Genomic DNA, 144,179 nt, shown 5'->3' with positions numbered 1-144,179 from the left:
ATCCATAGCACCGATAGACTTGTTTTGGTTCAGCAAAGTCCATCTTTGATTTAAAATCCTCATCGAATGATGATGACGCACTTTGTCATACAGGGTTCACAAAGACATCTAATCATTTGGAACAGGAGCTAGCGAGCTTACATTGCCTTCTAATGTTTCCATTTCCTGTTCTCAGATTCGGCTTGGTCTGGGGCCATTAGCTAACAAAGAAGGGTCTTTCTTTCGGTGCCCATGGGATTGATGACGTCAAATTCTATTGCTTCCGGATAAACGCTGAAGAGGAGCCAGCAATAAGGAAGTACTGTACTAGTTATTTGTTTCTATTTGTCAACTTATAAAACGTTTTTATTTTAAATAAGGAATTTAGTATTTCGGTCGATTTGAACCATTGATGCTTCACGTGAAAGCTTGTCTTCAATTTAATTTGCATTCCAACATTCCACATATTTGATTTCTGTTTTTATAAACAATAATGAAAGATTAGCAAAGGAATGATTTGTAAATCAAAATAGAACTGAAGTAAAATCAGGTAGCATACGAAATGGATGATGTGTATAATACAGCATATATACTCAATTCAATTGTGAAGTGAAACATAGAGACGAATAGAAATAAAGCTCAAAAATGCATTGAATTGAATATATTGTCCTAAGTCATCTACGAAACTTTACAGAAGAAAAGAGATATGTGATTCCAATAATTGGTATATGGTCAGAGATGGTCCGAGAAAATAACTCTTACATGATATCAGAAATACAATAAAACATAGCCGATTAATCGTACTAATGTCAGTAAGAACACTCTATTAACATGAAAATAACACATCAGGCCATCCTTAAAAAAATATTTGTTTGGAATTGCCGCTTGAAGGGTTTTAGACACAGGAGGGAGGGAGGGAAATTTTTTTTTTTTTTAATTTAAGATAAATTTTAAATTTTCGATAAAAATCTCAGTAAACAGTAAGGCTAACATGAAAATAACACAAAAAACCCCTAATTTTACATACATGTAGATCTGACACTATATTTCAATGTTTTGTATTGGTGCAAGTGATACATGTAATGGGCAAAAATAACCTGATTAAATAAAAAAAAAATCTACCTACTTTTGGTCAATAAATTTTTTTCAGGAGGGGGGCATTTCAATGACTTCCAAACAAACTATAATTTTATTTTGCTGGTAAATAAAGAAAATAGACTTGCTGGTTAGATCTGGTTTAAGATTTCTTGTCGTCCATCTCATTTGCAAAATAACTTGTAGAGAAAATATCATTTCACATTGTACTCTTACAGCATTCGCTTGTCTTATAGTACATGCTGAAATTTCCTTAATTTCAAACGCTTGGTTGATGTTTGATAACGATCATATCACACTATGTCGAGTTTTCATTAAAATGTCCAGTCTGTATGGATCCCAAAACATTCTGGTTGCATAACAATTGACCTATGGCAACAAAAGGGGAATTCCACTAAGACAATTGTTCAATTTTGGTCAATGCCAGAACGAATTGGCACTAAAAGAGGTCAGACTACCACGTAATGTGTTCATTCAGAGGAGCTAAATGATTTTCCCCATTATTTATTTCCATATCCACTGACTTATAAGATGAATGAAATTTTTAAAACTGGGCTAAGAGTAGTTTACAACAAAGAATTCGACTAAATCTAGTAGGGCTTGTACTACGTGTTATCAAAATAACATAAACTTTACCTGCATGTATAGTTTTTAAACAAACTTCAGAACTTACTTTGTAAAAAAAAGTTTGGCTTAATTAAAATAAAAAAAAATATTTTTTTCTTATCATTTATTAATAATGTCATCTTTAAACCCTTCCACCTTGCTTTCAATATTAGCATTTCGACAAATTTAAAATGTTGCATGGCAGGTAATGTTTTAAAAGAGCTTCCTGGTTAGCCTATTTTAATATTGACGATTTCAAACGATTCTATTCTAAGGCAATAAATATTTTTATCTGTCGTGAACATGCATTTAGCTTTGCAACCATCCAATTTTTAATGTATCCGTGCATTTTTTCAAATACTGACTTTTTCCATTGATACAAAATAAAATAGAAACATTGCGCACGTTGTTAATGGCAAACATGCCTATTAGGAAACCTTAAATTGCATGTCTATGGCAATTTGATATAAGGACAACAAGAGGCCCATGGGCCACATCGCTCACCTGAGAAGCTATGACCATTCTGTTCTTTACCAGATTTCCCCTTGTAATACATGTGACCCCACCCTACCCCACTGATCATAATTTAGACAATTTGAAATCTACACTACCCCAGGATGCTTCCACATAAGTTTCAGCTTTTCTGGCCCAGTTATTCTTTAGAAGAAGATTTTTAAAGATTTTTCCTATGTATTTCTATGTAAAACTTTAATTCCCTATTTTGGCCCCGCCCTACCCCCGGGGTCCATGATGTGAACAATTTAGAATCTACACTACCCCAGGATGCTTCCACATAAGTTTCAGCTTTCCTGGCCCAGTGGTTCTTGAGAAGAAGATTTTTAAATGACCCAACCCTATTTTCATATTTTCTTGATTATCTCCCCTTGTGAGGGAACTTGGCCCTTCATTTTAACAATTTAAATTCCCCTTCACCCAAGAATGCTTGGTACCAAGTTCGGTCAAAATTGGCCCAGTGGTTCTTGAGAAGAAGTCGAAAATGTGAAAAGTTTACATTGATCAGATCACTTGACCCTTCGGCTTAGGTGAGCTAATAAAAAAGAGGCGTACGGACAAGATTTACAAAGTAAAAATGCATTGGATTTGTGATTGACAAAACGTAACATTATGGTATCCAAAATGCTCAAAAAGTTGTCTGAGATCAGACCAATTCCAGGCACAGTTCAGCCAACTTGTCTTGAATTCCGACGTTCCATGTCACTCAAATATTTCCAACAGGATGAAGGACTAACGCATACCTTTGTTGAAAGGAAATCAAGTTCAACATCAGCATTCATTTCAGTCTTGCGATATCTTGTTGCAAAATCGGTTGTTATCAATGATTTCTGACGAAAGGCGAGACATGTTGAAGAATTTCTTCTATATACTGAGTTTTTGTAAGATTAAATAAAGTTCTTCCTTGTGCAACAAGGCCTACCCAAGTCCTACCCAACCACTAAGATACCAGCTGACTGCCTTTAAGAGGAGCAGGCGTATGCCAAGTATTCTTCAGCTCTGCGGAATACCCTTCACCGACTGTTACTTCTTAATGGCAATGCTATTCATCTGGGAATAAAATTAGGACCTGCCTACACTTTGCTGACAAAGGCTGTTTTGTGGAAAAGACACTTATTTGACTTGTTCCCAAAATGTTTTTGCTGCAATGCTAAAAACTGAAATCGAATAAATCTCTAATAAATCTGTCCTGACGTTACAAGTGGATAGGTGTCTATATAGAAGAGGAACGGTGGTCTTGCTTGCTTTCAAAGCGCCTTTGGGGTGATTTGGATGTGTTCTACAACCATGGTATGGAACATGCAAATTCCAGCATGCTGTTGGAGCAAAGCCAAACAGCTATACATAAAGGAGAGACATCGGAGTTAAAACTGATAAAAGTGTTCTTCTGACTTAAAGTACACTTCAGTACTAAAACTAGCCGGTTAAGATTGTAAAATAAGTCACAATAATAAAATACCGTTCAAACACACTTTTATTATTTTGCAAACTTACTATTTTTGCCAATTTCAATGTACTATTTCCAATGGTTCTCGCTCTAACTTCAATGAAAACTATAACTCAGAGCTAATTTTCTCCATGGCTATATAAATACAAATGCACATTATTGAAATAATGTTCTGTATTATAATCATTATTTCAAAATAAGTTTCAAATACGAGGGGTGATGAAAAAGTTTGCAAACTATCTCTATATCTACAAAACCACAATTCAGATTAGAATGAAATTCGGTACACATATAGCCATACACATACAATTTATTGTAATATCTTAGAAATCCCTCTACAGTATCATATAATAATTTGTACACAGTTTATTGAGATAAATGAGTTCCTATAAATTCAATTAATGATTGGATTAATCGTTTTAGTGAAGGAAGGCTTATGGTTAAAATAGATACTTGTCATCTTGCCCAGTGAAAGCAAGTTTGAAAAGATATGTATTTTTAATTAAGCAATTTGCTATCAAAGACCTTAGCACTTTGAAAAATAGTTGAATATTTGAACAATGATATAAGTATTAAATACCTAAGATATCGTTTACTTTAGATTTTAAACATATTAGATATGATAAAAAGGATGCACCCATTCTCTATCCACCTTGAATAAAGGTCTCTCCTGAGACAGAAGATTTGTGTTTTAATGGTCGCCATGCTTATTTTTGGAAAGGATATTCTTATCCACCCATTCTGTTGCCGAAATATTTCTGACAAATTAACTGTTCTTGTCATAAAAATTAACTCACATGGAAAGAAATATAAAACTCGGAAAAATCTTTTAACTTTTGTGACAGAACGCTTATTGAAATATCATTTCGCGCATCGCAGAACGGTGGTTGATGTGCATTAAAATAATTAATTTAAAATATAATCAACATTAAAACTAAATATTGTTTCTTGTATGGAAGTTATTCAATTAGTTTGCGAACTTTTTGATCACCCCTCGTATCCTACGTTTTTTAGTTAAGACAATGAGTTCGTTATTACAAGGGGTAGAATGGCTTTGCTAAATTATATCGTTTCATGATCAGGCAACAACTGATATAATTCATCACCTTATAATATACATGTAATTCAAATTTTAAAATTCAAGTAAATTAATCGGGTATTTAAATGTAAGAACAGAAAATCTTAAGAAGTATAATGGCACAATTTAAGAAAAAGTTCATTTATTCTCTGAGCGGAGTTTCGGGAGAATTAAAACTATCGGTGTGTTATTAATTATTCCCATCACCACACGTCAGTAATTACATCTTTTCACATCTCCATTCATTACAGAGTTCACGATCCGCATAATAAGTGATAAGAGAACAGTCAAATTATCGATTTCGAAAACTTGCATACCAGCAAACATGGATAGTGGCCATCAAATACTGGTCTATGAGCAATCGATTTCCTAATTCTTTCCGTTTATTGTTCCCTTCGCAGAAAGAGACTTGTTTCCAGCACTTTTACTGTATATCAATTTGATTAGATGCGTCTTGGTACATTTCGTGCTTGAATTCATTTACGAAATCGCTTATTCTTATCTCGATAAATAAGCTCACAAAATGAACAGTATAAAATTATTAACTAGTAATAAAAACCAGTAGATTTATCGGGTATGGGAATATCCATCATGTGGAAAACTAGGTCACAACAAAAGAATATTTAGAAGGGAAAACAAATTGTTAAGGAACTTTTACTCCTCATTCATTAGAATTGTATATTACATAGCAATTCCAAAGCAGCCTATTTGCAAAAATAAGCACATGATCTTGGCATTCAAGTCAAGTATAGACTTCTTTTTAAAAAAAGCAATCTAAAGATTACCTCAAATTTGTTCTAACCAAGACTTTAACACTAACAAAGAAACAGAAAAATTGAAGCATTAAAAAAAATGTAATTATCGAGTTTTTTATTTTTTTTTTTTATTTTATCGTATCTGTTATGTAAACAAACACTCTCGTATAATGTATATATATCTCAAAATACTCCTCTTTAATGAAACTTCTTAAAAAGGAATATCTTACCGATTGAAATATACATATTTATAAAACAGTGTTCTGCAATAAATATTTTTTAAAAAAGGAAAAACGATAACACTAGTTGTAAAACTTCATTTCAATCAAATTCTACAGACGTTTTACTCTGCCCACAAGTTTCCCACGCAAATGCTCTCATCTTTTTCTCACAATACAATCTTCTTTTTTTTCAGAATCTTTCAACTGGTCACATGCAGTTCATGACGACGAGCGTAAACTATATGCGTCATTTGGTATCAGTTCACAAGTTTATTATGACAGATGAATATTTATGTATAGATACATATCGGATGAATTCTGCTAAGATCTGTGCATGTTTTCACAGTGCTGAATTGTTATGTCCCTCTTTCTGTACTTGTTCAGAACTGTTCTCTGGTTCATTGTTACAGTGCAAAAGATTTATACCGTCAACGTTAATATTATACAATGTATCTCATAATGCATGCAAATATTTTTGACAGTCACAAATTAAAAACAAGTTACACGTGTTATTATATCATTTTACATATACATGTAATATGAATTATCTCCAGTATTTTATAATAATAATAATTACAGTTGTAGTTTTTAAAGGGCTCTGATTCCTGAGCCTTTAGCGATGGAAAAGAAAAGATGATACAGAACACGTTAAATAAAAATACTGTTCTATCAAAATATTGTATTGTCTAAATTATAATGCTTAATAAAAAATTGTTGTTTCTTGAATAGTAATTTAACTGCTATTTCAATATTTTACCGGGTATTATCCTCTCACGAAACAAGTTATTTGAATTTTTCCTCAGTTCAAATTTATCTACATGTACAAGATACTGTCACTTTTTCATTGAAGAAGCAAAACTTTTTTATTGTATAATTTTTACAATCCAATTATAACCAAGATCCAAAGTATCAACATGGGCAAAAAAAGGTATATATATTTGGCATGTCTGTCTGTTATCCTGTTATGCAACCTATGCTGTCTACGACCAAAAGGATTGCCATGTTCCTGACTCAAAAAAAATATCGGGAAAAAAGTAATGGCCACTGGGCAATAAGGTTTTGAAAATACTTGCAGTAAAAATAATACCAACAACAGGTGAAAATAAATTAACTGTCATTTGCAAACGTATTCAATTCTTTAAAAATGTATCTTTTTAACACGTTTTAATTATTTTTTCAATATACACGTGTACGTATATAACATCGATCACATTTGTAGTTCGCATTAAGTGTCACAACACGTACCAGGTCAATTAGATTCGGGCGTTTCATAAGCATTAAAAACGGATAGAAATAACTGTTTTATGATGACATGTAATATTTTACAGTATAAAACACCATTTACTATCATTTTCGCACTGCTAGACATGAGAAATGTCTATTGTTGCGAATTTTGAGCCAGGAATCTTAGACTTTCGAGTGTGGGATGGTGAAAACGAACAATGAACACTCCCCCAAAAATCCATAACCAATACAATTCTGTGACGAGGGCCTTAAACATGGACATCTGGAAATTCGAGACGTGGGATCAGGTGCCGAGGAGGAGTAAGCATCCCTGTTAACCGGTCACACCCGCCGTAAACCCTTAGCATTGATCAAGGATATTATACATTTCGTAGTCAAATTCAGTATAAAAACAAAAGCCTCACATTTAGTATTTTGATCGATCAGATCAAGTCTTTAATTTAAGTGAAATAAAACTTTATTAATAAGGTTAAATTCTGGTGTCATATATCAATATACACTGTAGTAGACCTATGTTTATATGATATCCAAATATGATGCATTATAGCAGACTTTGTGGTGTCTTTAATTTCAAGGTTACTGGGATATATCGAGTAGACCTATGAATGAAGATACTAGTAACTATTATTAATAAAATAGTCTGAATGTCGAATTGTAGACCAAAGCAAATGTTTCCTCTTCTTACTGCTTATGAATAAATTCTGATTCAAAGGAAAATAAAACAGGTAGCCTATAAAGGATCCCAATTCGGCCCATCGGGATCCCAACAGGTTGTTGGTCAAAATGTCAAAAAGGAACTCAAGCATCAATGAAATACTGTGTGTGTACTTATAAAGTTGGCTTCATATAAATTTAAGAAGCTTTGGTGCGGCTGACGATGTGCTTATTCATGAATACCGCGAAGAATTCGTGAATTATTACAATTCACGGCGCAGAAGTATGAATCGTTAATCCATGATCACGCAAGCAACTCTATACCCAGTGTTTACGCTTAAGGTACGTCAATTATCTGATAAGAGAGATAACTCTTAATGACATATATGCCTATTATTCCTTTTATAGATTTTCCAAGTTGGTGTCTTTTTTGTCCAATTTTGCCCAGCAAGCTATGCTATAATTGTTTGTATTTTACTTTTAAAATACATTTCTTTTAGAAAATCATTAAATTAAGGTTCAAGCAACATTTTATATGAGTGAGCAGCGGGTTTATAAACCTTAATTTTAACCTCGCTAATTTAGTTGTACAGTATTAACTTCAGAGTACTTGTTTGTGCCATTTAGAGTGGTTTTTTTAAAGTAATTTTTTGTTGATGACAAAATGAAGAGTCCCCCCTTTTTTAGAAGAAGTTGTCTTTGAGATAAACAGTCTAGATCTTCATGTCTCGTGTGGAAATGAAATCAGGTCACATGGACAGGAAAAAAGTTGCACGTGGTTAACAACCTAAGCTACTTATAACGGATTGTATGGACGATACATAAAAATGATATCTTCATGATCTTGATATCGTAAAATATCTCACTATTTATAAGCATAAAAACAAATACATGTATAGCCGTCTACAACAAAGATCCACACTTTTGGCCTAAAAAGGGTATTATCTACTAACAAAAATTAATACGAACATATTTGGAAAAAATAGTAAGTTCATTCTTCCGAACCAAATTGAATGTTTGTTTTTTTTCTTTTGGGGTTTTGTTTTGATATATTCGAACTACAATTCAAGATTTTATTTTCAATTTTCTGCGATGCCAACATGAAAATATAAAGATGATATCTTTGAGAAGTTCCCACTTTTTGCAAATAGTTGAAAACAAAGTGCTGCAATGCGTCAATTTGGTATAGAAGGTTTAATCATAACTAGGCTGAAAAATGTTAATACAAGTAGCAAAAGATACTAACCTTCGGCTTTAATGCTATATTCTATACACAAATATTGAACAAGGAAACCAAACAAGGATCAGACGATGATGGGAATTATTTCCAGATAACGAAATATCGTTAAAAAGACAACTAGATGTTATCGTATTTGACGCTAATATCCTTACTTTGTTGGAACAAAGCAGTTTTTAAGGCACCAAACCTTTGCAGTCACGGTGTAATCTGCATGTAATGGTTATTTATTGCAATAAGAACACTAAGGGAGAAGTTTTGGTTTTGTATTCTTTAAGGATAATATAAGAAGTATTATAAAAATATATAGTTTCTTGCTTAAGATGTGAATATCTTCGCTAGATAGATTTTTTTCATCAAAGTCTCGGAAAGAACACCAAGATAGATAAAAATTGATGTCACCTCACAATGTATATGTTTTATAAGTATTTGATATATGCAAAAGCAGTTTTGTACGAGAAATACGAGTTCAGTTTGAAGCACGCTAGGACCGAAAACATTCTGATATTTTTTTCACACTGAACTGTACGGAAAACTCTGCTTTTTTGGTTTTTTGGTTTTGTCGAGAATAATATCAAAGTCTAAAGTGTTTATGTAAAGGTTATACGATGTGCATTCTGTGAGAAGAGTAGAGTCTCTATGTATGCTACATACTAACTTATGCATAAATTGATGAAAATGTCGAGATGAGAATGTATCTAATTTGTAAAAATAATGGGATGAAAATCTCCAATCCTTAATTGTTCTTACTGAACTGCCTAGATCCTTTCGAAAAATAGAAAATATTTTTTTTTAGAACAAAAAAAAAATCAGTGAAGTATTTTTAAGAAGAATGAATTCAAGAATAAAAACTATTTATCATATATATATTATATCTTCAGGTGCATGTACATCGTAGTAAGTATACGGAGAGTTTTATCAGTATGAAATGGAGAATCAGAGGGATGAATATATATAGCGAGGAAATCATGCATCGGGCCATCATGATGATGCAATCAAGTAGGCTAGTGTGGTGGGGTTTTTTTGTTTTTTTTTTAATTTTTGGATTAGAAAGGGAAAAATACAAGTGTGAACCTTGACTTAAAAGATACAGAAATAAGCAAATATTTGAGGTATAATGGATCTCGGTTTGTAAATAAATTATACATTACTCGTAATGCAAGATTTGCTAATTTTGTTTGTAAGTTTTTTTTCAATTTAAAATTTATGTGATACTTAATATTCTGTTTTTAAGCATCTTACATATATCAGATTAAACTTTATCGGTTGTTAAATATTAAGATTTTTTTAAGCAACAGTCCAGATTAGTTCTAGCTTCGGTATGATTCTCAATAGCACACTAATGCTTAATGCTTATATTGAACGTAAGATTTTTTTTACCTATTACACGACACTTATGTTCAATCACAATCCACAAGGATTTTTTTTGCATGTATTTGTAGGAAGCAATTTTATCCCTTGTGGAAGCCTAATAGGGCCATTTTTGATATATTTGTTTTTATATTGATCTGCTTTATCTGGTTATCTTAGATCGAATTCAATCTGGGAATGTCAACACTAAAACTCTGGAAACCGAAATATGATCGATGATAAAAATCTCCTAAGGAATTCATCAGTGCGCAATGTATCATTAATCAAGTTGATTAAGGAATTAAAACATTCAATGTAACCACATGTCAGTGATATCAATAGCTTTTATTAACTTAAAAACATGTTTTTCAGCCAGATGCTGTTAATTTCTTTCGATAAATCCAGGAATGAAATTACCGAATGTTTGAAAAAATATTGACATCTTTGACTTTTTAATTAATTAAATAAGCTGGGTTGAAATTAATACTTCTTTGGAAGATTTAAATTTTAATTTCATTACGGGTAAGAGCCCATGTCAAATTTTGACAATTAATTAGGGATTGGAGATTTTCATCCCCATATTTTTACAAATTAGATACATTCTCATCTTGTCATTTTCCTCAATTCATGCATAAGTTAGTACGTAGCGTACATAGAGACTCCACTCTTTGAACACTTACATGTAGGCTCTCATTAACAAGCGGAGATCAATAGTTGCCCTCAATGTCAATGACCATCTGCCATTTTTGCAAGAATCCTCAGGTCAATATTGTAAGTTATACAAAAGTCCACACGTAATTATTTAATTCTAGTTCAGCCATTAAAACAGTTGAATTCACTTTTGAAATTAATTGATATTTTACATGGTATTTCAATACAAATTAATGATCAGTTCGTTCCAATTTTTCATTTTTCCTCCCTAATGGTTTAGATTGGATGTTAATTTAGAAAATTAGAAATATTTCTGGTCATAACATTTAACGAATTAATCATATGGATTAAGAACACACATTTTCTGTAAAATATTTAATGCTATCAAAATTGCAAATAGATGTGTGGTTTCCTGTAGATTCAGATGAAAAACGAAAGAAATATTTTTGTAGATACCGAATGTAACGTTATGTTAAATTAAGATCCACATCAAGTAAAATTTGAAATTTCACTGCGAAGAATGTTATACTTATCCTGTAAAGTATAGAGATAATTTTTTAAATGAAAATTACCTACATAAAAATAATTAATAAATCCTAGCCTTTATTCGGGTGAAAAAATATATATGAACTTACCATAGAGCGAATAAAGACAGAAGCTAACAGCAAAAAGTGGAGACCTCATTATTCCGGTTTTATCGGTTTGGTGTCCAGAGAGTATCTGAGGCTGTGCCGTGCAGCCTCTTGTAAGAAAATTTGTTTGGATAATCTCGATTTTAGTGAGAATCGCTCAATATTCCAGGTATCAATTGGCAATGAACATGTTCCTTCCGGTTTATTCCATACGTAGGGGTGATATCATTTCTGTACATTTGCAAAATAAAAATATAAATTGATATTTTGTTTCAAAAAAATAATAAAATTCTTTAGATAGCACATATTTTTCAATATTCCTTAACATGTTATGTACCATTAAAGATAATAGATAATTCTCGTTTTTAAATGAATATTGCTCCCCCGAAATCCGTGTGGCATCGCCCTTTCGCTCAGAAATGAGGAGTATAGCCATAGAGTGCTATATAAGACATCGATCCACAGTGTCTGTGAAATACCAAGTAAAGACGACATTCATTTATTATTAACAATCAAATTTAATCAGAATTTGTCGACGTTTTTTTTCCAAACCCCCAAGACGCTGATGACGTAATTTAGGAATCATTTCTTCGCTGCGCCGTTAAACTACCATTAATTTTAAATTTCTATAGCGAAAAAGGGTTAAATTTTGAAATACTTTCATTCAGGCTTTCATTTAAAATAAATTCGCCTCTAGCTACAGAACTGTAACTCTGAATGAAAATATTCGAACTGACACAGGCCAGAGAGTTACAGATCAAAGCATTGTAAAAAAAACCTTCGATTTACGGAGAGGCTTTTTTGTCGGGTATTAATTTTTTATTTTACTAGTATATCTGTTAATTAAATTTATATTACTTCTTTCCTAATTTATCTTTCTAAACCTCTTGGAATGTCAGTTTTAAAAACTGAATTTGATTCAAACATATTTTGTTATAACATGCATGTACTAGGAAACGGATTGGGCAGCATACATGGTCTATATGAGCCCTCTCCACAAAACGGCGACGTTTAAAAACTGAATTCGCTTACCGAGGCGACGTCCCTGTTGGTGTCTTACTTGGATAATGTGCCCTGAAAGGTTATAATAAAATAAGTCTAGGTATATACGAGTAAAATTTATGATTAAGTAAAATATATTATTTATTAACGGATATCATACTTGAAATAATGGACCAAAAATGTTATGAAAGACATCGGTATGCATGCAAATAAACGAAAAATTGCATTCGCTAATAAAGTCATATCGACCAAAGAATTTGCCAGATGTTGACTTTAAATGGGACTGTTAATATCTTTGTATCATCAACATATTTGTCAATAGCTTACCTCGTTTCAGAAATTGTTCGCATGTAGAACATACTCTTGCGAGCTTGCTCTGGGTCAGTATGCCAAACAACGTCACACTTACAAATGATGCATGTTAGAATGGATAGTACAAAACTTATAGATTATGCACTATGTAATGTACACGACCAAAAAAAGAGATGATTAAAATACCTTTGCTAATTTCATCACAGGCTTTGTCCTGGCACTTGAAAAAAAAACACTCACACACACCCTAACAAACAAACAAAACAGAAAACAGGCCCATGAACCACAAGGTTCACCTGTGTCATCATTGCCTTTTTATTCCTAGGTAAAACTTTTCATCATATATTATGGCCTCAATCTATCTCTCATGTCATGATTTGAAGGAAAAAAAAACGAACTAAATTTATGCCCTGTTCACACGGAGAGTTTATTTTAATTCGAATTAAACGTAAAGTTACTGCGAATTAGCTTCGCTTAGCGTTCACACGGAGAATTTAATGCGAATTAGTTTAATTCGAATTAGTTTACTGCGCATTGAATTACATCGCATTAGCTCCGTGTGAACGCTAAGCGAAGCTAATTCGAATTAAATTCTGACGCATGCATAATGGCAAAATTTAGTCAAATGCCGCTTGTCGGTGGTCAGCTATAGGTACTTGTGCTATTTTTGAGTGAAAAACTTAGGAAAATTTTGTTAATCATTAAAATGTGTATACAGACACTTTGCCATTATGTCAAATGGATCTGCGTCTGCATAAGGTGACGTGATTTGCAAATGACGTCATAATAGCCGTGTTGACGCCGGGCTGCAGAAGTAAAAATTTAATTCGCATTAGTTTACTTCGCATTAACTGTCGTGTGAACGCAATTCGCATCAATTTGATTCGCATTAGTTTACTTTGCATTAATTTACTGCGAATTAAACTCTCCGTGTGAACAGGGCATTATACTACCTGAGGATGCTTTCATGTAGATATCAATCATTATGATCATGATATTCTTAATAAGAAATAGTAATTAAGGTCAGACGACACGTTCCTCAAATACATGTTTTTGTATTTCTTAGTATTATATCAAAATAATTCATATTTGTCATTCTCTTCTAATTTCTAATTCTACATTGTTTTCAAAATGTTTTTATACAGAAGTACACCAAAAATTCTGATATAGTCCATTCAGAAGATTACCCATAAGGGTTAAATAAGAATATAAGAAATATGACCCTGTGGTATCTTGTCCAAATGCCTGGTAAGGTACCCTAATTTTTTGTGAGGAAACTTGTTTAAGAACATATAATTCAATAACAAATTCCTAGGAAAAATTATATATTTTTGAGGAACGTGTCGTCTGACCTAATTAATTTTGTTGTTGTCCCCCGCTTGAAAAGTGGGGGATATTAATTTGGGTTTGTCATTGTCCTTTTTCTTTCTGTCTGTCTGTAACGCTTTCGTTTCCACACGATATCTCGAGAACTTTTTGAGCTTTTGCAATGAAATTTAGCATCTCTCCCTATGGACTAAAGACATTGATTTTGAGGTCAAAAGGTCAAAGGTCAAGGTCATAAATAAGCAAATTCTGTCTGAAAACACTTTCGTTTCCACACGATATCTCTAGAACCATTTGAGCTATTGCAATGAAATTTTATATAACAACTCCCTGTGGCCTAATGAAGACCACTATTGATTTTGAGGTCAAAAGGTCATTCAAGATCAAATTTATACATTCTGTCTGTGTGTAATACTATCATTTTCGGGCGATATTTCAAGAAGATTTTGAGCTTATGCAATGTAATTTTATACCAAAACTCCCTAGGACGTTCTCTCTCAAAGTACCCCGCCCCGTTTGTTTTATTAGTATTTATAGTATTACATGTCGCTATTTTTAGCGCAGGGGCATGAGGAGAGTTATTGCAATAAAACAGGTTCTCATATTTATGTTCTTATTACATCTATTAGAACTGTTTAATAAAGGCTAAATAAATCAAACACCGTTTGTGTAAAATTTTGTTGAAAACATGAATATATACATGTATGTGACTTCAGTTCTGCATATACTTCACATCTGGTAAAGCAATTCCGTGGTCTAAGGGTTATGTTCCTAATGTGAAGGTATGATCCATGTAGTCCTTTCTTTTTTTTCTTTTTTTTTTTACTTTTTTTTTTTTTTACTAAATGATAGTATTCAGCATGTGAAATGAAAAATTCATGAGGTTATAAAATCATCATTACAGTGTGATAAATATTCCATATAAAAAAAATCTTCTATACACATAATAAAGAATTTCTTTATATGCATATTGACATACATGTATTTTATTTGCTTCAATAACAATACATTTAATAATTCTATATATTTTTGAGGGGGACGTTTTTCGTCTGACCTAATTAATTAGCTTGTTGTTGTTGTGTTCCTTTTACCCGTTTTGCTTTAACTCTTTAACCATGGATGTAGTCTGAAAAATCTTACGTTTTCCAGGCTTTTTTTTTTTTTTACGATTTTGATATTTGATGTGCCATGGGGGGGGGGGGGGGGTAGGGGGTTACACCATTCACTCGTCAGATGCCTGTGGTCTCTATGTCCGACGGGGTATTCGAACCCGCGACGTACGCATCAACGCGACTGCTCTAAACCACTGCGCCACGCGGGCGACACAATCTTGGTCATAACGCTTGAATGATTGGTGCTATGGTTTTCATATTTAACGTGCTTTTCTTGTGACAGGACCCTCCTTAAAAGGTCTCAAGTGATATTCAACGGAAGATCTTGTCACAAGAAATAAAAATACATTTGAGTTTCAAAATGCTGTTTTTTTCTTTCAAATTTGTTCAATAATTATATCTAAAAATATGTGAAGGTAACTAACAGTATTCGAACTCAAAAGTCCATTTAACACTACAAAATAGGAATGGAACAAACTGTACTCTCCAAAACATCAGAGCTGGGATCAGGTGCCATGGAGGAGCGAGCATCCCCTGTCGACCGGTAACATCCGCCGTGTGCTCCTCGCTACGTTCGTTAAAAAAAAAACCGAAAAAAAACATGGACAACTCTTGAGAAAAGGGTATCTGAAAAAAATTCCATATTTATATTTTTTAATTAGTAAATTGAAAAAGAAACACCGGAAATATAATGGGTTTTTCTTTTATTTCTTTTGATCATTTCGAATGATGCGTTCTTTAGCAAGTGGGAAAAGGTTCAAAGTGAAGTACATTCCATATCAAATCAGATTCTTTTTCTTTTGTTTTAATTTCGGCATTACTTGTGTCACTTCTTGAGTTTATTCCTTTAATTGTAACGGCCTAGTTTTATGGCGATTTATAGAAACTTTTTCATGGTATATTCTCATAAAAATAATGCATTATGCTTTGTTGATAACGCAGAATCACGTATGACAATTTCTGATACTAATTTCAGACGACGATGCTTCTGCCATGGGGTTTCCATGCATTGTGTTAACGCCATTAACGGGTCTGTTTATATTTTCATCAACTTTTATTATGTTGGCCTTGCGTGGGAGTCCTACTAACCATAAAACAGGTTATCATCTCTCGTGTCTGTTCTAATACATCGGCAAAATTATTCCAAGGCAACCCTGTGATAAAAATCGATCTTTTTAATTTTTTTCCAGATTCACTTGCTGTTGCATGCTTCGCAAATCTGTTTACTAAACTGAGTGTATGTTCTTCATATTTAAAAATTTATTAGTATTTGACTCTTTTGACAGTTGAGAAATGGGGAATTTATCGATGGATTCTCAATAAGAGTTTTGTATCTTTTCATTTGATTCATTAATGAGATTTTTTCTTGGTTTGTTCACAGGCACTTTTTTTTTCTTCTTAAATCTGTTATTTTGGAAGTCTAATAAGCATTACTTGATATCGATAATATAACCCTTTTGTATCTATTAGCCGTTTTGAAAATATCTTTTTCGACTGATACATAAAAGACTCTCTTCTTATGTATCAATCGAAAACGATAGAGAAATTAATTCTAAATACCATTAGACAGTTTGTAGTGAATTTTTTTTTTGTTATAAATATGATATTTTCTATATGTAAACAAAAAAAGACATGAGCCTTGTTTACATTATGAAGAATTTTAAGTTCTGTATCTTCTTTGTAAATCAACAAATGATGTTGAAATTTTTGCTGATCATTTAAATTGCCTAAGTTAGGAATTGTTAACATTAAAATTGGCTTTAAAATATCAGTTGAAACTGTGTCAATGTCCCTTTAACAGACCGTAACAAGTTTTGAAAATGGAATAAATGTTTTAAATATTATGTTTTTCTTTGCAGAAACTGAGGCATAATATTATGGAAATAAAATGTTGAAACAAATTGTGCACAGGACATCTTTAAAAGGCCATTCTGAGTTTTTTTTGTCTGCATCCGCGGGCACCTTGATTTCTGACACCATGTCAGAAAAAACAAACAATACAGTAGTCCAAAAATAGTCCGGTCAAAATTTGTGATTTCTGCCAATGTGTCTAAATATTTGTATCTCAAATAATATGGTATGTCATATTTGGAATATTATGTATGAAGATGTAAATTAAATAAAATCATATCCTTTGAATTACGTAATTTTTAATACTATAAAATCTGTGTTTTTAATTTTTTGACTTCCGATTTATTTTCGAATAGGTAGCTAGGTTTTTGAAAGACAGGTGGACGCTAAACGGAGATCAAAAATTGGAATGGCCTAAATCCGCATATGTTAAGGAGTCGTCCGCCTGACGGAGTGGTTAGACAGTTTGCTCATTCGTTGAGTAAGGAGTTAATTATCCTTACACGTGTGTTTGAATCCCACTGTGGGGCGTGGAGACCGCTGCTTTGGATGATTGAAACCGTGGTCCCACACTGAGTACTGGTGTAAAGTTTGGCCCTCATACGACAAGAAGTTCCGTCTATTTCAATATAAGAATTCCTCGCAGGGACGTTAAACAACAAGCAAACAATTCGTTATTTCGAGTTATTTTTGGCTCATTTCCTTTCTTCTTGTAAAACTAATAACGGTGGTACATAAATAATTAAGGTCAATAATACCCGTACGTCATTTGCAATTTACAAATTGATGAATTATAGCAAAAAGGCTAGATAGATATTGAAATAAATGATCATTTTGACTCATTTTAAAATTGGTAAGAACAGGTTGTGGTTTACCGATGAGCTCTCAAGAATTTGATTGTCATTCAAGTCGAATAAACTAGGTTTTATTAGTAGAACCATTTTAATTTTTTAATTAATTATTTTAAAACGAACATGATAAGAGTAAGCCAGTATTATGTCTGGTTCTCGCTGCAGTTTGGCCTTCTAGTACCTATAATAACCTTTCTAAAGCTTCCCCTGATGTATTCGATTACAATAACTTCCAGACTTTTATGACTTTGTTACATCATTTGTTAGTGTTTGCGCGATACGGTAAAGGTCTACTGTCACATTCAAGCTGTTTTAAAAGGTCATTTTTATTTTTGTGAGAAACAGTGTTTCCTCTGTGCTGATTATTTCTATTTGTCAACTTTTATTTTTATTTTTTTTTAGCTTTCAAAATACTTTATTTTCAATACTCGTATTCTAAATATGATATATGCAGTGTACTTGATGCATTTTTATGCACTTGAGATTTTATATTTAATTCTATACAAACGTTTCTGTAACATATAAAGCAGGCTTGGGGGCCACCAACAAATAAAAATCTCAGCCTTGGTGGCCCCGAAGCCAGTTGTGCATATTTGAGACTTTTTCATTCATTTATATGCACTGGGTACGTGCCTAATTTCTGCAGGATAAATGTTCAAAGACAATAGACTATTTATGAGCAGAAATCACTGCTGTTTACTTACATTGGGAAAAATTAATGAAAATAATTAAATTGTTTATTCTTTGTCTTATATAATGCTAAAAATATTTCAATCTATTGCAAATAACTGTAAATAACATTTGTTTAAATCTTACATTTAAGCGCAGATCGATCACTGACTCTAACTGCATAACACTTAATAGCCCTTTATTTAGTGTGCAGTGTTTAGAGCTTTTTGATGGGAATGCAAAAGCTTAAAATTGAATAAATTATATAAATTATGTAAATTTTGATAGACAAACTTGGAAATGAAATATGACTCTAAAAACTATTACACATTCAAGTATTATCAATTAAACCAATTTTAAATACTTACAACACTTTATTTGCAGCTGTGTTAATTAAAATTGGTTTATTCTGAACTGAAGCCACCGTATTTGGAACTTTTATTTACCAAGGATCATAACAATGTCACATACTAGTACCTGATTTGTCTCAAAAAAAGGGGGGGTGTTAACATCCATAAGCCTTGCCTCCACCAGTTGTTTCCACCAAGTCCTGTTGGTGCAGCTGCAGTGTCTAGATCTTGGAAGATCAACATCTTTCAGTCTTGCATCCTCCACTTGGTTGTTTCACCAAGTCCTTGTGAGTGCACATTGTGTAGTTGCTGTTTCTCCATCTTGGAGAATCATTGTCCATCAGGCATTTTGCTAGAAATGTTTCTATGTCCTGTTGTCTGTTTCAATCTCATCCTGGGAGTAACAAAAAGGGGTTATGAAAACTGAAACATTTTTTAACATGGAAGAAAAGTTTATAACTATGCATTATAGATTTACTGTCTCAAAAAAGTGCAGTGTCATCAATATATATTTAGATATTTTATTTAAAATCCAAGAGCAGAGATTTTCAAAGATTTAATTCATTTTCACTATAAAATCAATAGAGCCCTGACCTAACACAAGAACTCCTGACCCTAGAACCATAAAATTCATAAATCTGGAAGAGGTATCAGTGCTCATCATAACTACGAGGGTCATACAAAAAGTTTGAATTAAGTTAGTTTGTTTAATACCCAGGAGCAGAGAAGAAAATTTTCAAAGAATTTTTGTAAGAGGACTCAATGCTTATTACAATCAAGCAAACAGTTTGACTGCTTGATGTCCAGGTGTAAAGAAGAAGATTTTTAATGATTGCATTGATTTTAGTGGTTTTGGCCCCACCCTCAGGCCCATAGATGCTTCATGTCAAAATTGGTTGAAATTGGTTGAAATTGGTTGAGCGGTTGCAGAGAAGAAACTGAAAATGTTCAAATGTTAGCACAAGACGCACAAGAACAGATGGAAATGGATAGCAATAAGTCACTAGAGTTTATTCAGGTGGTATAAAAAGAAATGTTTCGTTGTATAAACTGCTTGTATACCAAATCTTATTGAAATCTGAGGAAAAGCATAGGATCAAAGATAACAAAGCTGAGTCCTGAAGGAATGTTGTCTATAAATAAGGCTAATGACACATCATATTTTTATGACCCCGTAATCTAAGATTAAGGGGTATATAGTTTTTGTAATGTCCATCCTTCCTTCTGTCTGTGACTGCAAAAACCTTAGTCTTGTTCATAAATTTTGAGTGGGTGGGTCCATCAGGCTTTCATATTTCACAGGTGCATTTGTTGTGACAAGACCTTTCTTTCGGTACCACTAAATTTGACCCCTTGACCTAGACATTGGAGTTTGCCCCACTTTTAAATACATGTACATGTACCAAACTTTAACCTTGGCCATAACTTTTGAACAGTTGGCATTATGGCTTTCACACTTCACATGTGCATTCACTATAAAAAGACCTTTCAATTGGTATAAATATTTTTTTTAACTTGACCTTGGAGTTTGACTTACTTTGTTGAAAAAAATACTTAAAACATTGGCAATTACTTTTGAATAACTAGTTTTAGAGCTTTCATATCTCAAAGGTGTATTTCTTTTGAAAATATCTTCCTCTTGATACCAGCAATTAAATTTGACCTTGACCTTGGATTTGCATTCGAGAAACTTCAACCTTCATCATAAGCTGCCATCTGTTTTTCTAGTTGGTGTGCATCCCATAAATATCCATGCAAGTTTAGTTTAAGTATGATGTAAATATTAAGAAATGGACCTATTCCAAAAACTTTTATTTATTCTTTAATCAGAAACATGTTGATCAGTTCTAATATTCAAAGTAAGACTGAAAGTGTCCATCGCTAGTCCAAAAATTGTACTGTTCACACATCTGAAAGTGTCCATCCCAAATAACATTGTCCATGCTAATCATATAGTTAAAGGCTAAAATTCACTCATCTGGAAAATATAGTCAAATACAGCATCTGAATCAAAAAAGAAAATGTGAATCCATAGATGCATCATCTCTGTAAGTTTGGTTCAGATAGGGCTTATAGTTGCTTAAGAATGAGCCTGCTCAAAAAACTTTATCCTGGACACTCATCTGGAAAAAGAAGGTCAGATCCAGCATCTGAAGCATGCTTAGATGCATCATCCCTGCAAGTCTGGTCCAGGTAGTGCGTGTAATTAGTACTTAGGAATGGACTTGCTCCTAAAACTTAAACCAGGATGATGACGCTTAAATGCTGATGCCAACACTGCCATGGTGGTATTTAAAGCATAAGCTAATCTCGACTTCATCTAGCTGCAAAACTGTAGCTCTCCGAAAAAAATATATTGACAGACTGGAGAGCTACAGTGCCACCCATTGAAAAAACTGTATATTCCAGGTCCCATGTCACAGTAGGTGCTGGCATTAAAAAGAACCCTCACTGCTCAATAGCCCCAGTGCCGAGCATAGGACAAAATTTGTAACTCTCCACTGACAAGTGGTGGCGTCTCCATATGTGTGGACAATTCTCAAGAGGGACGTTAAACTACATACAATCAATCAATCAATCTCCTATATGAAGTGCCAGCCAAGGCTTTCAAGACTCATCTTTTTGTGTGCCCTTGCGAACTTAGCCTAGGACCAAAATGAGACCCAGTATCCGCCTGCTTCCACGTGGAGGCATCGCATAGGACTTGTTGTGGAGAGGCTATGTACTGGCAGGGGAAGATATAAAAATTCCTTCCCTTTTCGCCTTGCTGCTAGCCAGCGGTGATGGCTGAAAGCGAGAATTGACAAGCACACAGACACTATCACCAACACACTAGACGCATCACACAACATTTAGCAGACTGTTAGTAGTTTTAGTAGCTTGTTATGCATCTTCGCTAGCCAAGGGTTTCCGATCCGAAATCTACTCTACAACCCTTGGCATATTTGGCTGAAAATTTTAGAACTCACGCAAACGAATTTAATTGGCTTCGAAGTCCCAGTCTACGCAAGGTTTTTACTAATCGACAATTTTCGGCTGAATTAAAGTCTGCTTATGTTTTATTCAAAAGAAGAGTATTATTTACAAGGGATGAAAGTTAGGACGTGATATATGCTTAAAAAAAACAAGGAAGTAATTAATTTGAAATTTTTTTTCCTTTTGATTATATATGTTTTCAAGGAATATTGAAAGGACCACAAAAGTCCGTGTTCTGCATTTTAGGTGCATCAATTTAAGCCAATCAAATGCCACGGTTCATTGATAAGAATTGCTACAACATGTAGAAAGTGTTGTCAAACTCTTGACAAAAATCCACGAGGAAAGATATTTTCTACCACTTTTGAGGTGTGCCCACCTGCCCACAGTTGTTTGAGGTTGTCGGGTTATATTCCACATCAAATTGCATGAGGTCGCCATATTGTTTCAAACGTCATATTGATTTACGCATGTTACAGCTATTTTTATTGGATAAATATTAAAGAGCTTCAAGGGACTTAACTCAATTAAGGCGATAGGTGGCGCAATTAAAGTTCCGGTCTGATAGGACTAGATCTGCCAAGGGTTGTAGAGAAGATTTCGGATCGGAAACCCTTGGCTAGCGAAGATGCTTGTTATGATGATTTGTTAGAAGTTTGTTAGGATGATTTGTTATTTGTTAGATGTTTGTTAGAGTTATTTGTTAGAAGTTTGTCAGAGTTATTTGTTAGACGTTTGTTAAAGTTATTTATTAGACATTTGTTAGAGTTATTTGTTAGTCATTTGTTAGAGTTATTTGCAAATAATGAAATGATCTTACATCAGCTGTCTCAAAGTCCTTATTCCACCATCTCTAACGATGAAGTGCCAGCCACCTCCAAGTCCACCATCTCCAATAATGAAGTCCCGGCAAAGAGACAACAGAGAAGATTAGACAAAGAAAAAACAACAGAACAAAAAACAAAATGAATAAACCAAAAGATGTGCAGAGAGAGGGGGAGGGGAGGCAAATGTTAGTACTTAGTAGGAGTTCCAAAATAGTAATGAAACTATCTCTACCTCTGCTTTTCCTGAATGACTACGAAATACCTCCAGCCCAGCGCTGTTGGCATGCTGTCCCAATCCAAAATGACCAGCCTCCTCCAAATCCTCCAATGATGAATGAGCCAGCCACCTCCAAGACCTTATTCCACCATGTCCAACGATGAAGTCCCATCAAAGAGAGAACAGAGAAGATTAGACAAAGAAAAAACAACAGAACAAAAAACAAAACAAATAAACCAAAAGCTGTGCAGAGAGAGGGGGAGGGGAGGCAAATGTTAGTACTTAGTAGGAGTTCCAAAATAATAATGATACTATTTTACCTTTGCTTTTCCTAAATGACTAAGGAATACCTTCACTCCAGCACTGTTGACATGCTGTTCCAATCTAAAATGACCAGCCACCTCCACGTCCTTCAACGATCAAGTCCCAGCAAAGAGAGAACAGAGAACATCAGACAAAGAAAAAACAACAGAACAAAAAACAAAAGGAATAAACCAAAAGCTGTGCAGAGAGAGGGGGAGGGGAGGCAAATGTTAGTACTTAGTAGGAGTTCCAAAATAATAATGATACTATTTTACCTTTGCTTTTCCTAAATGACTAAGGAATACCTTCACTCCAGCACTGTTGACATGCTGTTCCAATCTAAAATGACCAGCCACCTCCACGTCCTTCAACGATCAAGTCCCAGCAAAGAGAGAACAGAGAACATCAGACAAAGAAAAAACAACAGAACAAAAAACAAAAGGAATAAACCAAAAGATGTGCAGAGAGAGGGAGAGGGGAGGCAAATGTTAGTACTTAGTGGGAGTTCCAGAATAATAATGAAACTATATTACCTCTGCTTTTCCTTAAAGTCTAAGAAAGACCTCCACTATAGTGCTGTTGGCATGCTGCTCCAATCCAATATGACCAGCCTCCTCTAAATCCTCCATGGACGAATGAACCAGCCATCTACAAGTCCACCATGTCCAACGATGAAGTCCCGGCAAAGAGAGAACAGAGAAGATTAGACAAAGAAAAAACAGAACAATAAATAAAATGACAATTATGAGAGATGTGCAAAGAGTGAGGGAGGGGAAGCAAATGTTAGTACTTAGTGTGAGTTCCAAAATAGTAATGATACTATCTTACCTTTTCTTTTACTAAATGCCTAACAAATACCTCCACTCCAGCACTGTTGACATGCTGTTCCAATCCAAAATGACCAGCCTCCTCCAAATCCTCCAATGATGAATGAGCCGGCCACCTCCACGTCCTTCAACGATCAAGTCCCAGCAAAGAGAGAACAGAGAAGATTAGACAAAGAAAAAACAACAGAACAAAAAACAAAAGGAATAAACCAAAAGATTGCAGAGAGGGGGGAGGGGAGGCAAATGTTAGTACTTAGTGGGAGTTCCAGAAAAATAATGAAACTATCTTACCTCTGCTTTTCCTTAAAGGTACTTGGACACAGATTTGAAGTTAATATTTTCTCATTTTTTCTGTATAATATCACGAATTATATATTTTAATAGCATTTCACACAAAAATTAATTAAAAATCTTATTTCATTTAAAAGTTATTAAAACTTTAAATTCTTTGGCGGGTTTGATTGACACATACTTGCACTTTCACAAATTTTAACTTTATTCTTAATCCTTAGGAAAAGTCGCAATTTTGATGTGTTTTAATGAGAAATATTAAAACTTTTATCAAGAAAAATAATTTTATTCAGAGTAGAAATGTTAGAAAGCAAAACACCTTCACAAGTATCGTCATTCCGAACTAGGAGATGCGTACAGAGTTTAGCAAATTGAGCACACTCGTGTTATGTACACATTTTCTGTAAACAGGGCTCGAGTTCTGTTATTGTTTATATTTAGAATTCACTGGGTGCGTTCAGTCATCACAGTCTGCTTACCACAACTGCACGGACTGACAATTTATTGTGTGTTTGTTTTGCTTTCAAACGTGTCTACTCTGAATTTTCTGGATTATAGTATTAATATTTTTCATTTATGCAAAACGAGATTGCCACTTTTCCTAAGGATTAAGAATAAAATTAAATTTGTGAGAGTGCAAGGATATGTCAATCAAACCCGCCGAAAAATTTGAAATTTCAATATCTTTTAAACGAAATAAGATTTTTAATTAATTTTTGTGTGAAATGCTATTAAAATATATAAGTCGTAATATCATAGAGAAAATAATAACTTCAAATCTGTGTCCAAGTACCTTTAAAGACTAAGAAAGACCTCCACTATAGTGCTGTTGGCATGCTGCTCCAATCCAATATGACCAGCCTCCTCTAAATCCTTCATGGACAAATGAATCAGCCGTCTACAAGTCCACCATGTCGTACGATGAAGTCCCGGCAAAGAGAGAACAGAGAAGATTAGACAAAGAAAAAACAGAACAATAAACAAAATGACAATTATGAGAGATGTGCAAAGAGTGAGGGAGGGGAGGCAAATGTTAGTACTTAGTAGGAGTTCCAAAATAATAATGATACTATCTTACCTTTGCTTTTCCTAAATGACTAAGGAATACCTTCACTCCAGCACTATAGACATGCTGTTCCAATCTAAAATGACCAGCCACCTCCACGTCCTTCAACGATCAAGTCCCAGCAAAGAGAGAACAGAGAACATCAGACAAAGAAAAAACAACAGAACAAAAAACAAAAGGAATAAACCAAAAGATGTGCAGAGAGAGGGAGAGGGGAGGCAAATGTTAGTACTTAGTGGGGGTTCCAGAATAATAATGAAACTATATTACCTCTGCTTTTCCTTAAAGTCTAAGAAAGACCTCCACTATAGTGCTGTTGGCATGCTGCTCCAATCCAATATGACCAGCCTCCTCTAAATCCTCCATGGACGAATGAACCAGCCATCTACAAGTCCACCATGTCCAACGATGAAGTCCCGGTAAAGAGAGAACAGAGAAGATTAGACAAAGAAAAAACAGAACAATAAACAAAATGACAATTATGAGAGATGTGCAAAGAGTGAGGGAGGGGAAGCAAATGTTAGTACTTAGTGTGAGTTCCAAAATAGTAATGATACTATCTTACCTTTTCTTTTCCTAAATGACTAACAAATACCTCCACTCCAGCACTGTTGACATGCTGTTCCAATCCAAAATGACCAGCCTCCTCCAAATCCTCCAATGATGAATGAGCCGGCCACCTCCACGTCCTTCAACGATCAAGTCCCAGCAAAGAGAAAACAGAGAAGATTAGACAAAGAAAAAACAACAGAACAAAAAACAAAAGGAATAAACCAAAAGATTGCAGAGAGAGGGGGAGGGGAGGCAAATGTTAGTACTTAGTGGAAGTTCCAGAAAAATAATGAAACTATATTACCTCTGCTTTTCCTTAAAGACTAAGAAAGACCTCCACTATAGTGCTGTTGGCATGCTGCTCCAATCCAATATGACCAGCCTCCTCTAAATCCTTCATGGATGAATGAACCAGGGGAATGAGGGGAAGCAAATGTTAGTACTTAGTAGGAGTGCCAAAATAATAATGAAACTATCTTATCTTTCTTTTTTGATAACGACTAAGAAATACCTCCATTCCAGCGTTGTTGGCATGCTGTTCCATTCCAATATGACCAGCCTCCTCCAAATCCTCCAACGACGAATGAGTCAGCCGCCTCCAAGTCCTTATTCCACCATGTCCAACGATGAAGTCCTGGCAAAGAGAGAACAGAGAAGATTAGACAAAGAAAAGAACAACAGAACAATAAACAACAAGAGGCCCATGGGCCACATCGCTCACCTGAAAAGCTTTGACCATTCTGTTCTTTACCAGATTTCCCCCTTGTAACACATAATGCATCCCCACCCTACCCAACTTATCATAATTTAGACATTTTGAAATCTACACTACCCCATGATCCTTCCATGTGCACATAAGTTTCAGCTTTTCTGGCCGAGTGGTTCTTGAGAAGATTTTCAAAGATTTTTCCTATATATTTCTATGTAAAATTTTGATTCCCCATTGTGGCCCCGCCCTTCCCCCGGGGGTCATGATTTGAACAATTTAGAATCTACACTACCCTAGAATGCTTCTACATAAGTTTCAGCTTTTCTGGCCCAGTGGTTCTTGAGAAGAAGATTTTCAAAGATCTTTCCTATATATTTCTATGTAAAACTTAGATTCCCCATTGTGGCCCCGCCCTTCACCCGGGGGTCATGATTTGAACAATTTAGAATCTAAACTACCCTAGGATGCTTCCACACAAGTTTCAGCTTTTCTGGCCCAGTGGTTCTTGAGAAGATTTTCAAAGATTTTTCCTATATATTTCTATGTAAAACTTTGATTCCCCATTGTGGCCCCGTCCTTCCCCCGGGGGTCATGATTTGAACAATTAAGAATCTACACTACCCTAGAATGCTTCTACATAAGTTTCAGCTTTTCTGGCCCAGTGGTTCTTGAGAAGAAGATTTTCAAAGATTTTTCCTATATATTTCTATGTAAAACTTAGATTCCCCATTGTGGCCCCGCCCTTCACCCGGGGGTCATGATTTGAACAATTTAGAATCTAAACTACCCTAGGATGCTTCCACACAAGTTTCAGCTTTTCTGGCCCAGTGGTTCTTGAGAAGATTTTCAAAGATTTTTCCTATATATTTCTATGTAAAACTTTGATTCCCCATTGTGGCCCCGTCCTTCCCCCGGGGGTCATGATTTGAACAATTTAGAATTTACACTACCCTAGGATGCTTCCACATAAGTTTTAGCTTTTCTGGCCCAGTTGTTCTTGAGGAGAAGATTTTTTAATGACCCCACCCTATTTTTGTCTTTTCTTGATTATCTCCCCTTTTGAGGGTACTTGGCCCTTTATTTTAACAATTTAAATTTCCCTTCACCCAAGGATGCTTTGTACCAAGTTTTGTCAAAATTGGCCCAGTGGTTCTTGAGAAGAAGTCGAAAATGTGAAAAGTTTACAGACGGACAGACAGACGGACGGACGGACGGACGACGGACAAAATGTGATCAGAAAAGCTCACTTGAGCCTTCGGCTCAGGTGAGCTTAAAACACTATTACAGAAGATGTGCAAAGTGTAGGGAGGGGAAGCAAATGTTAGTACTTAGTAGGAGTGCCAAAAGAGTGATGAAACTATCTTACCTCTGATTTTCCTTAATGACTAAGAAATACCTCCAGTCCATCGTTGCTGGCATGCTGTTCCAATCCAATATGCCCAGTCTCCTCCAAATCCTCCAACGATGAAGAGCCAGCCAGCCAGCCAGCCAGCCAGCCAGCCAGCCACCAAGTTCACCATCTCCAACGATGAAGTCCTGGTAAAGAGAGAACAGAGAAGATTAGAAGATTTTCAAAGATTTTTCCTATATATTTCTAGAACAAAAAGCAACTACATGTATTACAAAAGATGTGCAGAGAGAGGGGGAGGGGAGGCAAATGTTAGTACTTAGTAGGAGTGCCAAAATAGTAATGAAACTATCTTACCTCTGCCCAGCCAGCCACCAAGTTCACCATCTCCAACAATGAAGTCCCGGCAAAGAGAGAACAGAGAAGATTAGACAAAGAAAAAACAACACAACAAAAAACAAAAGGACTGTTACAGAAGATGTGCAGAGAGTGGGGAGGGGAGGCAAATGTTAGTACTTAGTAGGAGTGCCAAAATAGTAATAAAACTATATCTTACCTCTGCCTTTCTTAAATGACTAAGAAATACCTCCACTCCAGCGCTGTTGGCATGTTGTTCCAATCCAAAATGTCCAGCCTCCTCCACATCCTCCAAACACGGAGAGCCACCCAGCCTCCAAGTCATTCCACCATCTCCAACGAATATTCTTTTATGAAAATGAAAAAACACACATACTTTTTACCATTGGGAATGGGGCCTTATACAGGCTCCCTACTGCCCTAAAAAAATCGCAATTTTTGTTCCCCTTCACCTATAAATGCCATACGCCAAAATTGGTTGAAATTAGTTTTACCTAAAAGCTGCTCTGAAACTTATTATTAATTTCAGTTAAGTGTGTAGTTTTGCATTATTCATATATTATATTATATAAATTCATCATATTATGTCACGATCTTTTTCGACAGATACAGTCCAGTGTAAACAATTCACGCCCCCACTGTGTGATTGGTCAACTCATATTATCAACATTGACATGGAACTAGTCTGTTGCATGTGCAACCTTGAATCAGGGATTAGAAGAAAGTTCCAGTTATAAAGCTTGTCGTACTGTTTACCTTGAGTGCAGCTGTCGTCATAGGTTGTGACGTAATGCAAAACTTCACACTTATCTGAAATTGATAATAATGTCAAAACAAGATGTGTTTGTGAAACACTATGCCCCAAATTGTCACACAGTTCTGGAGTGGGACGTACACTGAAGTGGTAGACACTTACCCTCGAAAGCAAAATATTGTTTATTGTTATGCTATGTAAAATAAACTTTAAACGAAATTTACTTACTTACGGGCTAGGTTAAAGCTGAACACTTCTCACAAATAGGCACTGTCAGACGGGTATATAAACCGTTCGATGTCGTTACACCCTATTGCACAGCTCGTGGCCGACATGTAGTACTCCTTTCGTGGTCTTACATTTTTTGCGTTTATTCTTTGTTTTTATGTGCATTTTCTGTTTGAAAATAATATATTGACCTGTATTTTCCATGATATTTTTGTCCTGTTTCGGAAAAAATACGTTAAATTTGAAAAAAATTTCGCCACTGAGTAGCACGCTGTGTAAGATGTATGTCTACACTCGTCGGATCTCTACAGCAAAATACATTGAACTGATAAACGATCTGCTCCTTATACATGGGCTGCAGGGAAAGTGTTGAAGAACGGGAAACATGGCGGACTATGCCTTTTTATGAGTAGGGTTCAGCTTTAAAGTTGAAAACAGACAGACAAACAGATAGGGCAAAAACAACATACCAATATAACCCTGAGATCTTTCGATCCAGGGGCATAAAAATTATTACAACAAAAATCCCTAAAAATAAATATTAATCTACTGTATTTTTACTATTATTTTCTCATTATTACATTAACAAATTTAATTGAATTAAAAACAACAAAATCTTAAATTAGAGCTATGATCAAAATTTCAACTTAATTTCTTTACATGTACATCTAAAAGGTATTATGGCTTTCTGATTTTTAAAAAAAGATTTTCTTTATTATATATTTCAGTGATACCCTATTGCCCCCAGCCCCGAAAATTTAGAAATTACAAGAGTACCTCAGGCTGCGCACTGCCCCTTCCATTTTTTCCCAAACATAATTTCTTACATGTACTTTTGGAAATGTTATTTTTTGGTGCAGTGTAGTAAGCAAGGTTAACTTAATGTAGTGTATATAGTGTATGAATAAAATTTTGTATTGAAAGAAGTTAGATCCTATTTATATATTTGTGAAAAACTCAATAAAATTGCAAAAATGAAGCTTTTTGTGCATCTAAATAAAGCTATATATAAACAAAATTCAAGCCTGCCCACTTCTCTAAAGAAAATACTGTAAACCTGATGTACATGTAGATATCTAGTGATTACCTCTTTAGCAATGCCCAATTCTATTATTAGCTCAATTACTATTTGTTTCATATTTCATATTTCTTCGAGTTACTGCTCTAGAATTAATAAAATAGAGCGAATAATGAATCTCCTACGAAATTAAGAAACTGTTTTGTGATTGCCAGGACCTTACCTGCTAAAGTCTTTAGACACGAAGACTGCAGATAGAAACGTTCTTCCAGAGACCGCCATTGAAATGAACCTCATCAAAGTGAGGACTGTTCACTGGGTATATCCCATTTCACCACATCGCCCAGGGCTTTAGCCGTACATCTGAACAAGAAAAACATCAACGAAGCCTGAAATATCGAGTGTTAATCTGTTAATTAATATTACTGGTTAACTCATTCTATCAACAGTGATAAAATTCATGAAATTGATCACTTCACCAAAAAAAAAAAAAAAAAACTGTCAAACTTGTGCAATAACATTGAACAAAATACTTACTACAGACATGGGTCAAGAATTATAAAAAGCCATGTATTGGTGAGAACATAGCATTTGATTCAACAGATATATCTCGACCACAATCACACTCGTCAGGGCAACTTTCAAGGTGGCAATGGAAACAAAAGAACAACAGAAAATTCCCACCCAAATAAGCACGTGACTTTTAAGATCAAAGTGCATCCAATGAAAAACAAGGTTCACCAACCTATTTATATTCTATTTATAGCATCAAAGTGGAAAAACACTGCTATGCAATAAAGACCAACTTCTTTCAAAAAAAACTACAAAAGCTATTTCAACGGTTTAGGGGGAGAGGTGCCATTCTTCGGATCCTTTATTCTCATCTTGGAAAAAAAAATAATGGCTTACATTGGTACTACGACATGAAATTCGAGAAATTCGAAAAATTCGAAAAGGGGATGGATGGCTAAAACGCCTCTCTTCGAATATTTTATCCTCATCGTGAAAACAATTATAGACTTGCCACAGTAACATGACATTAAAGTCAAATATTAAAATTTTCCAGGATTTTTCCTTGCACGTTAAATATCAAAATCGCAAAAAAAGTCTGGAAAGTGTCAGATATCTCAGACTATTTAATCAAGTGTAAACAACGCTTTTCTTTGATCTGATGGTGAATTGAGATGGCAACAGTTTTGAGTAGCGGATCTTAATTTATGTTGATATTATTAAACATCTACATTTAAGATTTCTGAATAATCTTAAACACAACAGGAGTGGTCATTTTTTCATAATGTCAAATGAATTGCGACTGCAATAAACCAAAATCTCAAAGACCAGACCAATTTTTACAAAGTGGTATAATAGTAATATGAATAAATTCCAGGAAAGGTATTCATCTTCCAAGAGAGATGAGTAGATGGAATATGAAATAGTGTGCTATTAATTTATGAAACAATACTCAAAATCGAGACGCATACGAATTTCAATACTTACTGGAATTTAATAGTATTATGTAATTTTCGAAAAGATTTTTGGTTACATAAATACTATGCACATCCAAATATTATAAATTCTATGATTTTATAACAGATACTGGTCCAGCATTCTTATGAAAATAGTGTGTATTTATCACCAAAGGTTTCTGTAATCTGTAATCTCTGTTCGTCCATAATTATTATGTATCTTTTATACCATGCATGTGGTTTTTGAGAGAATAAATGGATGAATTAATTAATTAGTGTTAAAGCTTACGTTTACTTTTTTCTTTCTTCAAGAAGTTTCTGAGTGAATTTTTAAGTGGACCCTCTGGGAAAATTCCCGGCTCCGTGCCCGCGGTCCGGTCTCCACGTCCAGCAGTATAGTGGGTTTCAAACGGCGACGCAAGGTTCAACTCCTTCTCCGCGACCCTAGCCTTCATAGACAGCTCTACCCTTATGCCGATCGAAGTTTCTGGGGGTATAAATATAGTTCTTGCCCTGTTTGTCCGTTTGTCTGTTAATTTGTTTGTCTGCAAGCACTTTAACCTTGGCCATTACTTTTTGATGGGTGCTGCTATGGCTTTCATATTTCACTGGTGAATTCCTTCTGAAAAGACTTTTCTTTGGGTACCACCAATTTGACCCCTTGACCTTGGAGTTTGACCCGATTTAACCAACAAAACCCGAACTTTTATTTTGGTCATAACTTTGAATACCGGTAGTTGGTGCTAAGGCTTTCATACTTCACAATCATGTATATTTAGCTGCAGAACTGTAGCTCTCTGCTTGAGAAAATTCAGACAGATAATGCAGAGAGCTACAGATCCAACCGTAGTAAAAACCTTCGATTTATGCCGACAATTTTTGTCGCTATTTTAGGTGTTTATTTACTGTAGTTTAAGAATTCTCTGGCTTTTAGAATGGTATCCTATGATAATTCATATATTTAACTCTCTTATTTGATACTTTGTTTACCTTTTATTTGTCCGCAACAGTCCTCTATATAGTTTTGTAATGTCGGTTTAAAAGAGTTCCATTTCGACGTCCGTAACCACAAACAGCCATTTGCTAGCGTTGAGAGGCAAGTACATGATCAGGAATTGAAGTTGAATGCATGATTAATTATTTAATACCATTTTTAAAGCTGGGGAAAGTATAAGATACAAGAAAAATACCCGAAATGAGCGACAAAAAAATCGTCGGCGTAAATCGAAGGTTTTTACATCGGTTAGATCTGTAGCTCTCTGCTTTATCTGTCTGAATTTTCTCAAGCAGAGAACTACAGTTCTGCAGGTAATGTATGTTCACAGTGACAAGACCTTTCATTGGGTGTAGAAATATTTGACTTCTTGGCCTTGACCTTACAGATTGACTAACTTTGTAAAAAAAGAAAACTTTAACCTTGGTCATAACTTTTGAACTGTTAGTGCTTGTGCTTTCATATTTCACAGGTATATTCCTAAAGACAAGACCTTCCTTTGGATACCAACAAATTTGACCTTGGAGTTTGACTTGCATTGGAAAAACCTCAACCCTCGCCAAAAGCTGCCATACGGGGGCATCAGTGTTTCACAAACACATCTTGTTTTTTTTTTAATATACACACTATCTTGTCTTTTGTTCAATCAATTTTATGATGTTAATTGGATTAAATTTTCTATATAAGCATCCTTCCATCTTATGACTGTTATGCCCCCGGGGTGTGTATTTTTGCCCTGTCTGTCTGTTTACTTTTGTCTTTTACGTATGATTGGTTGGAGCTATGGCTTTCATATTTCATATGTGTATTCCTTGTGACAAAACCTTCCTTTTGGTACCAATATTTGGCCTCTTGACCATGGTGCTTGAACCATTTTTGCAAAAATTTACTTTGTGAAACATTACTTGATCTTATCAATGCTTACTTTTTTTTGGTTCAACTGATCAAAGACCAAAATAGCTTACATAATAGGTGTCCATATGCTGTCAGTAATCAATTTTTCAAAATGCTGCTCTTTTTACAATTTTGGTATATTAATACTGGTGATATAAATACAAATGGTATTGTCATGGTTACTTCGTACTACTGTATAAAAAAGAAATTCCTTTCGGTTCAAAATAGATCGGGGAGCATATTGTTTTTGTCCTGTCTGTCTGTTTGTATGCAAACTTTAACCTTCGCCATAACCTTTGAACCATGAAGGATAGAAACTTCACAGTATTTGGTCTGCATAGCTCTTTCAAATGAAACCAAGGTCAATGATCTAGTGACCTTGACTGTGATCTATATGCTAAAAATAGCTTCTTTGAACCTTTGCCATAACTTTTGAACCATGAGAGAGACTTCGTATTTGGTATGCAAACTCTGCTAATTAAGTTCTTTCAAATGACACCAAGGTCAATGACCTTGTGACCTTGACCGTGACCCATATGTTACAAAAGTCACAGAAACAAATCAAAAGTAATGAAGTTAAACACATCAAATGAATAAAACCTTTTTTATTGTTTTAGTTTTAATTCAAATCCATAATTAGACAACAATTCTTTATCACTTTGACACTATTTCCTCACTGAAATTGATGGTATGTGCATTGTTCTGTACTAGTCTAAGAGTTCAGTAATTTTAACCCTCCTGGGCCTCCTTAGCTTCCTTGTGTTTCCTCAGATTCTTTGTTACATACCAGGAAGGGAACCAGATGATAAACAGAAATATCGAGAAAGCTAGTCCCTTTTTCTGAAAAGAAAATAGATGAACATCAGGTTTTTATGACAGTATGTGTTGCAAATTGCATTACATATACAGGCCCACAGGAAGCATTATCAGTTGGGGCGTTCTGCGGGCGCCCTACAGTGATCAGTGTGTCCGTCCGTCCTTCCGTCCATCCGAGATATCTTGTTCAGAGCATATCTCCTCTCTTCTTGACCCGATCTGGCTCATCCTTAATCCACAGAGTGTCTTTGGGTAAAGGGTCAGCAGTGACCTTAAATGTAGTTTCTAGGTCAAGGATCAGAGTAAAAAATATCCTCTCTATTTAAATTCTTGTCCGGGGCATGTTTTATCCCTCCTTGGCTCGTACGTCACCCAAATAGGGCCTTTGGGTAAAGGGTGTGCAGTGACCTTGAAACACGTTTCTAGGTCTAAGGTTAAGGTCATAACAGAATTATATGAAAAATCCTTGTCCGGAGTATATCTTCTCTCTCTTTGGTACAATGTGGCTCATACTTCACTCACTGGTCAATGGATGCAGTGAGCCAGTGACCTTGAATTCATCATACAAATACTTCTCTAAAAGTTAATTTCATTTTATTCTTTTTTTCAGGGATTATAGTTACTTTTTGTCCCCTTCGGACTCAAACAACACATCCCAGATGTTTCTGAATATGAAACGGATCCGAATCTGAAAATGAATATGAAAGAATCTGAATCGGAGGAATTTATGGTAGATCCCGATTTCAAAATCACACACATATTGTAATAGTACTAAAGATTTCCCCTATGGTATATCAATCTGTAACCTTAACAAAACGCTAAAAATCTTTGTGCCCTTGCCCGACCCCCCCCCCCCCCCCCCCCAAATCACCACCGCCATATCCTAGAATTAATAAGACCATGACGTAAATGTTTGGATGTGAAAAATAATTATTTATCAAGTAATCTGATTTAATTTTTTTTTGGAGGGGGAAGGGGTGAGGGGGGATGTGTTTAAAATGCCAATAAAGAACCAGGAATTACGTTTAAGGCAGGGAGAGGGACATACAGTGAGATAAATATTCAGCAAGGCCCAAAGCTACAGTTTTAAAAAAGTTCTGACAAACAAAAAAAAAATCCTTGATTGCCCAAACTCTGGAATCTGCCAGTATTCGACCATACAGCAACAAAAAGTGTATGAAGGACAACCAGTATCTAAATGGAAATTTAGCAAAATACTATGTATATTCAGAAAAAACTGGGACCCCCAACGTTCTACGGGCCTGTCCGACAGCCTTTTACTCCTACTACGGAAATTTTTTTTGAAATAAAAAAATCCAAACTCACTGCAGCCGTGAAAAACGCCTAGACAGACCTGTGTGTGCGAGTCCGTGTGTGTATTGTGTGTGGGGGGGGGGGGGTGGGTTCTCCTCATCAAGCTTTCGAGTGGTCCGTGTTTCCCAAAGTAAGGGGCTGGGAAGTTCATTTTTGCTTACTGTAATACATACAATTTAGTCACTCTTCAATGCTTTGACCCTTTTCCCGACTTGATCAGTACTGGACTGCCCATGTTTAACTACACAGGGTCTATGAAATATGCAAACCATTTCCTCACCCACTCAAAAGATTTGGGCGAGTTCAAAGTTTTGTGGGCAGACAGACAGAGAGGGTAAAATCTATATACCCCCGCATCTTTGATTATATCTTTGGGGGCATAAAAATTGTGACACTAATATGCTTCTGTAGTTAATTTACCAAACAGTTGAAAATAGTCATAATACACAACTAACTCAACATACAATAATAACATATATTTATTTATATAAATACTCCCTTCATGAATTACCTATTTTATTGATTAGTATCTGTAACAAGTATGAAAAGTTTCTAATTATATTAACCAGTTAGTCATCATGTTTACAACAAGTAAAGCTGTCTTTGATACATATCCTACATTAAAAGGCACGTAACACTTTTCAATGAAATATTCTTAGCACCATCTTCTATAGGATTTAACCTGTTTTGTTTTTATGTGATCAAGACTGGTACAATGAGCCAGAAACAAAAAGATGTACTATTTGATATCTTATATGCATATATTTCATAGTCACAACTTTTTATTTAAGACTCATGATTTAGACATTACATATAGGTATGTATGACAACACATTCCTGTCAGCATTGTTTAAAGTTTGGATCTGTAAAACATGATTTAATTGTAAAGATAAGTTTACAGATATGTTTACACATTAACAAAAAAATCTAATTTGATGTGGCTAAAATGTCCAACATTAATGAATATTGCATAGATCTACTAACTTTTTTAAAACCCGTCTTCCGTTGGCAAAATGTGAGGTCTAAATCTAACAGAAGTTTTCACAATCATGAGGGAAAAAAACCAGAAAAATACCATCAGTATTTGATCAAATAACCAAATGATATGATGAACAATACCATTTCTGTACCTGCAAAAGAAATCAGCTACAACATTCCATGGTTACAGAGAAATCGTCTATCGTTAGAGAACATATCATTAAAGAAATGGCCCTCAAATGCCCATAAGCTTCTTTCGTAAACATGCTGAGAATGTAGATTACATTACATCAATATGTACTCTTGCTAACAATGTTTGAAAAGAAAATTAAGTAGGTACTGACTTTAAAGATATAAAAAGAAAGAAATACATCAATTTGTATAATGGGTTTTTTTTTCTTTTGTGGCAGAGATGTCATAAGAAGGTGTCTGGATGGTCAAAAATAAATCGTAAATTCATCCTTGTGACACAAAAGGCTAATGTTAAAAAATTCTGATAAACATAGCTTATGGAGAGAAAAAAATATGGATTATTTTTACTAGCAAGAATACAAAAGAATGAAAGTTTATGTTGGAACAAAAATCCTTTCATTGAAATACAATTTCTTAGGAACCAGACATCCTCATTATAAAACTAAATGATCATAAATGCTTTCTGGGTACAACAGTTATGCAACAAAAGTCATTTTTCATAAAGATGAAGTGTAAATTGTAATTTATATGATTTAAAATGACATGTTTAATTAATTCACATTGATGAAATCATCCTGTAAAATGGGATTTGAAATCATTAATAAATGCTCTCATTACACATTTTACATTAGTTTTTAAAATATTTTTTTTCTAAATAATATTTTATATATATTTAACCAATTCAGTTACGCATCAACACACGCAGGTCATCATTTCTTCATGAGATACTGTAAACCAACTTTTATTGGCGTGCGAGAAATATCTGCGAGTTCCGCGATCAAATATTAATCGTCACGAACCATTCATTTTGTTAAGCATTTGTACAGAATTTTTTATTAGTCCCGGAAATTAATCGTCGCGGATTGATATTGAACTGAGGAAACGCGAATAAAAGATGACGCGAATAATAGTTGGTTTACAGTACTATTCATTCATTAACGCTGAAAATCTGGCCCAATTTCAGTATCATTAGACAGGATCAAGTTTTTCTCCCCCATTACAGCATTTATAAATAGATATTACCCAGGATTTTGTTGATAAATGAGTTATGGAAAATGTTTGTTTGACAAACATGTAAGCATTGTAGAGTGGGTTATACTGACCGTGATTAAGAAATGCCGGCTATGAAGCCTTTATCACAATGTTAACATCACAGAATGATTCGCGCTGGATTCACAGCTGCATTGTAAGCTAATGATCAGAAGACAACATATCTCAGGATTTCTAGAATAAATCTACATTTCATTAAATATGTGCAGTTTACTTTCTTGAATAGATAGGAAAACTGGTAATTCAATTTCCGGTTTTGAAAATTTCTTAATGTCTAGTGTTTTTTAAAAAATAAAAAATCATAGATACTAGTATTATCTGCATGAATTGTTTTGTTAAGTTATTTTTCCAAACTTTGATACGGAATATATGAACTTGCAATACACTGCATTTTCTGGAATATTTCTATTAGTTTACAATGCAACTCTGAAATCCTTCATTACAATATAAAAGGGAAAAGAAACTTCATTTCTGAAGCTTATCCGAAAAAAACTAAAATAATATCATGGTAAAATGCATAAACTTGATGCAAAAACATTTTAAAAGTTAAAATTCCAATACAAATACATGTACACATACATATAATATATAGATTTATATATCTATCATTAAAGCTCAAACTATCAGCTGGAAAAATGATATTTAACATCTTCATGAAATTTTGCCTTTGAAGACAAAATGAGCCTATTACAACCTTGTATACTGAGATATACATATCACAACTTTTTTTTACCACATCATATGACAACAATTTTTTATTGCAAATTTAGAGAAAAAAATGAAATATGTTTGAATATAGAGAAATGGTAGTACATAAATATATAAATCTGTAATATAAAATTTTATCCAATAAGATTGCATAGAATGCATTTTTAAGACATAATAATATTATATAACAGTATTTATATGGTCCTGTTTTTTATAATACCAAAATTTTCAAAGTACAAAGTAAAGATCATTATTTGGAAGTACACTATGGGTACAAATGTGCAAAATTTGAAACAGTGTTAATGTTAGAACAATATCATTTTGTGCACAGCACATAAAAATAATATTTGATAAAAAATAATCTTCAACAAAAATATCTACTCTTCAGTACTCTGACACACACACATTCTTTTGGCAGTAAATATTTTTTATCTCTCTCTGAACTTAACAAACTGTACTCAGTAAATTCATTTAACAATAAAAAACATAATCAAAATCTCAATATTTTGTTCAATCATTAAATGTGTATTTCAGATCTACTGTCTGGAAGAAGGAGGTAAATCAGAAGATTTCAGCAGTTTCAAAAATTCACAGTTTCACTTGCAGATATAAATAAAGTGAAAAGATTTGTTTTAACAAAATTGAATAGTTTATCAAATACTGCATTTATGCTATCCCATACGTCTCCTTAAAAGCTTTCTGACTAATGTTCCTGTCCGTTGTACTATGTCCACCACTTGAAAGTTTAGAAGGTATCATTAAATGACTTGCTATTGATTGTGGTGAGTATCTATCACCAATCATAAGGGGTCTCCCAAAGTCCAAATTGACTGAATTTGTTAGAGTAGAAGAAGGTGCCACCAGGATCCCACCCAGGGCATGTGGCATGCTACTATGGTTATCAAAGTAACCAGGCATCATAGCAACATTACCATTCATCAAGGTCAACTGGGAGTCAAGGTCAAAATTTTCACTGTGCCAGCTGTAGGGTCGTGTGGGGGTGACTGGGGTTACCATAGCCTGAGAGGATTCTGGATAACACGAGGACAAACGCCGAGAATCCAACTCATGTGATAGATGTGAAATCCTTGAGTCTGTTGACCTCATTGAACTCATATCATATGCACCAATCATGGGTCCTGTTGCTTTTGGATATGGAGTTTGCATCAATGATTTGTCATTGCAAAGCTTTGTTATCATGGAGAATGAAGAAAATGCACTGGGCTGACCTCTTATTTCCTCTAATTCTGGATGAAGAATTTCCTCTTGATTATTGACTGAAATTTGAGTCGGTGGGTTTTCGTTCTTTGGCTCATTTTCTTGTTTTACCTGCAAGAAGTAAATCCATAATTTATTCTGTTTAGATATTTCTTTACATATTTCACATAATTTGACAATTTTCCATGCCAATGAAGCAAGAAATTCTTACCTCTTCAAGATCGGATTCTACATGGTCTGCAGATTCACTCTCTGAAGTTCCAGATAACTTGGGATCCAAATTACTAGATCCAGACAGTGCAGAGTCAGTGGATTCATTGTGACTTAGGTCTGCGAACATTGGTGGTGGGGCCAGATACTCCTTTGTCATTTCTGGCAGGGTCATTTCATTGTTAGGAATGTAAGACTCAGTCACCTCAGGATTGGCCACTTCTGTCATCACCCCTTGAGTAACTGAAGGATAGCTGGATAAAACAAGATTTCCAGCCAAGGCATCTAACATTGGGGTGACACATCCACTACATGGTGGTGCCAGGGTGCTAGGGAAAGTAGTCTGCAACTGATTTGATATTGGAGGAACAAAGGGTTCATTCTCCTGAAGTTGATATCTTCCAAAGTTCTTGTTAAAGCTATCTGCACGACTTGTGCTTCTACTAACAGGCTGTGAAAAGGAAATTGCATCTGAATGACTAAAACTAGAGGTGGTTGAGTGTGCGACGTAGACAGGCACTGTCCTGGCACTGTTGTAGGTGGGTGGTACTGACTGAGGAGGGCAAGGCAAACTCAGTCTTCCTCCTTGTATGGAGCCAAGACTACTCCCACTGGGAGACTTGTTCATATGCTCAGAACTGTTAAACATAGTGCTAGAACTCTGAACACTGTGAGTGCTATGTCCACTGTGTGCACTGACATCGGCCCTATGAACACCAATGACAGGCGTGGCGGTGGGTGATATTCTATCGATGTGCCGGATGATGGGTGATGTACTCGGTGGGAGGGTGGGTCTTCCAAGTGACGGTGAGCGATCTACACGTTTTATTCCTCGACCTACTGAAGCAGACTTGTAGTCCAGCTTAGGGCTAGTCTTCTTACTTCGTGAAGGAACATAACCTGGAAGCATTTCATAATCATTAGATTTAAAACAAAGTATATTTAAGAATTCAAATGATAAAGTTTATGAAATTTTTCAGAGTTTTGACTACTGCCATGAATTATGCATTCTTCATGTTAAAGGTTACATAACAAATTTTAAATATGAGGTCTCAAACCCATAAACTGAGAAAAACTTAAGTCAAATTTTCATATTATTACAACAAATTTTTCATTTAGTGGTTTTATTAAAATATTATGCAATCTTCTTTTAACATATTCTTTAAAAAAAGATTCACGATTTAAAATATAAATGTTAATGCAATTTTTTCTGCTTAAGGTCTTGAGACCAAGCTCATTATCATACGTACTTGGCAATGTGGAGATGATGCCGCCATCAGTTTTCAATCTCCCTTGACGAGGAGACATTCTAAAATTGGACACTTGTGGTGGGCAGTCTATGATGATTTCTTTGTTGTGATCTACAAAACAACAAAATTTCAATCAAAAAACAATTTAACATTTTTCGTAAAAATCTATGTAATCATGTAAATTATATAATTTTATGAACTTTACACAGAACACCCAATGGCAGATTCAATGCTACCGTACTTTCATTTTCACAAAATTAAATTTCAGCATTATTCAATAGTGTATGATACATCCAATTTTTAAATAGATAGCAAATAAGATGGATCAGTAATATCATTACAAAATCTACTAAGAAGGCTTACCATCACTCTCTTCAAAACTGATGGTCATTTTGTCACTGGCAATGCCTGACGTGGTGTTAGAACTAGCATCACTGACCACAGAGAACCTTGTGGTTGTGCCTTTAGAAGAGGGAGAGAGGTTCCCACGGAAAGCCCCTCCATTTGTCACAAGGTCTTGAGTGTCTGAGTAGATATAAGACTCTCGATATCTCCTCTTATCTGCAACAATATTTTCAAATCAATTTATTAACTTCGTTTAAAGTACATGTGGGTAAAAAATGTATCATTTATTAATCTTCTGCCATGAAAACACCTTCAGAAAAATGGCATTCTTTCTGTTAAAATTCTGAAAAGCTCACAAACATTTTTTTTTAAATCAATTCTCCAAAAATCATTCCAAATATGTGATATGCTCATAAATATCATTGGATCTACCTAACAGGAGATATGGAACACTACATTCAATTCTCTTAAGATCACAAAAATGACACTCCTACCCTCTGCATCTAAGTGTCTGATCTCCATCAGCTTGGGTTGGATGGCCATCTGGAACATGTGAGTTGTCCGACAGAGAGATAGCAGGTACTTGGACTTGCTATCCGAGTCTGTGTAGTAAGCAAATTTCCTCCCTCCTGGCCCGGACTGAATCTCAAACTTCTTTTTCTACATAGAAGGGAAAACATTTCATTGAAAAGCACTAACTTAAAAGATACACACGAATCCTTAAACAAGCACAGATATTAGGGCTGGGTATTGGCCAGAGATTTTTTATTGCAATATATTGCAAAATTTTTAACTGTATTGCCATATGTATTGCAATATTTTCAACATGATAAATATGGCATTCTCTCATTATATTAACTTTAATTTACATGTAGATATATTAACTTTAATTTACATGTAGAATGTACAAAACTTTGATAAGTAACCAAGGGGGATAAAAATCAAGTTGATTTAATAACAGTTATAATTATATATACTGAAATACCACATACAACAGCTTATGTCTTAATATTTTGCTTACTCCCAAACCTTTCTGACAACTTTTCTTAATATTTAATTAAAGAATTCCTGAGTTAAAGCATTTTGCCGGTATATCTATATTAAAAAAAAACGTATTGCAATACGATACTTTTTTTTCACTGTATTGCAATATACGGAAATATCAATATTTTTGCCCAGCCCTTACAGATATGTAATCATTTCATTAAAAGTATGGCCGATGGCTCCACCTGTTGTTTGACCATAAAAAACCTTTGACATACTGATGAAACAGAATATCAATCAAATGATCAAAGCACTTCATTCATAGAATTCTTTTTCATAAAAATACCAGGCGAGTAAATAATTGTTTATCTATCAAAATCCTGTGATTTTTTTTTTTAAGTGGAAAAGGAAAGAAGTTAATTTTCATTTTCTTTTACCTACCTCAAAGTGAAGTTTTCCAATATCAGGCCATAAAAATGTTGAAATGAGATTTTTGAATGAATCATCAATTTCCTGTAATGTAGAAGATTAAAGTTTTACAGTAAATAGTTTCAATTTCCTGTAATGTTTAAGATTTAAGTTTTACAATAAATAGTTTTTCGAGAAAAACTTCTTTTATTTGCAAGTTTATGATTTCACATAAGTAACGCTGGAAATTTACCTCATATAATTCAATTCCTTTGGCACAAACACCTAACCATGCATTGCTAGTTTTGTCAGTTTTCCGTTTCCGAAGACGATAAAAATGAAGATTGTGTGCAGCAGGTGACATGGAGGCTTCCCGAATAAATCGCAACTCTGCCTCCGACTTTGTCACATTCTGTAAATCTTGATGGATGACTGGTGTATTATTCACAATGTAGTTTTCGCCCCTTCTCTTTACCATCTGAAAATATTTTCTAAACCATCTAAGCTTATGTCAATAAATTAAAAAAAACTTCCAATTTATTTGTTTGCTTTATCTACTTTCTCAAAAAGTAGGATTATCTACACCAAGTAAACCAAAATGTGATTTTCAAAGTAAAAAAAATTTAACCTGTTGCAGAATTTATTTCTCTTACTACTAGTTAAACTGGATTAATATTTTAATAAACTTATTGCCAAAATCAATAAAATATTTCGTATCTAAAATATGGAAACTCTATCAAAATTAAATACCCAGGCAGGAAAGTATTCCCTTGGATCAAAGTAACCCTCTCCATGCTTGTCTGAATTATAATTGCCAAAATCTGCCTGTAGTGCATAAGACACCATTTGAAAGCACTTTCCTTCCGAACAAACATGATTGTAACTCAGCAGATTTTCCTTTAACTGGAGATAATACAGATGTCTAGTGACCTTTTCCCTGGAAGACAAAAAAATTATGGTATAGTGACTCTTCTCATCTCTAAATTGTACTTTTTCTTTGTCTTTTTTTTTTTAAATAGTGAAAGACAATAATATTATAAATATACAGAAATATAATTAAAACATTTGTGAATTTCAACTTTTGTCAGATTCTAGTTTCGAGTCATAACAGATCTTACCTAAGTAATACAAACTGATCAACATAGAAATGAACACGGAAATAAACTGTTAATATCGGCTGACCACGTTCATCCAATCCCTATTCAATTAAAAAAAAAAAATTCAGTTAATTTTTTTAAATATACAAATATTTTTTATATTGATAATGTATCAAATGAGACTGCATAATTTATATTTAAAGTTGAACAGTACCTCTCCATTTCCTGATTTCCATGACTTAGGAGCTTGTCTATGGATTTTCTCATCCAGTGCAACAAAAAAATATTCCTCATCTAGAATAATCAATATAATTTTAAACAGCAATCACAATGTAATAAATTATATTCAATGTATTTATTATTCAATGTTTACAACAATCAGTAAGTTAACCAGTGTTAAAATATTATGAAATAAAAAAAGAAATATTCGACACATAATATTCTAACCTTTCTTTTGAGCCAGTCCAAAGTATTCTGTTTCTCTAAGATTTAGGTAAGAGGTAATTTGGTTGAAGACATCAAAAAATTTGGACTTGACCTATAAAGACAAAACAACACAAAATATGAGCTGGTTTCATCCTGTATATTTAAATTCATTTTCTTATTGATATAAACATTTTTTTTAGTTCAAATATCATATTTTCCCTATTGAGTGCAAATGAATGGGGGCACTTATTAGGGCTTTCTGTTAAAAAAAAACTACTATGGGCAGGGGGCACTCAATAGGGCATATATGGTCCATAACTCGATTTCTAGTTGCACTACTCACATCCACTGTGACTTGATAGGCCTCTCCATTTAATAAGATGACGTTGACGATTTTCTTCTTTTTATTAGCAGCATTATGCAGGGACAGTGAGGACATAATTCACTAGTCAGGAATCTTATCGCCTTCTGTACCTCCTATGGTGTATAGCCATAATACACCTGTAAAAAAAAATATTATGTAAACATTGCTGTCAAAATTTCATGGGTTCTAAGCTTAATGTTAGAAATGAATATATTTTCTATTTTTGAAGTCCATTTATTTAAAGTTTTAGTAAGACTAAATAAAATTGAATTTATGGTTCTCAGAGTCTGTGTCCATCTGGTTTGAGGTTGCTAGTGCATTGCAACTTTTTTTATTATCTGTACTTTCAATAAATTAATAATAAGTTGATAATGTGGAATCAATGCAGGAAATATAATTCCTTCCTCATTTTTTCATAGATTTACACTTTTGTTTTCAGGTTTCCATTTCGTAAAAGCATTTTGTAAAAAACAAGATCACCCCTTGGTACCTTATGATGGGATATTGAAATGGACACCTAGCACCATGGAAAATGAAATATATCAGTATACAATGTTGTTGGATGTTAAATATAAATACAGAATGACTCCAGTATAATTATAAATTTTCTTTATTTAAAAAAAAATTCTGAAATTAATAAAAATCATGGCAGAGAGGGCTTCTTGTCCTCAACTGTTTTCAATAAAATTGGCCTGAGAACCGTTAATTTAATTTACTTGGCCTGATTTATTTCAATTTTAAGTTTTATAATTATTTTCTGGAAGTGGAACTGAAATAAATTTGTCTTCATCACATTCAAAAGAAAAAGTTTATCTCCCGCTCTCTCTCTCCACTCTGCCTCTTAATTTTCTTTTATCTGGCAGAATAATTTCCATCACCAATCAATTCATTCTACTAAAATGGATTTAAAAAGTACACTTATTATAAATCAGAATGATATGTTTACCATGTAATAAAATCATACAGATTCAGATTGAGTGAAAAAAAATCAATGATCTGCATTTATCAACAAACACAATGTCTATTAAGTATAATTACAGAAATATTTCATTCATGTACTTAGATAAGATCATTTTAAATGTCTTTTAAAAATGTGTCAAACATTGGTTGAAAGCCTCTTACAGTAGATAATTTCCAACGAACAATCTTACAATGGATTATTTTCCCTATAGTTATTAAATATTTAGGCCTATATTAATATATTTTGCTTCATGTAACTCTACATTTTATCTTTTGTAAATCCTTTGAAATTATGCACCTTATTTTATAAAATGTATCTATATACCTCCATTTTACATGTTACACCAAATTTTAAAATTCAGTCTTTAATAAGTCTAAATATTTTTTTCCCCAGGGTAAGATACTGAGGTAATGGACACTTCTTAGCTTCCAAGTTTTTCTTATGACAAATTCTTGTTAGAATGCATGTCTGACAATCTTTCCCTGTTACATTATTAACATACTTGGTAACATTATGTGTCATAACAACACACATGTAGTGGTGCAAAATGCTCTCATTTCCCCCCAAAATGTTCAAAAAGGATAATAATTTGATTTCTTTGACTGTTCTTAGATTTATAAAGACCCTCATAAAATAATTATAATAAACATATTGCCCCAATGTGATCAGAACATTTTTTTTTGACCTGACAGGGACAATCAATACACACGTGTGAACGAGTGTATACGTGCTGTGCGTCCCAATGGGAGCACCGGTGGAAAAAGTTGTCCCTCAAAACAAGTTTAACGAGCTCAGTTTCATCAGATTTCATTGACATGCCATCACTTACCTTTTAAATTAAAGTATGACAGTAGTGAATCGGGAGTACTTTCGCTTTTTATGCATTAATTGAGTGATATTGATTCAACTAAGAAACAAAATTCCTTACATTCCATTCTCTTTTCTTAACTCTAGCGAGCCTCGCTTTCATTTCTTATAATCTCGAACCTAATCTTAGGAATAATAATTTATAACACACTGTAATAGATAAAAATATTTCACCGAAATTCAGTCAAACAATGATAACTGATGCGTAATATTTGGAATAAAATTATTTGTAAATAGTTATTTTGTTTAAATTTATAAATTATTTTTGGCTTCGAGATTTCCGCTTAAAACCACAACACAAACAATGTGCGCGAAATAAGAAAGTCCAAGAACGTAAGCAGTTGGTAAGGTTGACGTCAAGTGTTTAATGAAATGGGTCAAGTAAAATAAAAGAAAAAGATAGTCCTGATAAATTAAGTTGGAAGCAGAACTTTAAACTTCGTCGACACTTCAAGTGCTCAATCATGACTGATATTCCGAATTACCTCGGAGATTACATTTTTTCAGTGCGAGCTTTTGATATGACGTTTTCAAAGCATGTCTGCCACGACAAATATCAAAATAGGCCTAGTGGAAAAAATTCAGATAACACGGGATACTTTTAATGTGTAAACTACAGTTGCATATTTAAGTGCCAATTTAAAAAAAATAGAGAAAAAATTACTAAAATATTTTGCATTTTCTTTTTTGTTTAAAACTAAAAGGATTCTTTCTGCCTCTTTTAATCCATTGGAACTCATCAGGTACATACTTTATATTCACGTAAAATATGCATGTAGTCAGAACTCTAATCTTCATTTGCATATACAGTGAACATGCATTTGAATACAATTGCATTTTTTCAGCATTGGTCCTATGTAGAATTACTTAGAATTGTTTTAGTATCTGTTTTCAGATTAACAAATATTGTTTTGAAGTACTTTTATAAGTGATTTGTTATCAGAGATAAAAATTAACATTACTTTTGCTTATTTTAGTTTTTACTGCCATTATAACTTGTCAAATCCGTACAACTTTGTACGATGTTAAAAAAATCTTTCAAGAGAGTTTAGACTAGATTAACTGTGCTTTCTTGTGTATATTCAGATAAATAGTGTTTCTTTTTTGGTTTCTAAGGATCCTCTCTTATTGGAACTCATTTAAATATGGCTGGCCAGGAGGAAGAAGATTTAAGATCTTTAATTGAAGAAACAGATTGGTTACAACTTTTCCCAAAAGACCAGCAAGAGAAAATCAATCTTCTCTTTGTTAATTTGCTTTACTACAGGTACCTTAGATTTTTTAAAAGATAATTTGAAAATCTCAGAGATAAAATGTATGTTAAATGACCTAAATCCAACAGATTTAATTGTACATTGTGCCAGAAAAGACCAATGGAGAGTCGTTTCCCGTGGGCTTGTGTAAATAATCATATGTGACAATCAGAAGATGATATGCAAATTTAATAAAAAAGAAGGAGAAGAATTTGATTTGTAGATACTTTAAAAAACAATATTATTGATGACATATTTTACAGAACAAATGATGTTCATAAACTTTTACGCAACCTGGATGCTGTGCACAAAGGAAATATTTTATTGAGAGCCAACACAGATGATTCTTGTGTGAAGAATTTTGTGGCTGTTATCATCAGATTATACTGCCACTGTATTGAGAACATTAAATTGGCTAGATCATTGGAAAAGGTACATACTTTATATTCATGCTATAGTTATTAGTTACATCATCAGAAATCTATTAGTGTGCATGTGCACTGTACATGTATGTAAAGACCATTGCATTTTTCACTGTTAACTCCTAGAAGAATTACGGTACAAATAAGAATGAATTTATCACCTGATGAACACAAATTGTTTTGAAGTACTTACCGTATAGCGGGTTTTCTTGGCGGGTGTAAAATTTGGCGTATTGCCTGCTCAAAGGTATGCCAATAATTTTGGCGTAATTTATTTTAGCGGATGCAGGGTTTCAGCTCTTTGCAGATGGACAGTAACAAGATTACTAACTATTTTAGTGATTAAATATTTAGTGGACTATCATTAAAACGCCAAAATAAGCCAAAATTAGCAACCCACTAAAATAACCCGCTATACGATATATCAAGTGATTTGTTATCTGAGATGTTTAAGCATAAATTACTCTTGCTTATTTTAGTTTTTACTGCCATTAAAACCAGACAATTCTAAAAGAATTGAGGAAGAACTGAATCAATTTTTCTTGGGAGTAATTAGAGAGCATCGCCCAAGAGTAGAGAAACTCACTGCAGGTAAGAAATTGAAGCATGATAAATACCCCAGTAGGTATTAAATGAAAGTAGGAAAAAGGAAATTAATACCCCTCTTCACTTTTTTGTAGCATCATGTCTTCTAGATCAAAGTGACATCATAAGAGCCACAGCGGAGCAGAATATGAATGGTGTTCTGTCGTGGGTTCTCCGGGAGATGAGCGAGGCTAGAGATTCAATCACAACCAGTGGTACTAGCAAGGAGAACCTCCTCATTGTCTCTGCTTTAGTCAAAGTAAGTCTGAGACATCACTTTGTAATATTACACTTAATACACTGACTTTATGCAATGGATTGTTTCATTAAAAAATCAGGCAAATGCACTTGTTTTGACATATTTTTAGTGCATGTAGATATGCTAACATTACTTTTGTTAAATCTTAATTCTAAAACACTGCCTTCATTTTTCTTTATTTCAGATCATACTTCAACTGTTTCAATCTTGTCCAGCAACTACATGTATTGTAGCATGGAAAACTGAATATCAGGATGAAATGTGGCAAATTCTCAAACAAATTCTACTTCATTTATTTCAATTACTGGACACAGAGGTACTTATTTTCGATTTTTGATCTTTTTTCCAGGATGTTAAAGATCTATTTACTAGCCTCTACTGGAAATCATATCCACTTCTTTTTGTAAAGATAGAACGTTTCAACTTTTAAGCATACTACTAAGTATATTTAAAGACATAAGTCTTGTTATTAAATGAGCAGTATTGCATGTTTTTGTCAATTTACCATATATACACTCAAATTTCATTGTCACAAACATGTTTAGACAGTTAAAAAACATAATGAATATCCAGATATTCATGGTTGAAACTCAAAATAATAATAATGTAGTTGTGACCAACAAATCATTTTAACAGATTTCTTGTATTTACATGGTGGCATTTGAGATACCAGCGTTTAACTGTAATTTAATTTTTCCTACAGGCTCTGTCAGCTGATGTCAAAATGCTGTCTGGAACAGCCATTGGGATATTTTTAGCATCTGCACCAACAAATAACTTGTCCGTTGGCACATTTTGGACTGTATTCAGTAACATATTTCAAGGTTAGTATTTTCTAAAAGCTTTTCTCAATTTTATATTTGTACTACAGGTATTTTATCCTCCCTAAAAAAAATTCATATAGACATGTTTGAATCATCTGACAGAGAGTGAATGTAGCTACATGCACATGTGAGTTACTCTGTATAGAATTTTTTTTTCACCATCATTTATTTTGACCTTTTTTACTTGGACAAAAACACTGGGCAAAAATATCCCAGTATAGTAAAGTATAAATTAGAAATGCTGATGATCATTTTGCAGAGATATACATGTACATATATGTATACATGTATCTATCTTTTACAAAATAAATGTCTGGTTGAGATAAAAAAATTAAATAAATAATTATTATCATAATGTTAGTTATTTCTATCCCACTGTACAGTATTAATATATGCAACACAGTAAGTAGAGCAAAAATTATTTTTAGATAAATTTTCAGGTAGCAGATCCCATGATTAATACATGTATTGAATTATTTCTCAGGTAGCAGATCCCATGTTTCTTCCTATGAAGATCTGATGACAGAAGGAGAGATTGAGGAGCATTCATTGCTACAGCTAAGACTTGGTGCTATTGCAATGGTTAAAGGAATGCTAGCATGTGCAAGTGACAGCTGTTTAGCGTTCCATTCAAAGGACTCAGTGCCATTTTGTGTGGAATTATTTTCTGTGGTGCATGAATTCTGCATGGGGCCGATATCTTTACGATATCATGCCTTTAATCTTCTACAGACATGGTTCAATAAATTTCTACATTTAGTGTCCTCTGAATTGATTGAAAGTGAAAATTTCATTGACTCCTGTTTAAATAAGAAGACTATAGATGTTGTGTGGCTTAATTGGGATAGCCCAGTTGAAGATGTTTCTGAACTAGCAGCAGACTCTCTGAAATGTTTGTTTGAGGTGTGGCAAGTGGCTCATCAAGAAAAGAAGACAGAAGATGGTGATGAAGCACATCAATTCTACTCTTCTATCCTCCTAAAGCTTAAGAGTGTACCTTGGTATATTAAGGGCCAATATAAAGTTATGTCAGCCCTGATGCCTTATTTAGGGTCTCAGTTTGTAAGTTTTTTTGAACAATTCTTTTGATTCATTTAATTATTAAGGTTGCATAATAATAATTTTATTCTCTTAGAAATTCACATTAAAACATGACTGAGGCAAAAATTTCTTTGATCCAGCTCTGGATAGATGGGGACACAAATGTATTAGCCTTGCTGGATAGCTATTTTTTGTTTGAGCAATACTTGTATATAAAAACAATTTTAGAAGTTGTGATTAGAAATTTATCCCAAAAGATCATTTAGGTTTAATACTCTCTTCAAAAATGCACAATTTTAATAAAAATGATTTAGTTGCACCTGAAAGATAAATGATTGAAATTATAGTCCTTACATTTGGATGTATAATGCAAGTTTACTTAGTCTTCCCTTTATACATGTATTATATAATGTTATATTTTAAGGTGTACATAATATGCCTGTATATAATGATTAATTTACTTTTAAACTTACTTGTTGATTTGCAGATAGTGAGGGAATACCCTGACTTACCTGAGGAACTCCTGAGATGTCTGACCACAAACTACCTGGCTTCAGCTGCTGCTGATGTCTACAGGACTATTGTATCGGACTTGAGGTAAATCTTCTTTTTATTCCTCCTATCCTTGAAACTGAAATAAGATACATTCATTTATCTTCCCTCCTATCCTTTTAAGTGAGTTATACAAAACTGGCCCCCACGAATTTAAGTGATTCCACTTTATATGTCACTATGAAATAAGATTACAGAAATGTTTATGATAATCTCAGGAGGAGGACAACAGAAGAGGAGCTGGTAGCAGTTTGGGAGGGGACCTGGTGGCCCATCCTCCTGTCTGGTCTTCAGAGCAAAAATATGTAGGCTATACAGTAACCTTTCAGGAATTTGTAAATTTATAAATTTGTAATAAACTACAGTCAAAGAAAATCTAGAAAAATAAGCAGATTTTGGTCAGTTACCTTGTCACACTTGCTTCAAAAGTTCAGCAATACTGGAGTATACATGTAATGTGTATATTACTGTCAATATGTCAAAAACTATCTGAGCATTCTTGCAAAGGTACATCCTGGTAGGATTTTCTTTCATCTTATACAGTACCTGTACCAGTATTGATAAAGAAATTGGTTTTAGTATGTTGCTAGGTGATGCTAATGTTGAATAACAACTAATGTTGAATAACATGAGTATGACTTAAACCCCAAAATTTTGTGAATTTATTTTAGACTTCAGAGAAACAATGTCAATCAGTACTGGATTCCTTCTACCACAAAGACAGCACCGCACCTAGGCTCTCATATCCAGACAAAGCTTCAGCAAATGCTGAAAAACACAAAAACTGAAAGAACATGGCTGCTGTTTGCTTATTTATCTGTGTCAAAGGTTATAAGGGCAACACAAGTGTCCACTTTACAGGTATATTAGTCTAATCATCTTACAATGACAAAGATTTTTGTATAGAGAAACAAAAATGTCCACTTTATAGGCATGTTAATCAGCTTTAAAAATGAAGTGTTGCTTTTCATATTTTTCATTAAAAAATTGTAAAATTTTAATACACAATTATGAATTAAAACATCAAGTACTACTTTCCTCTTCATTCTTCATGTAAGTTAAAACTAGAACAACAAGAGTCTCAGTGTTCTAGGTTCTGTAGTTTTCCAGTGAAGTGAGGCATCGCAGAAATGTACACACAATATTATGTTTTTATAAGTAAGTATTGACTCTATATTTGTAGGAAACATGAATTACAATTGAATTTTGATAGGGAGAAGACTTAATAAGAGAGGGACTTTACTCTTGTCAGGATGAAATCAGATCAGAGGCTTTAGGATTATTGTGTGTTTGCCATAAAAAATCAGGTAAATTTTCATTTGGAGGCATTCTTCAGAAACACTTGAGTCACTTGTTATAATCTCAATTATGATTTTTAAAGCATTTTTTAGTCCTAAAAACATGTTGGTATCAGATAATTTTCTTGGTCTTTTGGTCATGCAGCTTATAAAAATGACACAGTAGATAAATTTAAGAGAAATACAATTACAATTTTTGACCATTTAATAAATATGCCACTGTGAAAATATTTCTTTCATGCAGAGCCATTGTCAAAGACAGAAGACAAACTTCTACGAGAAATTCTTCCACTCAATTTGAAAATAGACTCGGCTCCATTTAGGCAACACTTGGCAGCTCATCTGAAAAGACTTCTGATCAGAGTGAGAGATGGATCAGTGGCCCTCATAAAGTCAAAAGACTTAAACTCTCTGGGTAAGGTCAATCTAATATCATAAATCAGGGGATTTAGAGAATCAAGGTAAGGACTATCTGATGTCATCAATACAGTGGACTTAGAGATTTTATGTGAGTGCTATACATTTACATCCACTGAATATTTTCTCCTTTATTTCTTAAGAAATGCCAGGTTAGTGTTATCTAATGTAAAAAATTTAAATAACTTGGGCACTTTAGGAAAGGACTGTTTCTATGTTGTCTGAAAAAATTTCGATCTAAATTAGTCAATATCAAAATCATACAGATAATCTGTATTTCCCTACAAATATGCAAACAAAAAAACCTAAAGTACTAGGGGAAAAAAATCAGGTAGGGGTAACATTGATGGTTCCATCAGAATAAATGCTCATGTCTTGTTACCTAGATGTGTCCCTACAGTTTGTGGAATGGCTACACACCTTGTGTATAGATAACCTGGTGCCCGGTTCCTGCTACCAGAGACGTAAAACCTGTCTGGAGATTCTCTCCATCCTTTATGAAACCTTCCAATACAATGAGCAGGCAAAGCAGAGAAAGTCATTCACTCCAGGTACATTTTATTTAAATCACCTAGATATTAACTTTTAAAGCTTAATAACAAGGCTTCTGATAATGCAATTTATGTAATGTTGTCTTGATCTGTCAGTCTGCTTTAAACACATTCAGCTTAATTTCAAAGAATCTATGCAAGATGTACATTATCTTATAAAAAACATATATGTTAGAGAAGTTCAACTTTTTGTTGATCTTCTATTGTCCTTTATATTCTCATCACATTTTTTGATTTTGAATTTAGTACACATTTATATATATTTACATTTGCAAATGTTTTCCTTTATATAACACTACTGAAAGCAATGCGTATCTATAACTGTATAAATACAGGTACGGGGTCAAGAGGTCATAGATGTGCGTACGGATAAACGTTTGACGTAATTTCTCAGTGACGTCATAAAGGGTTGACGCACGTTCAGTGAATTTTAAACATGCCGTTGGGTTTGAAAAATAATGCATTTCACACATTAAAAGTCACAATCCGGCAAATTTAGAGTATGAATAAGTCACAAAAAAAAATGTAAATATAGATATGGGTTGGTACGAGATTAATTTCATCATAAAGCCCTTCCGGCTTTATGGAATTTAATCTTGTGACCAACCCGTATTTACATCCCGATAGATGTTTTAAAATGATACCTTATTTCTTAAATACATCTTCTAATTGCAAAAGCATAAAGAAGTCCTCTTTGTGCTTTTATAATGTAATGCTTCGGAACGCCTGCCTTGTGTTGAGAACAAAAACTCCACTGTAAAGTTTTATAATTTTATTCAGTAATACATGAACATCGAAAATAGATAACAGTGTTTGAAATTCACAAGTCTTAACCCTTGTGACAAAAGACAAAATCAGTACAACTACTGATACAACTGGGCAACTGGCACTATTTCCAGTAAATTGTAATTGAATAAATTCCCCCAACCAAAATAAAACGTAAAGGCTCTCTATAAATGACTTATAATTAATTTACAAATAAATATTGCGGCTACTAGTTCAATTACTAGCATGCAGCAGAAATATTTCCTAACTCCTAAACTAGGCTAAAGAAGATGAAAATAACTAGTTCTCAACTTGTAATTATAAAAAAAACTAGTACAATTACTAGTAATATAAATTTAGCCTAAACTAACATTACATATTTAATATGTACTTCAGTCACTTAGATACTGAAATAGTACACTGAAAAAAACTGGTGACCTTTCTCCAGGACACAAAGAAAACGAGAGAGCAAACGATAATCAGCATCTTAGTATTCATAGAATTAACAAAACCCGCAATAATTCATAACCAATCATAACTAATACGGTAATTCCATCCCGTAAATAATAATCAGCCAATCAAATATAACTATCGTCCCGTAATGAAATCTCACTCTCGTACATCGTTTGTAAAATTATTACAATGCATAAATAAATTAAATAAATTCATAAAACATAAAGTTACACTTTAAAAGCTCATTTAACACTGTTTAACATTTAATTTAAAAGAATTTACAATCAAATCTTCTGCCGAAATGACTCCAGTAAAAATAGATCATCGTGATGCATCATGGGAAAATTCAAAATACACTTTAAGATAATCCTAAATTACAGTGCAGCTTTATAATTACGTATATACAATTAAGGCAACAAAAAGCGTTTAATTAAATAACAAGACGATGTCTGACACTCAACACATCGAAACACAAGAAAAATGGCATAGTTCATTGCTACATTTAAGAAGTTGTCAACCAACAATTAAGAAATAACTCAAATGGACATTTCAATATTCTATAAGAATTGATGGATGAATTGAAAGTATGCATGAAAGTGCTTTAGAAAAATACCAAGATAAAAAAAATGAGATTCAAGAAAAATGGGGAAGGGATCGTTACAATAATTAGATTTTGTAACATTCTGAGAACTCCTTATGACGTAAATAAAAGGTAAACTAAAATTGATTTTGAGATCCAATCTGTCAGAGAGCGATTTAAATAGGATGAACTCAACATACTACAACCAATGATACTGCTACCAAAGGCAATACTCAAAGTATCAGTTCTGTGTTTAAGAGAGTAAAAAAAACTGTTTTCTTGGAGACATATGATGAAAATTAATGTTTTCTTGCATTACAGAAAGCACAAAGAAACTGAACCATTACGTAAAGGAGAAAGGATTGTGGGATTTCTTCTGTTACCAAAGCAATATTGTACTAGTCATGTGTTTACTAGATGGAGCTGATGATGTAAGTTGTTTTATTCTAAAAATGATAAAATGTTTTACATATTTAGAAATTTTAAAATTAATACAGCAAAACTTGGTTATAACGAAGTCACTGGGACCTGTGAAATTACTTCGCTATATCGGTAATTCGATATAACCGTATAAGAAATTTATTAAATTTATACAGCTGGGAATCCAAGATGACTTTGCTATACCTGTGAATTCGCAATATCCGTGTTCGTACTAAACAAGTTTTACTGTATACCTTGTAATGGTGCTGTACAAATTCTATACAGATGGTGTGAATAATAAATAATTGATCATTCTTGTGAGACTTATTATTGATAAACTTTTTTGATGTCTTTCTACGGAATATTTATTCTATAATGAACAATTTGAAACCTATACATGTACCGGTATTATCATTTCTTGACAAATCCTTTTTAATATGTATTAGGATTCAGTTGATTTGTTGTCTTTCTTTGACAGATTCAAGAGTTGGCTTGCAGTTTGTTGTTGGAGTATTACACGTGGCCACTAGAGGGCAGTCCGGGTCCCTCTGGAGATGGTGCAGAGAGCAAGCTGGAATGTCATTTGTTGACAGAGGCACTACGGTTGTGTAACAGTCCTAAACCTTACCAGAGCCAGAGTGGGGCTCTATTGTTGAAACTCATCTTCAAAAAGTAACTCTATTTAATATTATTTTTTTTGGGGGGGGGGGGGGGGGTTCCTTATGAGAAATTGAATTTCGATATCAGTGCATAATGTTGCTGTGAATTAAAAATGGAATTATTCAAATCTCAGATATCTTACACTTCATCTCTAATAATGAAAAGAATATTAAGAGTACATGGATATTAATATTTGCTTTTTATGAATACAGATTTTGCTGCTGGCATTAATAAGTTTATTAACCTTTTTTTGACTTTGAAATATAAATACCGGTATAGTAAATTATAATTTTATATAAAAATTTCCAAACGAAAGTTATGGATCTTATTGCCTAATTTCAGGTGTGTAACAGAGAATGGATGGTGTTTTATCATACAGTCTGGCCAATGTAAACGTGACTTGCCTTCAGCAACAGGAGATCCAGTTCAAGTCTTCCTCCAACACATGCTACAGGAAATCCAGGGAATGCTGGACAAATCCCAGAATGCACCTGTAAAGGCTTCCAAGTCATCACCAATACACGGTATGAGTTAGACATGGAAAGCATATCTTTGTATCTTTTTTAGCTCACCTGAGCTGAAGGCTCAAGTGAGCTTTTCTGATCACAATTTGTCCGTCGTCCGTCAGTCTGTACGTCTGTCTGTCCGTCCATCTGTAAACTTTTCACATTTTCGACTTCTTCTCAAAAACCACTGGGCCAATTTTAGTCAAACTTGGTACAAAACATCCTTGGGTAAAGGGAGTTTAAATTATTAAAAACAAGGGCCAAGTCCCTTTACAAGGGGAGATAATCAAGAAAAGACAAAAATAGGATGGGGTCATTAAAAAATCCTTCTCAAGAACCACTGGGCCAGAAAAGCTGAAACTTGTGTGGAAGCATCTTGGGGTAGTGTATATTCTAAATTGTTCAAATCATGACCCCCAGGAGTAGGGCGGGGCCACAATAGGGAATCCAAGTTTTACATAGAAATATATAGGGAAAAAAACTCTAAAAATCTTCTTCTCAAGAACCACTGGGCCAGAAAAGCTGAAACTTATGTGGAAGGATCCTGGAATAATGTAGATTTTAAATTGTCCAAATCATGACCCCCCGGGGTAAGGAGGGGCCACAATAGGGAATCCACTTTTTACATTGAAACATATAGGAAAAAACTTTAAAAATCTTCTTCTCAAGAACCACTGAGCCAGAAAAGCTGAAACTTATGTGGAAGGATCCTGGAATAATGTAGATTCTAAATTGTCAAAATCATGACCCCTGGGGCTAGGGCGGGCCATAATGGGGAATCCAAGTTTTACATTGAAATATATATGGAAAAATCTTTGAAAATCTTCTTCTCAAGAAACATTGGGCCAGAAAAGCTGAAACGTACGTGAATCTTGGGGTAGTGTAGATTCTAAATTTTCGAAATCATTACCCCTGGGGATAGGGCTTGGTCACAATTGCTATTACAAAGGGGGGAAATCTGATAAAGAACAGCATGGCCAAAGTTTCTCAGGTGAGCGATGTGGCCCATGGGCCTCTTGTATTCATCAGGAGTTACAATTCAGTTATTTTCTGAATTCTTGAGTAATATTGGAAGGATTTGTTTTACAAACATTATGCCCCACTCCAATCACTTTGTACAGCCATGATTTAAATTTTTTTGAATAATTAAGTTGGTCGCTGATTCACTACTAGGATCCATGGATTTTGAGTTACAAAGTCAATAATGAAGATTATTAGTAATTCTTAGAAATCTTGTTTGCAATGCTCTGATAGAAGTGTTCATTAACAAAATGAATTAATACTTGATATCGCGATTACTTAACTTAGCGGAACTCTTTCGCGAAGGAGGTAGGAATCGTCTGTTGGGTGGGGGCAATGTGCTATTGAATACAATGCAAGATCGATTATTGTAGCATTTATAAGGACAGATAAGTAAAAAATCCTCGTGGAATACCTCGCTAAACAATCACTGAACCAGCCTAATATATTTTTGAGATGAGCCAATCCTAAATTGTCACATTTTTAACGATAATTTTAATTAAGCTGACTCTTCTTGTTAAATTTTCATTGAAGATCGTCACATTTTTAAGCAGATTAAATATTCTTAACTTTCCTTATTTGACAATCTACTATTTGGAGTTCAGTATCTGGCAAAACATCGTGATTTCGGCATTAAATTGTTCGAATCATTCGATTGTCACTACTGTAAACAATGTCATTTGCCCCCAGAAATTTAGACTTTTCTCCACTCCCCCGCAAAAGAGCGGTAGTAAGTTAGATAACTGCGAGGTACTCATTGGTAGTCGCGATATAACGTATTCATATATCCAAAGTACTGAATAATCACAAAATGAGTTTCTAGTGTTCTATGTAAATCAGATGTCTATTGTGTATTCATACTGGTACTTTACTGAATTTTGTATGCTGTAACAATTATTTTACAGGATATGTGACAGCAGTTACAAGATGTTTGACAGAATGTTTAGAATCACTGCAACAGAGGAACTTACAAAGTCTCACACAGCATTACCTACGTTTGGTTCAACTAAATACCCAGATTATCCAAACAATGCTAAACATCATGGCCCAAGGCTCGGAGTCCGAGGGCTGTCCTTCCTTTGCTGAGATAGGCCAGGCTTTAGAGAGTTTGATTGTAGACAGTGAGGAGGATTACTGTCAAAGCGAGGCTCTCTCCGGAGAACACCAGTACTTGTTATCCTGGTGCTGGGTCAATATTAAGGTAATTTACCCTAATTCTTTGATGCAAAAGTATGTCACATTTAAAATGCATGAAGTAGCCTTAATCATTATATTTACTCAATACTGTACTTTCGTTTTATTGTAATCACTGTTATTTTACAGGAAAGTTGTCTCAGTCTTGGACATTTGTCAGGAGTCTTGATAAAAAATTCTGAAATGATGGAGTTGGAAGTCACAGTTATCAGATCAGTGGGCGATACCTTTATGAAAGTTCTTACACAGTGCAGGCACAGAGTAAGAAAATTTGAAGTAAAATAAAGCATAAGTTCAGTAAAATTATAAGTGAGATTTCTAATTAAAAATTTCATGACAATGTAGATCCTATTGAATTCTATACAAGGAGAGCAAGTTGTCTGTTATTATTTACACTTAGGTTTGGTATGTATGTTTTCTCATATAGGGTGTGATTGAAGGATGCAGAACAGCTTTCACAATGTTTTGTTCAGCTCTGTTTGAATCAAACAACAAAGAATTATTATGCATTCCACAGTCTATTCTACTCAAGGTACATATATACTCTAATTGTGAATTTAAACACTACCTTTGAAGGGTTAAGAGAGAAAATTGAGCAGCTAGCATTATCTATAATACAATATTCTACTCCTTGGAATTACTAGTGCCAGTCATTTGATGTGTAAGAGAGGTTTTTTTTTGGGAAAATATCTATTTTAAAAATTACATGACACAAACAAAATTATTGAAGTTTATTCTTGTACATCTTGAATTTTCTCCATACATGTATTTTGACACATTTTATGTTATAGTCATTGGAGAGTCTTCAGTCAAAAGCTGCCTCCACATCAACTACCAGAAAGTCAGCCGGTCTGCCAGTGGTAGTTCAGTGTATTATCTCATGTGAACACCGAAACAAAAAGGTGAACTTGGCCTTGATATAAATTTAAATTAACTATTCAAATCATAGGACTTTGAGATACCTACATATATTCATAATACTCTTAATCAGTTTCAAAACTATACATTCTCTGAAGAAAAAAAATAGTGATTAGACATTGTAACTATTACAGAATGAATTGATGAAGATAGCACTGGATCAGTTATTCATTATGGCAGAGTTACCATTAGAAGGAGTCGTGGATGACAGACATGATCTACCTCAAGTTCATGCATTGAACATCCTTAAATGTTTATATGGAGATTCAAGCCTCCATGAGGCCTTGATGCAGTTCATTGAAAAAGCAGTGATGCTTGTTGTTGAGCAATTTGGTTCACCAGCATGGGCAATTAGAAATGCAGCTACAAGATTATTTAGTATGGGTTGTCTTTTATTTACTGATTTGCTTTTTTGTTGCCATGCAAATTGTAAGAATAAAGGAATTGCTGCCCAAACGGACATGTGTAGTATATTGTTATTGCCAATATTCCTTAAAAATAAATTAATTGAGTTTTAGTGAAGCAAAAGACTTATGTTTGATGCTGCATGCCTGCAGATAAGTCTGAACTGTGATAAATTACAATGGTAGTACTGATCTGGTTATCATCATACAAAATGTTACATTCTAATTTTTATATCTATTTTTCAGGTGTTTTGATAACCAGACTTTTTGGACAAAAGAAGATTGTTGGAATGCAGGCCTGTAATACAAAATCTCTTCCAGAGTTATCTGCCCATTACCCCGAGTTAATTCCTTATCTTCTTCAGAGTTTGGAGAGTGCACTACAAAGGGATATATCTGCCATTGATTCCTTACATCCCTCTCTCTTTCCTGTTTTAACTATTCTTTCACATATGGGAAGACTTGACCAAGAAGATGAATCAAAGTAATTAACAAAAAATATTTAAACTTTAATGTTTATGGAGAGTGGAAATTTTACATTTAATGTAAGAATTCTGTATTTAGTAAACAATTTGTAACCATACCTACATGATTTCATTCACATGGATCACTGATATTTTAACCTTGAGCTTTCTTTGTTAACATGTTATTTACATGTACTAGATTCTCAGTGTTTGACCTAATTTCTGGTATTCTGTTTTAGTGAGGTCCTCCCTCTGAGGAACCTGGTGAGGACACTCCTGAGGAGCCCTGTGTATTTCCTGAGACAGCTCTCCTCTGCTGCCTTTGTGTCGCTGGTTCCACTGAAGAAGACATTGAAGACCATCAGAGAGTTGATATCAGAAATTTCACCAGCATCTGACAGCAACTTCGTCCATGGTGCCCTGGTATCCATAGAAATGTTGATAAACAGTTGCAAAGAGTAATTACATTTAAAATATTTTATCATGTAAAAATGACATTAGATGATTTTGCCATAAATAAAGATATTATTTTCTCTTTTGCTGAAGAAAAAAAAAACCTACAATCTCTCAGTTGAATTTAAAATGGTGAATCAGTACTGGTTTATTTACTGTCATTGACTATTAAGAAATATAGAATCAGTTCTAATCATAATATTTTGAATTATAGAATACCAGAGGATGTTATGGGAGCACTTTTAAACACTGCCAGTGCTGTGATCATGTTACCAGACATAGTGTCAGCTCAGTATATAAGGATGCTGTGTTGTCTGGTAGACAAAGAAAAACTGATGACTAGAGATGAACTACTGGAAACAGTGACAAAATTCTCCTCAGATACAGAGAGGAAAGAGCAAAACATATCTATGGTATTGTCTTATGGTTTACGTGTATTTAGGTTTATTTTTCATTTGATGCATCTTACACCCCCCAAATCCCACAAAAATATTTATTCATGTTAGTACAAAATAGTCCATAAAAATAACTGGAATAAATGTTGAATTATAAAATTGTAGAATTATACACTTGCTGTTAGCTTGTGGGTTTTATTTTTAAGTTCTTGCAATTGTGTTTGATTTTCTTTTCCAAATTTCTTGATTTATTTAATTGTATTTTCTGAAGCCACTGACACAGAAAGCCTGCATTGCTTGTTTATTGCAACTTGGATGCCAGTCTATCTGTCTGAAGATGCTCACTATGCAGAAAATAGATGCAGATGTGAAATTTTTCTTGATGGAATATTTAACTGACATCGCTAGAGAGGACAGAACATCTGAAATGTCCCAAGATCTACTTCAAGAACAACTGAAGTGTATACTAGCAGGAAGTTATCCCCCTTTAGTGAGTGCTCTGGTTTCATGCATGACTGAACAGTACATGAGATATAGAACAATAAGACAATCAGATCTGCAGCTTTTGAAAGAGGCATGGCAGGTTTACAAAGGCAGAGTGTACAACAGGGGGATTCTGGCATCAGCTGCTTTGGAATTGGGATGTGTTTACCTGGATGCAAGTTTTGAGAAAGAAAAGTATGTATAGATTATTAGAAAGAAATCATTTCATTATTTTGAAAATAAAATTGAATTATATTTCAACTGTGAATTAATGTAATTTATCCACTGAATGAAATTGGTATTTCCACAGATTTTTTTTTTACTGTAAAAATAACTGTGGCAAACCTCTCCTTCCATTCATTCTGAGTCTTAAAAATACTCCTTTAAAAAGTGAACGTGAGTAAATCATACTGACATTGAATATTACATCAAAATTATTCTAAATCAAGCAATTAGGGAGCAATGTTAGCTTTTTTTGTTTGTTTGTTTTTTTTTGTTTTTTTTTTTTTTTGGGGGGGGGGCTAGATCTACCAAGTAAAAATTTGGACAGATGTTATCAAGGGTGAAACGCATAAAGTAGCTACTGTATATAGGAATGTTTTCGCCTGTGTTTTTTTCAAACTTGAAAACAGTTTTGCCCTGTTTTAAATTTGCCAAATCACAATTCCGCTGAAGAAATCATACTGTGTATTTTAAATTGCCCCGTTTTAAATTCGCCTACCTGTTTGTAGGGCAAAAATTTCCAAGTATACAGTATGTTGTCTTTAATATACTGTCCATCAGCACATGTAATAAAACAGACTGTTGCTTACAAATTAAAGTAAATTTCATTCCTTCTGTAACCTAAGATGAAAATTATTTGAAATATTAAGACAGTGTTATAACTTTCAGTGTGGTTGCTGAAGAAGACATACTAGTAATCTGTGATGTTATGTATCACATCAGCAGCAGTAGTGACCAGTGTAAGCTGGCTGTATGTCACGGTCTGTCGATTATTGGAAAAAGTGTACTAAGATTATGCCTCCAGCAGAAAGGAGATACACTCATGTCTTCCTTGTTAAAGTAAGTTTTTATACGCCCGTCTTAAGACGGGACGTATTATGTTATAGGCTTTGTGTCCGTCCGTCTGTTAGCTTTTTCGTTTCCGGCTCATAACTTTAATACTACTAGGCCTAGGATTATCAAACTTTGTCATCTGATGCATCTTGGGTAGAAGGTGTGTCGCTCACAAAAAGTAGGTCGCTCTGACCTTTAATTAAGAAGTTATAGCCAAATATGGAAAAATCCTTTCTGGCCCATAACTAGAAAACTATAAGACTTACAATCATCAAACTTGGCCAGTTTATGCATCTTAGGTAGAAAGTGTCGCGACCTATTTCAAGGTCACTGTGACCTTTAATTTAAATGAATTTTTAAAAAAAAATGTGTCTTTTTACTATTCATTTACACATCCCAAATAATGTAAGAGTATTGCACTGTCCCTATTAAAAAAGTGTTAAATCAAGAAAATACTTATTTTTTTAAGCATATACTTGACAGCAATCTATAACAAATATAATGTATGTTAGAGAAATTCTACCTCTCCCATGAGTGTAATTATCAAGCACTGGTCAAGAAGAATTTTGATAACAGAAAATTGCATGTCAAATTAGAGAGAAATTAATGGGTTTTGAGTGTGAGGAGCTAATTGACAGGGCATTGGTGTTATCTGTATCCCTTGAGTATTGGGCAAATGGGTAAGCCTGTTTGATTAAAAATAGCTCTTGTTGGCTAGCTTAAGTTTTAAAATGAATTTGATGAAAAGTAATTAAAACTAATTTGATTTTGCATAATAGACTAATCTGATATTATGTAATATTATTAATTTAAAAACTAATTTTATTGGGTGGGGTGGAATCAGCATGTCTATATAAATTATATTAAAACCTGTTGGACATTAAATCTCAACCAAAAAAAAAATATTTGAGTATTTTATGTTTTCAAAAAAAAAAGTATGGTAGATAGTGCAGACCCATTCATCTCTTGGTAGTAATGAGTAGACAAGCATCCAGTTAAGATTAATTAATGAGTTCAATGTAGGAAGGCTATCTGATCAAGCAGTCTTATCTGTACCCTTTGGGGATTAGACAGAAGAACTGCTGGTCAGTTTATAACATGTCATTTGATGGCCAGCCTTTTCTTTTCAAAATTAATTTGGTATAGATTAAATTGTTAAGACTAATTTGATATTGTTTAATATGATGGGCATTTGACAAGGTCTAACACAACCAGCACAGAAATCTATCAGTGATGTAATATTTATTATAATTTATGCCTACATCACAGGGGATGGATAAATATTTTAAGGAATGGAAAAATCATCAAAATATTAGAACCAAGGTTGATGTGACTTTCTTGCACCTAAACTGTTCAAGAAAATTTTAAGTTTTTGACGGGCGTATTATGCTGTGGCGCGGCACTTTATTTTGTTCTTTTGCTGTGTATAGGTTGGGTTATTGTTTGTTGATTGGGAATGGGGATGACTCCTTAGTTGGTTATACATGTACATACAAACTAGAGGTACTGTGAGCAATGAGCACACTTAATGATACCCCCCGCCTCCCATAATGTCCATGTTTTGCTATATATTGTTTTACGGTAATGTGTAAAGAGGAATAACTCTTTATCAAATGTTATCCAGAAGCATCGTAGGTAAGGATATAATGGCAATGTCCATGTTTTGCTATGGGAAACCTAAAATACGTGTCGAATAAAAAAGTAAAATAGGAGGTGCACAATGGCAATATGTAATAAAGATTTTGTGAAAGTTTCATTAAATTTCACTCAGTAGTATAAGAGGAGTTGCAGATAAGAGATGGGTACCCCAAAGCGTAACAGACGGACGGACGGATGTACAGACGTACGGAAATACAGATTACTATATACCCTCCCACTTTTCAAGAGGGGGGTATAAAAAAGATGTTTTATGAAAAAGTTAATGTTACCAGGCAGTATTTTTTTTTATGCAGGGCCACAGTTACCGTTAATTTGGAAATCATAATATTTTGGATATATATAAACTTTATAGTGGAATTAAAGTACATCTTGTCAATTGGTTGGGTCATTTCTCAAGCATTATTCAAAATTATTTAGATCTTTAATTTTTTCCCATGGATAATTGGACTTAAAAAATATCACTTAAGAAATTGTAACAGAACACTTAGACTGTTTCTGCTGCTGCTAAGTGATAATTATTTATTTTTCTTTACATTAAGGTTGTTTTTCTTTGTCTGGAATCTTGTACAAGATGACGATCCTGATGTCAGGGGACATGCTACTAAATTCATCGCCTCACTCTCTCAGGAATTTAATGAGGTACTGTAAAGATGATTTACTAGTATAAATTATGATCTGTATAAATTTTCTATCAGATGGAGATCTATTATGAAAACTTCAAATATATTCAATTTGTTATCTTTTGCAGTATGGATCTTTGCAGTGCAATACATGCTTACAGGCAAGTTAGAGTTAATTTTATCAAAATCAAACTCATTTGGATTACTCTGATATGAAAACCACAAAGTGTAAATTACTCTTACTTGTACATTAAAAGTTTTATTAAATTCATGTATATACAGCTTTAAATATTTGAAGGACACATTGAGTCCATCCCTGATCAGATTGGTAGGGTAGATTCAATTCAGCTTTGAATTACATGTAAATATATTATGTTAATGTTGCATTCATCACACTCAAAATTATCAGAATTTTTATACTTACAGGAATGGATAAGTTACTTCAGTGGGCATTTCTGGTGGTCAACATTAGTTGTAAAAGAGATCTTTCAAAAGCTGTATCATCCAAACAGTGTTCAGCAGATATTTTTGAAATCTTGTAAAAGGTAAAGTATGGCACTCTTAGGAAAACCAGCCCATAAATAAGATAAGAAGTTTAGAATCCTGAAAAATAAGCCTAATCTTTCACATGGTTATTCAATTTTGTATTTGTTGAAATATCAAATTTGATAACTCAAAAATGTACATATCAAATTTAATCCACTGAAATGACAAAACAAAAAAAGAGAGAGAGTTATCAAATATCCTTCCTTACCATTTCAAATATTCTCCATGGCTTGGAATCTATAGTATATAGTTATTATAGGGTTATATTTACTGTGATGATTGATAATTCTTTTTAAATGTAAAAAAAAAATTCAAATTTAATCACTATAATCATTATTGTCCCTTGAAGAAGAAAGTTTGTGGGTCACTTTTACCTGTGAATTTACATTCCCACAAACAATAACTTTGTCAATATATTGTTTCATTGAATCATCCATGAAATTACATGTGTGTCCCCACAAACCAGTAAAATTTTCGTTGGTCACAAACATTGACGCCCCATGAATTAAATGATTCTGCAGTTATAATTCAATGCTTTATTTTGCCATCTGATTTTAGTAAACAGTTGTATGAAGCAGAGGACAACAGTTTCTTCTCAGAGGCCATCTTCAGTTCCGCTCATTTATACCAAATGTTACAGGTATAGGTGTAGAAATTTATTTCTCTTTTTGTAACTACCTATTACTTATACTTCAGGCACTGAAATGTTATTTTTCTCATTCAGATAATGTTGGCATTGAGCAACACCAATGATGTAACACATTCCTTTACACCAGAGGAGATCCAAGTTCAGGACTTGATACAGGACCTTAAATTTGTTCAGGAACATCTTAAAATACTAGGTATGTTTGTATTTGTTATGAGAGACAACTATTATCCCCTCCCATCAGATATGAAAAGGATATAAAAACATCTTTGAATCCTTTGTGTGTTTGTGTGTGTAGGTGGGTTAGTTAGTTTGTCCTTTGTGTGAAATGGAAGTGATGTAATTTGCATCAGGAAAGATGTTGAACGCTGCCTTGATTTTTAGATATGTTCTTTGTGAGATCTTTTGCAGTGCCCTTGTTTGATAATTCATTTTGTGTATATTGCAAAAATATTTAATCTGTAGATCTGAGCCTATATACCTTTTGCATTATCAGTTTCCTTATTCAAGATACAGATTTTTTTTACATATATTATTAAGATTCAGACATGTGTTAGTATATTTATCATTGACATGGCATTTAGTGTGTTAATTAATGTTAATATTACTTTGCTAAGTATTATTAACATAAAATATGAGAGTGCAAACTGAAGATTGCACCAAATGTTCTTGATTTACATTTACACTTTAATTTTCATTTCTAAAAAGAATGGTATATAAATACTTAGATGGTATTGTGACTTATCATAATTTTTTTTTTCTTTAGATACGTCAGTTATCAGTGACCTCTGTGAGCCTGCTAACTTTAGAACTACAGTTGAATTACTACTTAAGGTTCACCTGATATTGGAGCAAAAACCAGTCTGTTTAAGTGCTGATGCCATATCTCAACTGAGTGACAGATACAACCAAATAACAATGGTAAGCTCACTGTTTACAGTTTTGTTAAAAGTAATTATCGTAAATTTCATTTATAACCAGACTATGAACACTGTACATATAACAAAAAACATGAGCTTTAAAGCCCTTTTACCGACTTGAAGTTGAATTAATTACTAGTTTGTAAACATTGCCATATACAGTGTGCCTGAGGTACACTGTTGTTAAATTCTAAAAATTCATATGCATGAAAATTACATTTGAGGATTAATACAATTTTAGTGAGATCCAAATTTTCATAAAATTTTAGTGGGATCCAAAGTTTCATAAAATTTTAGTGGGATCCAAAGTTTCATAAAAACTTCATGTACATGTATCTATGTAATGTAGAACGTGTTATACAAATGTTTGCTTTTAAGATACTAAGTAATTTTTTTTTTTTTATATAGGATAAGAAGACACCAGTGACTCTAACCAGATTCCTCAATAATTCATTCTGTTTTGTCTAGATTGACAGTTCAATAAATACATGCTTTGATGATTTGTTAACTTTTTCATTCTATGTGTTGCATTTAAAATAGGACCACAGAAGGATTGGTGTTCAGTTTAGAGATAATAACTTTTGATGCAAATGTATCTTCTGTATATATGTATGAGCTACCAATAAAATATCTCCACAAACCAACAAAATTTTACATGCCAACACATATTGACCTCTACAATTGAAATAATTTTACAGTAGTGAAAATTTTCTCAATCCCCCTCCCAATACTAATGCATTTTAAAATGCTTTGAAAATGTTCTCCACTGCTCCTGAGTACATGTATCTTGAATGCAAACAAGACAAACAAAAAGCAAGGTGGTAATGAGAAGGGGAATTTTTTTAAAACAGATTTGTGAAATTCTGGAGGACAGGGTTAACTGTCATGTCAAAGCTCATTTAGCTTGTGAGGAAATTTTGTATTCTGCTAAGAATTTATCCTCCTTTTTTATCCATTTATGATATTTAATCACTAAATCTGTGTGAGCATTATGTCAGATGGAAGGGTATTGATACTGCCAAGTAAAGGCAAGTAAATATGATTTACTGAATGATTGAGTATTGAACTTACTGCCCTGATCATTGTATTTCTATGGGGCAATAATCAGACTTTGTATTATTTTTAACTTTTTTGGATTCATTGTATTATATTTTAAGGTGACCATTAATTAATGCCTTTCTATCTGTTGTATTTGTTGTTTTGGTAACTAAACATATTAGTCTTCCTGTTATTTTGAATTTGAACTACTAGTATTCTAGAAATGTTATTCCTGGTACTAGGTGAATTACCTATGGAGGAAAAGCTAGATTATTTTGGTAATATAAACTCCAAAATAAGGACCATATTAATTTTTTATTTGAAACAAAACAAGCAAATCATGAACATTCTCATATACATCTTTCAAACTGAAAATTCTATCATTCATGCAAGAAATAAAGCATATCATTTTTACATTCTAAATAAGGGAACCTCATCCAAGTTTTTTTTTTAATCACAGATTCAAGCCTTCTAGTAAAGATACCAAGAGAAAGTACATGTACCAGTAAGTTTCTCCTGTGATTCTTTTTCTTCTTTGGACAAGAAGACCCTGTTATTTATCCACAAATACCTTAGGAATTCAATTTCTCCTAAAAGTAGAATATTATTTCAATAAATAAAGTGTATCTACATGTATATTTGTCTACATACAATTGAAAATTGCAATCTTTTTTCTGGAGACTGTTGATTTGTTTTCTTCACTTGATTGAAAATGAAACACCACAAGAACATCCCTGTTCAGCTTGGGGATTATTGATAACTCTAAATGCACTCCGAATGAGTTCTTCATGATAGTCAATGGTAGATCCTTTCAGAAATTCCAAAGAGTCTTTATCAATGGCAATTTTAACACCATCTTTTTCATAAACTCTGAAAACAAAGATCAAAGAATGATCCAAATGAATGAATATGCCAAATTATGTACACGTACAGTAACCTTATAATCCCTATTAACCGCCCCTACCCCCATAAGCGCCCCAGGTCTTTTTCAATTGTCAGGAAATAAGGGCTTAGTGAACTTGGTGCCTTTTGTGAAATGTTTCTAATCCTTTTAAAATATACTAATAACATTCTTTGAATTCTGTGAAATCACTGTTTCCCTGGGGTTTAATTTTCATTGTTTTCATAATTACATTGAATTTATGTGCTGATATTTATCCCCCCCCCTTTCAAAGAAGGGAGAGCATATTGCTTTGCTGCTGTCTGTCTGCCAGTCCACCAAGTTTCCATTTATTTACTTGACAGTGGTTGCACATACTTAAATGAAATTTGGTATACAGATTTATCATAAGAATATCAACTAATGTTTTGGGTACGATCGATCCATTTTGGACAGAGTTATGCCCCTTGGACTTAAAAAATTTCCAATTTTTAGCAGTTTCTGTGCATTTTCTTTGCAGAGGTTGCACATATTAAAATGAAATTTGGTATACAGATTTATCATATGAATATCTAGGTCAAGTGCAGTTTTAGATATGATCGAGCCATTCTGGACGGAGCTATGCTCCTTGGACTTAGAAAATTTGCAATTTTTTTGAAAATATGATTATGTCATTTGAAAGAAAGTCAAAAAGTTCTATTTTGACAGCAGTATAATACTAGTGCACAGTAGCAACTTACTTGTCATTATCATGGATTTTTGATTCGATATCAAATTTGTACTGAAATCCTGAGCAGCCCCCACCATCCACTAGTACTCTCAAGTAAGAGTTCTCATCAGCAATCTCTTTCAATCTCTAAATAAAGGATAAAAGTTCTGGAATCAGTACATGTTTATGTGGTGGTCAAACAGGTTTGATCATCGTTTGCTATAGAGGCCAGTTGGTAGACCATCTCAATTAAGATTCAGGGAGCCCAGTTCAAATCCTGGTCTGGTCCATGACCATTTCATTAATTTTCCTTTCCTTGGTACAAATTTGGTGTGGTTGACCATTCCTGGAGTTGCAGGAGAAAGTCGTGTCTTGGCCAATAAGAACTTGTGTTGTGTCTTCAATAGTGAAAACAATATAAGGAAGGAGGAATTTAATGATTTTGTCTGTGGATATCAGCCTGAGTAGCTCAGTTAGTTGAGCACTTGACTAGTGTCATGCAGGGATCCCTTTTTTCTTCTTTGCTATTACATATATAAAAGGTTTAAAATGATATCAGGTCCAAGACTCTCTGTGATACTGTAACAGGAAAGGAGAAAATGTATGGCTGGACCAGGAATGGAACCCAGGACCCCTGCATCTCCAGTCAGGTGCTCTACCAACTGAGCTATCCACAGCCCAAACCATAACATTCCTCCCTCCATTAATGGTCTTCACCCTGGAAGACACAACCCAAGTTCTATTATCCCCTGGCAGGACTTTCACCTGCAATTCCAGGGGTGGTCAATGGCCCCAAATCTGTAACAGGAAAGGCGAAAGACGAAATGAACCCGGGACCCCTGCATCTCTAGTCAGGTGCTCTACCAACTGAGCTATCCACACCGATATCCACGGCCCAAACCATTACAATACCATTGATCAGGTTGGGACCACTCACCCAAATGGGATATAATAGTCCGTTTGGGATATAATATCCCAAATGGGCTATAAATTTACAGTGCAAAAATTTAAAATTTTTATTTTGGCTATAAATATCATAAATCCGCATCAGGACACTTAAAAAGGAATAACTTTTGGTAAGCAAGTTTTTCTGCAACCCTACAGTTTGTAAGATTGATCCCCAAGAAGTTATGGAACTTCTGAGGGATCAATCTCCTAAACAATGGACATGCAGAAAAACTTGTCAAACAAAAGTTTATTCCTTTATAAGTGTCCTGATGCGGATTTATGATATTTATAGCCAAAATAAAAATTTTCATTTTTTGCACTGTAAATTTATAGCCCATTTGGGATATTATATCCCAAACGGACTATTATATCCCATTTGGGCGAGTGGTCCCAACCTGTTGATAATACCTTCAGAATGACTGATTTATCAGGGATTAATCATTAAAGTTTTTAAACAATGAAATAGGAAAAGCTATTTTGATGGTTCTGCCCTCACTTACAGTCACACTGTCTTACATATTAATACCTTTACACACGAATCACTGAGTTTTATCATCTCTGCATCATTTGTCATCTTTTTCATTCCAAGATGGAAAGCTCTTTTATCACACCATGTCTTTTGACTGAAATTTGATCATTTATGAGAGCTATAAAAAGTTTCTGATGACTTCATTTTGTTGTTGTGGGAGCTTGTAAGGTATAGCTTTTTACATAACACTTGGTTACATCATCTGGGTTTTTTTTTCAACTCTACTGAGGCGTAATTTTATAAATTACCAACGATGACGCTGTATATTATGATTGCAGAAACATACCTTGCTGGACAAAGACGTGAAATGGTGTGACTAGTCTTCCGAAGCAAGTTCAGAGTCCGAAATGTCTGCATTTTTAAATTTCTTTACAGCGAAAATGACATTTTAGGGGAATGCCTATTTGAAGACCTACAGGTAAACAAGTAGAGCTTTTCAAAAAAGCTTACCGTCTTTAGCAACAATTTTAAAGCAGTAAACAGATCTATACTTAACAGGCCGTATAATTCTTTTGAATTTCTTGATTTTGTATTTCTAAATTAGCTTTTTACGGGCATTAGCCCTACCACGGTTGTCGCTCGGTCATCTCCGTAAACTTTGACTGGCCGAGAGCTTTCGTCAAACCTCGGCTGATTCCCATTCACTCTTCAAACAAGAATGGGAAAATGAATGATAACAAATTGTAAAACTTGCAAGCAATAACTATCAAATTTTATTTATAATGAAATTAAAAAGACCTTTTTATTTATTGCTATAAAAAATATCATGCTATTGAGAAATAATTACTGCTGATTTTGTTGTTCGTTTTGTCATTTTTTTAAGATTGGAAATCTTGCAAAATTGTTAAGTCGTACGAAAAATAGATCATCAGAAAGTTATCTCCCTTGCCGTGAACAGCATTTCAACCAATGAAATAATTGAAAATTTTCTCATCATGCAATTTCTACCAATCACAAAAGAGAGGAAGTGCATAGTCCGAAGACTGTAAAAAACTTCAACTATACAATACCGTCTTCCAAGGAAGACGGTAATGAAGACCTACGGAAGACCTACGGAAGACCTACAAAAATTGGGGATATATATATGAAATCTGATATGATAATCTTATTCAGCATGTCTTAAATATAAAATATATCTAAAAATATTACATAAAAATACGTTTTAAACAGTGTTTTTGGAGCTCGGTATGAGGAACTATTTTTTCTCCCAAACGAACTAGCGCAAGAAAGACAACTCTTGTTGAAGTGTCAATGTACAAAATCAGCCAAAGAATATTTCCTATTTGTTTTTGTTTTTTTCATAGAAGATGAATTTTTTTTCTTGAATATATTATAATAAAAAAAAATAAAAATAGAGCACTAATTGTAGAAAATTATAATTTATGAATTGATAGTAATAATTTTTTAAATTAAATTAAAAATGAATTACATTACTGTAATATATTGTAAATAAAAGAACTCTTAGCCATAGTTGTGAACTCAATATTTCTCCATTTCTGATTAATTTTTATTAATTTTTATATTTCTTGAATTCATAACTATGTTTCCAGATCCTACGACGTGGACGTGGTTCTTTACAGGATCCTTTTATTTATTTTTTTTTTTGTTTTTGTTTTTTTTTTTTGAATTTTTTTCTTAAATAATAATTTAACATATATATTTTGGCATGCCTATGTACAACATATGAAAAAGGAAAAAGAGCTAACACATCTCTCTACACAGCCGTCAAGCGGAGGAGATTCAGATGGTTAGAAATAATTGTCATTTAAACTAACACATCTACCTGCACAACCGTCAAGCGGAGGAGGTAAGAAGGCCAGAAATGATCAAAAAAAAAATTATAAAATCAAAAAAAAAATTAATAACTGGTTTGCATATCTATATCTGTTCCTCATCTGAAATCCTACCTAACCTAGCAGTCTCCCCCTGGGTACTTTGGTTTCTTATTAGGAATGGTTAAAGTTTTTGCTGTTCTTACTCTTTTGATTTGACCAGGTTTTTTGGCGATACGGTTGGTGGTTGGAATTGTCAAAAGAGCATCGCCTGAAGTTTGAAGTTTTGACTGGTTTTGGTATTTAAAAAATTTAACTAAAAATTTGGTGCGTTGCTCATTTGTCATTGCTAGCCAAGCAGAATGAAACATTGGTATTGTATTTAAGAAACCACTGTTGACTCTAAATAAACACACACAGGCTGAGTGGGTCTTGTGTTAATTGTTATCAAAACATGGACATCCTCCAATATCTCTTGGTGTTTGTTGGTATTGTGATATTTAATCCAATAATCCTTCAAAGTGATAATCCAGTTATAAAAAATAATAATTTTAACAATTAAAAAAAAACTTTATACACATAAAGTAATAAAATGTTAAAAATTGTTTATATATTTAAAAAAAATTTTTTTTTGTTAATAATCAGAAAAAATAAAATATATATAATTATAAATGCACTCTTATACATTTAAATATATGAAATAATGTTGAATAATATTTGAAATAATTTTCATTAAAATTCCAATGTCAATTCAATGTAAATATACTGGGTTATAACATCGCTGTGGTCTCTTGTTTACAAGTCGACGCGAGTTATCGTTCTTGCGATAGTTCGTTTGGGAGAAAAAATAGTTCCTCATACCGAGCTCCAAAAACACTGTTTAAAACGTATTTTTATAAATTTTTTTTTTGATATATTTGATATTTAAGACATGCTGAATAAGATTATCATATCAGATTTCATGTATATAATACACATTTGCGTCAATCGGCAATCCTCGGCTGACTCCGCTCCGCTCCATTCAAACCTCGGATGTGATTGGTGGAGGAATACGCATCAGATCCTTACATTTCTCCGCCGGAAACTGCCTTATCACTCATTTCATATTTCGCTCTGCATAACGTTCTTTGAAAATGTTTCTTAATTTGTGGAATTATTTATCGTAAACAGGTTTGATTACAAACTCATGTAAGTAAGCTTTGAAAGCAAGAAAAAACTGTTGAGTGTGCCACAAAATAACTCCGATTTCAAATGTATGACATTTGAAAGAAATTCAAATAAGATCACATGACTGAATCAGCAAGATGGTAGATCACCGTTGACGTCCGAGGTTATGTGCGAGGTACGAGTCATCCGAGGAACTCCGAGTGCATTTGCGTAGGTCTTCCGTAGGTCTTCCGTAGGTCTTCATTTACCTGTAGGTCTTCAATTAGGCAGGCCGCATTTTAGAGGGGACAGAAAACAACTCAACGTTATTGTACATATTAAATATACAATTATATGTTGTATTCAATCCAAACGCTCCAACGACTAGAACATGGTGCGTTCAATTTCCTAAATATCAATACTATCGTACATAGATAATTTGGGAAAATGATATAAAATAGGCTTTTGGAAGAGTCTTTTTTCTCTTTTGATGTATATATAAATAAACGTTTTTAATGATTACGAACGAGAGCATATACAGCATGTATTCATAGTTGGAGAAGAACAACTCGATGTCTAGTTTTCTTCGAACCGAGTAAGCCTAGAGATGTCGGCCAGAAATCCAGGACAGGTGTTTGATCCAAGTTGGTTTGACAATATTTATGTCAATTTACCCGCTGTGAAGCGCAGGGCAGAGTCCTTAGGAACTCGCAGAACAGTGAAGAAACAATGGCAAGCAGCATGGTTGCTACGTGCAGTAACGTGCATTGATTTAACAACTTTGGCAGGGGACGATACTCCATCAAATGTTTCAAGGTGCTCTATTTTTAGTTTTGCCAGATTTTAGTTCAGTGCACTAACTATACCCTTCTTGTAATTGACAATGGTACTTCAAGTAAATGTTTATTCCATTGAGATGACTGTCACTATAATAGGTGTAGAGCATTAGAGCATACTATACGCTCATTTTGCAGTTGTATGTGTCTGTATGTTATACCTCTTATTTTCATTTTAAAAACTATATAAAAGTTGACCCTGTGAAATTAAATTTGCCCTTTGGTTCTTATTTCAGGTTATGTTTTAAGGCTGCAAATCCTGTGGGGAAGGACATCTTGAAAGCAGTTGAAATGGAAAATGAGGGCATTTCAGTTGGTGCAGTGTGTGTGTATCCCAACCGAGTAGCTGATTGTGTCAGGTTTCTCAAAGCTGCCAATCGTCCTGATATTCCAGTAGCCTCTGTAGCAACAGGATTCCCAACAGGACAGGTCCCGCTTCAAACACGACTAGAAGAGATCAAAATGGCAGTAGCAGACGGAGCCAAAGAAATTGACATTGTCATCAATCGTCAGTATGCTTTGGAGGGAAACTGGAAAGGTGTGTATGATGAGGTACGCCTGATGAGAGAGGCTTGTGGAGAGGCCCATATGAAGACCATCCTAGCCACGGGGGAGTTAGGTTCCATGGTTAATGTTTACAAAGCAAGCATGGCGTGCATGATGGCAGGAGCAGATTTTATCAAGACCTCCACAGGAAAAGAAGGAGTAAATGCCATTTTGCCAGTGGCTCTGGTCATGGTGAGAGCTATTCGGGAATACTACCAGCGAACTGGGCATAAAGTTGGATTCAAACCTGCAGGGGGAATAAGAAGTGCCAAGGATGCTTGCACATGGCTTTCCCTAATGAAAGAGGAGCTTGGAGATGAATGGTTGTTTCCTCATCTTTTTCGTCTTGGAGCTAGTGCGCTCTTAATAGACATAGAGAGGCAGCTTTTCCATTACGTATATGGCAGATATGCTGCTGCACATGAAATCCCTATGTCATAATATAATGATTTTATATGAAATCACAGGTGACTTTTTAGAATGTTTTCACAATAAGGAGAGCCTTATAAAAGCAAGTATGTTAGTCTCCTTATTTGTTTCCCTTAGTCTCCTAATCTGTTTCCAAGTATATTGCTAGACTATGTGGATGTTTTTTAACACAGTACATGTACTTAAACTGTGTATATGATGATTAATTTGAATCTCCTACAGCCTGGTTTTTAATTGAAATTGTTCATATTAATATGTTTATACTAAAAATCAAATAATTTATTGTTATTTCCACACAATATACATGCATACATGTATCTAGAATGGGTATGTTTCTTGTTTTATGAATAATTGACTGTACCTTAAAAGTTAAGAATTTGTTTTATTTTATGTTGATTGAGTGACAGAAATGCATTGAGATGGGCTCCATATATTAAATTTGATGGATGTTTATGTTAGACCTTTGGGCAGCTATATTTGGAGGGGAGGTTGAATTTTAAAATAAAAAAGATTTTTTTTTTGTTCAAGATATTTATGAATTGGAATTATTTGGCGACTGTTTAATATATGTACTATGGTACATGTAATTATATTTAATAATTACGAATTCATGGAATCTAGTCATTTTTTTTTAATCAAGAGGCAAAAATTCAGCAAACAATAAATTCCAATTTTTAGTGCAATTGGTCTATAGTTCATTGGTTTCATGGCAAAACTATGTGTTCATATCTTCTTCCAAAGATACTAAAGAGTAATTAACTGCCAGTGTTATTTTCTTCTATACCAGCACTCTCAATAAAGTAAAACATTCAAGAAATTGTGAATGAGATATTTGTCAGAGCTCATTATATAGAGGTGAAGAAAACTTCATATTTTGTTTAATGCAAACTCTGTGATAAGCTTTCAGTGGAAAATAAGCAGTATTATATGTAAGGGGAATTTTCATTCCCATAAGGTTCAATCAATTACCATATCTAGTTTTCCATAGACTAGCACCATTATCATGAGCCCTTTTGATTTTGTTTGACTAAATAATAATTAAATGAATAACTGATTTGTAAAAAAAAATATATATATATTTATATACTTTTTACTAGGTTTCATTTTTTTTTAAAAGATATGTATCATAAACAGTTGAACTTTGATATCTCAAACACTATCTTAAATACCACGGATATGTTGAAGTGATTTGGAAGCCCCATTTATTTTTACATCCTTGATATTACAAATCCTCAGATACTAGTGCAGTATTAGTATCTCAGTTTCCTCACATGGTCTTTGAGATATAACAAAGTTTGACAGAATGATCGTTAGAATTTTTCTGTTGTACTGCTAGAACATTATTATGATAAATAAAGTTGGAGTGCTAAATGACACAATTGAAATTGTGTTCATAATATTGTTACAGATGTATTTTGCATGGCCAGTAGCTTTATCCTTGCAAATTTGCTTTACACCACACTTCACAATGTTTTTTTTTACTCAATGGAGGCATTTTTTGAAAAAATCAAATTCACAAGTAATATGCCATATTTATCACCAGTTATGGAGATTGAGAAATTAAGACAACTGAGGAGTGACTGTGATTTACCTTAGCTAGCATGACCTTCAAAGTAGGTCATCCATTGACTCAAAAGTTCTTGCTACCAAAGCTATATTTTTAAAAAGTCCAGCCTATAGTACAAGGTGGGAGAGTCTTTTTATGCCCCCCTTCGAAGAAGGGGGGCATATTGCTTTGTTGCTGTCTGTCGGTCCATTTAGTTTCCGTTCATTTTCTTCACAACTGTTGCACATACTGAAATGAAATTTGGTATACAGATTTATCAGGGAAATATCTAGGGCAAGTTCTGTTTTGGTTATGATCGGACTATTTTTGACAGAGTTATGCCCCTTGGACTTAGAAAAATTCCACTTATTAGCAGTTAGAAAAATTCCACTTATTAGCAGTTTCCATTCATTTTCTTTGCAGAGGTTGCACATATTGAAATGAAATTTAGTATACAGATTTTTCAGCTGAATATCTAGGTCATCTTTTGTTTTGGGTACGATCGCACTCTTTTTGACAGAGTTATGCCACTTGGACCTAGAAAAATTCCACTTATTAGCAGTTTCCATTCATTTTCTTAGCAGAGGTTGCACATATTGAAATGAAATTTAGTATGCAGATTTTTTAGCTGAATATCTAGGTCAAGTTCTGTTTTGGGTATGATTGCACCATTTTAGACAGAGTTATGCCCTTTTGGACTTAGAAAAAATCCAATTTGGGGGGAGGGGGGCATAAGTGTTTTACAAATATATCTCTTGTTTATCCTAACCTCATAATGTTGTGTGATAGAAGTGTGTCCCACTTTATTACATTCAATAATCCTAACCCCATCCCCGTGCACCCCCACCCCAAAGCATTACTACTGGCCTGCCATATGGATCACAAGAAGAAATGTAAAAACATAGGTAATCAAAGACTACAAAGGTCACCTCAATGAATTTTATCAGTGTTAGTGATGCAGATCGAATATTTTTTTTTTATTTAGTGTACATCCTGAATTCAATATCCATAAAGTTTGGTTGAAGAACGACTTACAATTTTTTTGAAATGAATTTGCTCGAACAACTTGAACCTGGTCACAAATCAAGAAAATGTTTCTTTCATTTCCAACATCCGAAGAATTAATGTCCATCCTTAGATGCATCATCAATACAGGTTTAATCATAACGGGCCATAAAATTACAGAGCTAATCCAAAACATACCCTGATCTCTCATCTGGAAAATGTAGGACAGGTCCAGCATCCAAAGCAAGTCGGATAGTGTTCATCCCACCAAAAACTCGTCCATGTTAATTTGATTAAAGTATGGCTAAAATTCACTCATCTGAAAAAGCTAGGTCAGATCCGGCATCTGAAGCAGTTTTATTTCATCCCAAGATGCATCATCCATGCAAATATGGTCCAGGTAGGTAATTTATAGTAACTTAATTGGGAATGGACCTGCTCCTAAAACTTTAACAAGGACACCAATGCAGACACCAACGCCTGGGGTATAGACTATAGCATCATAAAGTTCATCTTCACTTGGTGAAGATGAGCTAAAAATAAACAGGTGGTCTCAGATGTAATTTTCAATGACTGAGTATGGACATTTGTACATGTATGTTGCAAAAAATCAGCCAAATGAACACTGAGTGCAAATACATGTATTAAAATTGCTGAAATTTATGCTATTTGGGTTGAAATGGACATGAGCATGACCCAACCTATCTAAAAATGCAAGCTATCAATTAATGTATTTTTAATAACAGATGATGGATAAACTATCCCTGATGAGTTGGACGCTTGCTTAATTGTGTTGAAACTATTGATTCATGATGAGCTTAAATCTGCATGTACAGGTCCATATATTCAATCTCCCTGGAAATCAAACTGAATCCTCCCTAACCCACCCCCAGGCACAATTTCTGCACACACACAAACACATAAAAAGATGGGGAAAATTCACCTCAGCATACAATATGTTTTCTAGAATGTAATTCTTTTGAATATCCAGCTAGATCAAGCTCTAACAAAACAATTAAGATGTGTCTGAGAAATACTGATGCCCCCTTATGGCCACATAGCGAAAGTAAAATTAGCTTCCAAATGCAGCTTAAATATATTGATACCCAAAGTCAGGCCTTCTCACAAGAAATATAAATGTAAAATATAAAACACCAGCACCACCTGTTCAAAAGTTATCGACAAGATTAAAGTATTTTTAAAGGTAGATCAGACTTTGGGGTCAAAGTCAAAGGTCAAGGTTGTGGTTTCTAAAGAAATGCTTTGTCACAAAGATTACATATGGGAAGTATGAAAGCCCTAGCCCTTACCGTTCAAAAGTTATGACCAAGGTTTAAGTTTTTTAAAAGTACATCAATCTCAAAGGTCAAAAAGTCAAAGTTGTTGGTTTCCAATGGAGGCCTGGCCTTGTCACTAAGAATACATTTGTGAAGTATGGAAGTCCTCGCACTAACCATTCAAAATTCATTGCCAAGGATAAAGCTAGTTTTTTCCTTGTCACAAAAAATACATATGTGAAGTATGAAAGTCCGATAGCACCAACCATTTAAAAGTTACGGCCGAAGCAAAAGTTTGGAATTTTGGTGTAAAAGTGTTTCAAACTCCAAGGTTAAGATGTCAAATTTGGTGGTACCCAAAGAGATGTCTTGTCACAAGGAATACACCTGTGAAATATTAAAGGCCATATAATCCCACCCAGTCAAAAGTTATTGGCAAGGTTAAATTTTTGCGAACAAACAGACAGACAGACAGACGGACAGACAAGGCAAAAAGGTTAAATTTTCTCAAATGCAAATCAAACCTGTTTATACACAAAGTAGGGTTTTTCTCACAAGAAATACAATATAAATACGAAATATAAAACCCTAGCACCACCTGTTCAATAGTTATGGCCAAGGTTAACGTTTTTTAAAGGTAGGTCAAACTCCGTGGTCAAGGTTAAAGGGTCAATGTTGTTGTTATTGAAAGAAAGGCCTTATCACAACGATTACATATGGGAAGTATGAAAGCAATAGTCCTAACCGTTCAAAAGTTATTGCCAAGGTTAAAGTTTTTTTAAAAAGTAGGTCAGACTCCAGAGTTAAGGTCAAAGGGTCAAAGTTGTTGGTATCCAATTAAAGGTCTTTTCACAAGGATTACATATGTGAAGTATGAAAGCAGTCGCCAAGTTATGGCCAAGATAAAAGTTTTTTAAAAGTAGGTCAATGTTCATGGTCAAAAGGTCAAAGATGTTGGTATCCAATGAAAGGTCTTGTCACAAGGATTACGTACTTAGTATGAAAAGATTGAAAGCCCTAGCCCTTTCCGTTCAAAAGTTATGGCTAAGGTATGTTTGGAATTTTGGTTTGAAAGTGTGTCAAACTCCAAGGTCAAGAGGTCAAATTTGGTGGTACCCAAAGAAAGGTCCTGTCAAAAGGAATACACCTGTGAAATATGAAAGCCATAGTCCCATCCAGTCAAAAGTTATTGGCAAGGTTAAAGTTTTTGCGGACAAACAAACAGACAGACAGACAGACGAACGGATACGACAAAAACTATATACCCCGAAAGTTTGTTTACGGGGCATAAATAAACATGCTTTTTGTAACCCAAAATAAAAGATTTGGGACCGAATACTAGTAGTTTTGGTCTCTATCTTTTTTATTCTCCAAAAACGTCACATTGCCATAATTTTTGAATGGTTGGCATTAGTTCTTTTAATTTGTATTCTTTATGAAAGAAGTGTGTCCCACTTTATTAAATTCAAAAATCTTTTCTGCACTACCATCATATTTGACCACTTGACCTTGGATATTGACTAATTTTTACAAAATTTCACCAGTCTATAACCTGTCTAGTTTTTGGGTCTGCCAGGGACATCAACGATAGTATGAAACAGGATAATCTGCATAAAAGCCCGTTATGCATATAAATTATCCAATGTTTCCAAATATCTTTGATGTCCCTGGCATACCCAAAAAACTAAACATTGATTCCTTATTGTATTCCTTATATTTTTGTCCCTCGCTTTTGCTAAAGCGAGGGGACATTAAATCTCATTCGTCTGTCCGTCAGTTTGTCTAGCTGTCCGTCCGTCTGTCAGTCCGTCAAAAAAACTTTAACCTTGTCCATAACTTTTGATTAAGTGGAGCTATGACTTTCATATTTCATATATGTATTTCTTGTGACAAGACCTTTCTTTGGGTACCACCAAATTTAACCTTTTGAACTTGACCTTGGAGTTTGACCCAATTTTTCACAAAAAATCCGCACTTTTACTTTGGCCATAACTTTGGAATGGTGCATGTAGATACTAGGACTTTCATATTTCACATATGTATTCTTTGTGGCAAGATCTTTTATTGGATACCAATAACCTTTACCAGTTGACCTTGGAGATTTCTGAACATATGAATAAAAAACTTTAACCTTGGCCATAACTTTTGAACGGAAAGAGGTAGGACTTTCATACTTCACATATGTAATCATTGTGAGAAGACCTTTCATTGGATACAACGAACTATGACCTTTTGACCTTGATCTTGGAGTTTGACCTACTTTTTAAAAACTTTAACCTTTGTCATAACTTTTGAACGATATGTACAAGGATTTTTATATTTCACATATGCATCATTTGTGGCAAGACCTTTCATTGGATACCAACACCTTTGACCTGTTGACCTTGACCTTGGAGATGTCCGTACGTGTGAAAAAAACATTAATCTTGACCATAACTTTTGAATGGTAAGGGCTAGGGTTTCATACTTCAGATATGTAATCCTTGTGCAAAGTCCTTTCATTAGATACCATGAACTTTGACCCTTTGACCTTGGAGTTTAACCTACTTTTGAAGAACAAACCTTGACCATAACTTTTAAGGGGTTAGGGCTAAGGCTTTCATGTTTCAAAATTTAATTCTTGTGACTAGGCCTTTCATTGGATATCACGAATAACCTTGACTTTCGGGTAATAATATATTTAATTTGCATTTAAGAAAAATTTAATCTTCGCTATGTTGCCATACGGGGTCAACAGTGTTCGGGGTATATAGTTTTTGCCTTGTCAGTCTGTCTGTTTGTTCGCAAAAACTTTAACCTTGCTCATAACTTATGACTGGTTGAGACTATGGCTTTTATATTTTACATGTGTATTCCTTGTTATAAGACCTTTCTTTGGGTACCACCAAATTTGACCTCCTGACCTTGACCTTGGAGTTTGACACACTTTTACTAAAAAATCCAAACTTTTGCGTTGACCATAACTTTTGAATGGTTTGTGCTAGGACTCATACTTCACATTTGTATTCTTTCTGACAAAACCTTCCAATGGATACCAACAACTTTGGCCCTTTTACCTTGACCTTAGAGACTGACCTACTTTCCAAAAACCTTGACCTTAGCCACAACTTTTGAATGGTAAGGGCTAGGGCTTTCATACTTCACATATGAAATCCTTGTGACAAGACCTTTCAATGGATACTATAGTACCAAGAACTTTGTCCCTTTGACCTTGACCTTGGAGTTTTAACTACTTTTTAAAAACTTTAACCTTGGCAATAACTTTTAATCGGTTAGGGTTAGGGCTAGGGCTTTCATACTTCAAATATGTTATCCTCGTGACAAGGACTTTTTTAGAAACCAAGCTTGACCCTTTGACCTTGACTCCGGAGTTTGACTACCTTTAAATAACATTAACCATGCATGGCCATAATTTTTGAACAGGTAGTGCTAGAAAATTTGTATTTCACATTTATATTTCTTGTGAGAAGACCTTACTTGGGGTACAAACATTTTTTATTTGCATTTGAGAAAATATAACCTTTGCTTTGTTACCATACGAGGGCATCAGTGTTTCATAAACACATTTTGTTTTCTCTATGAAAACTCTTTGAAAGCTAGATGAGTTGATTTCTTAATAATTCAACCGGAATGGGATCGACAAGCGAAAGGTCAGGAGCTAATTAAGACGGCATAATATGCATGTAAAAATCTTGTGCGTCTGTCTTTGTGTTGACGTCAGTGGGGGAACTACTGAACTTGAATATTGGCAGGCCTCGTGAAATTTTCCCCCGCTTAAAATTGCGAAAGCGAGGGGACATGAAATCTCATTTGTCTGTCAGTCTGTAGGTATGTCCGTCTGTCACAAAAACTTTTACATTGGTCATAACTTCTGAATGAGATGCGTTAGGGCTTTCATATTTTCACTTGAATATTACCTGTGATAAGATCTTTCTAAATATTCTATGAATTTTGACCCTGTGACATTGATCATGAAGTTTGACGTACTTTTCAAAAATATTAATTTTCCTTATACATGTACATGTAACTTTTGATTGAGAGGAGATATTTCTTTCATATTTGTGCATTATCTGTGACAAGATGTTTCCGAGCATGCTATGATTTTTAGCCCTTGACCTTCATGTTGACCTTATTTTCAATTTTTTGTTTAACTCTTGTTAATGCCATATGACGGGGTGTCCATAAATAATTGATACAATATGCCAAAAATAATGGCATCCCACCCACTAAGACACCGAAAGCGGGGGGACCACAATTCTTTGAAATTGCTTGTTTAAATCTATTAAACATTTTTTTTTTTCAAATCTATATTTATAATTTTATTTCAAAATGAAAAGTAAATAAGAGGGATCACTGTCTATAATTTGTTTGGTATGCCAGGGACATCAACGATAGTTGGAAACATTGGATAATTTAGCATATCGGGCTGGGAAAGTGCATGATTCCATAATAAAATTTAACATGTATCAGATATTAATAGAGAACTGTTTTTAAAAAAAATTATTTACATTTATATTGGTTATAAATTGACTAAATTTTTGTCCCCCTTGAAACATCAAAACCTAACCATTGCTATGAATTTGCGGAATAACACTATAATGTCCCCCTAAATGGAAAGTTTTGTTTCACGGAGGAAATGGGTTAATTGAGAATAAATTTCCATTTTCCGTTTATTTTTTGTGGAAAACACAAGTTTAACAAATTAAAAACTGATTTTTTTAAGAAAAAAAAAATTATTTTAAACTAGTATTAGGTTTTATGAAAATTCACATAAATATCTAATTAGTAAATTATAAATATGAAAAATCGTTCAAATACAAAAATATTAACGTTTGAAAATACTAGTAGATTAATTGAAGGTAGTTGCCAAAACAATCCTCTACAAAAATTTGATTTTTTCAATTAAAATTTGAAATAGTGCAAATTGAAGCAAAAAGTCAGTTAGATAACAAAATAAGCATTATCATTTCAGTATAACCAGTGAACAATATTGATAGTCTGTTTTTTGTATATGGAATTTCACTTTTTTTAATGTTCGGCTTAATTGTTAACTAAAGGAATAAATTTATTAAAAAATTCTTTAAGTCTTAGTTTACCGACCATAAAATGAATAATTCCATGTGCTGCCACATTGTAGCAACAGGGAAGTAAAAGACTGAATAAATTCCAAATTTTATTTATTTATTTATTTGTTATTTGGGGGGGGTATAACTAAAACGTACGTCTATATCATATGCCTAAGAACTATATTCCCCTTTTAATTTTCAATATTATTTTAAACATCGAAGTCTTTAATATGTTTATAATTAAACCTAAATGAAAACCCCCCATCAATAATCTGATACTTTGTTTATTAATTTATTTGAAAATAAAAACAAATCCAAGCATTCTAAGTTCAAGGTCATGATGGTATTTTCACGCATGCGTAACACGTAAAAATGCATATATTGCAGCAAAGCACCGACTTCCGCGATAAGTTGTTTCTAATGTTGAGTTATTTCGACTGTGTACGAATGGATTAATTATGGATGTTATAATGAGAAACAGTTGTGTATAAATACAACATACAATGAAGTTTTTCAATGGAACTATGTCGCTTAAGATCTGCGAGGCGCATGATCTTAAGCCAACCGACTGCTCGACTCGCCATCAAATAGCCAAGGGGGCTCAGTTGATAGATCCATATATATCTGTAGACGTAGATGACAATGAAGTTGCTAGAACCACCACAAAAACGAAAACTTTGACTCCTGTGTGGAACGAGAATTTTGTGACCGAAGTGCATAACGGACGAACGATAGGACTTACGGTTTTCCATGATGCGGCCATTCCCCCCGACGATTTTGTTGCAAATTGTTCGATCCCATTCGAAGAAATCAAGGAAAAATCTAACGATTTATGGGTATGTTAAATGCATAATTTTGTATCTTGTGATTTACCCACAAAGATGTGTTTGGAAATAGCCACAAACAGCTCCGAAATGTTGGAATGGGAATTTGGATATTCAAGATGGACGCCCGAATCGCAGCAGACGAGTCGCTTTTGTATATTTTTTTGGAATGTACTCAACATTCTCATATAATATCACATATGCTGTTCTGCACATGGGTTAACTGATATATATTTTTTAATGAATTTTAGGTCGATTTGGAACCAAATGGACAAATACACATTATATTGGAATTACAGGGCTCTACATCTGAAGGTAATACACAACACCATATCATTAGCATATATTGTACATTCCGTTCGTAACCTCAAATTCAGGTCAGCCTTTGAGTGTGTTTTGCCAATAACCATTTAGAAACTTGTTATAAAATCAGCTGATAATGTTCATTGCATGCTATACCATTCTAGTGCACTATTGGCATCTTTTTTGTTTGGAGAAGTGATTTTCAGATTAGCCAATGACGTAGGCTTCTGTCGCCGATGTGATCATTTATGTTAATGAGGTTACCACCAATATTAACAATGTAAATAAATAGGGAGAGCTTATTTATCATAATAAAATAAATATTGGAGTAAATATACATTTATCTTACCAGATAATATTCATATAGAAAAGTTCAAACTATGATTTTATAGCTGATTTAAAAAGTAAACAAAAAGGTATATATGAACAGATTCATGGCAATCATTGCAGTATGTAAACATTGCACTGAGCAGGTGCCCTTGCTGGCAGTCTTATCATTATTTACTGTATGTGTGCATGGGAACGTTCAATTGATCAGTGATTTAATTTATGTCAATTATACTCCTGTACATGCAGCTTACTTTTTAAAACTCAATTTAAAAAGTATCGACCATTCAACTGTCAGAAATCCTGACAAGGAATATGGTCATCCTGTTTCACATTAAATTTGGGGAGTGTCTAAAATCTCTTTATTTGTAACTGAAAAGAAAATTCATTGCTGAAGTACCAAGTTACATATAACAGACATTTGGTGTAATGCCACCCTTCATTGGAATGTGAGAATCCTTTTCCATATATGGCACTTCTTTCCATTTTATCTGTGTTGTGAAGCTTTTGTAACACACCTCTTGTCAACATTATTTTTTAAGACAGAGTTTTTCAGCCTTCACAGAATTAGTATATAGAACATTTTGTTTTGTGAATTTGTGATTAAAAGTAATTTGATCTATTAGTAGATAGGACACAGGGATTTAGTAGAGAGAAGGGAGTGAGGGAAAAAAGAATGCTTAAAATAATTATTATATTTTTGTTTGGTTACAATTTTGATTTATTTCATAATTCAATTTTAGATCTACATCATTTATTGTTTACTTTATATTTTGGATAAATTATTCAATGATCATGATGATAGTTAATGTAGTAATAGATATGAAATTTAAAATCTTAGACTTGCAGTAGTTTAACAGTAAAAAGATATAACATTCCATGAATAGAATACATAAAATCATATTAGTACTACCCTTAGCTACCAGAGTGTACTTTTATAATTATCCTTTCTCTGTATCATCTATTCATAAATCATATTTAAGTTTTATTCATTTCTAATGAATAAGTATATTTTTCAAAACAAGCAACATGATATGTAGTTTGTTAAATATATTTTGATAAGATGCCATTGTACTATTTTACTTTGTTTAAATACAATATATGTATTAGTCATTTTACACTAATCTCATAAGCATTTCACTTTTATGCTGTATTAAATATGTTCACCTAAAGTTGAGTATTAACTTCCACATAAAGGAAGCACTAGTCTACACATCTGCTATAGTGTAATTTACAGTAGTATTCATACTTATACAACCACCCACACAGAACAGTACTTACAGTAGTGTTTTGTATTATTAGACAGTTCATATTTTATCAAATACGACTTGGTATTTTTGTTTATGACAGAATGACAATTGACATTTCATTTATTGAAAAGCATCGAATGTATTTGATTCATTCTTTAATGTTAAGTAATTGATACTTTCTCTATTTATGTAGTATCATATTTTTACAGTTTACAGAATTCTTAAGCTTTGATATATATGTTTTATACTACCATATAAGTGGAAATTTTAGCGAGACACAAATTTAGCTATTTGTCCATAAAAACTGGTAATTTATTTTTAGCGAGTTGTTATTTTAGCGATTTTAAAATGCACATTAAAGAAGCTATAACAAATAAATTGCAATTAAATTTTAGCAACCTCGCTAATAATGCCAAAATTAAATCCTCGCTAAAATTTCTACTTATACGGTAGTTAATTTATTCTCTATGAAGGTCAAACAACAGGCCATTGGGTCCACTCTTCATGAAATGGGGGGAGGGTGGGGGACTATTTTGAGATTGTAAATGTGGAAAAGAAATACATTTAAGTCATTTAAAAAATACTTGGTATTTAAAAGAAATGGATTGCTTACCTTACTGTCAACATTATCTTTTCATTTATTCACATATCATAATAATATGGCCACTTTTGCTACTGATATAATAATGCATATATCTCTGTTTAATAAACAGAATTTATCCAGCAGAAGTTCAATATGTTAAGGTGGCAACAGTTTATTTTAGCATTACAGCATTATTATGTAGATGTCAAATATCCAGAACTATTGATATCATTATTTTTTAGAGAATTTTTTAGCTTTTGTCTAATTTTAGTGAAATGTTTTATTTCAAGTTTATTGTTACCAGAATTTCAGAACTTTCAGTGTCAAATGATGGGCATCTTCTTAAGACAAGTACAAACAGTGAAAATATCTCATAATACCTAATATTAATTTTATTAGAAAAAATAATTTTCTCCTAAAAAACAATTAATATCATTATCTGTTTAATCTGTGCACAAAACATTAAGAAAATGAGTTCTGAAGAGACAAGGAATGTATTTCAATGAATTACATGTGAGAAATTGAATGAAAAATGTTTAAACGAAATGAAAATGCCAATTTAAAAAATATTTGGTATAAAAAGTCCACTTTCAAGATTTATCTTTCCTAATTACCTTATACTCAAAACACTAAGGAACGTTTGAACATTACATCTAAAATTCAGAATAAAGCTTGAAATTTCCACAGTATATATTTAAATCAATAAAGCAAATATATTAACACCAACACAGTAAAAAGTGCAAGTGAATAACTTTTTTAATTTCAATAAGGTTGTAGATTTAAACTCGAATTTCCTCCATACAAACATGTCATTGATATAGCTCACTGCATGCATCGCTTTGAAATTGCCCATACTTGTTTGCGAAGATTTGGCTGTTGATTTCTTTTGTTTCTGCTTAAAAGCAATCCTTCTTGGTCCATGCATAATGAATGCTTTGTTTTCACTGTTTATATCACCGATCTCTATTTTTAATTTAAAGGTCAAAATTTATCCAGCAGAAGTTCAATATGTTAAATGATGGTTCTGATCCTATTATTGCTTACTATCATGAAAACTGAAATTAGATGGAATCATCTGTGAAGTGCTAATTGCCATGGACTTGTAAAGTAGAAAATAATATGTGTTTGCATTTTACAAAACATTTGTTGGATGTGACACCTAGTGGAGCATAAAATTATTAAATTCCCCATTTTTTTTGGTGCATATCATTTGAACAAGTTCTGTGCAGCAAAGTAGCATGCAAGTAATTAGTACCTGTAGCACAGCACTATAAACATCATTTTCAGTTTATACAGGTCTATATATATTTATGCAGCAGGTACCGTACTTGAACTTAGCTCTTATGACTGAATATCTTTCAAGATTAGAATTAGGAATGTCATGTTCTAGAATGAATATTTCTGTGTTGTGAAGAGACTGATTTTTACTTTGCTAGTGGTAGGACTGAAATATGTAAAGTCAATTGATATTTTTTATTAATTTTCAATACATTTTTTACAGAACCCCCAAAGGAAAGAGTATTTAAAGAAAAGGATGGTTTACTCAATCGCAGACGTGGGGCAATGCGTAGACGGGTTCATCAAGTCAATGGACACAAATTCATGGCCACACTCCTGCGTCAGCCCACTTTCTGCTCATTGTGTCGGGATTTTATATGGTTAGATGCAAGTCTTGTTTCCCTATAAACATTTTCTCCTTTCTTTTTACCAAACATTTTAATTGTTCTATTAGATACATGTTATCATCGCCTATGTTTATTTAAAAAATATTCGAAGTAATCGCATGCAATTTTCAGACAAGAATCAAAATAAATAGGGGTATATATATTAACATAGTGAATCGCTTTGATAACATTTGATTGATAAAGATTTTTGTAGCAGTTGAGACATTACTTTGGATCAACTATTGTATTTTGCATTGTTTCTTTTGTGATTTTATACAAGTACTTAATGTTCTACATCAGAGATCCCAATAATACTAAATGTCAATTAATTAAAAATAGACAGCTCTGCATACTAAGAATAGAAGGTGAAAACCTTTAGTTAATTAAGCCATAAATTCTGTATTATTCATGTATTCTTGGCATTCGCACTTAAGGATTAGCAACTCAAAAAATAATTGTGACAGTTTCTTGAAATTAGCATCCATGTCTTTCAATATTCAGCAATGAGTTTTCTAGTTTTGTCAATTTTTAAATTCTGCAGTAAATTATGGATGATACATTTGATTTATCATAAGAAACCTAAAAGCATTGCATGAATATGATAAATTTTGATATTCATTGATGGAGTGTCCTTGAGTGACACCTGTGTCATTTCCAGGTGAATGAAATTTTTTTTCTGCTGTATAAGCATTCACACTGAAAATAGTATTACAGCTTTCAGATACTGATTTCTGTATCACAATGATCACAAAAGTTGCACAAGATTTGTAGACCTATATAAATCATCAACTAACACATCATCATGAAGTATTATTTTGGCTTAGAGAGTGGAAAATTAACTAAATAACAGGAGTTTGACAGTAAAAAGAAAGTTGAAAAACAATATGGGAGTAAAGTGCTATATTATCTGTTTATTTAAATAAAATGAAGGCATAAATACGGGGGTCAGCCTTACATTACCAGGTAATGAAGTCAAGAATAGACTCAGTAGAGACATGAGAATGGCCCCTAAAGTGTGTTACTAAATTAGAAATTAGAGGTCAGGGTAGCATTAAATATGGTATTTAAATTATTGCATCTAATAAATGAAGCAATAATTGGTACATGTATCAAAATAATATAAATTCCAAATTATGTGCATTTCAAAGGTAATGGTGATTGGTCATCCTGTGGTCATCCTAACCACAGAAATTTATGATGGAAATAGAGTTTCATTCAACAATAGACTGAATATTTTACTCTGTAGTTTGCTTCAATCTTGAAGCATATTGCAAAGCAAAAATCTAGTCAATCTTTTTTACAATGCAGGGGACTTTGGAATCAAGGTTATCAATGTCAAGTGTGTACATGTGTGGTCCATAAACGCTGCCACAACAGTGTAGTTACCAAATGTCCAGGCTCAAAGGACGACGCAAGTGTGGAGGTAGGAGACAAATTGGGCATGTTATTGGAATATGGAAACATTTATAAACTTTGGCCATTAAAAAATGACGGGGGGATATGACATATCACAAGTCTGCATTTTTTTGTGAGCAAAATTTTTCAATGAAACAAGTTATTTAATGATTAAGGAGATTTGATGACCAACCAATTAGCTTCATTATTTAAATATTTTACGTATTTAAAAGGGTTTTTTAAGATTTTTTTTTATCCATCATAAAGGGATGCACATGTATACATGTAATGAACATTTGAGAATAGTGTCAAATGAAATTTTTTTAGGCAATAAAATTTTCAGAATATAATACAAATAATTTTTATTACAATGTAACGGGTATTTTGTTTTATTTGCAAAATGAAAGTAGATTGCTGTCGATTACAATAGTTTTATACTTTCTGTTTGTAGCAGGTACCACGGGTGAAGATTAATGTTCCACATCGTTTCAATGTACACAATTATAAAAGACCAACATTCTGTGACCACTGTGGCTCCTTATTGTATGGTATTGTTAAACAAGGGGAGCAATGTGGAGGTAAGTAAAAACCTGCTTCTACTGCTACTTTTTAAACTGAGATACACATTATTCTTATTCTCAAGAAAAAACCCTTATAACTGAATATTGTAAGAAGTAAATATGCATAATACACTCTGTCAACTCAAATACAATGAATCCTTGTTTGTTTATAAAACACTCTTTTGAGAATTTTTCACTCGTATTGAAATGCCAACACAGTGGAGAGCTGCAAATTTAGACCTGTACTTGGCACTTAGGGCCAACATTTTCACACTTCTCAAGAACTACAGGGCCAATTTTAGCGAAAGTTTGGATAAAGCAATCTTGAGTGAAGGGGAGGTTAATTTATTAAAAAAAATAAATTACTGAAAAAGTAATGAAGGACATATAACAATTAACAAGAAAAGGTAAAAAGGTGTGGTCTTTAAAAAATCTCAATTAATACACCTGTATTTGGTCAGAAAAAAAGGAAACTTAATTGAGTGGAAACTTTCTGAGGTAGTGTACATTTTCAATTGTTCAAACCATGGCCTTTAGGTGTAGGGTGGAGCCACAAAATATATTATAAGGGGGGAAATCTGATGAAGAGTACTAGGGCCAAAATCATGTAGGTGAGCATTGTGTCCCTTGGGCCTTTTGTTTTTACAGTAAGAGTGACAAGATAAAGAATGCAAATATTTTCCTGTCAAAATCCACTGTAATTTACTGTTTTATAATACTGTAACAATGGCCTGTCTGTTACAGAAAAGTCAGGATTTTGTAGCTAATTCTTTTTTACAAGAATATTTTGTATAACATTTTCAAATTTTATTTTCAGATTGCAAAATAAATGTTCACAAAAGGTGCAAGAAAAATGTTGCAAATAATTGTGGACTAAATTCAAAACAGCTGGCAAAGGTGATACAAGAAATTGGACTTACACCTGGCAATACAAGAAAAAAGGTACAGGATTTGTTTAAGAAATTGTTTCATACGAATAAAGCATAAAAAAGTGTATGTTTAAAATGACTACATTTGGATTTATAGTCAGTGATAACTGAGTGAATACCGGTAATATCTACTTAAATTCAGCTGTTATGTACAAGTTTTTCAACAAGAATTTTAAGCTCTACTGGTCAGAGACCAGAAGAGCTTATATGCTAGTAAGGTGTCCATCTATCTGTCTGTGTGTAAACTATTTTTCAAGATGCTACTCCTCCTGTAGTTTTTAGACTGATTTCAATATAATTGTATAATGTATATACTGTCTATAATCTATATAGCTCTTTATTATTGTTACAGTCAATGTGTAATCCATTTCTCAAAGATTGATTTTCTGTTTTAGCCATCAATAAGTACAGAATCTCCGAACAAGGATAAACAGGGGCGCTTGACATCTCCTCTTCCCGAACTAGGTAAGATAAGTGAGACAAATATTCTCAATACATAAACAGCTACTAGTAAACACAATAAAACAACAGCGTACTACTGAACAATTATATTTGCATGAGCATCTTAAGGATGTACATGATATTCATTCTAGAGTAGATTTTATTTATAAAGATAATAAATTGTGGCATGAATATTGAATGAAATTTAATTGTGTTAAATCAAAGTACCAGATTGCACTAGATTCACTATTAAAATGAAAATATAAATAGCATCATTAAAGAATGAACTGAATCTATCAATGTGCTGTGAACTACTGTTGTAATCTAGTTAAAAAAAATTCTATCATACCAATAAAAAAGACGAGGTTCATAGAAGGCTTAATTTGGCTCTGATAAATTTCAAAATTAACACTTTTAGTATCAAAAAGATATTTTAAAAATTTTCTGACGTAAAATGACTAAAAAACATGCAGATGTATATTTTTGCTTTGACACCTCTAGAAGTTGAGTTTATTCTGTACTAGATAGAATGTTCTGTCTTTAAAATGATAAATGTCCTATGGACCCTGGGTGAGAGCCTGTCCTAAGACATAGTTCTAACTATTTGCTAACCTCTTTATAGGCATCTCAGATTAATTTTTAAGCAGATCCATATCCCAAGTAATAATAGGCCCAACCATTTGCTGCTATTGGGTATATGTATAGACAGTTATTTTTCCTGGGATTCACTGTTATATAAAGCTGCAATTTTCATCATAACAACCAACAACAAACAACTAATCTTTTGCAATAAAATAATCATTATTTTACATACATTTTCTTTAAAGAATATGCTTTGTTGTTTTTTTTAAAACAGAGTGGAGACAGATAAATGATCAGGAAATAACTTTTTGACCTAAATTTCTAATTTTTGATTAATTAAGAGTTATTTTGATAAATTTTTAACAATTAACACTAGATATGGAAGGTGCTTGTGACATAATATAACCTGTAACAGATATTGGTGCGACCCACTTAAATAAACCACAGGATCAATTAAAGTTAAAATAAAAGTGAAACAACAAAATATGTTCATATTAACTTGACCTTACCCTAATGTCTCTATGTAACAGAGAATCAATAATTATAATACATTGTTTGAAAAGGTGAGTGGGGATTGAACTAAATCATTTAAGTTTAAAATGATGACCTAATGTAGAAGAGAATAAAACTGATTCATAAAAAATTCACTCAGTATTGAATTTGATTATTGTTTGAAAGTAAATTTATTTATGTTGAATATGAATGGTCTTCCAAACCCAAAATTTCAAAGTAGTTTTAAATACATGTGTAATTACCGGTATGTGAAATAATATCTTAACTCAAGACTGTGTGACTGACAAAACAAAAAATTTACAGTTTAGCATATCACACTTTTGATAACATTTGGACTCCCAAAAACCATACACTTTAGGATATGGGTATCAATGGAAACAATATCTGGTCTATAGAGCTCAGTTTTAAAAGAATTCTTCCAAGTGTTGGTTAGTCATTATTTTTGGAACTTGTGGTGCTCATTTTGAATTATTAGTATTTTGTCACAATGTTCAGCAATTTTTCAAAGTTCCACCATTAAAAAAAGAAAAGAAACCAATGGAACAGTTGTTTTTCATATCAGAATTCAGAAATTTTGTTTTATTATCAGCTAGCATTCAAAAAAAAATTAATTCCATGTGCCAATTTATGCTTAAAATGAACCAAGTTCTTTTAATTTATGCATGTTTGAGTAATTATATGAACCTCTCAATGTTCTTTCTTTACAAACTGTATCATAGTTATGTTTTAGTTGCTACTTTTTTCCTATCTTTTTTTTTTTTGGTTCATTGTGTTTCTTATAATTTTATTTTAGAAAAAAAGAAAAACGGGAACAAAAAAATTCCCTACATGCGGAGTCACACAGTTGCTAGTATGTAATCAAACACCTGTCTTTGTCCTTGGCTACATATTTTTCTCTTCATTTCTCTTTGAATGCAGATATGGTGATCTTATTTATACAATCCTATTAACAAATTATCATGGGAATAATTAATATTTTATTTTGGGAATCATGGTAACTTATTTAAGGAATTTTATAGTCCTGCTCTTAATACATTTTTAAAATGGTTTACAAAGATACTTCCAGGAAATAATATAGAAACACAATTTCAATGCAACCTGAAATTTGTTAAATTTTATTAGTGCATAAATATACTTGAACATTACATTGGAACACATTTAATTTATCTGATTAAAAAAACAATTTTATCTTACACTGTTATTTTTTTTATCAGTCACTGCTTATAGGAATTTTCTTTATAGGCAAGGTACTTAATACAAAAGTACAAATTATTGATTAATATGCTGAGGATTTAGAAATCAAGATATTTCCCACAACAAAATTTTTTACAGTTTTTGAAAAATTCATTACAACTTTTCATTTCTTTTGGAATTGAACATATTATTTTGAAAATGAAGTACATTTTTATGAGTGTATTTTATGTACATCCAGATCTGATAGATAAAAAAGAGGTAGAAATCTCAAAAGACAAAAAGAGAAGTATGTAAGAAAATCTATTCACCACAGTTAGTGCTTATGACTATATAAAGCAAACTGTAAGCAGGCCTTTTACATAGCATTTTAGTTAGCTCTTCAATACATCTATATCATTTTGTAGCCAGTGACAAATTCTAGTACATTATATATATGTACATGTAGCTGCATGCTTCGGAATCATTGTGCACAGGTGTCATGCCGTCTCCGAGTGGCTTCATCTTGTTGGAAAATCTTCTTCTCTTTCATCTTGCTCTGTCTTTTATCATTGGTTGGGGAAGATGCATGGTAGACTACAGTCGCATGATAATTTTTTTTTTCACAATGTAAACCAGGTATTGGTATGTAAAGCTGTTGGTTGATAAAAAAATTCCCGTTGATATTGAATGTGATTGGTTGGACATAAAAACCAGCATATTCTGTGGCCAAATTTTGCTTTGTTGGATGTCTGGAAGCATGTACTTTGTTTCGTGCACATTTACTTATTATTGTTTGTGTACTTATTTTGGCATATTTATTTACAATATATCAGTCTAAGGCATGGATTTTGGCACAGACCTAAATTAGCTATTTCATTACTTCTGTATATAATACTAGTATGAAATCATGTTTCGGAGGCAGGCATGAATTACTAGACTAATGACTGACACAAATTATGTTAAAATAAGTACACAAAAAGTAATTTTTCTTGCGAGAAAAAGTTTTGAAGTAGAGGTGATAGGTATGGTGAAAATCTAATCATTATTTATCAATTTTTTTCTATGAGGATTAAATTGTCATATGCATGTTTTCAACTGTTGCACTTATGAAAATTTGCGGTCTTAAATTTATATTTGGATTTGCCAAATATTTGATTTCTTAAGAATATATCATTAACAAGTACAATAAATTTATTTATTTACATTTGTGTGTTGTAACAGGAGAGATTAGATGTTAAAATGGTACCAGTATATAACTTGCACAGAAATTTCAGATACATTGCACTACTAATTGTATTGCATGGTTTCTGATATGAACCATTTTCTGATAACAGCACTTTTGTGTTAATTGTTTTTAATGCATAATGCAACACCATTTAATGATTGCTGTTTCTATAACAACTCCTAAGAATAGGGTGTTTGCTGTGTTTATGTGTGCAGTGGTTATGTATAGTTGTATTAATTACAATATGTAACCGTCAAATGAAAAATAGACCTTTACCAAACACTTGTATGTACTAAACATATTAACAAAACATTGAATAGCCATAAATCCTTGAACTAATTTCAGCTTCTTTTATCTTACTATTGCAAACTGTATAATTTTATCCCATAGGGCAGAGTATTGGATCATCTTTCGAGTCATACAAATGCTTTCTAGCCAGTGAAATAATGCTTATAGAAATTAGATTATATTGTTGAACATATATAAAATATGCAAAATTACATGCATAGACTTTTGAATGAGGGTAAATGTAATCATGATAAATTCTAGATGAGTAATTATAGCTAAATATAAGTGTGCATATTGTATAATGAAAATGTTGCTTTTTTACAGTGTCTAAAAAGACAGATATTTGTGTAACAAGGCTTGATAATTGTCTGATGTTTCAGATGATGGGAATGATGAGTATCCAGAGGACAGTGATCAGAATACGCTTTCCGCTGACGACATGTGTTTAAGTCGTGGGCGAAGTCCGTCACAGGACAGATCAGGCCAAAGACGGGCAGATAGAATCGGCCTCAAAGATTTTGTCTTTATCAAAGTTTTGGGTAAAGGCAGTTTTGGCAAGGTTTGTATTTAGAAATTCATTTGTTTGGTACACAAATAAGTCATTTTGTTCATTTACATTAAGTTCAGGCTGTAACATGTTGTGCAACCATCTTGAACAGTGTGGCTCAATTTTTTACTAGATTTCTCAGTTTGATGAATTTTCCATTCTTCATTATCATTTATACTTTATTTATTTATAATTTTTTGAAGTAAGTTAATAAGGTGTCCAAAGCATGAGTAAATTAACTTTGAAATTAATTAGTCAGGGGCTAATAAAAGATTTTTAACATGGCATGTTTTAGTTTAAATTTTGTATTGATCTGTACATAGATTAGTGGAGAAGACAAACTTCAGAATGAGCTAAAGTATAATAACTGCTGAAAAAGTGTGTTTACAATATAACAGTAAAATGTTAAAGTCAAAATAAATCTTCAAATTATTGATAAATATAGGTAATGTTAGCTGAGAAGAAGGGTACAGATGAAGTCTTAGCTGTAAAAGTTCTTAAAAAAGAAACAATATTACAAGATGATGATGTAGAATGCACCATGACAGAAAAGAGAATCCTGGCTCTTTCTGCCAAGCATCCCTTCCTCACGGCACTTCATTCATGCTTCCAAACAAGGGTAAGTCCAGTAACCAGTCCTGATTTTTTTCCTAGCATTTTAAGTGTGTGTGTTTATCTGTAGTTTTGTAGATCACATTGTCTGCATTAACGAATTTGATGATGCTTTTATATAGCTTTATTATGAGGGCTTTTCAATGTTTATGACATACATGTATTTAAGCAACCATTTGTGTGTTACATGTCATTCATTCAGTCATTAGTATATTTAAAAAGAATTAGATTTTCCAGGTTTTGCTGTTGCAGCAGTCAACATTAAATTAATGAATAACTGTCTAATTTTTCGATTTCATGATGTGAACAATCAATTGGCTTGCATGATAATTTGCATAAATGTCAAGGGATTTATGCATAAAATTATCACGCAAGCCAATCGATTGATCATCGTCATGAAATCGAAAAATCTGACAGTTATTCCTTATACTTACATGCTCTTGATTCCGCAAATCCACATGGTACAAGCCCCGCTTCTTGTCCCTATTTGTACCGCCCTGCATTTGATTTTTTTTACTGTGCCTATTGATGAACCAGTACATTTATGAAGAAATAAAGTACATTAACTATTTGTAATTTTATCTCGGACAAAGACATTGGAAAAGTAAATATTTAAAAATAAATCGGGCCAATCCAACTATGGTAGTACCTGATCTTAACTACCCAGTAGAATGAAATGACAGATAAATGAAATTTAATGTCAACACACTCTCTGCAGCCAGTGGGCTGAATTTTGGAATTTTTTGAGTTAGGGAGGGAGGGAAAAGCTCCCAGCGGCTGCAAAAACATATTGTGAAGAATGTTAACATTAGTACATGCACATATACTTTTCAAATTACCACAATGTGTATCAATTGAATGCATGTTTATTGATATTTATGTATATAGCAACTGATTGGCTACATAGGATTTTAATTTTATGGAATATCTTGTCAAGTTGAGCAGCTGGTTTTCGATTGAAGCATGGATGTTGTTATGTATTAGGAAAGTTGGATCAATGCAGGCTATTCTCCCTCCCACTAATGCACTGTTTTGACTTCACTTGATAATCTCTTCACTAGGGTTTCTTCCCCTCATTTATATTTTGGTCCTAGTATAAGTTGGTTAACATTATATAGATTGATGCATGTATCTCTTCAGGATAATGAGTGATATAAACTCAAAATAAGTGGTAAATATGGTAAGTATTACATGCAAAAAAAGCTGAACTTGCCACGCTTTGTTTAACCACTCCCTCAGAAAATCATTAAGCTTTTACTTGTTAGGGAACTAATATTGTGAACTCTGCACTCTGTTAATGATTTCTTGGTATAACTGCTGCTAGATTTTTATCAAAGATTAAAAGAAATGCATTTGAAAAATAACATAAGATTTATTTATAAGTACATAGATATTAAAGAATACCCCAAGACTCTACTCTACATTTAATATTGAATTTGTTAACTCTCAAGACAAGAGGAGATGATGTATATATTTTATTGCTAATATTAAGTGATTTTTTATTGAATTATTTATTTTATTGAATTTTATTGAATCTGTAATTGAAGATTTCTGGGATATCAAATTTGGTCTGTCAGCCTGTCTGTTTTTCTGCAAAAAAAAAAAAAAAAAAAAAAATCACCCTGTTCATAACTTTGAACAGATTGTGTTAGAGCTTTCATATTTCACCTTTTGAAATGACCTTTCTTTGGTACAAGCATATTTACCTCTTAAACATTTTACTTTGAGGTTGGCCTTTAACTTTGCAAAAATTTATCCATTTAACTTTGGCCAAAAATTTTATTGTTAGTTCTGGGGATTTTGCATTTCACTAGAGTACCAGACCATTCTTTGGGTATCAACATTTTAATATTTCATGACCTTGGAATGTGACCTATTTTAGAAAAACTTGACATTGCCTGTAATTTAAAGCAGTTGGTGCTTGGACTTTCTTATTTATCTCTTGTGACAAGACCTTTCTTTTGGTTACAATATGTCAAGAAATATTTTAAAGTTTTGTTGGAGTTACTTGGTGTGTAATTCTCTTAAGACATTTCTTGTTAGCATGTTTCATTAAGTGTACTTCATGAAAATATGTGTATGTGAAAGTCTGTGTAATTTACACCAATAATTCACACTAAGCTTAAAAACATCTTTTATCATGTTTTATGTTTACATTTTACTTGTTTAAAAACACCCAAAATACACTCAATGTTGGGATTTCTCACTGCCCTATACCGTATTATTATATATATTTTTTTGTTAAAGTCTCTGTACCCTCATCTTGATGACTTACATCTAAAGAAATTAAATTGGACCCTGAAAGCATTTTTTGGCAAATATTTTGATCTCATGACCTTGACCATGGAGTAAGACCTACTTTTGATAAACTTAAGCATTAGCCATATTTTCTTTAGACAAGACCTTTCTTTGGGTACAAACATTTCTGACCTCTTGATCAAGGAGTATGACCTTCATCTGAAAAAATTTAGCCTTGTTCTTGAGTTGCCATTTGGGGCATCAGTGTTTCACAAACACATCTTTATTGTTATGCTAATGCACAATAACCTTGAAGTACAGTTTAAGAACTGAAATGAAAATAAAAATCTTATATCATATGCTTTAATGCATGTTTTTGAAAATTGAAATTACTGTTTACAACAATTTAGAAGTACATTTAACCATGGAAATCATTGATTGATTACTTATTTTGCAAATGACTTGCTTTTCCTTCTTACTTTCTACAGGGGGAAAAAAAGAGAAATTCTCATTTAAAAAACACATTTTTTTGATATTGAATATTACTAGGGGTGATCAAAAAGTTCGCGAACTAATTGATCTTCGACATATGAATAATTTGTTTTTCACATCAACCACGAAATTATTCTGTGACCCCTTCCGTAGCATTCTGTTACAAGTCTTCAAAGATTTTTCTGAGTTTACACTTTTGTATTTGCAGGACCGATTATTTTTTGTGATGGAGTATGTAAATGGTGGTGATTTAATGTTCCAAATTCAACGAGCTCGTAAATTTGATGAACCAAGAGCGAGATTTTACGCTGCAGAAGTGACTCTTGCTCTTATGTTTCTTCATCGAAATGGAATAATTTATAGGTAAGATGTATGTCTATTCACAGAAATTTATATTTGCGAAATGAAACAGAAAGATTTGAACATATCCAATCATCTCTCTTGCAATGCCAGGGAATAAAAAAGATAGTTTCCTTCATTCAACGGTATTCATTTTAATCCTGTATATACACATGCACATCTTTCTAATGGTGATTGGTGCACTTAATGTAATAATAAAGTTTAAAAGCAATTCTTATTTTGTTTCAGGGATCTGAAATTAGATAACATATTATTAGATGCCGAGGGCCATTGTAAAATAGCAGATTTTGGTATGTGTAAAGAAGGAATGTTTGAGAGCAAAGTAACACAGACATTCTGTGGCACACCAGATTACATAGCACCAGAGGTAAGACACAGTTAAAAGATAAAATGTTTGGAGAAAAATATATACAGTAAAATTTGTTTAGTGTGAACACTGATATTGCGAATTTGCGTATATAGCGAAATTATCTTGGATTACCAGCTATATACGTAAATTTATCAAATTCTTTATACGGATTAAACTAATTACGGATTTAGCGAAGTAATTTCATAGGTCCCAGTGACTTCATTATAACAGAGTTTTACTGTTTTGACAAAAGTACTTTTTTATAAAAATATCTGATTTTTTTTAGTGCTTAGATTATCAAAAGAAAATTCCTGGTATAAATACAGGTTCTTTTATAAACATTTATTTCAGATCTTACAGGAGCTAGATTATGATGCCTCTGTAGACTGGTGGGCATTAGGAGTCCTGATGTATGAAATGATGGCTGGTCAGCCTCCATTTGAAGCAGATAATGAGGAGGACTTGTTTGAGTCTATCCTCCATGACGATGTTCTCTACCCTGTTTGGCTCAGTAAAGAAGCAGTACAGATCCTCAGAGGGGTACAATTACTTCTATATCTATAAGCTTTTTAAATCTGTTCTTGTGTAAAAAAAAAGGTTTTTTTGGGAGGACAGCATGAATGAGAAGGTTATTAAAAACAATCGATGTCGACTTTTCTATCTAAAAATGTTTAAAGATTGTTTTCAATGTGAAGCTTTTATGAAAGAAAATGTAATAGACAAGTACATGTAAAAATTTAGTATTTCAGTACATTTCTTATATATGACTTTGATATTATTTTTTTGTTAAAATCTTGTACAGTTAAATCTTTTGTAATTTAGAAATCTGGCGGTGAATGTAAAAAAAAAGAAGGTTTTTTTGTACATGTACATATTAAAACATATTTCTAAGTTTTAAAATACTTCAAGTAATTTTTTATGTACAATTTCGCTAAAACAAAATGTGCAGTTATGAAATAAAGAGAGCACATGTGGATGCATTAAAAAAATATTGAAAAAAAAAATGCTGGGTTGAATATAATGCCGATAAAACGTGAATTCTTGAATAAATTCATTGTTTAAGGCATCATTTAAAAATTTATATATTTATTTTTAAGCAAATTTTGCATTTTCAATATCATCAAAATAATATCGTTATCAGAAGACTTTTACTAAATGATTTTTATTAGAAAACAAAATTAATAACAGTTCATGTTAAAATCATTGTACAAATTTTTAATTGCATATTTCATGTGCATTTCTTGCACCTTATATCGAGACACTTAAAAATGGACGTTTGTTGTGAAAACAGGGTGGCGGATGGCGGTATGCGAATTTGGCATTATAAAGAGAATTTTATATAGCAGGAAAAACGTTCTTGGCAAATCATGGCGGTATAGCGAAAATGGCGATGAATCGAATATATACATATACATGGACCTATGTAATCTGTAAATGGTGTAAACAATTTTCATTCTTAGTTCATGACAAAGAATCCCGCCAAGAGACTTGGATGTGTAAAGGATCATGGAGGGGAAAAGGGAATCTTAACTAACCCATTTTTCCATGAGAAAATTGACTGGGATCTGCTAGAAAAAAGACAAATAAAACCTCCATTTAAACCTAAAATTGTAAGTAATAATAAGAATATGATTATCTTTTACCAGAGTAATGATCTTTTACTTTGAATGAAGTGTTCATATTATCAGCCACTGTTGTCACAAGATAAATATGGTTTCCTTTGAGGAAGTACTAGTTTACATGGATGAATTTCTTTTCCAGAAATCAAGAACAGATGCCAACAACTTTGACAAAGACTTTACTTCCGAGGAACCAACACTAACTCCAGTGGACCCAGCTGTTGTGAAAACAATCAACCAAGAAGAATTCCATGGCTTCTCATTTATTAATCCTGACTATGGAAAACTGTCCTATTGTCCGACATCGGATATTCATTGACCCCTGTTAATTTTAAAGAAAGATTGTGATGACCCCCTCCCCCTCCTTGCTCCCCGACAGATCAATAACTGGCAGAAAACAGACTAAAGAATGATTCAGAGTAAAAGTGAGAAGGAGTATTCTGACAGAAATACATTAAACTTTCCTTTTTTAACTGAAGTAACTTTGTAAAATGAAATTACTTTGGGTAGTTACAGATGAACCAATATTTCCATATATTCCAGCAATTTGTTGTGGTGTGTCACCAGTTCTCTAGTTTATACCCCTTCATTGTTTTTCTTTTTCAGCCTCTTCATTCAATACCTCAGTTCTTTGACTTGTTAGAACTTAAAAACAAAACCTAGTCATGGCCACATATGATGCTGTATATGTTTTATACATGTTGACATCACAGATCAATTTCTCATGCCTTTATTCAGAAAACTTTTTTTTACATTTCATTTTCTGAGTCTTTTTATGAAAATTCAACTTCAGAGATGTAATTCTTTTTCCATGGTGTATATTTCTTATTTACATAATTTTTTTTATCAGATGATAAATGTATTTATGATAAGATTTTTCTGGAAGTTTACACAAAAGATTTTTTTTTTTTTTAATTAGAATGGCATTTGTACTGTTGGAGATCACATTTTTACAATATGAGTGAAAGCTGAGACTAGATTGGTTTATTGCTTCTAAACTTAAATTGTACATATACATGTACATTGTAAAATAGATAAGCATTGGCCAAATGACAGCAACCTTATTTATATACATGTCTTTGAATATATTCTAGTCAAATTGCATCCGGTGTAAAAATTCAATGATACAGTTATGAATTTCTTACACAGGTGCTATTTAAGTATTTTTTTTTCACTTGCATATCTAATACCAACAAGGAAATTTTGAATTATATTGTTTACACACAAATAAATTAAGTGTTAATAAGGTATAGAAAGTTACCTGAAATGAATACTTGAATGGACAAAAGTCTATGGTGTCATGTAAAACATATTTAACTTAAGACTATCTTGTTCCCTGTTCTTATAAATCTGGGTTATAACCTTCTTATAACTCTGGGTTATAACCCAGTATTCAGATGTTATCATAATCTGGTAATGATCTCATATTTTTTTTTCTTTGATATCAAATTGCATTTCAGTAAGTGCTAGTAGGAGGAATGAATATCTGAAGATTCAAACATAATACCAGTTAAATGAAGTTTATGGTTTAAGTTTAGGTGATGTGTGGTATTCCATGCAAACCCATGTACCTCTTAAGAATTATGATTCCTTGACAGTGAATTTATGAGGTGTATACAAACATCACAAAGCTGTAGTTCCATTATAGAGAAGAAATTTAGCTTGGCATTCCTTTGCATGATTTATGAACAAGTTCTGAAAGCTGTTGAATGCTCTGTGCTTTCCTGGATCTGTGCTTTTCCATGATGGAAAAGAATAAACTTGCTTAAATTTTGGCATAAATAATGATAAATTGAATGAAAGCTTAACTTGTGTATGCAAGTTATGGTAGTTGACCTCCAAGCAAAAACTTTGAAATTAAGATGATTTATTAAAAATTCAGTAGATAACTTAAGATCTGATGATTTTTTTTTATTTATGTGATTACTATAGCTACATGTATCTTAAAAATATAGATTAATTTATTGAATTTCATTGACAAAGGGTTGCCACTGATGAATGCAAATCTTTTCAGAATGGTTTTGCATCTGAAAAAAGCTTTCATTCCTTAACTTGATTTCACAGCATTGCTTTATCTTGCATTGAAGTTGTAGGGCTCAGTAGAATTTTTGCAGGATATATTTTATTTCAACGGTTTGTGAAACAGTATTTCACTCAAATCCTGTATGTTTATAAGTTATGTTGAGCATCGTGCTGAAATGGAATACAGGGATATAACATAGGATACATGGAGCATACGGAGAGATGAGAGAAGAAGTTTTTTGAGATTGTTTATGAAAATAGTCAGATTTTCTCCAGAGATATTTGTTGATGTCTTTCCTGCTTTACATTAACTTTTTCATATTTTTAGAATAATTGGCAGACTGAAATTTCTTTATATCAAATGATACGTTTTTATGTGGGTGTAAATTTTAAATAGGGTTGCAAATGATCAGTGCAATATTTTTTAGTTGTTTTATTGTTTTTAATTGGTTTTATAGATGGAGAAAACCTTGTTTATGCATGTATTTGTGAATGGAAGCAGAGTGCTGGTACTGTAACATACACTTTTTAAATTTCTTTATTGAGAATTGAGATTTTAAAAATACATGTACCAAATCCTCAAAACATGTTTTTAATATAAGTTGCAAGTCTTCAATTTGTGGAATTGTATATGTACATGTTACTGCAGATCTTTCAATAATTGTTTCCCAGATGAATTTTACCTTTGATACAGTGTACTTTATGTTAGGTCTTGAAAGTACTTGCACATTTTTGTATTGGGACAATCTCCATTGCTTTCTTTTTTTTGACCACATTTATAATTATAAACATTCGATTTTTGTTAACATTAAAAATGATGAAAGTTAAAGGTATTCTGTCCTTAAATGAATGTGCTGTAACATATGCAAATTAATACAAAGAAAATGAGTAAAATGTTATTTTTCCTGCCATGTGATAGATTATTATGTAAGATTTAACAAACTGCCACATGAATTGATATACAATGATATTATTACCTTTGTTATCACAGCTTTCAACTTTCCAAAAGACAAAAATGATGTGCAATGCTTCCTGTCTAGGGGTAAATGCCTCATGGGTGAAACATGGTTAAATGGTATTATTTTGCACGAAGAACATTGTAATGTACAACTGAATAATGCTGGATAAGCACACTGTGAGAAGGTAACAGACAGTCATTTATTAGAGCTACCCTGATCAGTATTGAGTGTAATCATGTCATTTTCTAGCAACTTGCAAGTAATTTTCTAGTGACTTTCAAGTTAATGCAGACAATGTGTACTATATGTATAAATCATTTTATAGTACTCTGTGAAAGCTTGTTTTTGTTTGGATTTTTAAATTCCATATCATTTTAAGAAAGAGTCTATCTGTGACACATGTCTCATTAATTCCATTGTTCATTTTACCATAGAGTTCAGCAACCTCTAACAAAGGTTTTAAGTTGTATAATAAATGTAATAATCTGAATACTATTTCTTGTGTTTTGAAGCAGTGATACATGTATATGGTTTGTTTGTAGTACATGTATTTCAAATCAATCTCCATGCAACCATAAGACATTCTGGAACTTTAATACTCATTTACAATTACATGTACAGAATCCAGATTAAAGCGTTTAAATTGGTGCTTTTTAAAGAAGTTGAAAATGAACAAAGTTTATGTGGGGGTATGCTCTACATGAAAGTAGTTTAATTATTAGGTCTTTTGAGCCAAAGACCCGAGGGTGTTTCATGACCTTGACCCAAATTAATTTGTGCAAGTTCAAGGTCACTAAAAGAAAAAATTTAAAATTTTTCATGACTTTGACCCAAGTCTGATAAATGTACAATCTATAACTTTGTAGCCTCTAAGTATCCTGTACATATAAATAAAGCCTTGAAATTGAAAAGTAGGTCATCCTGACCTGCATTTAGGATAAAACACTCTGAGAACCCAGGATAATCTACTCACAAAATGTGATGATTCTAAGCCCCTTATTATCTTAAATATAAGAATCCAGATTAAAGCGTTTAAATTGGTGCTTTTTAAAGAAGTTGAAAATGAACAAAGTTTATGTGGGGGTATGCTCTACATGAAAGTAGTTTAATTATTAGGTCTTTTGAGCCAAAGACCCGAGGGTGTTTCATGACCTTGACCCAAATTAATTTGTGCAAGTTCAAGGTCACTAAAAGAAAAAATTTAAAATTTTTCATGACTTTGACCCAAGTCTGATAAATGTACAATCTATAACTTTGTAGCCTCTAAGTATCCTGTACATATAAATAAAGCCTTGAAATTGAAAAGTAGGTCATCCTGACCTGCATTTTGGATAAAACACTCTGAGAACCCAGGATAATCTACTCACAAAATGTGATGATTCTAAGCCCCTTATTATCTTAAATATAAAGATATAGCCATGAGATTTCAAAAGTAGGTCACAGTGACCTACTTTTTGGTAAAAATACTTTGAGACCCAAAAATGCCTCAAATGAGAGAGTTTGATTATCTTGGGACTCTTATTACTTGAAATATTCAAACTACGAGGGCCGTTCAAAAATTACGCGGACTGGTTGCACAGACGAAATATTTGACGACATAATCGGGCAAAATTTCACAAATAATATAAAAGAATCTTTAATTATATGGTCTTAAAAATTTCATATCAAAATCTTGTAAATTGGTTTTAATTTTGAGTGATTTTTCAGGACATACCATTAAGTCACGGCGCAGCAAAATCTTCGACGTCACAAGTATTATAAAAATAAGTGATTGAGCTTTCATTTTCTCAACATTTTCCCTTGAGTACCTGTATAGTTTGAGTTACCTTATCTACTCAACATCAAAACACCATTTCTTGTCAAGCTTAAAATCTATTAAACAAGTAAAAAAAAAATCTTTTTTTTTGTTTTAAAACCAAAAACTACTTATGAGATATAGTGTGATATTGGTGACTCTCAATCACGTTCTTTACAGTCCGGATAAAGTTAACTTTTCGTCTATAATCTTCTTCCCGTCCTCCCGAATAGCCTTTTTACAGAGGTCTAATTGTCTAAAATTTCAATTTGCTATTTGTGGGCGAATGTCACGAGTAGCCTAGTTTACTACATGTTTTATAACGCTTATTTTGGATCTATGTTGCCAAAATCTCGATCATTACACATATTTTAACAAAAGTGTGGTGCGCCGTCAATTCAGGAAACGTCATTTTCACAGTCGTTTTCACGAGAATCTCATCAGAGAAAAATCACTATATTTCTGTTAGTACTTCAAATATTACGTCCGAAATCTAAATACATAATAATAGAACAATTTAAAGGTACATTTGAGAAAATGGTTGAAAAATATTGCGAATTTTAGAAAATCAATGAGTTAAATTTTTGAATCTGCATGCTTTTTGCTTCAATTTTTTTGTCGTGCGCCGTACCTCTCCATCAACGATATCAACATACCGATAATTTTCGAAGATTTTTTTTAAAATACAGAAATTTTGCCCAAAATTTATTGGAATCTTTAAGATACATGTTTCTGTAAAGTTTCATAACTATATGACGTCTGTAAGAGTAAATAATAACACAGTCCGCGTAATTTTTGAACGGCCCTCGTATGCCTAGAAATTCCAAAAGTAAGTCACCATGACCATTTTTTTAGGTCACCTGAGTCACTCAGGTGACCTATTGCTATTTGTTTTCATCCGTTGTCGTGCATCGTGTCGGGTGTTAACATTTGAACATTTTCAGCCTCTCTGAAACCACTGAACCAATGTTAACCAAATTTGGTATACAGCATCTGTGCATGAAGGGGAACAAAAATTATGAATTGCATGGTCCCCGCCGCCTCCTCCCCCCTGGGGCCTGAGGGGTGGGGCCAAAACCACTCAAATTGATGAAGAAATCTTTAAAAGCCTTTTCCTTTACTCCTGAACATCAAGCAGTCAAACTGTTAGCATGAATGTAATGTACATTGAGTCCTCTACCTAAATTATGAAATTCATGGCCCCAAGATCAGGGGTTCTAGTGCTAGGGCGGGGCTATATAGATTGTATATAGTGAAAATGCATTAAATCTTTGAAAATCTTCTTCTCTGCTCCTGTATATTAAATAAACCAACAATGTACATAGTTGTGATGAGCAAGAGTGCCTCTTCCAAAATTGTGAATTTTATGGCCCCTGGGTCAGGGGTTCTGGTGTTAGGGCAGGGCTCTTGATTATATTGTGAAAAAGCATTATTTCTTTGAAAATCTTCTTCTCTGCTCCTGGGCATTAAATAAATTACTTAGTATATAGTTATAATGAGCAACAGTGCCTCAACCAAATTTGTAAAATTCAAATTTGTGAATTTCATGGCAGGGGTTTTGGTGTAAGAGGGGGTGGGTCTCTTTTGATTATATATTGAAAATACATTAATACTCTGAAAATCTTTTCCTTTGCTCCTTGGTTTTATGCCAATGATGTAGGTTTATATATTCATGTCGAAAAAAGGTGCATCTTGCAAAATGGTTAATTTCATGCCCCCTGGGTCAGTTGTATCGGGAGGGGGGGGGGGGTTACATAGTATGAAAATAAATTAATGCTTTGAAATCTGCTCGTTGGTATTAATCAACCATTTTTGAAGAAATATAATTTATTGATAAAATTTCCAAAATTTTAAAATATGTGGCCCCAGGGTCAGTGTTTCCTGTGGGGTGGGGTGCACAACTGGTTATAAAGTTAAAGTGCATTTTCTCTTTGTTACTCTGATCTACTTCTGGGTATTAAGTAACTAGAGTAAGCATGCTAAGTGTATAATTATGATAAGCATTGGTGCCTCTTTCAAAATTGTCAATTTCATGGCCTCTGGTTTAAAAAATGAACCAAATTCAATTGTTGGGAAGTTTTCACATGATATACAGGTTACCTATAAGGCCCCTGGGCCTCTTGTTATTTAACATATTCTGAGGACCCAAGATGCATCAACTGAACAGAGTTTCTGAAACATTTTAAAATTTCCAAAAAATTTAAAAGTAGTCACAGTGATCTATGTTTCAGTTGACCTTCTCTGAAGACCCAAGATGCACCAACTGACAAAGTTTGATGATTTTCAGCCAGATAGAACTGAAGATATTTAAATCTAGCTATAAAACACCATAAGTAGGTCATGGTGACCTACTTTTTGGTTGAAATTTTCTGAAGACTCAAGATGCATTAATTGACAAAGATTGATGATTTAGGCAATTCAGGACCTGAAATATGAATACAGCCAAACAAATTTACAAGAGGCCCACGGGCCTTATAGGTCACCTGAGTATCGTGTAACAACTTTCAAACAATTAAAATTGGTTCGTGTTTTAAACCAGAGGCCATGAAATTCACAATTCACAATTTTGAAAGAGGCACCATTGCTTATCATAATTATAAACTTAGCATGCTTACTGGTACTCTATTTACTTAATACCCAGAGGTAGATCAGAGTAACAAAGAGAAAATGCAATTCCACTTTATAACTAGTTGTGCACCTCACCCCAAAGGAACTACTGGCCCTGGGGCCACATATTTCAAAATTTTGCAAATTTTATCGTGAAATGGTTGATTAATACTAAAGAGCCGATTTCAAAGCATTAATTTATTTCAAACTATGTAACACCCCCCTCCCCCGACCCAGGTGGCATAAAAAATAACCATTTTGCTAGATGCACCTTTCTTCATCATAAATATATATACTTGGATCATTGGCATAAAACCCAGGAGCAAAGGAAAAGATTTTCAAAGAATTATTGCATTTTCACTATATAATCAATAGAGCCCCGCCCTAATACCAGAACCCCTGACCCTGGGGCCATAAAATTCACAATTTTGGAAGTGGCATTCTTGCTCATCATAACTATGTGCTTAGTTAGTTTATTTAATACCCAGAAGCAGAGAAGAAGATTTTCAAAGAATAATGCATTAACACTATATTATCAATAGAGCCTCGCCCTAACACCAGAAACCCTGACCCTGGGGCCATAAAATTCAAAATTTCAGAAAAGGCACTCTTGCTCATCCTAACTATGTGCTTAGTTAGTTTATTTAATACCCAGAAGCAGAGAAAATTTTCAAAGAATAAATGCATTTTCACCATATGATCAATAGAGCCCCGCCCTAATATACATGTACCAGAACCTCTGACCCTGGGGCCAAAAATTCACAATTTTGGAAGAAGCAGTCTTTCTCATCATAACTCAGTACTTAGTTAGTTTATTTAATACCTGGGAGCAGAGAAGAAGGTTTTCAAAGAATTAATGCATTTTCACTATATGATCAATAGAGCCCTAATACCAGAACCACTGACCCTGGGGCCATAAAATTCAAAATTTTGGAAGTGACACTCTTGCTCATCATAACCATGTGCTTAGTTAGTTTATTTAATTCCCAAAAGCAGAGAAGAAGATTTTCAAAGAATTAATGCATTTTCACTATATGATCAATAGAGCCCCGCCCTAATACCAGAACCCCTGACCCTGGGGCCATAAAATTCAAAATTTTGGAAGTGGCATTCTTGCTCATCATAACTATGTGCTTAGTTAGTTTATTTAATTCCCAGAAGCAGAGAAGAATATTTTCAAATAATAAATGCATATTCACTATATGATCAATAGAGCCCCGCCCTAACACCAGATCCCCTGACCCTGGGGCCATAAAATTCAAAATTTTGGAAGTGGCACTCTTGCTCATCATAACTATGTACTTAGTTAGTTTACTTAATACCCAAGAGCAGAGAAGAAGATTTTCAAAGAAATAATGCATTTTCACTATATAATCAATAGAGCCAAGCCCTAGCACAAGAACCCCTGACCCTGGGGCCATAAATTTCACAATTTTTGTAGAGGATTCAATGCTCATTACATTCATGCCAACAGTTTACCTGCTTGATGTCCAGGAGTAAAGAAGAAGATTTTTAAAGATTGCATTAATTTCGGTGGTTTTGGCCCCTCAGGCCCCAGGGGGGCGGGGACCATAACATTCACAATTTTTGTTTCCCTTTACCCATATATGCTGAATACCAAATTTGGTTGAAATTGGTTCAGTGGTTTCAGAGAAGAAGCTGAAAATGTTCAAATGTTAACATACGACACACGACGGACGAAGACGGACTAAAACGGATAGCAATAGGTCACCTGAGTTACTCAGTTGACCTAAAAATAGGTCACTGTGACCTACTTTTTGTTGGACATTCTCTAATGACTTAAGATACATCAATTGACAAAGTTTGATGATTCTACGCCAATAAGTACCTGAGATACTTGAATATAGTCATAAAATTTCAAAAGTAGATCACTGTGACCTATTTTTTTGGTCGAAATTCTCTGAAGATCCAAGATGCATCAGCTGACAAAGTTTGATGATTCTAGGCCAATAAGTACCTGAGATATTTAAATATAGCCATAAAATGTCAAAAGAAGGTCACTTTGATCTACTTTTTGGTAAACATTCTCCAAAAATTCAAGATCCCTCAACTGACAAAGTTTAATGATTCGAAGCCAATAATACTTATATTTAACATTTGTAAAATGTCAAAAGTAGGTCACCATGACCTACTTTTAGTGGACATTCTATGAAGACCCCGGATGTATCAACAGACAAAGTTTGATGATCATAGGTCTGAAAGTATTCAAAATATGCCATTTTACCAATTTGAAAACATATGCCTTCTTAGATTTAGAAAGGAGGTCATTGTGTTAAATACACAATACATAATTTTAGATAAAAATGTTTTAAGGGCCCAAGATGCTTCAACTTACAAAATCTGATGATTTTAAATCTTTCAGTATCTCAAATAATTGCTGTAAAAATTTTAGAAGACATAAGCCATAAAATTAAAAAAAAATAGGTCAAGGTGACCTACATTTAATTTGTCATTGTTTGAGGACTCAAAATGCACCAACAGACAAAGTTTGATGATCATGGGCATTAAAGTGTCCAAAATATGCCTCCAAATCAATTTGAAATCAAAATTCAAAAAGTAAGTCACCATGACCTACTTTTGAGTCAACATGATGTGAAATCCTAAGATGCATCAACTTACAAGATTTGATGATCCTAGTCTTTATAGTAAGCTAAATATAAATGTTTTTATAAAGTTTAATTTTTGGTCAACTTTCAACTTATAAATGACCTTGAGACCATGCCCTTTGACCCAGGGTGATGCCTTGGAAAATTTTTTTTTATTTTCAACATATCCTCATTATTGTATGTAAGTTTGGTGATAATCTGTCTGGTGGTTCTTGAAAAGATTTTTTCTGCAACCAGTACTTTTGGTTTTACTTTCCTGATTATCTCCCCTTGCTTAAGGGTCCTAACCCTAGTTTTAGTAAAAATGGTAGCCCTTGGGCCAAGAATACCCAGTGACAAATTTGACAATGATTGGGCAATGGGTTGTGAACCACTGACCCTGGGGCCACATATTTCAAAATTTTGGAAATTTTATCATAAATTTTATTACATCATAAATGGTTGATCAATACCAAAGAGCAGATTTCGAAGCATTAATTTATTTTCAAACTATGTAACCCTCCCTCCAATACCCCTGACCCAGGGGGCATGAAATTAACCATTTTGCTAGATGCACCTTACTTCATCATAAGTATATATACTTGGATCATTAACGTAATACCCAGGAGCAAAGAAAACTATTTTCAAAGAATTAATGTATTTTCACTATATAATCAATAGACCCCCCCCCCCACCTTACACCAAATGGCAAAAACCCCTGACAAAAGGGCCATGAAATTCACAAATTTGGTTGAGGCATTATAACTACATACTAAGTTAGTTTATTTAATACCCAGGAGCAGAGAAGACGATTTTGAAAGAATTATTGCATTTTCACTATATAATCAATAGAGCCCCGCCCTAATACCAGAACCCCTGACCCTGGGGCCATAAAATTCACAATTTTGGAAGTGGCATTCTTGCTCATCATAACTATGTGCTTAGTTAGTTTATTTAATACCCAGAAGCAGAGAAGAAGATTTTCAAAGAATAATGCATTAACACTATATTATCAATAGAGCCTCGCCCTAACACCAGAAACCCTGACCCTGGGGCCATAAAATTCAAAATTTCAGAAAAGGCACTCTTGCTCATCCTAACTATGTGCTTAGTTAGTTTATTTAATACCCAGAAGCAGAGAAAATTTTCAAAGAATAAATGCATTTTCACCATATGATCAATAGAGCCCCGCCCTAATATACATGTACCAGAACCTCTGACCCTGGGGCCAAAAATTCACAATTTTGGAAGAAGCAGTCTTTCTCATCATAACTCAGTACTTAGTTAGTTTATTTAATACCTGGGAGCAGAGAAGAAGGTTTTCAAAGAATTAATGCATTTTCACTATATGATCAATAGAGCCCCGCCCTAATACCAGAACCACTGACCCTGGGGCCATAAAATTCAAAATTTTGGAAGTGACACTCTTGCTCATCATAACCATGTGCTTAGTTAGTTTATTTAATTCCCAAAAGCAGAGAAGAAGATTTTCAAAGAATTAATGCATTTTCACTATATGATCAATAGAGCCCCGCCCTAATACCAGAACCCCTGACCCTGGGGCCATAAAATTCAAAATTTTGGAAGTGGCATTCTTGCTCATCATAACTATGTGCTTAGTTAGTTTATTTAATTCCCAGAAGCAGAGAAGAATATTTTCAAATAATAAATGCATATTCACTATATGATCAATAGAGCCCCGCCCTAACACCAGATCCCCTGACCCTGGGGCCATAAAATTCAAAATTTTGGAAGTGGCACTCTTGCTCATCATAACTATGTACTTAGTTAGTTTACTTAATACCCAAGAGCAGAGAAGAAGATTTTCAAAGAAATAATGCATTTTCACTCTCTACTCAATAGAGCCAAGCCCTAGCACAAGAACCCCTGACCCTGGGGCCATAAATTTCACAATTTTTGTAGAGGATTCAATGCTCATTACATTCATGCCAACAGTTTACCTGCTTGATGTCCAGGAGTAAAGAAGAAGATTTTTAAAGATTGCATTAATTTCGGTGGTTTTGGCCCCTCAGGCCCCAGGGGGGCGGGGACCATAACATTCACAATTTTTGTTTCCCTTTACCCATATATGCTGAATACCAAATTTGGTTGAAATTGGTTCAGTGGTTTCAGAGAAGAAGCTGAAAATGTTCAAATGTTAACATACGACACACGACGGACGAAGACGGACTAAAACGGATAGCAATAGGTCACCTGAGTTACTCAGTTGACCTAAAAATAGGTCACTGTGACCTACTTTTTGTTGGACATTCTCTAATGACTTAAGATACATCAATTGACAAAGTTTGATGATTCTACGCCAATAAGTACCTGAGATACTTGAATATAGTCATAAAATTTCAAAAGTAGATCACTGTGACCTATTTTTTGGTCGAAATTCTCTGAAGATCCAAGATGCATCAGCTGACAAAGTTTGATGATTCTAGGCCAATAAGTACCTGAGAGAAACAAAGATATTTAAATATAGCCATAAAATGTCAAAAGAAGGTCACTTTGATCTACTTTTTGGTAAACATTCTCCAAAAATTCAAGATCCCTCAACTGACAAAGTTTAATGATTCGAAGCCAATAATACTTATATTTAACATTTGTAAAATGTCAAAAGTAGGTCACCATGACCTACTTTTAGTGGACATTCTATGAAGACCCCGGATGTATCAACAGACAAAGTTTGATGATCATAGGTCTGAAAGTATTCAAAATATGCCATTTTACCAATTTGAAAACATATGCCTTCTTAGATTTAGAAAGTAGGTCATTGTGTTAAATACACAATACATAATTTTAGATAAAAATGTTTTAAGGGCCCAAGATGCTTCAACTTACAAAATCTGATGATTTTAAATCTTTCAGTATCTCAAATAATTGCTGTAAAAATTTTAGAAGACATAAGCCATAAAATTAAAAAAAAATAGGTCAAGGTGACCTACATTTAATTTGTCATTGTTTGAGGACTCAAAATGCACCAACAGACAAAGTTTGATGATCATGGGCATTAAAGTGTCCAAAATATGCCTCCAAATCAATTTGAAATCAAAATTCAAAAAGTAAGTCACCATGACCTACTTTTGAGTCAACATGATGTGAAATCCTAAGATGCATCAACTTACAAGATTTGATGATCCTAGTCTTTATAGTAAGCTAAATATAAATGTTTTTATAAAGTTTAATTTTTGGTCAACTTTCAACTTATAAATGACCTTGAGACCATGCCCTTTGACCCAGGGTGATGCCTTGGAAAATTTTTTTTTATTTTCAACATATCCTCATTATTGTATGTAAGTTTGGTGATAATCTGTCTGGTGGTTCTTGAAAAGATTTTTTCTGCAACCAGTACTTTTGGTTTTATTTTCCTGATTATCTCCCCTTGCTTAAGGGTCCTAACCCTAGTTTTAGTAAAAATGGTAGCCCTTGGGCCAAGAATACCCAGTGACAAATTTGACAATGATTGGGCAATGGGTTGTGAACCACTGACCCTGGGGCCACATATTTCAAAATTTTGGAAATTTTATCATAAATTTTATTACATCATAAATGGTTGATCAATACCAAAGAGCAGATTTCGAAGCATTAATTTATTTTCAAACTATGTAACCCTCCCTCCAATACCCCTGACCCAGGGGGCATGAAATTAACCATTTTGCTAGATGCACCTTACTTCATCATAAGTATATATACTTGGATCATTAACGTAATACCCAGGAGCAAAGAAAACTATTTTCAAAGAATTAATGTATTTTCACTATATAATCAATAGACCCCCCCCCCCCCCACCTTACACCAAATGGCAAAAACCCCTGACAAAAGGGCCATGAAATTCACAAATTTGGTTGAGGCATTATAACTACATACTAAGTTAGTTTATTTAATACCCAGGAGCAGAGAAGACGATTTTGAAAGAATTAATGCATTTTCACTATATAATCAATAGAGCCCCACCCTAACACCAGAATCCCTGACCCTGGGGCCATAAAATTCACATTTTTGGAAGAGGCACTCTTGCTCATCATAACTATGCACTAAGTTAGTTTATTTAATTCCCAGGAGCAAAGAAGAAGATTTTCAAAGATTTAATGCATTTTTACTATAATCAATAGAGCCCCGCCCTGACACCAGAACCCCTAACCCTGGGGCCATAAAATTCACAATTTTGGAAGAGGCACTCTTGCTTATCACAACTATGTACTTAGTTCATTCAATACTCAGGAGCAGAGAAGATTTTCAAAGATTTAATGCATTTTCACTATGTAATCAATAGAGCCCCACCCTAGCACTAGAACCCCTGGCCCTTGAATTTCCCAATTTAGGTAGAGGACTCAATGCTCATTACATTCATACCAACAGTTTGCCTGCTTGATGTCCAGAAGTAAAGAAGATTTTTAAAGATTTCATTAATTTGAGTGGTTTTGGCCCCACCCCTCAGGCCCCAGGGGGGCGGGGACCATCAAATTTTCAATTTTTGTTTCCCTTTACCCATAGATGCTTTATACCAAATTTGGTTGAAATTGGTTCAGTGGTTTCAGAGAAGCTGAAAATGTTCAAATGTTAACACATGATGGACAAAAATGGATAGCAATAGTTCACCTGAGTCACTCAGGAGACCTAAAAAGTAGGTCAGGGTGACCTACTTCTTGAATTTGCAGAAAGTACTGCCATGCAAAAACAGTGCAGAGAAAACACTGCACATTCTAAATAGCACAGATCCACCTTTTACACTTCAAAACAAACTATTTCGAAAGAAGTTCAAATGTTAAATTAAAAGGTCACCTTGTCATTAATTATGGTCTTTTCCAAAATCAAATGTCCCATGCAAAATATCAACATTTGAAACAGTTCTCTAGATATTTGGTGTGACAGACAGATGGACAAACAGATTCCATGTAAGTGATCTTTAAAGCGATATAAATAATATGAGCTGCATTTTTGAAAATTTTATTCTGTTGTTAAAATGTGCTGTTTTGATAAATTTGTATGTAATTTAAAACTTTTATGATGAGTTAGACTAAAAGAAAGTATTAAATTGTTTCAGAGAAATTATTTCTGTGCAATGGAATGTAAGTATTATATAATAAATCAATATTGTATAGGACGACAATAATGTAATTTTGCTTCAATCTAAGCACATCAATAGTTCGTCCAGTGCATATGTATGAATGGCAGAAGTTTCTAAATGTTCTTATTTTCTATTACTAAAATAGTAAATTACATTTTTTCAACAAAATTTCCGACATCAAAATTGCAGCTCATATTGCTTTGTGTGCTCTGTAGGTGACACAAAAACTACCTGAATTTTGACTTGAAAGTAAACTAAAGGAACAAAATTCTAGACAGGTATGACTCTAAAATCTTGACACTCCTAAACTAAATTCCACTTTCATGGATCCTTTTTCTGTCCTGGTACATTGACAGAAAAAATAAAGGTTTTGAGTACACAAAAACTCTTGACATATTCTTTTTATTTTTTATTCACTTTTCCGTACTAATCTAACTACACAACAAAAGGAAGTGAAAAAAATTGAACAATTAAAAAAGAAAAAAGTTCGCTGAATTTTTAAAAAGAGAGCATTAAACCTTATACATGTACAGGTAAGCATCAACATCTTCAACAGAAAAATGTTTAAAAAACGAAAAGACAACTGGGACTGTTAACTATTATATATTTTACACAAGAAAATTACAAATTCCTCATGGCAGCCTTACTGTCTTAAAATTACTAAATGGAAACATTGAAAGTTCTCATCAGATAAAAACAAGACTAAAATGCTGTCAAGCAAATTAAACAAGAGGCCCATGGGCCACATTGCTCACATGAGAAGCTTTGACCATTCTGTTCTTTACCAGATTTCACCCTTGTTATACATAATGCATCCCCACCCTACCCCACTGATCATAATTTAGACATTTTGAAATCTACACTACCCCATGATCCTTCCATGGGCACATATGTTTCAGCTTTTTTGGCCCAGTGGTTCCTGAGAAGAAGATTTTCAAAGATTTTTCCTATATATTTCTATGTTCAACTTTGATTCCCTATAATGGCCCCGCCCTTCCCCCGGGGGTCATGATTCCTACATTTTAGAATTTACACTACCCCAGAATGCTTCCACATAAGCTTCACTTTTTCTGGCCCAGTGGTTCTTGAGAAGAAAATTTTCAAAGATTTTTCCTATATATTTCTAGATAAAACTTTGATTCCCCATTCCCCCGGGTGTCATTATTTGAACAATTTAGAATCTACATTATACCAGGATGCTTCCACATAAGTTTCAGTTTTTCTGGCCCAGTGGTTCTTGAGAAGAAGATTTTCAAAGATTTTTCCTATATATTTCTATGTAAAAATTTGATACCCCATTGTGGCCCCGCCCTTCCCCTGGGGGTCATGATTTGAGCAATTTAGAATCTACACTACCCCAGGATGCTTCCACATAAGTTTCAGCTTTTCTGGCCCAGTGGTTCTTGAGAAGAAGATTTTCAAAGATTTTTCCTATATATTTCTATATAAAACTTTGATTCCCCATTGTGGCCCCACCCTTCCCCCGGGGGTCATTATTTGAACAATTTAGAATCTACATTATACCAGGATGCTTCCACATAAGTTTCAGCTTTTCTGGCCCAGTGGTTCTTGAGAAGAAGATTTTCAAAGATTTTTCCTATATATTTCTATATAAAACTTTGATTCCCCATTGTGGCCCCGCCCTTCCCCCGGGGGTCATGATTTGAACAATTTAGAATCTACACTATACCAGGATGCTTCCATATAAGTTTCAGCTTTTCTGGCCCAGTGGTTCTTGAGAAGAAGATTTTCAAAGATTTTTCCTATATATTTCTATATAAAACTTTGATTCCGCATTGTGGCCCCGCCCTTCCCCTGGGGGTCTTGATTTGAACAATTTAGAATCTACACTACCCCAGGATGCTTCCAAATAAGTTTCAGCTTTACTGGCCCAGTGGTTCTTGAGAAGAAGATTTTTTAATGACCCCACCCTATTTTTGTCTTTTCTTGATTATCTCCCCTTGCGAGGGGATATGTCCCTTCATTTTAACAATTTAAATTTCCCTTTACCCAAGGATGCTTTGTACCAAGTTTGGTCAAAATTGGCCCAGTGGTTCTTGAGAAGAAGTCGAAAATGTGAAAAGTTTACAGACGGACGGACAGACGGACAGCTAGACAGACGGATGGACGGACGGACAGACGGACGGACGACGGACAAAACTTGATCAGAAAAGCTCACTTGAGCCTTCGGCTCAGGTGAGCTAAAAAGAATGGAAAATGTACTTTTCTTCTTTTTCAAAAACTGAAAACATTTTAATTACCAAATGAATAATTTCAATGCATTTTATTAATGTGAAAATTGACTAGGATATTAAATGTTTAAAGGTATAAAATGTAATTGTGGTCAAACTTATTTCTACACTCTCTTTTGGTACTTGCATGTATTTTGCTTTGTATTAATGATAATTCCCTAAAAATGACAAACATAAAATAACCACAGTAGGAATACAAATTACATGTACATATTATCATGCTTCTCCTTAGAATCAGTTCAATCTATATACATGTATTTCCATGAAAGGAATGCAAAATTGTCCATCTTATAGCTTTCTTTAAACAACAAATGATGTGACATTAGTTTTTTTTAAACAATGTTTAAATCATTTTTATTTTTTACACAACTTACATGTACCACCAACAATCTGAAAATAAATGCTACTTTGTTTCTTTTAAAATCTATGCATTAAAGAAACATTGATACTATTTTACAGTACAATATTCTAGATAAATTTTTCCATGTTTATTTTTAATGAGTATTTAAAAGTAGACCAAAAATAGTTTGTATAATTACTTACATGTACTTGTAACAAAATATGCTCATCTGCATTAATCAAAATCAAAACTACAAACAAATATTCTTTATCTTACTATAGTTTCTCCTATTTCAAAGGTTATAAAACAAACTGAACAAATTCTGAAAACCACTAAGATAATAGCAATTTTAGAACTACTTATAAACATTTATAAATGCTGTACAACTTTTTACATAAATCAGAAAATGATTGACATTAAACTTATGTGAGAGATTTGAGTTTTCTCAAAATATTGGCACTGACTGTAATGTGTAACAACATGAAGGCAATAGATTCACCACAGCCAAACATCATAATCTTCATCTTCCAGGTAGTCTGGTGCATCATCACTCCATAGTCCAGAGGCGTAATCATCTTCATAGGTGTATCCACTGCCATCATCAAAGTCATCTTCATCTTCCTCGTCTTCATCATCTATTGGATAGTGGATGTCATAGGTGGCCCTGCTGCGACATGAGAAGAATTTGCAGTGGGGACAATTGAAGTGGCATTTGGTGAGGTTGCTAGGTAACTGGATCAGACAGGTGGCACTCTGTCGCAGAGGTTGGGGAAGTTCCTGCAAATTCTTCCATTTCTTCTCGGCATAATTGAAACAGAATGTTGTGGATATGGTCTCTGGGGCCTTGAAGCCTTTACCACCAATGACATAAAAGTTGCTACCATCAGAAATTGTGCTGTATTCTATGCATTCAAAGGGGTTCGTTGGGAAAGGCAAGAACTCCTCTTTGATATGCTTCCATTTCCGTGCTGTCATTGAGTATTTTGTGTATGAACACTTCCCCATTCTGGTCACAACAAGCTCGTCTCCAACAGGAATCAGTAAATTGTCCCAATAAGCACCTTTGGATTGATCATACTTTCTATTTACAGCAGTGTCATATACATAAAATTTGGCACTCTTTCCTCTTCTTTTGGGATTGGCTCCCACTTTGTTGGCCAACACACAAATCTTCCTATCCTGCATAACACATGCCGCCAAATGGGAGTTTTCATTTCGTTGGAACAGAGTCTGCTTGACTTCACATTTTGAGTCATCTTCTTTCACTTCCATAACAAAGGTGCTCCACTGGTGCACCAGTTGTGGACCGAACTGGATGACATGACTGGAAATTATGGCATACAATTTTCCTGCACATGCTAGAATGGTGTGAAGCGTGTTATTCCCATAGTTTTCTGGAACTTCTAACAGAAAACTTGTCCACTTGTTTTCCGCCAAATCAAACTTGTAAACAGAGACTTTGGTGGAAAATGTTTGGTGTCCATTATCAAAAACATACAAGCACTTACTCTTTGAACAGTATGTTATTGTGGCTTGTTTCATCTGGTAAGGGAGAGGTGCTAATTCAATCCACCTGTCCTCTGCCAAAATGTATCCTAGCAGTGTATTAACAGCCATGGACTCCCTGAACGGAAACAGATGGAAGATGTTCTCAAACATGATCTGACCGCAGCCTCCTGCCACCAGAATTGCCTCCCTTACTCCATCATCTTCTTTGATGAGTCCTGTTATGTACTTCATTTTAGTGTTCAAGACATGAACCTGACATTTTTCATTCTTTGCTACCAGAGGGTAAGTTTCAATCTTCTTCTCTAGAACAGTCTTTGGAATCTTCTTCAAGTCAAGAGAACAAAACAAACCAGAGAAGAACTCCTCTCTATTCTCTTGATCAAATTCCACCCACTTCAGAATGAACTCAAAGAATTGCATTTGTTCTACGTAAGACAAAGTCTTATCAGTAAGCAGTGACATCACTGATTCTGAGGTCAAGGTCAAGGCATCCTCCTGTTGCATTATCTCTGGCAAATGTCCTCTTAAGAATTCAAATACTTTGTTGTAATATTCTAAGTTATACAGGCTGCACAGTAAGCACATTTGGACGCAGTTCTCAGCAGTCATACTAACACTCTCTAAATAACTTTGACAGCATGCTTTCAAGTCTGCAATCTGGAAATAGTCGGCCACTTCCAGAATGTCCTTGACTGTCTCATAAGATATCTCAGCTGTCCCCATGTAAAGGAAAGAAATCGCCGTCCTTACTGCAGGGACTTTGCCAATCTGAAGGTGAATCTTGCCTGAAAGGAATTATGAAATTCTTAATTTTTTTAATATAAAACTTAAGTGTTTCCAAACATTTCAATTGACTACTAAATCTTCTTCCCCTTAATTTTTAGAGAAAACCAGATTAACTTTAATTTTCTTCGAAAATCCATGTTCGCCATTTTGGCCCCGCCCTACCCCTGGGGGTCATGATTTGAACAAATTTGAATCTACACTACTTGAGCATGCTTCCATATAAATATGATGAATTATGGCTTTGACATTCTTGGGAAGAAGATTTTTAAAGAATTTTCCTATATATTTCTATGTAAAACTTTGGTCGGCCATTTTGGCCCCGCCCTACCCCGGGGGGTCATGATTTAAACAAACTTGAATCTACACTACCTGACCATGCTCCCATATAAATATGATGAATTATGGCTTTGTCATTCTTGAGAAGAAGATTTTTAAAGAATTTTCCTATATATTTCTATGTAAAACTTTGGTCGGCCATTTTGGCCCCGCCCTATCCCGGGGGGTCATGATCTGAACAAACTTGAATCTACACTACCTGAGCATGCTTCCATATATATATGATGAATTATGGCTTTGTCATTCTTGAGAAGAAGATTTTTAAAGAATTTTCCTATATATTTCTATGTAAAACTTTGGTCGGCCATTTTGGCCCCGCCCTACCCCGGGGGGTCATGATTTGAACAAACTTGAATCTACACTACCTGAGCATGCTCCCATATAAATATGATGAATTATGGCTTTGTCATTCTTTAGAAGAAGATTTTTAAAGAATTTTCCTATATATTTCTATGTAAAAATTTGGTCGGCCATTTTGGCCCTCCACCCTACCCCGGGGGGTCATGATTTAAACAAACTTGAATCTACACTACCTGAGCATGCTCCCATATAAATATGATGAATTATGGCTTTGTCATTCTTGAGAAGAAGATTCTTAAAGAATTTTCCTATATATTTCAATGTAAAAATTTGGTCGGCCATTTTGGCCCCGCCCTATCCCCGGGGGTCATGATTTGAACAAACTTGAATCTACACTACCTGAGGATGTTTCCCCATAAGTTACATCTTTCCTGGCACAGTGGTTCTTGAGAAGAAGATTTTTAAAATATGCCACTAAATTTTCATTAATTCCCAATTATCTCCCCTTGAATGAGGGCGTGGCCCTTCATTTGAACAAACTTGAATCCCCTTCACCCAAGGATACTTTGTGGCAAGTTTGGTTGAAATTGGCCCAGCGGTTCTTGAGAAGAAGTCGAAAATGTGAAAAGTTCACAGACAGACAGACAGACGGACGCCGGACAAAATGTGATCAGAAAAGCTCACTTGAGCCTTCGGCTCAGGTGAGCTAACAAATATTTTTTTAATAAAATAATATTTATTGAGAAAAAAATATATGAAAAATTTGCTTATTTTGAAAAAATGCACCTGCTTAATTCTGTACTTTTAGTGAAATCTATCATTGATCAACGTAAAGAATTTTTCTTGATAAATATTTTTATTCAGTATTTGTTATCAAGTGGTACTTTCTATCTGTTAATCAATGAAATACATAAATTTATAAACTGTAAAAAAAGTCAACTTTATTTAAACCACATAGTTTTGGGGCTATTGTAACCAGAAGTCTCTGTTGAGACTGTAGCTCTACTGGTTTGTACTTATCAAAAACCATTGCACTATTTTATGTATCTTTGTGTAGTCTACTTGTGTGCCAACTTATTTTGAAATCAACTAAAACTGTAGAAGGAGTAGCGTTTTAAAGGAATTTCACGGAAAATTCTATTTTTAGTAACCATGGCAACACCGTTCACCGAAATCAAAAACCGATGCACTATTCCATGTATCTTAGTGTAGTCTACATGTGTGCCAAGTTATATTGTAATCAGACCAAAACTGTAGAAGGAGTAGCGTTTTAAAGGAATTTCCCAGAAAATTCTATTTTTAGTAACCATGGCAACACCGTTCATCGAAATCAAAAACCGATGCACTATTCTATGTATCTTAGTGTAGTCTACTTGTGTGCCAAGTTAAATTGAAATCAGACCAAAACTGTAGAATGAGTAGTGTTTTAAAGGAATTTCTCTGAAAATTCTATTTTTAGTAACCATGGCAACACCGTTCATCGAAATCAAAAACCGATGCACTATTCTATGTATCTTAGTGTAGTCTACTTGTGTGCCAAGTTATATGAAATCAGACCAAAACTGTAGAAGCAGTAGCGTTTTAAAGGAATTTCTCAGAAAATTCTATTTTTAGTAACCATGGCAACACCGTTCATCGAAATCAAAAACCGATGCACTATTCTATGTATCTTAGTGTAGTCTACATGTGTGCCAAGTTATATTGTAATCAGACCAAAACTGTAGAAGGAGTAGCGTTTTAAAGGAATTTCCCAGAAAATTCTATTTTTAGTAACCATGGCAACACCGTTCATCGAAATCAAAAACCGATGCACTATTCCATGTATCTTAGTGTAGTCTACTTGTGTGCCAAGTTATATTGAAATCAGACCAAAACTGTAGAAGGAGTAGCGTTTTAAAGGAATTTCCCAGAAAATTCTATTTTTAGTAACCATGGCAACACCGTTCATCGAAATCAAAAACCGATGCACTATTCTATGTATCTTAGTGTAGTCTACTTGTGTGCCAAGTTATATTGAAATCAGACCAAAACTGTAGAAGGAGTAGCGTTTTTAAGGAATTTCACAGAAAATTCTATTTTTAGTCACCATGGCAACACCGTTCATCGAAATTAAAAACCGATGCACTATTCTATGTATCTTAGTGTAGTCTACTTGTGTGCCAAGTAATATTGAAATCAGACTAAAATTGTAGGAGGAGTAGCGTTTTGAAAAATTGTTTACAGATAGACGGACAGACAGACAGCTAGACAGACGGACGGACGGACGCCGGACGCATTACTATCGCATAAGCTCTTCTGGTCTCTGACCAGTAGAGCTAAAAATAAATTTTTGGACAGGTTGACCTTTGATGAAACCTTTAAAATTTTTCAATATTATTCTAATTGTTAAAGTCTGCACATTTCTTTAGTGCATCTAAACAACAACCATGACCGCTTTACTATGATTACGATCGAATTTTGATCGGGTGTGGCATACAGAATATTGTGAATTAAAGGAAATGGTGAAGCACAGTAATCACTCCAGCTTTTAAGATCAAATATTTTAACTGGTTATAAATGTTGAAATTTTATCTAGAATCCAATATTTTTAAATATTGTCTAGTATTCGTGGGTATGTTTTATGTTACTGCCAATTGGGTTGTTTGTGTTGCATTGTAATCCTTCCGGAATGTTATTCATGTCATTCCACACATCCGTTCTTTTTATAAATTCATCTGCAACAACTATCGTGTTTTTCTTGTGATTAAATAAACATAGTATCTTTGTTTTGTAGCAAAATTAATTATATTTACAATTTATGCATTTCTAATTTCACGATTTCATTCATTGTGAACATTTTCAAAGAAATTGATGTATTGCTATTGTTATTTTCTTTTGCGGATGGATCAACTGACACATTTGGTCGCGTAAATCTGTACGATACCTAGATGACATTCAAGCTATTGCTCGATGCCATAAAAACATAATTATGATAATACCAAAATACACCAATGTCCATTCTGAAACAAATACCTGAGGTTTTTTCTTTCAAGCCACTGTCATAGAGAGATTGGAAGTAGGGACACAGCACTAACACATTCCAATGGGCACGGATTTCCTAAACAGAAAACATATCAAAAGTGATGCATCCAACATCAGAACATAATCAGAATATCTGTGTTGCTCTATTGTAATCACTAATGTTATAGTCAATAATATCATTGCATTACATTCTTTTTGTATGATTTCAAATTCGAATTTCTCACTTAAAATTATCTTATAAGTGGAAATTTAAACAAGACGCAAATTTAGCGATTTGTCCTTAAAATATGGTAATCTATAGTTAGTGAGGAGTAATTTTAGCGATTTTAAAATGCTTACTAAAAGAGCTATAACAAATTAAACACAGTTTATTTTTAGCGATATTTAATATTAGCGATCTCAGAACCCTTGCTAATAAATTAATAATGCCAAAATTAAATCCTCGCTAAAAATTCTGCGTATACGGTATTTGAAGAATGTCGTACTTGTCTCTTCAGTAACACTTAATTTAAATCAAAATGTTACGCAGACTTGCTCTTTATTATTACATGAATAGATATATTATTAATGAAAACAATTTCTTCTCCTTGCACAGGCATAAAAATATCAAATATAAGATACTTTTATAAAACCAACATGGCCTCACCAATTCCTGAATTTGTGATGTGTTGGTTACCATCTCATAATTTTGGTACAGAGCATATTGTTCAGTCTAATCATGTTAACAATATGCTTCCAGGTTGCTTAGAAATGCAGGTGAATGAATAGTTATTTTTTTTACTTTCGCTGTTATGCCCCCTTTCTTAAGACATTTCTCATTGACAGATATTTTATGACATCGCGTGGCTGCATTCCAGTTTATAGTAGCTAGCCTAGCTGCTTAGCTAAAGATTTAGGTCTCAATCAATGTAGTGTATGACTGAATACTGTTATGTTTTGGCTAGCATGTTTAAGATTGTGTCTCTAGCCTCTATATATTAAGCTATATCTACATACTAACATTAGATGACAGTCTGTTTTATGTTAGAGTTGAAGGAGATTCATCAGTTTCAGCTTCTTACTTTTTTTTTTTGCTACATTATAATTATTATGTAACAAGTACATAATTATTAACTAAGCAATAAACAGATATTTACCATTACGCAATATTTATCATGTTTATAAACTGATATTTACCACTTGCTCAACAACAAGAACAACATCACACAATTCTGAGTTTGATAACATCTGATCATGTAGGTGATTCTGAAGAGACAGTGCATGTGTGGTACGACTCCCCATGTTACGGGGAAAAGGGGTATCCATGACTTCTGGTGTTCCTCTGGAAACTGAAACAAAATATAAAGTAGTATAAAGGCCGTGTTCTTGTCATAATAATGTAGAATTTTCCCAACTTTTAACTAAAATTTTATACAGGAATTTTGATATGTGTTTGGGGACATATGCAAATTTCCTTACATCTTGTGAAGGACCAAACTTTTGTAGGTATTAATGAAAAAATTGCAGGAAAATTAATTTACACTTTGTTTACTTAATTACTCCTTCTCTGTTTAAGCTCTTGATCACCAACAAACATCAACCTAGAACAATCTTATTTCGATAAGTGCCAATTCAGTCAAACTTAAGTTTTTGGTAATCAAGGTTTTAAACAGCTCATTATGCAAATTAAAAAAAAATGATTATGTTTCAGAATTTTGTTAATCTTCCTGCTGTGTAAAGAGCCTGGAACATGAAGAAGGATGACCACTTTGAATTATGATGTATTACACAAGAGGTAGAAAATGTGTGAAACCAGTTTGTTAAAAAGAACTTTTTCCTCAATAAATGTGGATATAAAAAGCTTCTGAAGCTGAAGTCTTATCAAACAGCAAATGCCTATGCTGAAAATAGTGTAATGCAAATGATATTTGATCTCTTGTTATCTTAGAATTGTTACAAATGTATTATGTTCCATGCACAAATCGAAAATAAAACAAATCAAACCTATTTCATTGAAAAAATATGGAATTTTCACAAAACTGTGGCCACATTTCGTGGAGTGCGGGAAACACGAATATAAAAAATTTCGTTCCCGATAGATAAGTCGTTCAAAAGAGTGTTTGCAGAAGTACATGTATTTGAATATGATGACAATGTTTTAGAGGAATAACCTAATTAATTATATAACGGATCGATTGTTGCTGTCTTAAATCATGACTATTGATAAGAACGTTTAAAAATATCTCTACATTAATGAATATAATAATGTATGAGCTATTCATTTTATACAACATGGCGGAAAGTGAGAGGTTGAGCCCCTTTGTATATTGGGGTCAGAAAACAGACCATGTCTCGTTGAAAATTGATCTGAAGGATGTTGTTGTAAGGCGTAAAAATTCTTTTAAACATAAACAAATATTGTATATTTAACAGAGAAGTTTTAATCCCGATGCTAGTCGCTGGTAAATCAGCTGTTCAGAAAATTCATTTTTATGTTTTAAAAATCTTTTTTTAGCTCACCTGATCCGAAGGCACAAGTGGAATCCAGATAGGGCCACGCAGTTCCCTATTGCATCATCGCACTATTGAGGTTTGGGTTGATAATGCAATGACACAATAATGCGATGTCAATGGTGTAATAACGATGAAGCGATGTTGCAATTATGCGATGACAATGGTGCAATAGCACTATGGAGCAATGGTGTAATGATGCGATGGTACGATGACGATAAAGTGATATTCACTTTTACTCTATTGCACCATCGTCATCGCATTATCGTGCCATCGCACCATAGCTCCATCATCGTCGCTTCATCGTTATCACGCCATTGTATTGTTGCACCATCGACCTATTAGTGGACGCTCAATGTGGCGATAGTGAACTGCATCGCCCTATCCAGATTCTATACAAGTTAGCTTTTCTGATCACATTTTGTCCGTCCTTCTGTAAACTTTTAACATTTTACAACTTTTTAAGAACCACTGTGCCACTGTTAAGGATACACCAAAGGCTTTTTTCAAGATTTTTGTCAATTTTGAGATTTTTGGCTAAGAAAACAATGCTAATCAATGCTTTATAATGCATGAAAAATTCTGGCTGATTATTAAATGGTTTTCTAATTATTTAACAATAATCAAACATAAACACTAACACATGTGAATGTGCCGTTATTGAAGCTTCTGATTTGGTCTGTAACTGCCTGCTTCTGAAAGGAGCAATAAATCACTGTGACCACTTGGGGAATTCTTCACTAGCCACACAGAGGTTATCAGTAATTAAACTACAGGGACTCTAGATTTAGGGAAGGAGATCTAACAGGTCACTAATGACCATGAAGTAGGAGGTGGAGCTTAGCTCTTGCCATTTTGCCGGGAAATCTTTCTGATTCAGAATTGAACCTATTTCACTTCATTTAAAGCACCTAAATAAAGAAAAGAACCTCCCATTCTTGTGAATATGCATAGGAAATAAGGATAAGTGACAGGTATCCAAAGCTGAATCTCCAAGATGTCATATATTTCTAGCTTTGGCAGACTTTGTTGTGTAATGGGTTTTTGCCCTCTACTGTAAAGTAAGATCAGACAGTTGGTGGTTTTATTTCAAAGGATTCAGCTCCCTTATTTATTGACCAATTTCTCTGAAAACTGGCCAGAATGCGTCTCAAATGTGTGTTCACAAAACCGTATCTCAGATTTTTGATATCTTGCTCAGTTCTCGAATTATTGGGGGAAATGTAGAATTGGGCTAATAAATTGGTAACATTGAAAGACAAATGGATGTAACTTTTGAATAAAAAGATTTATCAAAAATCTGAGATACGGTTTTAAAGTTCAATCTTTAATCTACATTGAGGCAAAATTTTGACTTTGAGAGGTGGAATACAAAAAAGTTGATTTATAAAATATAAATGCACTAATATTTACATTAAGATATTAATAATTCTTTAATAAGATAAAAATGAAAATTTGAATTAAGATCATTAAATAGTAAATTTAACAAGCTTTCAAATGATATATACTTTTATTATGTTATCTTTGTTAATAAAAGAATTACAAGCAAATTAAATTTTGCCCTTTGGAAACCTTTGGTGTATCCTTAACCAAACTTTGCAAAAAGCATCTTTGAGTAAAGGGGAGTTTAAAATGTAAAAATGAAGGGCCAAGTCCCCTCACAAAGGAAGATAATTAAGAAAAGACAATTATGGGGGGGGGGTGTCATTATAAAATCTTCTCAAGAACCACTGGGCCAGAACAGCTGAAACTAACATGGAAGCATCCTGGGGTAGTGAAGATTCTAAATTGTACAAATCATGACCCCTGGGTTTAGGCGGGGCCACAATAGGGAATCAAAGTTTTACATAGAAATATGTAGGAAAAAAATTTAAAAATCTTCTCAAGAACCACTGGGCCAGAACAGCTGAAAATCATGTGGAAGCATCCTTGGGTAGTGTAGATTCAAAATTACACAAATGATAGCCCCCACGGGTAGGGCGAGGCCACAAGAAATCAAAGTTTTACAATGAAATATTTGGGTTATGTTTAGAATTCTTTTTCTCAATAACTGCTGGGACAGAAAAGGTCAAACTTATGTGAAAGCATCCTGGGATAGTGTAGATTTTAAATTGCTAAAACCATGACCCAGGAGGTAGGGCGGGGCCATAATTTGGAATCCAAGTTTCACATCGAACTATATAGGAAAAAGTTTTTAAAAATCTTCTTCTCAATAACTACTGGACCAGAAAAGCTGAAACTTATGTGAAAACATCCTCGGGTAGTTCAGATTCTAAATTGTCAAACCTTGACCCCTGGTAATAGGGCGGGGCAACAATAGCGAACCCAAGTTTTAGATTGAAATATATAGGAAAAATCTTTAAAAATCTTCTTTTCAGGAAGTGCCAGGAACTACAGGACCATAACAGCTGAAACTTATGTGAAAACATCCTGGGTAGTGTAGATTCTAAATTGTTCAAATTATGATCCATGGGGTAGGGTTGGGTCACAATAGGTATTACAAGGGGGAAAATCTGGTAAAGAACAACATGCCCATGGGCCTCTTGTTAAGACAATCATTCTAAAAAAATCAGATGTATGTTCAGAATGTTTCTCTTGTCACTGGCGTAAAAGTTTTTAAAATGAAAAAAATTAATGCACAGGATCCCAAAGTCGATTTGACTGAAGATGGCTTAAAGTTTGAAGCTGATGGGATTGGTGTCAGGGGCAACAACTTTTATCAGCTGGATATAGAATTTTACCATCCTGTGGATCCAGACGTAAGGAACTGTTTTAATAGTTGTGATATCAAATCATATTATATACCTATTGTCATGGATAACATCAACAGCCACATTTAAAAATACTGAGTTAACCTGCAGTCCACTATTTGATTGTGAAAGGATAGGGTCATAAGACACACTTGGTCTCTAGAGTTGCTGAAAAATGATTTAAAAAAAAGGATTTCTGGGAAATGCACAAAATAAAGTCAGGTTTAGCACCATTGTGCTAACAATAGTTATAAAATAAATTTCTTTCAGATGTTATAATGAATATTTGAAGCTTAAAATCCATTATTTCTTTTGAATCTGCAGAAAAGTAGATACAGAGTGTTGAATAGGTGCATTGATTTTTACATCCAAAAGAAGGGGAGTGGGGAAGTGTGGCCACGTCTTACATACCAAAAACTCAAGTACCCCTGGCTTAAAATTGATTTTGACAAAGTTGCCTATGAAGATGAGTCAGAGTCAGAGGAGGAAGACAAGGTATTTTTTCTCCATGTTTTCAAGTTGAATCAGTTTAATATTTAAAAATGTTACTGTAAGATATACTGATAGAGGATTTTCTTGGCGGGTGTAAAATTTGGTGCTTTGCCTGCTCAAAGATATGCCAATAATTTTGGCGTAACTTATTTTAGTGGACACAGAGTTTCAGCTCTTTGCAGATTAACACTAAGAAGAGTATTGACTATTTAGTGATTAAAATTTTAGCGGACTACCATCAAAACACCAGAATAAGCCAAAATTAGCACCCTGCCAAAATAACCCACTCTACGGTACTGTTTCAGTTAATTTTGAAAGACAATATTTAAATCTGTTCAGAAAAAAAGATCTGAGTAATTAGGAAGATGACCATTGATTAAGTCTTATAAATTGATAGACTGAGTACAAGCTTAAAATAAAGATTCTGTTCCATAAACTTTTGTTTGTATATGTTTTTCAGGCAAAAAATATGTCTGAGGAAGATATTTTAAAACAGATTGAGAAAGAACTGGATTTAGATGCCGCTAAAAGCCCTGGTAAAAGTTTGATTACTTTATTCACTATTGATATGTAGGATTTAGTTAATTAGTATTCTTGCAATTGGATCATTCTGATGGTTTGATCTTTTTAATGTTCTCCAGTGGTTGGGTGCTGTTTGAATATGACGTATGCTAAGTTTTCGGAATGTTTGCATTGTTGTCAGGATTTTTACTGGGGTATGCTAAAAAGCAAATGCCTTCCCTTCTCTCCATCAGTTATGTATATTTTGTAGATGTACCTGATCTGAAGACAGCATACCTGTTTTTCTACAATCTTTTCCAATTTGTTGGTTTCACCTTCATAAGTAGTGTTCTTATTGTAAATTTCTGCAGAGATAAACAAAGTAAGTACATTGTAGCTTCAGCTAAATATCTACTTTTCAAAGCTTTGAGTTTATTCTGGTGACCTATTGCTATCTGTTTTCATACCACCAAAATAAATGCAATCTTTTAAAAAATCGACTTTACTCCTAGACATCACGCAGTTGAACTGTTTGCCAAGCATGATTGTATAAAATTCTTTGAAAATGTCTTCTGATCATGGGTATTAAAGTAGTGAACAATTTCTTCAACAGAACTGTGACTGGTTGAATTTAAAATGGGGCATAATTGTTTGAAAGTGTGACAGGATGAATTTAACATTGGTCAAAGATAATCCTGTTTTATATAGTATTTCAAGCTTTACATCTACACTGTACTTATAATTAATTTTGATTGGTTACAGTGGCAATGACATCCAGCTTCAGTCTGGTTGGAAATCCTCTGATGGTTTGTCAGACAGCGGCCATCATGGAAATACTTCATCCTATGTTAGGGCTGGTCAAATCAAGTGCAGTAGCCCCTTTAATGCAGGTATGACTCAAATGTAAGATGATTGTTTTGAAGATTATGCTGTGAAATGGAAAATTTTCACGAGGTTTTAATTTTCATTGTTTTCAAGGCGTGACGAGACTCGCAAATTCATGTCCACCATGAAATGTAAAATGTTACATACATAACTAAACAATTCTTCATTCATGAAATAAAATCCCCACAAACCAAGAGTTTTTCCTCAAACTGCAAAAATTTGTCCCCATGAAAATATGTTATTTAACAGTTTTTTTTCATTTTGAAGACTCTTTGAACATTTAATCATACTGAAAAGTCCATGTTTACCCATCCAGAAGTTTACTTCATGTAATTCATAAAATTTTTAGGGAAATATTTTGCTTCTGTAAGTTTTAAAGTCATATGTATTTGGCTATAAAATTAATGATTTTTTTTCCTCCAGTAAGGAGATTTGTGTTTAAATTGATGAATAGGAGTTTCTGACGAAAGGGAAAAAAACATTGAATTCTTATTTTATTGGGTAGTTTCAGTGATGAGTCATCTATGGATGGAAATTTAACAAATAATTTTTATATAGTAATATGATATTAATCATATGACTAATAATCTCAATTTATTTACAGGTCCTAGGGAGAAATTTTATACTATTTGTTATAATTCTTCATGAAGAGAACATACAAACTGCACCAATAGTGTTTTTCTTGCTCCTGACGTGGAGTTTGATAGAGGTTGTTAGGTAAGTATCCCACTTTCCTATTTTTGATGGTTCAGTTCAGAGCATGATAATGATGTTAGATCTCTAAAGGTTTATCTGAATCAGGTAAACTTGGTACCTTTGGCTCACAGATTATTGAGATATATACAGTAGTATTCAATCAACATTTAGGTCTTCTTTTTTTCAGGTCAGCTAAAGCAGTCCTTCATTTACAGTTTATTTGATTTGTGTTGGAATCTTTGATGTTTTTTTGTTGCTATATGGATGATGTTAATGAAAAGATAAAAATTTGTCCAATTGAAAGTGCAATTCTGTACATGGTTTATGAATAGGATATTGGAAAAATGCCTCTGAGAATTAAGATACATGTACATATTAAAAACATGGTGCTTTCTTTTTTTTTATATATTATTAATTTTGTCTCCTATCCATATGATCATAACTTAGCTGTGATATTCTATTTTTTCCCAGATATCCATTTTACATGTTAGCAGTTCTAAATCAAAAAGTTTACATTGTCACCTGGTTGAGGTATACAATGTGGATGCCACTTTATCCTCTTGGTATATTTCTAGAAGGTAATCTCTTACGAAGCTCCCAATATTAGTGTGATTTCTTATGCAAAAACAGAGGAAAGAATATTAAAAATTACAAATCAAATATTGGTCAGTTTTCCACTGCTCCAGGTCTCATACTTCCTTATCAATTCCTTCCTTATCAATTCCCTAAGTAAGTTATACTAATTATCTGAATTTTGAATTTTCACACAATAATACAAATAGGAATAAAATTCTAAAAAGATAACAGAACTCAGTTTTTAATAAATGACATTTTATTTGATTAAATTTATTGCCTGGCCATAACCATTGTGAACAACCCTTGTAGTTCATCATGTATAAAAAAAAAATTAAAAAAAACAAAAAAAATTAAAAAAGAACATGCCATGAGTTTCATGATTGCAAGATTTCAAAGCTATTTACACGAAAGGTTTTCTCTTACTAAGAATTCTTTTGAATAAATTACCCCCACACCCATTAATTTCAATGTGTACAATGATATAAATTCTTTAAAGTGTCATTACTTATTTGTATCCAAAAAAAGAAGCAGTATGCTGACATATCCTAGAAAAGTGATCTTTATTAAAGTAACACTACATTAATGCCTTTACAGGTGCTGTAGTGATTTTATCCATTCCATTATATGAACTATCAGAGAGGTTCTGTCTGTTTCTACCTAACAGTGTCAACATGGCATTTTATTTCCCATGGTTTCTGTATGCATATCCACCAGTTCTTCTATTAGGTAAGATTTTGGTTCTCTCCTATAAAACACTGTATAAATGCAGAATACCTTATTAAGTCTGTTTTCTACAGTTAACTGATTAAATGTGATTGATGATTGAAAGCCAAATATGATTTATAATTGTGGTTTGTAAAGGCTAGTCATGATAAATTATTAAACAGTTCTTCATCCATAAAATGAAATCCCCTCAAACCAGTATTTTTTCCTCATATCACAGAAATTCAACTGCAGGAAAATATGTGATTTTACAGAATTAATGCTTCCTGATTTAATGCTTCTATTTTTCAGCTGGATATTACATGCTCAAGTACATGCACAGCCAAAGAAAGAAAGTTTTAGGTGCCACATCAACTTCAAAATCCAAAAAGTCATCATGAATCAATGTCCCCTGAGCAGCAATCACCCTGTCTCATTTCTTAAGCTTTAATTATTTTTAATTCTGTTTGGTTCCATGAAGATTGGTTATAATTAATTAACATAAATAGGAATAATATGAGTATTTTTATTCCTCTTTTAATACTGATGAATTTTACAATATTTTTATTACCACACAGTATGTAAATCATGAGCTGTTTCATTTACTGAAGTACTGTATTACAAGTTTAGAGTAAATGTTGTGATGTTTACGTGCATTGTCTTATGAAATAAGCAATTGCTATGCTGGATACAAGTTTTTTTTTTTTTATTTGTAAATTAGTAAGAATGAAAAAAAAAAATGTGGTCATTACATGACATGTTTTAGTAGAGCTTGGTCTTGATTTTTTTTTCAAAGTTTTAAACCGAGATATCATTAAAAGTTTTATTAAAGCTATCTAGTTACAACTTTTATCATATATGCGTTTGAAGTGACATCTAGAGTACCATGGATGTGTTGAATTTAGTTGGAAGTTTCAACAACTTCATTATGTTACCTCCAGTATCTAGAATTCTTGTACATCTGGTTTCAACAAGTTTGAGATAACCAGATTTGAGTGTACCAGGTACTTGAAAAAAAGAAGAAGATCCAATTAATGAAATAAATGAGACTAATAACCCAATATGGGATGTAAAATTTACATAGAGGAAGAAACCTGCTAAAAAATGAAAGAAGGGCAGTAATAAATCAAGAGAGTGTTAAGGCTAAGCCCTTGAGTCTCTTTTTAACAATCTAACTGCCAATTGCAAACACTATGCAATAAATTTACTAAATAATAAGCTAAAGTAAGTAATGAGTCAGTGTATAATTTATATTTTGATTTTTGCATTCATATTTTGTACATCATGATTTGCATCACATACCATGAAAGAGGGACTCTAGGAAACATGTTTGGTAAATTATATTTCCTAAAATGTTTTGCTAGTAAACAGAGTAAATCTTGGGAAAAATTTAAATATGTATAAAATGAATTTATAGACAGATTACAAATATTGAGAATGCTACTAGCGTTGTCACATCAGGTGATTTCTCTTCTTTTTCATGACTCTTAAAATTCTTTGGGTGATTTTTGAAGTATGTACTGTGTAGATTATTACTTGAAGGCCATTGACTTTTAGAAGGAATAATAATAAAAAGAGAAAGAAATGTGTATATGCCAATGCATAAAGGGACGACCATTTGATTTTGATGGGGGGGGGGGGTGCTAGCAGATAATGTTGAAAATAAATAATCTGTCCTCGACTGGACAAGAAATAAATAATCCTTCCCTGAGCAGGGCTACTCCCCACTCCCATGACCCACGATTATTAGACTTTGAAATTTTGTTTTGCTTGTCAGATTTTTTCAGTGAAAAGGAAAAGAAATACTGTCTTTGATCTTGTTGGAAATAAAATAATCTGTCCTTCACCGACATGAGGAGTTGCGGATAAGAGGTGGTTATCCCAAAGCGTAAAAGACGGACTGAGGATAATCGCTTAGAACAAAAATAACACTCTATGCCATTTTTAAATAAAATGCTTTCTTTGGTTGTTGATATGCCTCAGTCGTTACAGAACAATCCGCATTTTATTGTTTATAACCAATATTAATCATATTAACTATTAAGTATTGTATAATATACATTTATTGATTGAGTTCGAGGGCAACATGTGATTTGTCGGACCCTCGAACCAAACTGTCTGCCTGAGGCCGTTAGCAGACAGTTTGGTTCGAGGGTCGACAAAACGCATTTTGCCCGAGAACATGGTCAATAAATGTTTTGTTATACCTTTCACTTTATTTATTTTTTTTTTTTACATGTATTTTGTGCTGTCTTCTAAATTGTAACATCAGGTCCGTCAATTTTGAATAACTACGATTGAAAATGAGATTAAGCTCCGTCCATTCTATGACGTAAGCGGTCCAACATCTCATCGACAGGTCCAACATCGATTTTTTATGCCCGCTCAGCAAAAAATGATAAATGTTAGACTTTTTTCGTATAAATTTGAATAGGAACAATTTTTCAAGGGTATAACAATTTTAAATGTACGCCAGTCTATGTTCAACCGATAGAAGAACCCATGAACATATATGTCCGCCACATTAATAACTGGAGACCGCCAGATATTTCCTTTTCTTAAAGACATCTACCGGCTTCCGTAGTTTGTAGATTCTGCAGTTTCAACAAGTCTATTAACTGTTTTTTTTTCTTTTTCATGCTTATCTGTTTTTTATTATTAACTTAAAAAATACAAATTAACATGTGTAATTGTGCATCACGATGAATATGAATGTTACAACACAAAAGAACACGAACATATGTACAATAATAAAAAAAATCTGCTCTTAATACCAGTTGATAATGATATGATTTTTAAGTTAACTACTGGTGAATAAGTCATTGAGGTATTTTATGAAATACTATGGAAGAAATACAATTATATCATATCACAAGATGAGGTTTTTCAACCTAAGTACGCAAAAGAAAAGTAGCTATTGCACAACTTTGACTTAGTAGTAATGAAACACGCACAAAATGGTCTTAAAGTTGAACAAGTGCGCTTCTATCACTACCATCATACTATCTGGGAAGATCGCTCAGGCGTACTACCAGAACTTTTAATCGAAAAGGATTCATCCAGAAAAAAATGGGACGAGCCGAATTCTCTTCCTTTTCGTAATAACACAGACCCGGTTTCTGTACCGTCATGTTTCAGTTCCGTAAGTATACTTTTGGCTCTGTACCCATTCATCACTGCTAATGCTGCTGTTATTAAAGCAATGAACCAGCTAGTCACCTGAAAAATAATTTTAAAAAGTTTAAGTCATTACTACATCTACAAAAATAAATAAATAATAAATATATATTATATATATTAATAAAAAATAAATAAATATAAAAGAGACCGCGACATTATTTGCAATATTATCATAAACTTAACGTATAACTTTGCAACTTCGTAGTGTGGAAAGATTGTTTTTTTGGTTTTTTTTTAAGTTTTGGCGATACCATACTACTCCACCATTGAGATATCAAACTTTTTTTGTCTCAGTCTAGTTTCGCCCCCCCCCCCCCTTTCCCCGATATACCATTATTTAAATGCTTATCACTTATTTTTTTCCCAGAAACTATGCTACCTGGTAACAATGTCTATTCCTTCTTTCAAGGGCACTTGTTTCGGTTATAGATTTTTAACCCATAGTTTACCTTGTCATTATAAATATGCTTAAAAAAATACCGAAACAAGTACCCATGTTTTTATAGTCACTTTCAATTTATGATATAAATGTATCAATGTTGAATAAATGTATGGTCCATTTTAATGAAAGAAATCAAACTAAAGTCATATTAATTGTTTTAAATAGACCATCAATCAAAAGTAAGGTAAAAGGAATTCTAGGGTTGTGTGGAGACGAACTTGCTAGTTCTCAGCTCAGAATTTTGTTCTTTAATAACGAAGTGATTTCTGAATTTTTTTTTTCATTTTGAATATAACACCTCTCACTTTTTTTTAAAAATTGAAAACAGTTGTGTTTATAAAATCTTCTACCGTAGTTCATGGGGGGGGGGGGGGGGAGGGGGTCCGAAGCATTTTTTTTAAATTCATTTATTTTCTATTACCCCCCAGTAATCATTAGTAATAATTATTTTGCTTGTCAAATAAGGAAGGGGCATGCATCATTATTATACTGTTTACAGAGAAAGAGAAAGCCCAAGAGAAGACGTTTGTGAAATAGTAAATACTTTCATACTTCTTTGAAGATTCATGTTTTAATCAGTTTACAGCAAAATATACACTGGCAAGCTTCTTTCTCTATAACAGTATCTCAGGAACCCAGACTGTAATCAGCGAAAAACAAATAATGAAAAGATATCGGTGATATTTCACCTTCCTGTTGACGAGAAACATTGTCTTAATTAAGAAGTCAGCTTCTGTATTATCACCCACGAGTAAAAAATAGCATATTACCGGTATGTCACACTTCCAGACTGCGAGGACATTGATTTTTACTTTAATTCAAAAGAAGTCTAGCAAAACAATCATACTTCACACTCTGCTGGGGAAAATCCTGTATCCTGTTTTCAATTTGTTAAAAAAATTCTTTTACATTTAACAATCCGGAAGACTAGCCCCTATAGAAGAAACTTAAGAAAACAACCTTATATGGGGATGGATAAAAACCTAGAAGACCTATAGTTCTATATAATAAATGTAGATCAAATCAAACCGTAGGTGCAGGAGAAGCATCACTGATACGTACCTCTGTAATTTTCATGTACCTATAGAAGTCTTCCTTCCCTTTTAGTGTTGTCCATTGCATGTCCTCCAATTCTGAACAGCTAAAATGAATTTAATGTTAACCTTTATTTTGCATTATCAAATTCACTGGCTGCTACACCTATTATGGCAACCACGTAGCGTGGGGTGGGAGTGGGGGGTTGCGGTTGTGTGTGTGTGTGGTTGTTGTTGTGCCTCAATTTAGTTATAAATGTGATAAATGTAGATTGATAGTCTGGTTGCCCCCCCCCCCCCCCAGCACTTTTCGTTGCAGTATACATGTACTAGTAGTCAAAGTAGGACAATGTTGATAAAAAAAATGGTACTGAGAGGAATATGCCACCCCCGCCCCCACCCCCCCCCCCCACCCCCAAAAAAATATGATTTTCGAGTGTTTTTTTTTTCAGGTAAGGTGAATATTTTTTTCCCTGGCTTGTGCCCCACTTTCAAAACCAATGATACGTCACTGGCACCCAATCAGCCACACCGTTTTAAGGGAAAATATACACTTCTTAGCATTCCAAGTGTTCCATTATGTATTAAACAGAAATAAAATGTATGAAGAACTTTATATACTAGCATTTTTCCTACCTGTCATATTATCATTGTTCATCTAACCGTAAAACCATTACATTCCAGATAGTATTTTATTTGAGTTGTGCATTACAAATTCTTTCTGACAAAATGCATCACCCACAACCCATCAATGTCATATTTGATTGCATCTTTGTAGAAATGTTTTAGATTAGGACCCTAGCTGACGCCCGACGACCAGACCTTGAAACAGATCTGTACCGTACATCATATAAGAGCAGAAAATGTAGCAACCATTGCAACTTGTATTGCACAATATCTTTACAAACTGATGACCACATATATGCATTGTGAATTTAGGGTCATTCTTATAACATTTATCAGAGATATCGGGAGGGGGGGGGTGTCAAATTCTTCCGAGGGGAAGAAAATCCATTTCACACAATTTCGTTCAGACTAGCATCTAAGTACCGGTACTTTTGCATACCTAAGACATGTTAACTCAGTGAAGTTTATTTGAATTGCAAATTACTTTCTCTTGTCATCCTTCATTTCAAACAAATTAAATTACACTTCAAAGGTTAATTCTTTTCGTTTTACCTGTATGGTACCTGAGACTGTAGATTTGTACAGAACTGATTTAATCCCGTGGTGAGCATCCCGCTGGAGACTAGTAACGCTAGACTTATACAACCATGAAGTATACACCCGAACAAAAGGGCAGGTAAAGACTGTCTACAAATCAAAGATTGTCAAAGATCAGGCTAAAATAATGAACCAGAGTAAAAGCCATTAAATTAAAGCATGCCACTGCATGCATGTTATATAAACAACTTTGACCCTTTTCACGGTAATAAACCTTTATGTTGGCTATCATCCAATATTTAAGTATTATACAGTTATAAACTCTTAATGATTTTAAACAATATATATATTTTATCAAACAGATGAACATGTATTAATTTACTACACAAACCGAGGACTTGTTTTAATTAAGCACAGCTGATTTAAACACTCAGTGACCTTTTCACAGGTAAATGACATGCATAACGATTTACATTTTACCGTCGAGCTCCTCCATTTGTAAATAAAACCAAATCCAAATAAAAGCATGAATGGTAGCCACTACTGGGGCATATGTAGCCACATGACACTGAATGGGTTTGCCCCACGTAGATCCACCCCAGTCTAAGACAACAGTACTGTTATCGTTCGTGTTCACTGTCACTGACAAGTCGGCATGGAGTATACACTCAAAATTGAAAAAGTTAAAAGTCCAACCGCTCGGAATACAGGCACATAGTGAGAGAATGAACACTATTCCATTGACAAAGATCTGAGAAAACCTAAATTTATGCCTCCTTGGTAGCTTATCCAGCATTTTGGCGGCTCAGCTGTGTCACCGGCACATGGTGCGTTCTGTTTGGTGAATGGCAAGGTCGCGCAGCTGATCAAGACGTCGTCGATTATTTTGCTCATTGACCTTTACTTTTTTAGAAGGGTGTTGACGTTATTTAAATTTATGTGCTTATAACTACAGGCATTTCATCTTCAGTTTAACGATATGGATGTGATGCATTTAATAGCTGCATGTAAATAAAATACATTGTACTTTTAAAAAAAAATTGATGAAGTCGTGCTACAAAAAAAGTCGAGGTTGAAGCATTTTGATAAATGAAATGATGTTGACTTGGTCGTGCATTATTCAAAAATCTGTAAAACCCAGAATTGTTTTAAACACAATTTTAAATGAAGCCTAAAGTTATTTTGAATATTTATATGAATTTTGAATATGGTAGTAAAATGTCAACACTAGCAATCACGGACTAGCCTCTATATCTTGAAAATCATACTTTTAGTTTACTTTACATAATATCGTACACGTCATTTTATAAATCTATTTCAAATATCTGAAGTGCAATGTTCATT

At 33.6% G+C, this 144,179-nt stretch overlaps 8 protein-coding genes across 12 annotated transcripts; 4 read left to right on the top strand and 4 right to left on the bottom strand.

Moving 5' to 3' along the window:
* Positions 1 to 36,635: 36,635 nt before the first annotated feature.
* On the bottom strand, positions 36,636 to 47,059 carry LOC134283127 (protein expanded-like). Of its 2 annotated transcripts, none has more exons than XM_062765583.1 (13): positions 47,013 to 47,059; positions 45,103 to 45,260; positions 44,781 to 44,871; positions 44,548 to 44,627; positions 44,355 to 44,434; positions 43,987 to 44,173; positions 43,490 to 43,714; positions 43,270 to 43,341; positions 42,339 to 42,504; positions 41,863 to 42,060; positions 41,500 to 41,610; positions 40,251 to 41,149; positions 36,636 to 40,150 (listed from the first exon to the last, which is right to left on the bottom strand). In XM_062765583.1, exons 2-13 carry the CDS (start codon positions 45,196 to 45,198, stop codon positions 39,488 to 39,490), a joined length of 2,868 nt encoding a protein of 955 aa, XP_062621567.1. In that variant the 5' UTR covers positions 45,199 to 45,260; positions 47,013 to 47,059; the 3' UTR covers positions 36,636 to 39,487. The 2 variants fall into 2 exon arrangements, with proteins under 2 accessions (XP_062621567.1, XP_062621566.1); XM_062765582.1 differs by having other exon boundaries at positions 46,914 to 47,048.
* Positions 47,060 to 47,229: 170 nt separating this feature from the next.
* On the top strand, positions 47,230 to 68,815 carry LOC134283126 (tRNA (32-2'-O)-methyltransferase regulator THADA-like). The gene is made up of 34 exons (XM_062765581.1): positions 47,230 to 47,295; positions 48,068 to 48,218; positions 48,468 to 48,636; positions 49,106 to 49,217; positions 49,307 to 49,470; positions 49,655 to 49,786; positions 50,174 to 50,294; positions 50,779 to 51,356; positions 51,823 to 51,932; positions 52,106 to 52,192; positions 52,559 to 52,748; positions 53,101 to 53,194; positions 53,430 to 53,600; positions 53,989 to 54,153; positions 56,273 to 56,382; positions 56,850 to 57,043; positions 57,374 to 57,555; positions 59,463 to 59,758; positions 59,881 to 60,012; positions 60,179 to 60,283; positions 60,543 to 60,653; positions 60,804 to 61,047; positions 61,320 to 61,557; positions 61,777 to 61,995; positions 62,205 to 62,403; positions 62,657 to 63,063; positions 63,760 to 63,930; positions 66,123 to 66,222; positions 66,332 to 66,364; positions 66,630 to 66,748; positions 67,308 to 67,389; positions 67,474 to 67,591; positions 68,162 to 68,316; positions 68,724 to 68,815. Exons 2-34 carry the CDS (start codon positions 48,097 to 48,099, stop codon positions 68,781 to 68,783), a joined length of 5,490 nt encoding a protein of 1,829 aa, XP_062621565.1. The 5' UTR covers positions 47,230 to 47,295; positions 48,068 to 48,096; the 3' UTR covers positions 68,784 to 68,815.
* Positions 68,816 to 69,649: 834 nt separating this feature from the next.
* On the bottom strand, positions 69,650 to 72,814 carry LOC134283093 (iron-sulfur cluster assembly 2 homolog, mitochondrial-like). The gene is made up of 4 exons (XM_062765528.1): positions 72,706 to 72,814; positions 72,417 to 72,513; positions 70,974 to 71,089; positions 69,650 to 70,223 (listed from the first exon to the last, which is right to left on the bottom strand). The coding sequence occupies exons 1-4, from the start codon at positions 72,774 to 72,776 to the stop codon at positions 70,052 to 70,054; spliced, it is 456 nt and encodes a 151-aa protein (XP_062621512.1). The 5' UTR covers positions 72,777 to 72,814; the 3' UTR covers positions 69,650 to 70,051.
* Positions 72,815 to 75,912: 3,098 nt separating this feature from the next.
* Positions 75,913 to 77,821, top strand: LOC134283125 (deoxyribose-phosphate aldolase-like). The gene is made up of 2 exons (XM_062765580.1): positions 75,913 to 76,153; positions 76,410 to 77,821. The coding sequence occupies exons 1-2, from the start codon at positions 75,945 to 75,947 to the stop codon at positions 77,158 to 77,160; spliced, it is 960 nt and encodes a 319-aa protein (XP_062621564.1). The 5' UTR covers positions 75,913 to 75,944; the 3' UTR covers positions 77,161 to 77,821.
* An 8,592-nt stretch (positions 77,822 to 86,413) lies between these two features.
* On the top strand, positions 86,414 to 107,787 carry LOC134283124 (calcium-independent protein kinase C-like). Of its 4 annotated transcripts, XM_062765576.1 has the most exons (16): positions 86,414 to 86,878; positions 87,118 to 87,181; positions 90,831 to 90,987; positions 92,302 to 92,416; positions 92,840 to 92,966; positions 93,766 to 93,890; positions 94,273 to 94,342; positions 96,207 to 96,263; positions 96,846 to 96,893; positions 98,480 to 98,658; positions 99,092 to 99,265; positions 102,197 to 102,351; positions 102,577 to 102,715; positions 103,049 to 103,237; positions 104,158 to 104,307; positions 104,459 to 107,787. In XM_062765576.1, exons 1-16 carry the CDS (start codon positions 86,546 to 86,548, stop codon positions 104,633 to 104,635), a joined length of 2,259 nt encoding a protein of 752 aa, XP_062621560.1. In that variant the 5' UTR covers positions 86,414 to 86,545; the 3' UTR covers positions 104,636 to 107,787. The 4 variants fall into 4 exon arrangements, with proteins under 4 accessions (XP_062621560.1, XP_062621562.1, XP_062621561.1 ...); XM_062765578.1 differs by lacking the exon at positions 96,207 to 96,263; XM_062765577.1 differs by lacking the exon at positions 96,846 to 96,893.
* A 12,017-nt stretch (positions 107,788 to 119,804) lies between these two features.
* LOC134283123 (kelch-like protein 3) lies at positions 119,805 to 129,995 on the bottom strand. The gene is made up of 4 exons (XM_062765574.1): positions 129,907 to 129,995; positions 129,100 to 129,251; positions 127,915 to 127,999; positions 119,805 to 124,265 (listed from the first exon to the last, which is right to left on the bottom strand). The coding sequence occupies exons 2-4, from the start codon at positions 129,226 to 129,228 to the stop codon at positions 122,467 to 122,469; spliced, it is 2,013 nt and encodes a 670-aa protein (XP_062621558.1). The 5' UTR covers positions 129,229 to 129,251; positions 129,907 to 129,995; the 3' UTR covers positions 119,805 to 122,466.
* Positions 129,996 to 130,188: 193 nt separating this feature from the next.
* On the top strand, positions 130,189 to 137,621 carry LOC134283092 (very-long-chain (3R)-3-hydroxyacyl-CoA dehydratase 3-like). Its single transcript, XM_062765525.1, has 10 exons — positions 130,189 to 130,284; positions 133,056 to 133,172; positions 133,488 to 133,658; positions 134,116 to 134,191; positions 134,428 to 134,538; positions 134,919 to 135,046; positions 135,646 to 135,758; positions 136,209 to 136,315; positions 136,908 to 137,039; positions 137,328 to 137,621. The coding sequence occupies exons 1-10, from the start codon at positions 130,195 to 130,197 to the stop codon at positions 137,414 to 137,416; spliced, it is 1,134 nt and encodes a 377-aa protein (XP_062621509.1). The 5' UTR covers positions 130,189 to 130,194; the 3' UTR covers positions 137,417 to 137,621.
* A 2,084-nt stretch (positions 137,622 to 139,705) lies between these two features.
* On the bottom strand, positions 139,706 to 143,702 carry LOC134283091 (uncharacterized). The gene is made up of 4 exons (XM_062765524.1): positions 143,309 to 143,702; positions 142,851 to 142,985; positions 141,700 to 141,778; positions 139,706 to 140,234 (listed from the first exon to the last, which is right to left on the bottom strand). The coding sequence occupies exons 1-4, from the start codon at positions 143,629 to 143,631 to the stop codon at positions 140,013 to 140,015; spliced, it is 759 nt and encodes a 252-aa protein (XP_062621508.1). The 5' UTR covers positions 143,632 to 143,702; the 3' UTR covers positions 139,706 to 140,012.
* Positions 143,703 to 144,179: the final 477 nt, after the last annotated feature.

This window comes from Saccostrea cucullata, unplaced genomic scaffold (assembly GCF_032062105.1).
Source record: "Saccostrea cucullata isolate Sc308-1 unplaced genomic scaffold, CSIRO_AGI_Scuc_v1 ctg326, whole genome shotgun sequence".
Taxonomy (NCBI): Eukaryota; Metazoa; Mollusca; class Bivalvia; order Ostreida; family Ostreidae; genus Saccostrea; species Saccostrea cuccullata.
Note: the sequence above shows the minus strand (reverse complement) of the source record. Positions and strands in the feature narration are given on the sequence as shown.

Bases quoted from the DNA above. Each gene is read 5' to 3' on its own strand.
- LOC134283127 (XM_062765583.1), bottom strand. From the start codon at position 45,198: ATGTCCTCACTGTCCCTGCATAATGCTGCTAATAAAAAGAAGAAAATC. The intron at 42,505-43,269 runs GTAGGTAAAAGA...CCTTCTATGTAG, and splicing joins TTGGAAAACTTCACTTTGAG to AAAAAGAAGTTTGAGATTCA. The intron at 41,611-41,862 runs GTAAGCCTTCTT...GTTGTTTTGTAG, and splicing joins CAGTTTTGAAGAGAGTGATG to ATCACAACAAAGAAATCATC.
- LOC134283126 (XM_062765581.1), top strand. From the start codon at position 48,097: ATGGCTGGCCAGGAGGAAGAAGATTTAAGATCTTTAATTGAAGAAACA. The intron at 50,295-50,778 runs GTTAGTATTTTC...ATTATTTCTCAG, and splicing joins ATTCAGTAACATATTTCAAG to GTAGCAGATCCCATGTTTCT. The intron at 63,064-63,759 runs GTATGTATAGAT...TATAACTTTCAG, and splicing joins GCAAGTTTTGAGAAAGAAAA to TGTGGTTGCTGAAGAAGACA.
- LOC134283093 (XM_062765528.1), bottom strand. From the start codon at position 72,776: ATGCAGACATTTCGGACTCTGAACTTGCTTCGGAAGACTAGTCACACC. The intron at 71,090-72,416 runs GTATTAATATGT...TCCTTTATTTAG, and splicing joins TCAGTGATTCGTGTGTAAAG to AGATTGAAAGAGATTGCTGA. The intron at 70,224-70,973 runs GTAAGTTGCTAC...CTTTGTTTTCAG, and splicing joins AAAATCCATGATAATGACAA to AGTTTATGAAAAAGATGGTG.
- LOC134283125 (XM_062765580.1), top strand. From the start codon at position 75,945: ATGTCGGCCAGAAATCCAGGACAGGTGTTTGATCCAAGTTGGTTTGAC. The intron at 76,154-76,409 runs GTGCTCTATTTT...TTCTTATTTCAG, and splicing joins ACTCCATCAAATGTTTCAAG to GTTATGTTTTAAGGCTGCAA.
- LOC134283124 (XM_062765576.1), top strand. From the start codon at position 86,546: ATGAAGTTTTTCAATGGAACTATGTCGCTTAAGATCTGCGAGGCGCAT. The intron at 92,417-92,839 runs GTAGGAGACAAA...TTCTGTTTGTAG, and splicing joins AGGACGACGCAAGTGTGGAG to CAGGTACCACGGGTGAAGAT. The intron at 93,891-94,272 runs GTACAGGATTTG...TTTCTGTTTTAG, and splicing joins CTGGCAATACAAGAAAAAAG to CCATCAATAAGTACAGAATC.
- LOC134283123 (XM_062765574.1), bottom strand. From the start codon at position 129,228: ATGGATACCCCTTTTCCCCGTAACATGGGGAGTCGTACCACACATGCA. The intron at 128,000-129,099 runs GTAAATATCAGT...TTTTCTGTTTAG, and splicing joins TTCTTGTTGTTGAGCAAGTG to GAAATCCGTGCCCATTGGAA. The intron at 124,266-127,914 runs GTATTTGTTTCA...AATTCCTTTCAG, and splicing joins CTTGAAAGAAAAAACCTCAG to GCAAGATTCACCTTCAGATT.
- LOC134283092 (XM_062765525.1), top strand. From the start codon at position 130,195: ATGGCGGAAAGTGAGAGGTTGAGCCCCTTTGTATATTGGGGTCAGAAA. The intron at 133,659-134,115 runs GTATTTTTTCTC...TATGTTTTTCAG, and splicing joins AGTCAGAGGAGGAAGACAAG to GCAAAAAATATGTCTGAGGA. The intron at 134,192-134,427 runs GTAAAAGTTTGA...TATATTTTGTAG, and splicing joins AGATGCCGCTAAAAGCCCTG to ATGTACCTGATCTGAAGACA.
- LOC134283091 (XM_062765524.1), bottom strand. From the start codon at position 143,631: ATGCTGGATAAGCTACCAAGGAGGCATAAATTTAGGTTTTCTCAGATC. The intron at 141,779-142,850 runs GTAAAACGAAAA...AATTCATTTTAG, and splicing joins CAGTCTCAGGTACCATACAG to CTGTTCAGAATTGGAGGACA. The intron at 140,235-141,699 runs GTACGTATCAGT...ATTATTTTTCAG, and splicing joins GGTACATGAAAATTACAGAG to GTGACTAGCTGGTTCATTGC.